The sequence below is a fragment of the Gordionus sp. m RMFG-2023 genome, chromosome 4, assembly GCF_954871325.1.
Source record: "Gordionus sp. m RMFG-2023 chromosome 4, tfGorSpeb1-WG-v2, whole genome shotgun sequence".
Classification (NCBI taxonomy): domain Eukaryota; kingdom Metazoa; phylum Nematomorpha; class Gordioida; order Chordodea; family Parachordodidae; genus Gordionus; species Gordionus sp. m RMFG-2023.
Genome location: NC_088778.1, coordinates 34,110,907 through 34,255,085, shown reverse-complemented (window position 1 = coordinate 34,255,085; position 144,179 = coordinate 34,110,907). Strand labels below are relative to the sequence as shown.

At 29.4% G+C, this 144,179-nt stretch overlaps 7 protein-coding genes and 2 long non-coding RNA genes across 11 annotated transcripts; 5 read left to right on the top strand and 4 right to left on the bottom strand.

Moving 5' to 3' along the window:
• Window positions 1-5,600: 5,600 nt before the first annotated feature.
• On the bottom strand, window positions 5,601-17,422 carry LOC135927781 (uncharacterized). Its single transcript, XM_065463963.1, has 11 exons — window positions 17,286-17,422; window positions 17,157-17,236; window positions 17,074-17,107; window positions 15,140-15,282; window positions 14,915-15,021; window positions 14,019-14,124; window positions 8,845-8,997; window positions 7,744-7,892; window positions 7,181-7,403; window positions 6,590-6,912; window positions 5,601-6,220 (listed from the first exon to the last, which is right to left on the bottom strand). The coding sequence occupies exons 1-11, from the start codon at window positions 17,347-17,349 to the stop codon at window positions 6,049-6,051; spliced, it is 1,554 nt and encodes a 517-aa protein (XP_065320035.1). The 5' UTR covers window positions 17,350-17,422; the 3' UTR covers window positions 5,601-6,048.
• An 11,700-nt stretch (window positions 17,423-29,122) lies between these two features.
• Window positions 29,123-55,631, top strand: LOC135928981 (ecdysone receptor-like). Its single transcript, XM_065465453.1, has 9 exons — window positions 29,123-29,216; window positions 39,726-40,339; window positions 48,007-48,141; window positions 48,268-48,408; window positions 48,591-48,805; window positions 48,964-49,204; window positions 49,502-49,683; window positions 49,808-50,030; window positions 53,797-55,631. Exons 2-9 carry the CDS (start codon window positions 39,877-39,879, stop codon window positions 54,156-54,158), a joined length of 1,962 nt encoding a protein of 653 aa, XP_065321525.1. The 5' UTR covers window positions 29,123-29,216; window positions 39,726-39,876; the 3' UTR covers window positions 54,159-55,631.
• A 10,838-nt stretch (window positions 55,632-66,469) lies between these two features.
• LOC135929037 (histone H1-delta-like) lies at window positions 66,470-67,777 on the bottom strand. Its single transcript, XM_065465530.1, has 2 exons — window positions 66,854-67,777; window positions 66,470-66,756 (listed from the first exon to the last, which is right to left on the bottom strand). Exons 1-2 carry the CDS (start codon window positions 67,584-67,586, stop codon window positions 66,641-66,643), a joined length of 849 nt encoding a protein of 282 aa, XP_065321602.1. The 5' UTR covers window positions 67,587-67,777; the 3' UTR covers window positions 66,470-66,640.
• Window positions 67,778-78,634: 10,857 nt separating this feature from the next.
• Window positions 78,635-78,960, top strand: LOC135927842 (uncharacterized). The gene is made up of 2 exons (XR_010572194.1): window positions 78,635-78,786; window positions 78,827-78,960. It is a non-coding gene; the product is annotated as an uncharacterized LOC135927842 (long non-coding RNA).
• Window positions 78,961-79,431: 471 nt separating this feature from the next.
• Window positions 79,432-81,023, bottom strand: LOC135927839 (tigger transposable element-derived protein 4-like). The gene is made up of 3 exons (XM_065464042.1): window positions 80,685-81,023; window positions 79,706-80,644; window positions 79,432-79,664 (listed from the first exon to the last, which is right to left on the bottom strand). Exons 1-3 carry the CDS (start codon window positions 81,010-81,012, stop codon window positions 79,447-79,449), a joined length of 1,485 nt encoding a protein of 494 aa, XP_065320114.1. The 5' UTR covers window positions 81,013-81,023; the 3' UTR covers window positions 79,432-79,446.
• Window positions 81,024-87,627: 6,604 nt separating this feature from the next.
• LOC135927841 (uncharacterized) lies at window positions 87,628-87,927 on the top strand. The gene is made up of 2 exons (XR_010572193.1): window positions 87,628-87,753; window positions 87,794-87,927. It is a non-coding gene; the product is annotated as an uncharacterized LOC135927841 (long non-coding RNA).
• Window positions 87,928-88,315: 388 nt separating this feature from the next.
• LOC135927840 (jerky protein homolog-like) lies at window positions 88,316-89,965 on the bottom strand. Of its 2 annotated transcripts, none has more exons than XM_065464043.1 (3): window positions 89,652-89,965; window positions 88,673-89,611; window positions 88,316-88,631 (listed from the first exon to the last, which is right to left on the bottom strand). In XM_065464043.1, the coding sequence occupies exons 2-3, from the start codon at window positions 89,397-89,399 to the stop codon at window positions 88,414-88,416; spliced, it is 945 nt and encodes a 314-aa protein (XP_065320115.1). In that variant the 5' UTR covers window positions 89,400-89,611; window positions 89,652-89,965; the 3' UTR covers window positions 88,316-88,413. The 2 variants fall into 2 exon arrangements, with proteins under 2 accessions (XP_065320115.1, XP_065320116.1); XM_065464044.1 differs by having other exon boundaries at window positions 88,673-89,595; window positions 89,652-89,668.
• Window positions 89,966-92,068: 2,103 nt separating this feature from the next.
• On the top strand, window positions 92,069-108,221 carry LOC135929036 (thimet oligopeptidase-like). Its single transcript, XM_065465529.1, has 16 exons — window positions 92,069-92,294; window positions 92,341-92,480; window positions 92,524-92,645; window positions 92,766-92,935; window positions 98,452-98,564; window positions 99,170-99,224; window positions 99,979-100,143; window positions 100,211-100,378; window positions 100,689-100,757; window positions 101,007-101,148; window positions 102,119-102,293; window positions 103,731-103,834; window positions 105,662-105,792; window positions 106,057-106,188; window positions 107,596-107,712; window positions 107,895-108,221. The coding sequence occupies exons 1-16, from the start codon at window positions 92,157-92,159 to the stop codon at window positions 107,982-107,984; spliced, it is 2,031 nt and encodes a 676-aa protein (XP_065321601.1). The 5' UTR covers window positions 92,069-92,156; the 3' UTR covers window positions 107,985-108,221.
• Window positions 108,222-119,700: 11,479 nt separating this feature from the next.
• On the top strand, window positions 119,701-132,684 carry LOC135927973 (sodium-dependent multivitamin transporter-like). 2 transcript variants are annotated; one of them, XM_065464268.1, is made up of 17 exons: window positions 119,701-119,858; window positions 122,339-122,540; window positions 122,858-122,926; window positions 123,346-123,397; window positions 125,691-125,824; window positions 126,501-126,581; window positions 126,751-126,827; window positions 127,336-127,476; window positions 128,779-128,908; window positions 129,421-129,509; window positions 129,748-129,878; window positions 130,463-130,530; window positions 130,581-130,667; window positions 130,942-131,296; window positions 131,529-131,586; window positions 131,831-131,919; window positions 132,410-132,684. In XM_065464268.1, exons 1-17 carry the CDS (start codon window positions 119,722-119,724, stop codon window positions 132,496-132,498), a joined length of 1,989 nt encoding a protein of 662 aa, XP_065320340.1. In that variant the 5' UTR covers window positions 119,701-119,721; the 3' UTR covers window positions 132,499-132,684. The 2 variants fall into 2 exon arrangements, with proteins under 2 accessions (XP_065320340.1, XP_065320341.1); XM_065464269.1 differs by having other exon boundaries at window positions 125,691-125,758; window positions 132,410-132,682.
• Window positions 132,685-144,179: the final 11,495 nt, after the last annotated feature.

Genomic DNA, 144,179 nt, shown 5'->3' with positions numbered 1-144,179 from the left:
GGACAACAATGTAAATTACAAGAGAGAAAAAATTTTCTTTTGAAAAAAATAACTTATCGATACTGTCATCTGGCAGACATTGCCGGTGAAAAAAAAATTTTTTTAGCCGGAATATAACCCGATTATATATCAGTCAATACATTTATCCGTAGCTCCTAAGCCTTCTAAATATTTTTCTTTTACATCCGAATCCTGAGGTGATCGTTATGCCTCACCACAAGAACCCCATTGTCCAAATTGACCTGATTTAATTTTGATCCCATATTCTGTATGATTCTTCCCTTTTCCCATTTCCTTTCCTTATTATAAAACAGCCTTGCCCAGATTTTTGTCCCACATAAAATCTTGTCCCTGCTTTTTCTCCCAATGAGGCAATAACATTCCCTTTTGATTTCAGGAAATCTAAGGGACCCCGTGTTCTTCTACCTGAAAATAACTCCACGGGCGTAACCCCCTCTCGATTGCGAGAATTAAGGTAATATAATTGAGACATGTACTCCTCATCCTTATGATTACCAGCCTTTCTAATTCAACTTTTAACAATTGCTAGCATCCTCTCAGCTTGTCCATTCGAGCTGGGATGATATGGCGGCTCAAGAATATGCTGGGTTTGTGACTCAGCACAAAACTGTTTAAACTCATCACTTACGAAGGCTGGGCCCCCATCAGACACTATCGTGTCTGGCAAACCGAATCGGGCATATAATTCCCGTAATTTCCTAATAACTATTTTGGTGGTATAACCCTGAACCTCTGCATATTCTATCCACTTTGAATACGAATCTACCACTAAAAAGTGTGACTTTTTATTAAGATCAAAAAAATCGATGTGGAGACGCTCCCAGAATTTCTTTGATCGGGGCCACATTTGACCTACCTCTTTACGGGGCATAGGTGCACATGTATTACAAGGAACATATTTCCTTGTAATCCTTTTAATATCATTGTCCATACCAGGCCACCATACATATTCCCGAGCCCAAGATTTCATTTTGTCTCGACCTTGATGTTCTGCATGTAATAAATCCACAATTTTACTAAGTAATTTACACGGCATTATGGCTGTTTCCCCTCATAATACAATCATCAACAATTGACAATTCTTTTTGTACCTTTTTATAAGAGTCATGTTTGTTTTTCCAAGTTTTTTTCACCCCCGTTATACTCAATTTTACTCCACTCATATCGTTGTCGTTCAAAGTATTTACTTTCAGATCCTCCCAATTGGTAGGACCCCCTTTTAATATATATGACAGAGTACGCACTAAGGCCTCCTCTCTATCAATACTTATCTTATCACTTATTACAGGATCTGCACAGCCAGAACCTAATCTAGACAAAATATCAGGCAAATGATTCTCTTTCCCTTTCCGGTGTTTAATTTCCAATTAAAACTTTCCACCAGCAACAACCAACGTTGCAATCTAGGAATTAACTCCCTATTATCCTTCTTAAATTAATGAATTAAGGGTTTATGGTGGTTAAAAATTACAAATTTTTTGCCAATCAAATATTCATGCTAGGCCTCCTGTTCAATAACAGAATACCTCGTTTCCATTTCTCTAAAAACTCTTGAAAAAAAATAAAATCGGTCTTTCCAAACCATCAACTAAATACAATAATGCCCCTCCAACACTTGTTAGAAGCATTCGCTACTAATATTATTTCTAAAATCGTTGCTAAAACAGACTAAAATAGGTTCTTTCCCATTTTCCTTTTACAATGCTTCAAATGCAATTTTTTGTTCCCTTGTCCATTCTAAAAGAACTCCCTTTTGCAATAATCTATATAAAGGAACAGCAATTTCTGCAAAATCATGAAAAAAAATCTATGGTAATAAATAATTAACCATACCCAAAAACGATTGAACTTCTGCCTTATTAGTTGGCTGCTTCATATTCGACATATATTTCAAATTTTTATCCAAAGGTTTCACCTCCATCCTATTAATTTGTTGTCCTTTGCTTGCTCTCAAGCCCTTAACACTAATTTCCATAAAAACTTCTTCAAGACGATGATTATGTTGCTCTGGCGTTGCCTCAATGATCAACACATCATCCATGTAATAAAATACGCCTTCCAAACCCTGGAAAACCGATGCCATTGTACCCTGGGATATAGGCGCTGATACGCGTAACCCAAAAGGTAATCTACAAAAGACAGACAAACCTTTAGGCGTCGATATCGTTAACAGTTTACGAATTTTCTCCTTCGAAGGCAATCGTAAATATGCCGAAGAAAAATCAACTTTAGAAAAATATTTTGCACCCTTTAAATTGGCCAAAATTTCTTCAATTCTAGGTAATGGATACTTGACATCCACAACCTGACGGTTTACGGTGACTCGAAAATCAGCACATAACCTCAACTTTCCATTGGATTTCTTCACGGGAACCAAGTTGCCCATTCACTATATTCTCTAGGAACAATAATGCCGTCTTCGACCCAACAGTCTAATTCATCTTCGATCTCCTTCTCCCATTCAAAAGGAACCCGTCGACACGCTAAAAAAAATAGGCGAATATCTCTCTTTTAATTCTACATCCAACTTGCTAATCATTAAGACAGCCTAAAGTGTCTTCAAAAATTACCCCATATTTTCCCCTTAAAAGAGATGTACCCTTCACGCATTTTATGTAATTCGTTAATTTCAATAGCAACCATTTGCCCTTCATTAATTTTAATATTGTAGTCAACCATTAATTCCGTTGAAATTACATACATATCAGAATTAACGGTTGAATCCCCTTCTTTTACGGTTAAAGCCGTCCCTTCTATCTCACAAATTTTATCTCGAACATCATGGGCCATACTTTTGTTTCTAGAGCCTCATTTTTGGCCGAGTCATTATGTATTGCAAAAATATTCCAATAATTATTGAAGGGACATAGCTTGATAATTCCAATCCCATCCCATATTGGTTTCAACATCTTTCTTCACTATCCATAAATCCAGGAAAAATGTCGTATCATTGAGAATGACTCTTTTCCCCAAAACTACTATTTCAGACCCATCAAATTGTCTGGCACACATAGATTCTTTTCCAAGTATACCCCCAGGCCAATGCTTATAATAATTTTTCCTAGACATCATTGAAACGCTAGCCCCCGTGTCGAACAACATATCGATGTCCCTCGAGTCAACTCTTACTGTAACTCTCGGACAAGGACATTGTTCGATTAATCTCTCAGTCATTAAAATCTCATATGTTCGAATTGAGTGATCAATATTTATTCCATCAGAAACATCAGTTTCATTAGAATTCACATTCGAACATAAATTCAACTCGGAATTTAGAGGTTCTTTCACAATATTCTGATATTTTTTTAGCAATATCACTAGGATATTTTCCCCATTTGAAATTATTAACATCTTTTTTATCGAGATATTTCACAAATACCCTTTTTACAATTATTTTTCAATTTTATCATCATGATAAAAAAAAATTTTCATTAAAACCACGGCTTTCATGAGAATCATATCTCATTTCAGCATTATTATACAATTTATTGACATTTTGATTTCTCGGCCTCCTACCCATTATATGATTACTACACCTGTAATCATATAGTCAGTTTTCGGCACAATTCATGGCCACATGTCCCGGTTTGTTACACTTAAAACACAACCGGGATTTACCATAATTTGATCGTATTTCCTCAAATTTATTCGTGTTAATACCATAAATTTTTCTAACATTCGAATTTTCCAATATCGATTTCCTTAACGGAAAACCTTCACGAAAATTTTGTTCTTTGACAATACATATCTCTCTACCTTGTGGCCTTTATAACCACAGCGGGTACATCTCAAATCTTCAATAACTTTTTTGTTCCCGGAAAAATAATTTCTTTCGTCGAAAATATTCTTTCCATTTGAACCAGTCTGACCACATTTCTGGTACCCCCATTACTATTCAAATTAATCAATTTTTGCATATCTTGATATATAATCTTAATCACATCTTTCATTTTTCCCAATTCCTGGAGGATAACCACAGATCTCTCCACCAACTCCGAACGATCATCGTTATTATATTTCACCGTTTCCACCATTTCTGGTCTGCCGTTCTTGATTTCATTTAAAACGTTTAAACTACTTTCCAAGTCCGAAATTTTCTTTAAACAATCAGCCGACACCAGAGTGTCTTTCTTCAAATTACCATATACCTTTGTAACAACAAAGGTACATTTTCCGAATAAAAATTTTAATGTTATATATTATAATTATATAATTAAAGATTAATCCCTATAGTAATTAAGTGTTGGCCTATATCCATTTCATTAAGGTTTTGATACAAAATTTTATAACCCATATCTTTAAATATTGCAACCTTATTACTTATCAAAACACAAACCCATCGCATATTAAAAATTTACTTTAATCTAAAATTACGTTGCTACAAAAATGGCAGAGTTTTAATTAGGACTGTGCCGATTCACATATTTTTCACCTATCCGTCGATATTTCCCAATATTGGTTCAAAGCCGATCCGATATTTATATTGATTTTTCACCCAAAAAAAACTTTTGTTTTAATCGAACTAAATCTAAAAAATATTCTTACAAAATTCAAATTACTTTACAAATTAAAATTCTAAAAAAAATATTTACACAACAAAAAAGAAAAAAATACTATCGCGTTTTTTTGTAGTCAAAACAATAGATTCTTTATTATAAAATTGTTTCCTATATATAGTCTTTTATAATTATGTCATTTAACTTCTACTTAATATGCAATAATATTGACCTCCGTAAGATAATATTAAATGTAAGAAGGTTATAATACATAATTCAAATAGCGTAACCTTTATAAACGCGTTGTGTCCAAAAAAAAATTTTACTTTTTATTAACGAATTACTCCCGAATCGATGACATGACATGACTTAATTAGGCGAAGTTGAAAAACAAAGTTGAAATGTTAATATTTAAGCTAATCAAGCAAGCATTTTTGGCATCTCAAAATAAGTTGCAACTTGAGTTAACGATAAAAAATGTATTTTTAAAACCAAAAATACCTAAAAATGAGGGTACCCTCCTAGCTATAGCTAGAGATCCGCAAATCACTTCAGGCGGGGTCTCGGTTCGGGCTGGGTCGTAGTGTTGTTAAACGGCTCAGTTCGGGTGGATTTTTAAAAACGGCTAACTCAATATTTTATCCAGAATAATATTTGTACGAGTCTGAAGAGTTTGCTCTCGTAGATGACACAAAGGTCTAGAGACACCTATTAGCGAAATATCGAGGGTCAGGCAATATTTTTCTGGCTGCTAAAATATTGAGTTAGCCGTCTCAAAATATCGGCTCAAAACGAGCCGTTTAACAACACTACTGGGTCGGTCCTATTCTTATAATTTCGGGCCGGGTTTGGAAAATTAGGCCCGATGAAGATCACAAATCCTAGCTGCTTAGAGAAGATGAGCTAGGGCGATGCCTTAAATCTTCCCCGTTAAATCTAAGGTTAATAAAAAAACCCAAATTTTGGATAATTATAAATACTTTATTTATCAATTATTAAAAGCTATATAAAAGACAAATAAATGTACGATATATGTGTATTTGTATAGGTATAATAATAATAATAATATATAGTAAAATTTGCATAATAAATAATATTCGAGTCGAAAGTTTAATTTACCATTTATTTTTTTTTATATAAATAAAAGAATTTATTATTAAACATTTTAATTATGCTCTCTTATAAGAAATCTTGATACACAAAAGTAAAGGGGAAAAAAATACAACTTTTATAGATAATCAAAATATTACGTAGATTTTAAAAATAATTAAAATTATGGAGTAATAATAATAGTAATATAATGTATATTTGCTATTTTTTATTTTGTTATTTTATCGAAACATCAAATATTATTGGAAATAGATTAGATAATTTAAAAAAATGTATTTACAATATTACTAAATAAGGACTACGTTTAAAAGATAGAACAATATAATAATTAAATTTAATACTAAGTCAGGGATAAGAAGAATTAAAATGGTGCATTCATTTTGTATTTGAGAAAGTATCAAAAAAATAATAATATATAATATTATTTATCGCCATCTGGCCTAGTGTTCTTGATATCGGCTTGGAATCTATCGTAATCCTTGTTCTCTTCCGAATTTAGGGTGTGAAGAGGGATGAGATTTTCGGATTCACTTGGGTTGAACATGCCAGTAGGAGTGGTGTACTTGGTAGATAAGCGATCTGGAGTGTAAAACCTTAACAAAAAAATTATTATTAATATTTATATTTTCCGCTAATTTCGTAAATTAGATTTGCCGTCCCCTCCTGGTGTCGTTAAACGGCTCACCGATTTTTTTAAAAACGGCTAACTCAACGTTTTATTAAGAAAACTATAGTGCAAGCCTTAAGATTTTCCTCATCGGTGGCACAAAGGTTTGCACATCTATTAGCGAAATCTCGAGAATTAGACAATATTTTTCTGGCTACAGTTATCCGTTTTTAAAAACCGGCTCAAATAGAACGGTTTAACAACACTTCCCGCCCCCGCCCCCTCCCATCAACTAATTAAACCGGTTTATTCCGATTAATTCATTTTAAAAAATGGAGTTTAAATTGAAATTTACTCGTCCTCTCCTTCATCGTCCCCTTTGCGACGGTAGTCAAATGTCATATTTGTTTTCGAATTGTATCTGTCACCATTGATTGAAGATGGTCTGATATTCAAGCTGTCGTTCTCGATCTCCGAATCGTGGCTGTCGTTTCCCATCTCCGAGTTATCGTGAGAGCCCCGTTGATGTTCGCGGTTACCGCGGTGGTACCGATTATCGTCAAATTTTCGATCGTTTTCCTCTCCGCTTTCCTCCTCGCTGAGAACGTCAAGATTCTGTTCCCTCAAAAAGATGGCCTCATCTTCCATAATTATTTCGCGCTCGTCCAGTACCCTTCCCTAAAGGTGGTGGGAGAAAGAAAAAATAAATAATTAGCCCTTTAGACCAAGCGCACCAAAAGACCGGTTTCTGACCCGGTTATCGTAATCGGTCTTTTGGTTCGGTCCCCGTAATTTTCCTATTTTTTTATTTTATAGTGAAAGAATTGTGTATACATTTTTCTTATATATAAAAATTGTCTTGTTTTGAAGATTCAAAAGTGCCATAGATCTATTATATTATTTTTCCTCACTTTTTTATATATATATTATTATTTTTTTAAATTACTTGAGCCAAATCGGAGAGTTCTTTATCTTCCCTGGTCATATTTTTAGGTTTAGAAATGTAGGATGTGTTATCGTTATTGGCATCGTACACGTTGTAATCCGTATCGGCAGTTTTTCCGGTAGGATTCAAGCAGGAAGGGTTCTTGATCTCCAAAAAATTTTCCATTATGTCCCACTTCCGGTTCTTCAGGAGGTATATGTGCAGCAGGTATTCTTTGAGATTTCTTAAACAACGTGAGAAGAGGTGATTTAAAGAAAACGTATTCCTATAAGTTAGCAGGGCTCAGAAGAGTGCTGTTAAATGGCTCGGTTTTAGCCAACTCTGAGTGAAGATTTTAGCCAAAATAATACTAAGCAAGTCAGGAGATTTTTGTTAATAAATGTCTTAACCTCTCCGCCACCTACGAGCAAAATTGTGCACACTTGCGCAATATTTTTTGGCTAAAATATTGGGCCAGCTGTTTTTAAAAATCGAGCAATTTAGCAACACTAACTTAAACAAAGAAATATTTTTAAAAAGAAGTAAAACGAATCATTCAAAAAAAAATATTTTTTTTAAAAAACCTATCCAATTCGTTAGATAAAAGCCTGTCTTTTATAGTGTTGAATAGGCCATCTAGCGGAGAACTGAAATAGTGGGTCTGAGAGGAATTGGTGAGTAATTTGAGTTTGTTTTTCCTTTTCTCGAAGCATTCCAATTCGTAGCCGCTAATCTGGGTGTTAAGTTTCGCGCCAAATATTTAAAAAAATTTTTTTAATTATTTCTTCAAAAAGTTTGGAGTCAATAAAATATAACACATGTTCAAAAATTCCGGCGAAACCCAAGCAACCGACCCGTAGACTGTGCCGGGTTATTGTAATCGATTTATATTTCGGGTAGTATTCGGTCGGACCGATAAAAAAAATCGGGTCGGATTAGATTGGGAATACGGAATTCATTTTAGCTTCGGGTTGAGTGGGAAAATGATTTTTTTTTTTTACTACAGGCGGGGTTGAGTCAAAATAAATTTGTATCCAGATCTCTAATAGAAGTCTGCAATAGGGTGGTTTAGCCCACTCGCCCACGTATTCTCTAAGTCAGCGTGGGCGGCTTTTCGTAAAATATTTAAAACATTGGACTAGTGGCGGGAGATTAAATTTAAAAAAAAATTTTTAAGTAATGAGAGTGGGTGGAGGTTAATTTTTTAATATTCTGTGGGTGAAATGAGCGGAACAGACTTAATTTATTTTTAGGGGGAGGTTGGACAAAATGGCGGAGGGGGGGGGGGGGTTAAACAAAATTTTTAGGTAAATGGACGTGCTGGTAAATTTTTTAAAAAACGGTGGGTGGGCTTGTTGTTTAAAACCCGTCCATTACCGACATCTGGTCTCTAATATGGTACTCCGACATAACATCGTGAACATAAGAAATATACGATTTTAAGTTTCAAAATGTTTCAAAGTTTTCGTCATCCAATCAAAAATTTTTATGTTACTATAGGAATAACAAATATTAACAATTTACGTTTAAAAAAAAAGGGAAAGGGGGGGGGGACATTTTTCAACTGAAAAAAATTAAGAAAAATTTTATCCATTTCGCAGCTAACCAAAATGACTTATATAGTTTTTTTTTATCCCCATTGATAATTAATAATTTTAAATGGTTAAGAAATGTTTTTCGTTTACCTTTAAAACCTTGAAAAGGCACCTTACGTTGTCTAAAAGACAAGGTGATGTCAATAAAAGACCGCAGATGTCCAACAGAGCGATATAAAAGCCAGAAAATTTTGTTTCTTCCATCGGGGACACGTCTCTATAAGGCGTTGAGTAATTTCTTAACTATATTATTTATTTATTTTTGATGGTTATGGACCGTAAAAAATTGAAATATATCAGTGTCAGTGTTTCCATCCATATATTATAAACTATTAATTCATCTTCGTATTCAAAAACTATTTACTATTCTATTCAATACCTTTTTATTGAGAAGGGGGGGGGGAGGTTAAAATGTGGTTTATTAAAAATATAGCGACTTATGATTTTAGTATTTCTAATTAATCTATTCTTTGTATGGGGTGGAGTGGTTTAGGGTTGGGGGGGGGGGGGAATGGGGGTCAAATAAATTACGTGCACTATAAAAATGTGCACGTGTTCTGATGCAGCAACGAAATAAGGTTCCCCAAAGATCCCATATTCTATGAGGGTCATTCCATGTCAAATGAGCAAAAAATGAGATTTTTAGCCGACCCCCCTTCGATTTTTTTTAAAATTTGGTAATCTAAGAAAGATTAATGTAGTTAAGAAATAGCCAAAATTTTAGGCTCGTAACATTAATATTTTTGGAGATATTAGGGGTCAAAGTGGCAAAAATGAGGTATTTTTACCATTATCTGCCTTCATTCAATTAAACATATCTTAAAAACTACTTAATTGTAAATAACAAATTTATAATCAAAATTACGTACAAAGATAGTACTTTTCAGATAAAAAAAAAATTTTTATTTTTTTTCCAATTTCCGGTCATTTTATTTAATATGCAAGGACTAAAAACGATTTTTTGGAAATAATACGATTTTCAATTTTTTAAAAAAAAATTAGTAGACATTACTAAACTCTTCCCTTATATTTATAAAAAAAAAACTGGTCTGGGACGCGGCCATCTTCATTTTAAAAATCGATAAAAATGTTTAGAAAAGTGTATAAATTAAATAGGCCGCGTAAAGTTAATTGTTTACTTTTTGTATTTTATTTTAAAATTAAACATTGACTAGCTTAGTTATGATCGGTATCGTACCGTGGTGAGGAATTTGAACATGGACTCCACTCCAGACTATCCATTATGTATGCATTTTCCTACTAATAAGATGTGGGCACTTCTTCAACCTTCTGTTGTGCCTCAACAGGCACCTCACTGGCTTGAACAACTCCACTGACGGTAGGGACACTTTCCGGCACACCTCGTCTACCACGGCGTTTCTTTTCTTCATCCAACAATTCAAATGCGCGATCTACGAAAACATCGCTCATTTCACTACATTATTTCTCTATTTGTCTCTCGTCCTTGAAACTAGTACGTGGGACGTCAAGTCTCGCTTTTACGCGGGCTCTCTCCTCAGGAGAAACAACTGCATACTTGGCATCTACTACCCATTTACTCTGGAGCATTTCTTTATTCCAATTATCATAATGCTCCTGCGTCACGGCCATGTACTTACCTTGATCATACGCTACATAACCGCTATGGAAATTATTCTTTTTCAATTGAACTTTCCTATCTTTACGTAGCATTGGCATTTCGCTCTCATGTATGGCATCAATCAAAGTTTTAAGATACCCAGCATGAACGCCGTAATTAGATACTCCAATTTGGCCCCACACGTGTGCATACCCAACACGTGGGTACCACTCGTATAAAGTGCTCCGGAAAAACCAGCCACTGTGCTGCCATCATACAGTACACATCCGAATGCATCTCCATTTGCTAATGAGCCTGCGGAGGTATTCTCGGTTTTTAATGGCCCCGTAACAGTTACCAATTGTTTCGTCTCAGCTGTCATTATTTTGGCGGACGACACGCCTAGAGACGACCAGAAATCCGCTGGCACTTTTACCACGGAAACATCGGCTTATTGATTCAGCGGCGGACATTCTAATAATTTTTGTGTTCCGTCTCGACGATACCGCAATTTGATGAAAATTGCTCAACACATGTGTGGCAGTTATCAGCATATCACCATATCTCCAACTGCAGCCGGATATGATTCCTTTATTATCAAAAATAACAACCTGACATTTAGGAATTTGGCCAACATAAAATGCTGAACCAACCTTCATACTTTCTACTAACCACCAAAAACCAACCAGTTGTGTATTAATCGCAAACCCAAAACCATATAACAATGTAACTTAAGTTACTAAGATGTAAGGCGCTCTAACCACCATCGGCAAACAAGCCTCTATAAGAAGCATAACATCTCTCGCAGAATCAAACATCTCGGCAGTGTCTAAAGGCATGGTAAACTTTAAAGTACTATATTTAAACGAATTTAAACTTTTATATTTACTAATATACTCAAATTATTATTCAAAATTATATATTAATCAGTTTTTAATGGTTTTTCTTGAACTATTTGGTATAATTTAAAGGATTATTCATCTTGTAAGTGAAAATAATAATAAATGGGTCTTTCATTCAATTCTAAAAATTGTCTATCGATATTACTTTATTTATAATTTATTATAAAATTTTTTCCCCATATAACATATATTTAATGATTATTAATAAAATATATTCAACCATAGTTATTGTATATATGAATCAGAATCTTGTGCATTTCATATATGGCCCCTTAAATATTAAAAATAATTGATATAATATAAATTTAAAAATCTAATATATAACTCACTTTTAAAGGATTCTAATTTTTTGGTAGCGCGTTTACTTTCTTGTGACGACAATGTATAACTACGGCCAGTAGCAGTTAACGGTAAAACCAATGTTAAGATATGACATTTTGGAAAGTAAAGAGTGGTCGATGTAAAGGAATTAGAAGCAGGATGGGTGTAAAACTTTATATATATTTCTTCCTGCTTTTGATTTTTTCCTAAAACAAAGGCTAACCACCAATTAGAATCATAAACACACGTATGTATCCAGATATTTCTCCAAAAATTATACTCTCATCAATATACGATAAATATTGTATAGTGCTTTCTATATAATTGGAATACATTTTACTTTTGAATTGATGTAGACCTGTTGGAATCTCGGTGCAAATTTTCTGTGTTCCGGGTATAGGTCTAGTTTGAAAATCTTTCCCTAAGAATAGTTCTTCGGAATCATAATGTTTTTGGGTCATATATTCAAAATATATGCCATAAATATTTTCTTTAGCGAACTCGTACAATTCATATGATGTGATTATTTACTTTGAGTAAGGCCTTTGTAAAGTATCTCCAGAGGCTAATCTTTTAACAGTGCCACCAATCCCATCATGCAGAAAAATGTCATTCCGCCTGTACCCCTAAATCTATCTCATCATAGTAAATATGTAAATTTTTTACGATTTTTATACTGTGCAAGCGGATCCATCGGAAAAATAAAAATTTTTATTTGACATACAAATTTTACTAATTAAAAAAATTTACCAATGTTTTTTTGGAAATAATGTACTGCTTTGTATTGTGTTGCAATGATTCGGATATCATTACATAATTTAGGCAACAAATATTGGCAAAATTATCTTTATAATATATAACAAATGGGTGAGCAGTGGATTGAGCCCTATTCCAATGATAATTTTGTACTTCATCCTGAAGTATAAAGCTATAGTTTTCTTAAAAATCACATAAAATTAAATATTGGTCTTCGTCTAAGTTCGATTTTAGATTGTTTTGATACAACGATTGTTGCGTTGAAATAAAAAAATGGAGTAATAAAGATTCCATTTTTTCAAAAAAGGCATTGATAAATTCACCTACTGGTTGGGTTATTGTTTCAATAGTGGATCTATCTACGGACAGCCATTTTGTATGTTATAAATTTGATGTCCTTAGAAAGAAACAATCTTTCTATTTGATCGACACTTGTCAATATGCCGATTTTAGAAAATTCGATCCAATATTTATATTGATTTGGGTCATTTTATGATGATAATACTTTTATTTTGTACATAATAATTTCATAAGAATAAATAATTGTAATATTTTACAAATATTAAATTATTTTAAAAATTGAGTAGCAAATATTTTGATATTATTTTTTGGCGTTATATATGAAATGCACAAGATTTCATATATTCAAGAACTCGAAACTTGGTTGGGCATATTTTATTAATATTCATTAAATATATGTTATATGGGCAAAAAAATTTATAATAAATGATAAATAAAGTTAACAAAATTGAATTTCTTTTATCGATAGACAATTTCTGTAATTGAATGAAAGCCCCATTTATTGTTATTTTCACTTACAAGATGAATAATCCTTTAAATTACATCAAATAGTTCAAGAAACATTAATATATAATTTTATACAAAGACGCCCCCTTTCGGGAAAATATTTATACACTTTTCTAAACATTTTTATCGATTTTGAGAATGAAGATGGCCGCGTCCCGGGCCAATTTTTTTTTATAAATATAAAGGAAGAGTTTCATAATGTCTACTAAATTTTTTATAAAAATTGAAGGTCGTATTATTTCAAAAAAAATCGTTTTTGGTCCTTGCATATTAAATAAAATGACCGGAAATTGGAAAAAAAAATTTAAAAAAATTTTATCTGAAAAGTTGAATCTTTGTACGTAATTTTGATATTAAATTTGTTATTTACAATTACGTAGTTTTTAAAATATGCCCCATTGAATGAAGGCAGATAATGGTAAAAATACGTCATTTTTGCCCATTAGAACCCTAATATCTCCATAAATATAAATGTTACGAGGCCAATATTTTGGCTATTTCTTAACTACACTAACCTTTCTTTGCTTACCAAATTTTTAAAAATTCGAAGGGGGTCCAAGGAATGACCCAGGATACTGTTGTTAAATGGCTCGATTAGAGCCGATTTCTTAAAAATGGCTAACTCAATATTTTAGCCAGAAAAAGAAATATTGTCTAAAGCCTCGGGATTTCGTTAACAGATGTTCAAAAACCTTTGTGCCACCTATGAACAAAATCTTAAGGTTGGCAATAATATTTTTCCTGGTAAAATATCGAGTTAGCCATCTTTAAAAAAAATAGGCTTCAAAATGAGCCGTTTAACAAACACTATTCTACGATATATAATATATAATAATATATATATAAACTTCAATGCTTTATATAACATGATAGTATTTGGTAATTTTATGTTTTTTTACATCAATTTGACAAAAGAGGTCAGCCAGAAGGAAAGCAAAATTAATAATGCGATCGGATTGAGTTGCGACATTCATATTCGATATTTCCTTGTATTTTGCTTCGACCCTAATAAACGAATGTTTAACATTTTAAAAATATCTTTCTCGCAATATGATTGTGTATAAGGATTATTTAAATTCAACAAAATTGACTCTGACTCTTTAATCAGAGACCTGTGGGTCTGGCCCTAAGCCCGGCGGGTACACGGGCCGGTCCTAAAAAAGTTTAATGTACAGGCCGGTCTGGCCTGAAAATTTAAAACCCATGCTAGCCGATAAATTTTTTTCACGTGTGCCAATGGTACCTCTGCACTTTGCTATTTATTAACGCACATGGTGAGAGGGAGGGAGGGGGGGGGGCTTTATATATCTTTCATGAGGTAAGGAGTATAGTTGGGTAATGGCTAAATGTCGGTTAAAACAGCCCGAGGACAAAATGATCGTCTTTCAGCTAAAAGCTTGGTTTAACCGATTTGTTAGCCGGCTAAATATCAGCTTAAGCGGCTAAAAATATAGTAAATACCCACCAACTATAGTTAGTAGTAAAGAAAAAATTGGAGATCAAATTATTTGAAGATGCTGGCTTGGGCATACATAATGCTCAAAAACATAGGTGGTTAAGGGGGGAGGGATGCATTATTGAACAAAGTTATATTAAGTAAAAATGCCTATAAATATTAATTAAAATTGGCTTATCATATGCAAAAAAAAAATCAAATAGCAAAACAAGCCCCTTCATTTCTCAAGTAAACTAAGCTTTAGGAAAAAAAAATTAGCTCCCTATCTTCAAACTATTTTCTTTCCACTTTCCTCGATAAAATATTTATCATAATTTTTTTAAATGTTAGTAAAATTACAGGTCAAAGATGGCATTGCTGAACATCTCGCTCTGTGTAAGGGATAAGTTGTGGATCAAAAAATTTAGCAATCTAACTCCTGAGTATCTAAAGTTGGAATCTTCACACTTTTAAAGGGTTGTATATTAAATATATATATATATTAAAAATAAAATATTTTAAATATCAGATCATTATTTATAAAATTTTCAAAGACAAAAAATTTAAATAAATATAATTATTTACATGTGCAATTATTATTTTGACAGTATTATTCAGGAGTTCACTTCCTAAATTTTGACAACTAAGAAAGGTACATATCGCTAAGCAACGTTTATCCAACATTCCGGGGTCATAACGTAATTCATCGAGGTATGGAAGAAGTTTTTCTAAAACAATATAAAAGATTTGATCATTTTTTAAAAATATATCATTAGTAGGATCCTTGGCATCCCATCCCTTTGTACTCTGGAATCTTTTGCTTTAAAAATAATATTTATTTTTTTTTACTTTTTAGATCAATTTAATCGCATTAAAATCATTTTATATTTTATTTTAAATTTGTTTTTCCAATTCTAAAGCTATGAGTTACAAGCCTGGTAGATCTGCTACAAGTAGGTTGGGGCCAAGTAATTTTGATATTTCAGGCCTCTAATTTATTTTTTTTGAAAAACTTTACGTACATATTTAAATACCAACAAATGTTTTAATAGCATCTGTTAGTATTGCTAGACTTATAATTACAAATACAACAATTTCAGGTTTGTATCAAAATCATTGGATACCATCAATCAATGTCATAAAAAATTAATATTTTCTATTCAAAAAAAAAGGCAAACTTAACTTTCACAAATTTTTGTGTATTTTGTTTTTCTTTTTATTCTCAAAAAGTTAATTATTTTATTTACGTTTATTAGCCGAATGTAGTGATGATAAATGCCAAGATGTAGTCAAATTTTAAAAATAGTAATCAAGATTTTATCTAAAAGATTATTAACTAAAGCCTCAAAGTTGACAATAGATGTCCAAACTTTTCTGCCAACTCTGGACATAATCTCTGTTAGATAATTGAATTTTTGATAAAATCATGAGTTAGACATTTTTAAAAATAGTAATCAAGATTTTATCTAAAAGATTATTAACTAAAGCATCAAAGTTGATAATAGATGTCCAAACTTTTCTGCCAACTCTGGACATAATCTCTGAGCTTAGATAATTAAATTTTTGATAAAATCATGGTTAGACATTTTTAAAAATGAGCTGAATAAAGCTATTTAACAACACTAGTGTAATATAACTTGTTGAATAGTTTTAAAACCTTTACTTGTTGCAGATATAACAAAAAAAATGTCAAATTTTTAGCTACTTTTTATAATTTTTTTAAATTTTATTTTTTCTTTACAAATAAATTAAATTTTTATTACTTTAATGAAATTATATAAAATAATATAAAAAAAATTACAATATTGTATCATATTTTTTTCAAATTATTAGTCTAGTCCAATGTTTTTGAAAAACAAAAACACTAAATATTGGTCCAGATCCAATTCATTTAATTGGCACAATACTAAATACACATATGTTAATGAACACTTTTGGAAATAGATTTTTGAAGTACTAATTAGTTTCATTATCAATATTTATGTTACTTCTATTTATAAAATTGGTGACATGATTTTGATTATTCTTTTCACTTATATCGAATAAAGATAATTATTTAAATAATTGTAGAATTTATATTTATAATTCAATTTATATTAAAATTATTTGTATTTATTTTAAGTAAAATAAATAATGATAGTTTTTTTTTCAAGCATATAAAAGAACATAAATATTAAATACTACATTATAATTATATAGATTGGGTAGTATTAGCAAAAAAAAATGATATTACTGCATAACTAATGTGTTTGATATAAGTGTAAAGATAAAATGAAATTAAAATTACTATTAAAATAATATACATCAATCTTAAAACTATGAAATAATATAACTAATTAACACTTATATGGTAATTAAACTTTTAATTGATTCTTTCTTTTAACATTTCAGTAATATAAATAAAACTGAAAATTCTTTAGGCAAGTATTAAAAAAATCAAATTGTTATATTGAATTTAAATATTCAAAAATTAAGAAGTCATATATATAATTGACATAGAAATAAATCAACAAATTTACTTTTAAGATCGTCAGCAGATAAAGGCACAGTTTTCTGTAAATTAAAAAAAATCGATAATTTTGAATAAAAATTATTTATTTACTGTGGTTGGGAAAAATTCTTTGGCATTAGGTGAACAATTAAAACTTTTAATTTTTGTTGTAAGGTCAGCTCGATTCATAACTATAAAAAAAAATCAACATTAACATCATAATTTTTTGACATATGTCACCTGAGTTTTGGTAATAAATAACATTCGACCCATTTGGGCTCTGTTTCCCTCCTAATCCTTGCATTATTGTTTGTTTGATTAAAACTTCAGCTAAAAATCTTTTAATAATTAAATAAACGAATGTATGTAAAACTGAAATCTAATATTTATTTAAAGAGAGTGCTAAATCTTGACCGGTCTGAAGATACACTATAAAAAATTTATAAATAATAAAAAATTATTTTATTTTCGGAAGAAATTTATTATTGTTATTTTTATAATAACTGATGTATTACCTCAAGTGATAAGATGTCTGCTAAGTAAAGTAATACTATGGCGTTTTTACAATTGAAAATATAGATGATAAAATATCGATCCTATAAAAATTATAAACTATAAGGAAACATCGTTTTAGTTTAATTTGTAACAAATTTTTTTTTTAATTTGATTATAAAATAAAATATGTTTATAGTATTGTGTATTACTAGAATTTTATGTTTTTTTCGCGCACTTGTTTAAATTTAATAAATTTTTGAGTTTATTTTATAAGGAAAGAGTTTTTATAAATTTAAAAGAAAGGAAGGCAAATTTTCGTCTAGATATCAAGATAAAATATTATGAAAACATAAATTTTACCAATTCATATTTTCCATAGGGGGTTCACCGTTATCTATGCACAGTGTTTAATAATGTTGTGCATTGTATAATTTTTATCATATAGTAATATAATTATTTTTTTATCACCAATTTATTCTAAATAATTATTAAAACTTGTATTTTTTTTAGTAACAATAAACCATATGCCATGGATTTATAAATTATATAGAATAAATAGTGATTGAGAATATAGAAAATTGTATTTATTTTGTTAATTTTTATATATTCACCTTTTTGTTAATTTTTCTGCTAATTTTACTATGCTAAAAAGTTTTCTAGGGGTAATAAATTTGGGTATATAGCGGATATGGGGCTAGATAAATAGTGGAAAGGGGTTAGATAAATTGTAGGAATGAGGGCTAACACCATCATTTAATTGTGGGGTAAAAAGGGTGCCTGTTAATGGTACCTATACTAAGATAAATGTAAAAATTTTAAATTTCGAGCTCATTCAGGGCTTTATGGGTTAAAATACAAAATTTTATCAAATATTATAATTTTGAAATGCAAAAATTTATCAGTTATTAATTTCGCATTTATTATATCTGTGCACCACAATACAACTACCCCCACTTTTTTGTCAATTATATGAGCAGATTTAAATTCTGGACGATCGGCTTTTCTTCTATTCTCATTGGTAGATAATGCTCTTAACTTTTAAAAATTAGATTTTCCAAAACTCAAGCCAGAAAAATTATATGTTACCCAACTATCACAACAAACACTCTGTGAATGATTTTTTCGGTCGTGGATTCATTTTGAATAGAATATTCCTTCCATGCTCGTAAAATTTAAACAATATTATTTTTATATATAATAATTTTATTTAATAAATTTATTATAATATATACATATATAAATAAGGATAATGACTCAATTCGAGGAATCAGCAGTTCAAGGAAATTTTTTAATTGGATGAGGTATATTTAAAATTAAACAAGTATATAGGATTTAATGATGGAGAGATATGAGTTAAGGTTTATTAGAGATTTGAGAGATACAAGTCAGGAATAAGATATATTAAAAATGATTTTTATTTTAATAAAGAACTTGTCAAATCTCGCAGGTCATGTTATTAAATAAATTTCGTTGAGATGGACAATAATCATATTTGATAAATAATTAATTTTATTTTGCAATTGTTATTTCAAATAAATTATCAATTTTAGTATTCATAATAAAATATGAAATAATTTTTTTTCAAATAAAAAAAATCTAGACGTGCCATAGTCAATATAAACGGCCGTAAAAAAATCGTCTATATTTTAAAGCGAAAATATCCACAGCTAATATTTTTTATCTACTGATCGTCTATTTATATTTAATTAAAGGCAAACACCAATTTAAACCGAAGGGGTAACGTTTTTCTTTTAATTTTTTTTATATAATAGTAGATTTAAGTTAATTTTCATATATAAAGAGGTAAAAATGCGGTAATTATATGAAGGGATAAAAATGACCCAAATTTTCTTTTAAAATATTAAATTTCAGCATAAAAAATTAGTTCATAATCAAATAAAAATGTTTGAGGACTAGTAATTAAAATTACTGTGTAAACAAAAAAATATTTTTGGATTTAAAAAAATATCATTTTAGGCAAAAGTAAAAGTATTATAATATTACAGAAATATTTAAAATGTGTACTAAAGTACGAAAAATAAATTGATTTTGTCGTCCCGATCCAATCTAAATTCCTAGAGTAAAAAATAGTCGCCAGTCGTGAACCGACGCGGCCCAACTTTATCTTATGCAATTAACAAATATAACTGAAATTTAAAATTTTTATATAACTCTTTAATTTTTTTTATAATTGTAAATATTAAATTAATATTTTATAATGGTTACGATAATTATATATAATATGAAGTTACATTTTAATAGTCGTTAAGTTATTAAAGTATATATACTAGTAGTAAGCCCGTCAAAAATGACGGGGAATGAGATTTTTATTCATTTTTACGATAGATGCCAGGTTCAAGATCACAATATTAAGAAGCATCCAAGATCTTATAATTTTAAAAAAGTTTATCCAAGCCCAGCTCAACCCTTAATAATTTGTAAAAGATATTCCCAAGTAGTGTTGCGTAATCGGCTAATTTTAGCCGACTATAAAACGGCTTAGCCGAGATTTTAGGTGGAAAAATCTGCTAAGCCTAATTAGGTAAAGCCTAAAAATCGGCTAAACCTAATTAGGTTAAGCCTAAAAATCGGCTAAGCCTAAAAATTGGCTAAAATAAATTAGTCAAAATTTTGCATCGATGCTTAGCATTAATTATTATTTATTTATTTTAGTAAAATAATTTATTTTATTTATATTTAATGTAAATATTTTATTATTATCAACAAATAAACATGATATGATTTAATATTTTTTATTTATATTATTATATTTTGAAATGAAAATAAATTTATTTATTTGATGTTTTTTTAATAAAAAAAATAATATGCTGCTATATTGTAAAAATGTAATATTCTTTATAATATAATTTATTAGTGATTTTCACAATCTTCTTTGTAAATACATCTTTTATTGAGGAATTATATTGTAAATTATCATTTTTTTTAAATTATCTATTTATTATTAAATGAGGTGGATTTTATGAAACTTTTTTGATGTTATTTTATATGATCTTTTAATTAAGGATAATATTTTAAAGTGACAATTGTCATAATCGTTCTTTTATAAGTTTTTTGAATTTTTTTGACGAAAATTTGTTAAAATAAGTATTAATAACATGTGTAAATATAAATTTAGTAAAGATGTACCATAGAAAAGTGACAATTGTCATAATCGTTATTTTTAAAGTTTTTTGAATTTTTTTGACGAAAATATGTTAAAATAAGTATTAATAACATGTGTAAATATAAATTTAGTGAAGATGTACCAATGAAAAGTGACAATTGTCATAATCGTTAATTTTAAAGTTTTTTGAATTTTTTGACGAAAATATGTTAAAATAAGTATTAATAACATGTGTAAATATAAATATAGTGAAGATGTACCAATGAAAAGTGACAATTGTCATAATCGTTATTTTTAAAGTTTTTTGAATTTTTTGACGAAAATATGTTAAAATAAGTATTAATAACATGTGTAAATATAAATTTAGTGAAGATGTACCAATGAAAAGTGACAATTGTCATAATCGTTAATTTTAAAGTTTTTTGAATTTTTTTGACGAAAATTTGTTAAAATAAGTATTAATAATATGTGTAAATATAAATTTAGTGAAGAAGTACCATAAAAGAAAAGTGACAATTGTCATAATCGTTATTTTTAAAGCTTTTTAAATTTTTTTGACGAAAATATGTTAAAATAAGTATTAATAACATGTGTAAATATAAATTTAGTGAAGATGTACCAATGAAAAGTGACAATTGTCATAATCGTTAATTTTAAAGTTTTTGTAATTTTTTTGACGAAAATTTGTTAAAATAAGTATTAATAACATGTGTAAATATAAATTTACTGAAGGTGTACCATAGAAAAGTGACAATTCTCTAAATCGTTATTCTTAAAGTTTTTTGAATTTTTTTGACGAAAATATGTTAAAATAAGTATTAATAACATGTGTAAATATAAATTTAGTGAAGATGTATCAATGAAAAGTGACAATTGTCATAATCGCTATTTTTAAAGTTTTGTCAATAAAAATCAAAAAACTTTAAAAATAATGATTATGACAATTGTCGCTTATCTAGAGTACATCTTCACTAAATTTTTATTTAAACATGTTATCAATAATTATTTTAAAATATTTTCGTTAAAAAAATTCAAAAAACTTTAAGAATAACGATTATGACAATTGTCACTTTTCATTGGTACATCTTCACTAAATATATATTTCACATGTTACTAATGCTTATTTTAAATATCACATTTTTACAATATAGCAGCATTATTTTTTTTATTAAAATAACATCAAATAAATAAATTTATTTTCATTTCAAAATATAATAATATAAATAAAAAATATTAAATCATATCATGTTTATTTGTTGATAATGATAAAATATTTACATTAAATATAAATAAAATAAATTATTTTACTAAAATAAATAAATAATAATTAATACTAAGCATCGATGCAGAATTTTGACTAATTTAATTTTAGCAGATTTATATTTTCTTAGCCGATTTTTAGGCTTAACCTAATTAGGCTTAGCCGATTTTTAGGCTTAGCCTTATTAGGTTTAGGCGTAGTTTTTAGCCGATTACGCAACACTATTCCCAAGTCAGGTGTAAGCTAATATTAATTTTGAGGTTCCAAGCCCAGTCCTACCCATTATAATTTTGAAAATTTTTTCTCGCCCCAAGTTAAATTTTTAATATCACCACATGAACGGGAAATATCTGATTTACCAATTAGTCTAATATGGGAAAAAAACATGTAAATTCCGTGTTAAGGGAAACTGGGAAGGCCTGGGCAACCACTTATAAGAGAATCATGAGAAATAAAATAAAAATAACCGACTCTTATACTTTTTGGTAATATGATCAATTAAAATTATATCTAAAAAATATGTTGTTTATTATATAGGGTTATTGTTGTTTTTCAGATAAATTTAATGTATGTCGCATTTCTGAAATATATATTTTTTTATGTTAAGTAAAATAAAAAAATTCTGTCTATTTAAATTACAAAAATGCCATTAAACATTAATGAAACTTATATGCAAATTATTTATATATTTTTTAAGATATTTTTTTTTATTGACATATAAATTTAGGATAATTTTTTTAAAAATAATGAGGATTATTTATTATGTATTTGATAAAATTAAGAGCAAATCCTTGTTGGCATTTTAATTTTTGATGGAAAAAGCGACAAAATATATCCGGGCGGTCGTCTGGAGAGGAAATAATTAATGTATAATTTTATATCATTTAGTATTGTAGATGAGAGTGATGACGGATTAACAAAGCAGTGTACAAAACACATTACGTCCTCATAAAGATGATATGCCTATGCCTTGGGATACTGGTAGAAGAAACGCAAAACGATATTTCTGTCAATGTCAGCATTGGTATCCCCATCTAAAATAGAATCATGAACGACAATGTTAACTCAACCATAAAACGGTTGTAAGTATTGTTATAAAGGCCACGACGGAACTACTGCATATATTTCCATTAATAAAGTTGATGAAATTGGCCGTACTGTACATTCAAGTTTGAACACGCAAAACGATTTTTCTGTCAATGTCAGCATTGGATCCCCTTCTAAAATAGAATCATGAACGACAATGTTAACTCAACCATAAAACGGTCGTAAGTATTGTTTTAAGCCACGACAGAACTACTGCATATTTTTTCAATAATAAAGTTGATGAAATTGGCCGTACTGTGCATTCAAGTTTAAACATTCCTCTAAATATTCTGAAAGTTTCTCAGGGATAAAGTAATATTAATATTAACTCCTAGTGAAGTGAATGATAGTACAGAATTAAATGTTTATATTTGTTAAAAAATAGGCTGAGGCATAGGGATTCTGGTAATGGTGATAGTATAATTTGGAGAACTGGATGAAAATAAAATAAACATAGATATAAAACATAAGATAAAAAAAAACAAAATAAACCTCCAGATGAGTTCATTTCAAGCCTAGTTCTTTATTATTTTGGTAGAACGGGTAAGGCGTTTGTTGAATTGTCATTACTTTCTTTGCTTATCTTTAATAATTGATATCATGTTTTGTAGCAAAGTGAGGGATTAGGGTTAGCCTAGACAAATAAAGAAATCAAGCAAAAATATTAATAAACTATTGATATAATTAAACAAACATTAAAATAATAGAAAACCAGTAGATGGGTCAATAATAGATGCCTATCATCAAAAAAAAATTTTGGGGGACTTATCAAGCCTATTATGATATTCTAAAAGTTATAAAATAACATGATGAATGTAATTTTATTAAGATTAAGGTTAATTAATTGTAAGGTAATTAAAAAATAAGATTAAAAAAGGGGGGAAAAAGAAGTTATAAATTATTATACTATAAAAATAATAATAATTAAATTAAAGGAATTGATAAGGTTTAGCTATCATCAAGAAAAAACTTGGGGGGACTTATCAAGCCTATTATCATATTCTAAAAGTTAAAAAATAACATGATGAATGTAATGTTATTAAGATTAAGGTTAATTAATTGTAAGGTAATTAAAAAATAAGATTAAAAAAAGAAGGTATAAATTATTATATTATAAAAATTAAATTAAATTAAATTAAAGGAATTGATAAAGTTTTGAGAAATAGTTGTTAATAGATAATAGAGATAGAAAGAAAAGAATGAGATAATAAATTCATTAAGGGAGGGGAAAAAAATAAAGAAAGACTTATTTATAAGGATTGGAGATTGTAAATAGGTTAGGATAATAATATTTAAATATTTGAATATACTTGGTTATCTTCTTAATTATTGGTTATATAAGAAAAATATGTGTATAAAAAATTGTAATGTAAGTACTGACAAAAATTGTGAGTATGTTCAAAATTAATATACAAGTTGAGTCTTGTAGAGATTTCATTAATGTGTAATTGATAATATGAGATGAAAATTGATAAGGTAATCTAAAAAATAAAGAAAGGATTAAGTGAAATAAAAAGTTTCATTCATATTTACAAAGTTGAAGGAATATTGTTTTTATCAATTCAAAGACGATTTTTCAAATCTCTCAATCCATGTTAGGTATGTGTACACCATCAATTCTCGAAATTCCATTCATCTGTTTGTATAAAATAAATAAATAAAATCAACAAATAAAAAAAATAAAAATAAATACGTACCGATGACATGAGGTAGCGATGACATGACGTCACGGTGACGTAGTGAGGACATCGGAAAATTATAATATAGATATATTAAAAATATCGAAAGGCAATGATGTATTGTTTAAGGAGATTGTAATTCTATGATAGCCAAAATACTTAAAGTTCGATGGTTAAAAGCAGAGGAGAAATGGGTAGAATTTTTTGGTAATAATGATAAATCCCCATGCTTGAAAAAAATATGCGAGAATGTCATCTCCTTACCTCATTCTAATGCCTCATCCGAGCACATTTTTAGCCTGATGAGGACTGCCTGGAAAAAGAAGAGAAATCGGATTGCTTTAACAACATCAGAGGCCGAGCTAATGGTTAAACAAATATATAATATGTCATGCCAGGAATTTTATAAATATCTCAATAACGACGATAAACATTTAGTTCTATTATCTAAATCTCAAATAAAATATAATTAAGTTTTAGCAATGGCGCTATAAAATTTATTATCAATTATTAAGTGTAAATATTAAAACATCTTCTGAATAATTTTGTGAATCTTTATTAAGATTCTTCTGATTGCTACTACATATTAACAGCATGTAATAGATTTCCTACATGTGAAATCATTCCTAAATATACCTCTGCCATTTATTATTGAAAAAAATTTTCAAAATGTTAGGACAGCTTTTATAATCTTTATTTAAGAAATATTTTTTTAAAGGTGTATAAAATTTTACAATTCTATCGATTGCGGGTATTAGGAACTATTGCAACCAACATTGTGCTAACTCAATTCTGTAAATACACTCTGTTTTACCAAACTCACTGAGGCATTATCAGATCAGAAAGCTGACATGCAATTTATTGATAATCTCGAATCTGCTATATACAATTATATAGTTAGCTAAGTCCTTGAATTTTTTACTATTTGAGGGGAAAAAATTTAAAAGTTTTATTGAAACGACCTTAATTTTGTTGAAATAGCGGAGGAAAAGGGAGATATTTTAATATTTCTCTTATTAGATGCATCCAGTGGCGTAGCTACGGGGGTGGTTTTTGGGTTTGGACCCCTCCCAGAGCAAAATTTTTTTTTTAGATTATACGTTCAAAAGACTTAAAAGTGATTTTATATGAATTATATTTTTCTGGTTTTGATGTTTGTGGAAGGATATTATATTACTATTGAAATTATTCTGGATAGTATTATTATAAAGTCATTGAGAATAATCTACAAAATTATAATAACATATTATTGATGCATTTAAAAAATATATTTATTATATATAATCGAAGATATAGTTATTATTTGTAAGATAAACCCGGCTGAGCCCCCCGCCCCCCAGCTTTTATATGTATGGACCCCCTCTAAGGAAAATTCCTAGCTACGCCACTGGATGCATCTGTTAGAATTGCATATGTATGCCCATCTTTCAAATCGTCAGGAATTGACCTCCTGGATTTAGGTCCTAAAACATTGATGATAGCCTTTCTCATTTTTGTTCTACAAGTATAGTTTTCATTTTTATTAGAGTCGTTAAATATTATGGGGAAAAAATTATACTAACATTGTGTTGATAAGTATCTCTGTGAATGTTGTACTATAAGATAAGTTATTACAATTGCCGCAACTGTAGTTGCATCTGTATTATTTCTTATTTTTAGAGTACTTAATTATGTATTTAAACGTGATATGTGATAATTAAGTGCCTATTTATGTTATGCACACACATACATACACACGGTAGACTTCTAATTGCGGTCGTTTTGCGGGACATTCGCATAAAATATATTTTTAATTGTAAAATTAAAATCGTTTTTTTATAAAATTTTATCTTGTTACATTATATTATATTTAAAAAAGATGGTTGGTTTTTTTTAAATTAATATATTTTAATTAATCAAGATGTTATTTTATTTTGAAAAATAGTTACCGACTTTGTAATTATTATAAAAATAATAGGCGGATAATTAAGTCAATTCAAAAGCCCGTAAAAAATTTTTTTTAGCAATTTTTATATTTCTACCGCAATTTTCATATTTCTCCCACGTAATACCAAATTTCTCCCGCAATTTGAAAATTTTGACCTGGCAACCCTGCACATGAGCGAGGATAGACTAGGGAGACGGGGACAAACAATTTGTTTCCATGGGGGGGGGGGGGGGGTAGGCTTTTAAGGGGGTATGCTGGGTTAGAATAAAGTGGAGGGTTATCTAATAATTTTTTAGATAAAATAGGACAAAATGTAGCTGTAAAAATTACCTTTTTTTATGGACCTATTATATAGTTGATAGTAGATCATTTATGATTATAAAAAGAATAACTTCAATTGTCGTTATTCTTTAAGCGCATCGCCAATTTATGTTGTTAAAAACTTCAGAGCTACGCTTGATTTTTCTCATGCCTATCAAAATAGGTTAAAAAAAAGATATATGGGCGTTAATAAAAAATGATAAGATTATACAACCAATCCACTTATTAGACCTTTGACTACATTATATTTTTGTAAAAACAATTTAAATAATTTTGGATTTGCACTTCGTTTTTTTATGAAAACCTTTTTTTTACTAAAAATTATAAAATAGCTGTTATTTTAAAAATTATTAACATTAACTAATTTTTATTTAAATTTTTTTAAAATAGTTATATAATATATACAATTTTGGAGGAGAAGAGGTTGGGTGTGTGTAGATGTAAAATTTTTAATAGCTGAAAATGACATTTACGAAAACATGCAAATTTCTAATGGGGGAGATTTGCATTTGTCCCTTCCCTGCTAAACCTATAGTGCTAAGGGCAAATATTTTGTAACTGCATTCTACATTTTTCATTTATTAGTATAATTAACCTTAGACAAATTGCACGAGGTGGTCAGTTATGCTGAAATTTGTTTTGTAAAAAATCCAGTTTGTAGCTCTGTAAATATTTAGATTTAATTCAAATTGTTCTAATAAGAACAGCTTTGTAAAGGACATAATAGAAACCAATAGAAATTCACCCAATCTTTGAAGATCGTTACACAAAATTTTTAAAAAATAAAAGATCTTCAAATTTTACGATCTTCAAAGATCTTGCTCAAATTTTTGAGCTAGATCTGGCTCAAAAATCTTCAGAGAAGATCTTTTGTACAACTCTGCTACGAGACCATCTTTCATTGTAAATCGAATATACGTTTTGATACGTTTTAGCAAATAAAACGTTCAGACGATCAAGATAAAACAGCATAGGACTAGGATATAATAATATTTTAAGTGTATTGCAAATTAAGAAATATAAATTTTGGAACATGCTTTGGAAGAGTTTACGAAAGGAATACATTGAAATATATTGTTTTAAAAATTTCAACTAATTAATTATAGAAAAAAATCCAAAACCAAAATTTGTAGGGAATTTATTTTTAATGGCTTATAAAAAAACAAATTTTAAACTCAAAAAAAGCATCCCAAATAAACTTTTGCTCTCCACATCCACAACTGAATTTTAGCGATGGGTGTAATTTTTCTTTATATTATCATTTCAAAATTAGAATTAGCAGGTTATGGTAATTGCTCTATGAAAATAAATTAATATTTGGAAAGCTAAAAAAAGAAACATTGTAGGGATTTAGCTGCAGAGCCGTTACTAGCCTTTACAATCTCATTTTTTATAGCTTACATTATCCAAAATTACCTTTTTTCAAACTTACATTTGGTATTTTAAAAAATCAAAATTTTGAAGAGGCTTTTCAAATTTTTTTTAGGGGGCCCAAGCCCTGCGCTCCCCCTTCACAGTGACGCTATTGTTCAATTGTATTATTTAGCACAAGATTGAGTTTATGGGCATCATATAACAGTGTATAAAAATGTAATGGGTTTAATATTGTTTTTCAACTCTATAACTTTCCTCATTATTAAATAACATGATTGTTTTTGGTTTGGACAACGTCTATAAATTTTTAAAGACCTCAAAAAAATAGCCATTGAAGATCCAAACTAAGGGTTTGATCTACGGTAGAGGATTTATTAGAATCTTCCCATCTAACTAACCAATTATCCACTCCCACCACCCTTCGATGCTCCACATCCGTTTTAGAAAACATATATTGAGTAATAATTTAATTACACATTTCATAGACATTTGCATCATTAAATACATTTACGTATATTTTATATAATAGTATTATTTTTTGGTCTATGGGTATCTAAGTAGCTCAAGATAAAAGAACTGGTGATACCCCTTTATTTCTTTGCTGGTGCCCACCCCAATGTGTCAGATATTCGTTGGGGCCACTGAACTTTAAAATAGAAAAATTAAAAAAGTAGAATCATCAGTAAGAGCCAGATAATTTGTTTGTATTATTAAATTTATTAATTAATTATCTATGAAATTTCTTCTATTTAAATAGCGACAAAATACTATAAATTTTTAAATAATTTAAAAATTGATTTTACCATAATCTATAAATAGATATTGCGGTTTAAATGTTAAACATATGTAAAAATAATAAAAAAGTTTGAGGTACCAACTTAAAATTAGAATCCATAATGAAAAGGTAAATATTTCATATATGTTTAATTTATTTGTTTAAATTTATTATGATTATTATAATATATTTATATCCTTTATGATAATTAAAAATATTTTAGTCTTGTTTTATAATTTTAGAAATTCTATTATCCTTTCTAATAATTTACTAGCAATATTGAATAAGTATGCATCTTTATTTTATAAATTTAGGTAATTGCCATAATATATTTCAACTAATATAAGTGCAAGAAATTTTATATTAAAATTTTTTTTCTAATTTAAATAAAATTGTCTTACTATGCAAATATTTTTCTATCCATATAGCATACACTATATAATTTAAAACAAGAAAGCCTAATATTATTGTTATAATTAATCAAATATACTATTATATTTGGGTATTAGTTTTGATATTTTGGCTTTTAAGATTAACATGTAATCCAATTTATTCCAAATCTATTCAAATTTTTAAATACATCAAATAACCCTGAATTCATAGTTATAGAACAAATTGACAATGAAATAAAACTAATAAACATTTAAATCTACAAAATGGATAATATAATCATTATAGAAATATTATAATAAAATTATATAATAGCATGTTAAAAATATTAAATACAATTTTATCCCATATTTTTTATATAAATTTAACCCATTAAAATGAATCTACATACTCTCCTTGCCATTAAAATGAATCTACATACTCTCCTTAGCCCTTACTGATATAAAAGACCTAAATTAAAATAAGTTGTACCTCTTTTGATTAAATGATTTTTATTACTCTTATTTTTCACATCTTTTATATTCTTCACAAGATATATTTTAGATTATACTTATAAAATCAGATTATTTTTATCACTTTCATCACTATTATCATTGAATGAAAGTATATTGATATATTTTTTTTTATCATATTCAACCTTTCCATGTATAACCTTTCATATCAATTTTCTTTTGTTTTTTTAAAAATATAATAATATTAATAGTCAAATAAATACTAACAAGAAGGTACTATTTAATAAAATGTAAATACACCATTATAATTTACTTTATAAATATCAGAGTTGTTAAAAAAAAATGTTTTCTAAATCAAATGTATCTAGATACGAATACATAGTAATAGATTTAAATTGAATTTTTATTTATAGATTATATATGTAAAATAAATGACTATAAAATATTATTGCTAGCCTTTAGATATAAAATATTCCCATAGTTTTCATCACCGGGTCATCTTAGTTTAAACACTATTTTTTTTAACTGATGAACTGGAAGGTGTGGTATTATACTTTATGAATATAGTAAAATCACAATTAGTGACCTGATTGGCCCTAATTTTTCAAGCCTCGAAATTATTTTTAAAAGTTTTGCCGGCCAAGCCCGAATTTATTTAAATGTAGAAATTAAACCTTTTTTAAAAATTATTATACCCAAAATAAAAAATATGTCATATGGCATCTAGTTTCTATAAATAAAATTAAATATTTTTATTTTACATAAAAAATTCAACATAAAATGGATAAATTTAGATCGGCCCTGAATTTTTTTTTAACAGCTGGGTCTCTAATCAGAATACCCATTTTAAAATTAAATTCAACATTTAATAGGTGTTGTTAAAATTTATATCCTTATCCTCTTGGTAAATGATTATTTTTCTGTGATTTGTATTATTTAAAAACTATGAAAGTTTATTAACTAATTTTGCTCTATAATTCCTTCTTTTTTTTTCTTCTTTAAATTTGGCATTTGGAAGCCAAGTTCAACAATGAAAAATCTTCAGATGCTCTGTTGATATCACTATAATATTAATCATCTAAAAATTAACAATATCTAAAAGATTATTATCAATAATATATTTAGCATATTTTTTTTTGTCATCCATTGTGTAAAATAAGGCTTATCTTTGAATATGATAGGAATAAACTTGGACAGATATTTAATAAAAAATTAGGATTAAATTTAAAAAAATATATATATATAATTAAAAAGTATATCACAAAATGTGTTTATAAAGAAATAGCTGCTAACATTATTTTATATAAATATAATTAGACAACTATTTTTAGATAGCTAGATCATACACATAACCAAGATTTTGCTGGGGGATGGGGGGCTAGAACAGGTTGGGTTTTTCCTATTAAATTTTTTTGAGATCTTTAAGTCCGCACGCATATTGCAAGGCTTTTGGCTATGACATTTCTCTATGAGTAATTTTGGTTTTTTTCCCTTTTTATATATAGAAAAATGCTCCTCTTACCAAAAAATTTTGAATAATAAGTCATTATTTTAAATTATTTGAATTTTTACCTATTTTTCTTGTGCTAAGGAACGCGTTTCCCTTACTCGTTACCTTGTGAAAAAAAGGGGAACGCTCGTTACTGGCTATTCAGAAAGTAACGCGTTAGTCGTTACTCGAAAAATTAAATATACGATACAAAAATTTTCCTAAAAAAATGATGGACGAGAGATCTTTTGACGATAATCATCTTTAGCCGTGCTAAAATGCACGTTCAACTGGCGCAGAAGATGGTAAGAATAATCCTAATTTAAAAAAAAAAGCTTGAATGAATCATCTTCGACTGACTCCATTTAGAATCTGATCTCATCAAAAAAAAAATTTTTTTCAAAATCTTTATCAGAAAATAGTCTGATATATGTGTTGATTATCTGCTTTCTTTTATCAAGATATTTTCTCTAACCGGAAATAAGTTAAAAGCTTTCTACCTTCGAAGACCTTTAATTTTATCCAGGGCTAATCTATGTTGAAGTAGCCAGTGAATTATTGGTCGATTGCAAATAAATGTGATCAAAATATTTGTGTAAACAATATTTACATAACTTGAAATTATTTAAAGAATTTTTTTTCAAATTACAATAGTTATCTTGGGTATCGTGGGAGTGAGGTATCCCAAAATGTTTCAGAGAGCCATAGAAAGGTTCCATAACATATGAAGTCATATATATCCGAACCTTACAATGTATATATATGAGGACGACTTATCATTTTCCCGAAAATCTTTGCAATTCGGATTCATCACAAGATTCGTCAACCGCTTCTTCTAATTTATATTAATTTTTATATGGATTTTTCATAATAAATTTTTACAAAAAAAAACAATAAAATGTCATTGGCTGAAATTTATAGGGTTCCACCCATGCTAAAATACATTTCCTATTAGATCGGATTTTTTAAAAAAAAATTTTTAATCGCCCTTCCTAAAGGATTTAAAATCAAGTGAATACGAATCCCCCATAGAGAGAACTAATCTTACTATAAAAGAAAATAAAAACTCTACTAACAGAAAACAACAACTGGCGTCTCCTAAATTGAGCATTAAAAGTGGCCAATTACCAAAAAAAAAAAAATTTTTTTATGGAAAACGCAAAAACTATCTTGCGTTTTTTTTTTCTCTTATATTTTCCTCGGTAAATTTAAAAATACCCATTCAAAAAAAAAATGAAACACGATTTAAATGATTTATTTTCTTTTCTTCTCCTCAAATCCTTTTTCCTTCCCCCATAATTCCTATTTTTACATATTTACTACTCTCTCCTCCACCACAAACAACACCACAAGGAAAAAAATAAAAATAAATTTTTTTTTTCTCGAATGGAATGAGAAGGAATTGTTGCATTTTGGAAAAAAAAAAAATTATTTAATAACTTTTAACTTTATTTTATTTATTTTTTTCCCTTCCCTTTTCCATATTATAATGCAACAAAAAAATTATACCAAGTACAACGACCCTTATATCTTTTGCAATAACTAAAAACATTATAATAATAATAATAATAAAAATATACTACATATTTTATTACACCGATGCCATGTTTATGGTGCATTTGCATTCTTTCTTAATTTATAACCAACCACATTTTTGGTTTACATGTTTTGTAACGAGTAACATGATACATTTTTTTTATAAAAAAAATCGTTTGGGAGGAGGGGAGGAGGTAAGTGAGTTTCTTCCTCGCGTATTCACTCACGCGGAGGATGGGCTCTAACCCCGAACCAAGTGGCCATCTTTACAAGTTTTGTCATTTGGGAAGAGAGTAAAATGTATAGGAATTGTGTTTGATAAATTATTTATAATATAAATATGGGAAAAGAAATAAAAAGTGATATTTTTTGCATTTTGGTGTTACAAAAAATTATAAATAAAATTGCAATAAAATAAAAATGTTATTTTTATATATGGTTAAAAAATTTTTTTTTTTGGAATAAATTATTAAAAAATATTATTTTATATGCACGCGGGATGAAGGATAAAAAAAATTTTTGAAAAAAAATGCATTTTTATATCTCGTTGTTCGGTTATCGGATATCTTCCAAAACCGACCGGACTCGGCTCGGATTTATTGCGCAAGTTACCCTGTTCGAGTTGAACGTTTCTATAGACCCATTCAAGGCCAGATTAATATTTTTTTAAAATTTCTCGGTCCCGGTAAAAATATTTACGGATGTTATTTACCAGCCGAATACGAACTAAGCGACTCTAACCGTCAATTTCTATAACAAACCGGTTTTATAAACGAATCGTGTTTTGATATCCATATTGTGTATTAACAATTGGATCCCCATCATATCATAAGTGTTGTTAAATGGCTCGACTTGAGCCGATTTGTTAAAAACGGCTAACTCAATATTTTAACCAGAAAAATATTGTCTAAGCCTCGAGATTTGGTTAATAAACTTTTAAAATGCCGAATTTGAAAAAACCGGTGTCGATAAAGAAATTTAAAACCGGGCCGGCGATCCTTAATTTATGCGAAAAAATTATTCAACCCGGGCTGCGCGATTAGGAAGGAATATATACTTTTGGTTCATATTTTGACAATTTATTTTTAAAAATAATTTATATAAAGTGAAAAATATTTATTTTTTCTTCTTTAAAACAGAAAAAATTGGGGTTATTGAAACGATACCTTGATAAAAAAAAATTTCATTTTTATTTGATAAATAAAATAATTTATATTAAATGGAAATGTGGAAAATATTAAAAGACACGAATTGAGTAAATAAAAAGAGAAGAAAGAAATTGGAAATAAAAAAATAAAGCGAAGCATATTTATGAAAAAAAAGAGAAATTTATCGTCGGTTTTACCGCTTTTAATTTGTCGTTTTAAATCTTTTTGAAATGAAACTCAAATCGCTAAAACGGTTCCCGGTTTCTGTCCGATCGCTAACGACCCGGACCTTGGAATTAAAAAAAAAGATTAGCTGAGATCATTCTCGACGAATTTTTTTTTTTTGAATATAAATTTTTGTTTTGCACTTAAAGTTATCACTTAAAAATGGTTTTTTTTAACGGTTATGCTATAGAGGGAGGGCGAAGCGTAATTTTCACGAAGATTATAGGTCGGTCCGCTGATAAATTTTGCACAAGTTGCCCAACCCGCTAGTTTTTTAAAAAAAAAGATATCCAGCACGGTCCTCGCCCGTTATAACTCCGAATTTTCTGGCCACCATATTTTTTTTTTACCTAATTTTGATTTAAGGCTCTTATTGCTTGGCATGATTTGCTGTATATTCAGCCTTTTAGACAAAACGAAATTTGAAAACTGGAATTAAGTAAAGATCATTGATGGGAGATATGAGGAGCAAAATCTTCGCCAAGTGTTCTCGTATTACCAAGTCGAATTTAATTCTTGAGAGCTGCAGGTTAGCAAATATTTTACCGGAAATCAGACTTGCCCCAGGCCCTGTAGTTTATTGTATACACGAATTGGAGATCCCACGGCCCGTCCCGAGTCTATTTTCTAGAATTAATTTCGCTTCGGGCCTAATAAATCCGGGGTAGGTTGGGCCTAAAATTTTTTTTATTTTGTAAAATCGATATAATCTTTCAAATCTTCTTGCAAAAGAAGAAACAAGGCACTAATATATTTTTTATTTCGGGTACGGCTTTTCGGTACGATTTTTCAAACCGTCAGATATTTGGTCCAACCCGGCCCGGGAACAATTTTTTTTAAAAAGGGGCAGTCGAATTGATGCACAATATCGCGCACAAATTTACCGTTTCAAACAAAACGCAAACAAATTCATTTTAAATCGGACGCCATTTTTTTTTGTTTTTTAAAATTTAGACGTTTTCATAATCGCGTTTCGAAAAGGCCGCGTCGAAACGTTCAATTTGTGCGCCTGCGCACTATAAATATATAATATATATAAAAAAAAATATTTACTATATATTTTTAATTTTTTTAATGTCATTGTTCGTAATTTGTGGTTAAAATTAAAAAAAAATTTTTCTATAAATTTCTGAGGCTAGACACAAAAACGCAATTTTATAGAGGAGAAAAAAAAATATATATTATATATTATATAAATAAATTATTTATTAAATCGAATATAAAAATATTTTATTTCGAGAAAAAAAAAATTGTGTTCGTAAAATATAATTATCCCCTGGAGGAAAAAGAAAGATAAAAAAAAAAAATTCGAATTGGGGAAAGAAGGAGTGGAGATAAAGGGGGGGGGGGGGTAGTAAATGATTTTTTAAAAATTTTTTTTGGTAAATAATAAAATTTTTAATATTATTTGATTATAACGTTTCTTTAAGATAATTATTTTCGCGAGCATAGATGGAACTAGAGGTCTCCATTGGGCGGGCGGTTAAAAAAATATTTGAACCTCGGATAAACATTCCACACGTCATCAATTTTATTTGTACACTTTTTTTTTGTATCATGTGACATTTTAAAATCGTTTGTCACATTTTTGACTTTCTTGACAAATCATGGGGCGTATCTAAAATAGGATCCGGGTCTGAGTGAATCCCAGCCAGTCTTTCATTTTTTTCACCTGTTATTATGAAAGGATAATTGCTTCCCGTACAGACAGGCTATTACCACAAAACGAAAGGAAATGACAATTAGCGTGATTTTTTGATATTGATTATCGATTTTGTTTTGGTTTAAATATTTCTCCCCCCCCCCCCTCCCAAAAAAAAGTTCGTATATAATAATATCCTGTTTACGAAAATTATACCGATAAGATTTTAAGGGAAATAAATATAAATATCTAAAATATATCCGAAATTACTTTTCTAAGACTCTTTGAAAACAAATTTATTTGGACACGTTACTTTTGACAACCATTTTTTTTAAAAAAAGGTCACCAAATCAAACTATCCTTAACGAATTTCTAAGTATAATTCAAATATTAATTTTTTTTTTACTATCGACCAAAATATTTTTCTTGTAAGATGTGGCAAAAATATACGAGTATATGTTTTTTTTTATCCAGAGTCAGTTACTGTCATAAGATTTAAAAGAGAATTCCACCCCCTGTACCTCAAGTCGGTGTTAAATTTTTTATGAGGAATGATGATGAAACGTCTACTAGTGATGTTAGGCTGGCTAACTCAATATATCATCCAGAAAAATATTAGGCAAACCTGAAGATTTTGCTCGTAGAAGGAATAAAGGTTCAGACATATATTATCGAAATCTAGAAGTTTAGGCTTTCCGGCTAAAATATTGAGTTACGAGCCGTTTAACAACACTAACGTCTACGCAGACACCGAAGAAAAATTATCGGCATATAGCGCTTAATCCGGAATAGCAGAGGATTTGCTTCTATAGAAGCGAAGTGGAGTCCATCAGGGATTAGCATTACTCACCGTTATTTTGGTGTCAGGCCTATTGTTTGAAGAAAGAATCAATATGAGTGGTGTTGCTCATTTTTAAAATGTTGACATATCCGTAAGTAATCTTTTGACCGACAGTGTCCAACCAAGATTAAGAGATAAAGATTATAAATTCGACTTACCTAACCTGCTTTCTCTTCTTAAAGAATATTTAAATATAAGTATGATTGATCTCAAAAATAAAATACATTTTTTCGATTGACATCTATCACGAGAGGTTCAATTATATATTAATAAATAAATTATCTATTTTGTCCACTTTTAATCTTTATTTTTTTTTACGGGAAATTTCTTACATTGGTCAGGTGTAAAAATTTAATAAATATTTAATAAACATATCTTCCATAAATGTGAGATAATTTGAAAAAAAAAAAGTCTGCATATTTTAGCATTGTCTTTCCAAACCAAATCGCGGAGTTATGATCAAACTGGATTTAAATTCAGTTTCACGATACGCGAAATTTGTATAACATAGTGTACATCAAATTAACTTAATAGTTCCTATCTCTATTTTCCGGGAGGAGAAACATATATTTTATAAAATACATTTGCCGCCATGATTTCTTTGAACCGAATAAACGGGGTTTTTTTGAGCTGAGCCCATTTTCCAATTCTCCTTGGATGCAGGATCAACTCGGTGAACGCTTAACTGAACGAGATTTTTTGATTGGGTGAATAAGGACTAAGGATTATAGATTAGAGAGATATGGGTTAGGATTTAATTAAAGATTTGAGAGTTATGAGCTACAGATCACGTGATTTTAAACAGACGAATGCAAATTTAGATGAATCAGTTATACCAGCGCCAATTTTTTGAGTGGAACCGTAATCAGTTGCTCGAACCCTAAAGGTTAGGGTTCATATGGTAATTATTTCAACCAATCGGATCTTATAGAATTTACATATGTATTCCTCGTGTCTTCAATAAATTTTAGTGACATCTCGAACGGAGCCCAAGTATTTGTTCTGATTCTCGGATTTGCATTTAATCGGTTCACCACTTCTCGCCATTTTTTAGCACTAACACGTGACGATTCCATTAAATGCCAATGGAATTTGTTGGCCTATCGTCTGACCAATCCCACCACGTTACCGTAGAGGATAGTAGTAGAAATTGTATAAATAAAATAGCCACGAAGTTGATTTTATCACAAAAAAAAGCGGGGAATTAACTAATTTAGATTACGATGAAATTACGGCTGAAAATTAACATGCTGGAATGGAAAACATGTGATCGTTTGCATGTGTACGTTTGGCCGCAATGTGATATTTCGCGTCTTTTTAAAATTTAAAAATTCGATCTTAGCCGGAAACGTATTCCGGCATGTTTGGAATACCTTCCCTATACATTTCAGGCAATTTAGCCATAAATCTTTGAACTTATTATCTATAGTTTTTCCATATATTTTTTTTATGCAAATTATAAATGAATCAAAAGTTAACCACAATTCGTAAGATAAGGTATTATTCTAAACATGCTAAATTTTGAAAAGCGTGCTTCGAAGAATGATTTGAAGTTGAATTGTCCAAAACACGGCCCGGACCGGGTTTTATATTTTTTTAGGCCCGGCCCGGATTTTTTAAAAATATATTACATTTATTTTTGACAGTTAATAATGGCGATTTCAAATATTTGGTTTTAAATTATACCGCCCAGATCGGATTTTTTTAAAAAAAAAAAAATTTCAGGTCCAGCCCGTTAATTTCTAATTAATCAGCCTTTAGATGTAGATGGAACACTTATTTAGAGAGCGAGAACAAAACCTCGAATAAAAATATTTGAATGTTCGCCTACACCTATGAAAATGGTGGTTGCGAAATAGTAAAAAAAAATTACATTATCGATATTTTTGTTTAAAAAAAAGAAAAGAAAAAGATAAGTAAAAATTTTGCACCTGTAATGAAATATAAAAATTTCGAAAAAAAGAAACATTTTTATAAGAAATATTTAAATTAACTTTTTAAAAATATTATATTTTCTTTTTACCTTGAAATAAAATTATGAGTTTGTTATGTTTTTTGCTAAAATAAAAATGAACTCTTGTTTTTCAACATTTTTTTTAAAAATTTTTTCCTCGTGTTAAATTTTGTTTTGTTAAAAAAGAATATATATATATTTATCGTTTGGTTTAGAAAAATTAGAAAAATTTTAATGATTTGCTTTTCACAGAATTTCGAGAGAAAGGTTTGTATTATTCTGAAATTTAGGGATACCCTTATGATTAATTAATGCTTCTGAACTGTGGGATGGAAACTTTGCTCTTTGACATGCCAATTCCCTGTATATATATATCATTTTTTATGCCACATCTTAGCAGTACTCCTTATACCAATTGACGTCATTAGGGTTATATATATTATTTTTTTCAATCGATTAATTTGTAAAGGGCCTTTTAACACGGGGAAAAAACCTTTTTTTTTCCCTCACAATTACCTTTATATATATTATAACACTTTCTTTAACATTAATTTTTGTATTTTTTGGTTATTGATTTTCTCTTTCACCCTCCTCCCCCCTTCTTCATCCCTTTTTTAAAAATAATATTATCCACAGTTTTCTTGGTGTTTATGTAATTACAACCCCCCCCTCCCCTTCCTCTTCACCCATTATTTTGCTATCATTTAGTACAGTAATAAAAAATAATAAAAATATTAGTGTTTTTGAGTTCCTTTAAAAAAAACTACTATTAAAAATTACTTAAGTTTTTAATTATTTTATTTTTTTTTACTTTTCAAACTTATTTATATTTTGATTTGTATATAATACTTACTTTAACTTTATATATTATTATTATAAATTTAATTATCATAATTCATTTTTTCTTAATTAATTGCCTTGATATAATATATCTTCCCCCCTTTATTTACCCATTCTTTAGAACAGGAAGGATACACTGGGAATGAATCGGATCAAATTCCTCGTGGCGATATAAAGAGATTTTTTTCTCTCTCATTTTTATTTATTTATTTGCTGACAAAAAAAACGAACGTTGACAAATTCCAAAAAAATCCATTCTCCTCCCGACAAAGATGATGTTTTCTCCACCCATTTTGGACGCGTTACATAATCATGCCGCCCACCGTCCATCTCAGCATCGTATATATTCTCCGCACCACAGTCCTAGGGAGATGAACCTCAACGGGGGCAAAGAGCATCACGTTGGCAACACCGGCGAAGCTAATAATCAGAACTGTTCATTCTCCATTCCGAATTCGAGGTCTACGACGGCCGATAAGAAAGAAAGCGTTCTTTCCAACCCTGCTATCCCGCATGGCTCACTTTTTCATCACCCATCCCCCGCTTCCGCCATTTTTTATGGGGGCCGCGGTTGGAGTGGGAGTGAATCGTCCGCTTCGCCCCCGGTCCATTCGGCCAGCAATTACTCCGCCCTGGAAAATAGTCCCTCCACCCCGATCTCGAATCATAACTCGTCGACCGTGACGCACAACAATTCTGGACTTGCGGCCACTTCCCAAATCGTGGCACCCAATGGTAAGCCATAAAATTCTAAGTCATATATTGAAATATTATAATAAATTGAATCTTAAAAACCTAATATGGCCCCCTTTACTATGGCGAAATGTGATTCCTACTTATTTTTAACCGACTGCTATTGTTAGTTAGCGATCTGCTGGCCCGGCCCGATCCTACCCCACTGAGCTGGTCTTAGGTGAGCTTTTTGAGAAATAATTTTGGTTCGGGCTAGGCTAGACCTAATAATATTTAGGCCCGATGCACATCACTATTGTAAATATCAACGTTTGATCTATTCCTATTTAGAAGTGTGCAAATAGTAAAATTTTCCTGTCCGTTGGGATTTCGTTTTCGCCCATGCCCAGTTAACTTTGTAACTGACTATATATAATATACATATATATATATGTAGTTGAAGGCTAAAATAAACAGCTGTTTATAATTTTGATGGTTTAAATTAAAAACCGCTATACTTTACAGATAATCAATTCTGTCAATAAAACAAATTGTAGGAAAAAAGTAAATAGTTTAGCGGGTCATAATTTAATCATGCATTTGCACGTCAATCATAAGTTTTAATTTATCCGCATTGCACTAGGATCCGCCAGGGGAAATACGCATTTGCACGTCATTAAGTTTTAATTAGTCCTCATTTTGGAGACGCTAGCCTTTGCGAATTTAAAATTTTTTTGGCGGGAAGTAAATAAAAAATTACATGAATTTTTTTATTTTTTAGAATTTTTCCAAAAATATTTTTTTTTATTAACCAATAAATCAGTTTATAAATTTCATTTAAAGAGATTTTTTTTTTTTTGTTTTAAAAGCTAATAAAATAAAAATTTACGATTACATATAATAAATCAAAAAAAAAAAATTAGGAAATTAAATAATAGAAAATATTTTGAAAAATATCGATTTTATTATTGGTAAAAAAATAAAAATAATTTTTGACGTTTAAAATTTTCAATGTTTTTTCGAATGTAACCAACAACAGCTAAATCTTGGAATTAAAACTGGGTGAGGAATAGTTTTTAATTTTAGAGGTCGCAAAACGATGTTATCAAATATTTTCCATGTGGATTTAAAAATCTCCACCGCTCCCCACATGAACTAGTGCACCGTTCTTAAGAGCATCCGCAGAACAAAGGTCTGCAATTCCAGTCCCGAGCATAAAAATGATTTTAAATTTAACCACTCACTGTCTAGTTTCGTTTGGTGTTCAAACAACGTATTTTGGGTTCGTAAAAAAAATTAAGTTGGGGCTCGGTCGGGTAAGAATTAAACTTCCGCCGACACGAACCCGCGAATTTTGCCATTAGCTGAGCACCGCTGCAAACCGCGGTCTAGCCTTGACCGAGGAGGGTCGGTAGTACGCTATAGAATTTATAATGTTTATTTTTGATATTATTAAAAACCACAAATTCAGCATTTTGTTAAAATAATATAAATTGTACTTTAATTCGAATTTATTTTTGTTTGTTTCTATCAAAACATAAACAACGAACTCCTTTTAAAGTATTTTTGTTTTTTTTTAAAGAGTTCAAATTGGCTATTTGTTTTTTTTAAAACTGTTTTTGTTTTTTTGAATAAAACAAAATATATTGTACTAATTAAAATTTTTAAAGTTAAGTTGAAAATGGATGCCATCTTTTTTTTAAAAAAAAAAATCTTCTTAGAATCTAATGTACACCATTCCGTGATGAACTATCTTAAGAACCTCAGGAATTAACAGATTACTTCTAGAGACTAAATTAAAAAAAATTTAAGCAAAAATGAGTCACGAATTTTGGGACTCTAACGTTTTACTAGGATGGGCTTTCACATTTCTTGATCAAGAGTGACGTTTTTTTTTGTTTCATAAACCAGCTGACTTTTTTCGCTTTAAAAAATAAATGTAGTTTGATGAATTCATTTGAGTTACTTAAAAAAAAAAATTTCTACTCATTCCACTTTACTCCACTATACAAAATAAATTATGACAATGAGCCATTCTTTCTCGATTTACCTTTTCCTCGTCATTTTATGATAATCATAAAAATAATTTATAACTTATGTTCCGTGATGACAAACAAAAAACATTTATTTATTTTCTCATTTTTTTTCCTCCAATCAAATCCGGGGTTAAATAGTTCTAAGTTATTTTAAAAAAATATATATTCATTTCTAAATATTAATGTTTATGTAGTTGCAAAATAATAATGATAATAAATTACACACACACACAACCATTGATATTATAATAAATATTTTTTAAAAAAAAGGTCAAGGCTGAAAGATGCATTTATTTATGAATACAAAATCTTATTCTTCCTCACCTAATTCTCATCCTCATTCTCCCCCCCCCCTTCTCCTTCTCCAACCGCTCCATTTTTTATCATTGACACTTATAAATAAAATATTTTTTCATTTTATATTTTTTTTAATAAAAAAAATGGGGGTCATTAGTTTTGTTTGATTTATTTTTTTTTCTATACAGAAATACTTGATGAAGTTCCCTTTTTAAATATATAAAAAAAAACTTTTAATTGGTTTGATTATATATATGTGCTATAAAAAGTCTACGCGCATGCGCCTTGTTCGTCGATATTTTATGTTGACCTTTTTTTTTAAAAAAATTTTTTTTTAAAATGCATGTTAGATTTGTGCAGGGAAGCACACGTGACCCCAAAATCTGATTTGTTTGCTTATTTTGGGAAGATCTTGTTCCTCGATTTGATTCCTGTGCCATTTATTCCAATTGATTCGATTGTTTATAGATAAATATATTTTTTTAAAATAAACATCCCAATAACCTCGTCGCGGTTTATTTTAATTTTAACGCTCCCATTTTTTTTTTCGGAAATTTTATTTTATGACTTTATTTTTGACAAGAAAACACCTGAGGGTTTCTGCGAGGAATTTTTTTTGTAAACTTTTTTGAGACAATTTTATATATTATTTAACGAATTTATAATCTTAAAATGATATTTTTTTTTTTTAAATTAAGAAAGTTTCAAAACTTTCTCAAATTTTATAAAATGCGATTACGTTTTTAGGCCACGTTTTTACTTTGATTATTTAAAATTGATCTTATTTATTTTTCGTTAAGTTAATTTAATTGTTCGATATTTTTTAGAAATATTTAGCTCCGATTATTTTATTTTTTTTCTGGTAATTAATCAGCTGTGAAACATGTGGTTGGATACTTGCTCTATTCCTTAGCCGTTTAAAAAGGGGGGGGGACTGAGCCTAATTTTTTTTTTCTTCTAAATTTGAGAAATGTTCAACCTTTGAAATTTTCTCCTCCAATGCATGGTCAAATTTTTGGCGGCATCTTCATGTACATTGAGAAAATGCATCCGTTACCCGATTATATTGAAACCTCGATTAATCTAGCAGCTTTCGGATTTTACAGGAACTCGCAGGCCCGGATATTCGATCCGGAAAAAATGATGTTATATTTGCTGTAGGCCTTTGATAAATTTGAAACCCAGTTTTCATTCTAGTTTTAAAGAAAAGTTTTGTTGATTAATAATCCGAACCATGACATATAAATATGTGATATCCTATGAAGATTTTAAAAGATTGTTGAATCTTTCATTCAAGCCATTATTTTAATTGCTCCTAGTTTATATCTAAATATTGTCTTTTTAACACTAATTTCTCGCTTAGGAAGACGGGAATGGGTAAGATTTTTCTGGGACTAAAGAACACTTTAGTACTAGCCCTTTCACCCTGTTTGGACCACTTGGTTATTCACAAAAAACCTAAAACAGGAGGGTGGCTAGAGTTTAGGAACTAATTTAATCAAGGTATTTTCGATTTAGATCTAACTCAAGGAAATTCTCGTTAGCATACCTGATTTATTGAAATTTATTTAGTCTGTTTATTCCAGAGTTGTTAAAGTATATGTAGATACTGCACCTAGATTCAAAAATGCCGTATCTGTATCTAGATCCGTTTAAAAAGTATCTTTTACTCTGGTTCATACTTATGTGGCCTGCTAGACCTGTCAGGTTTCCAATAAGAATAATTAAGATTAACCCTAATCCATATTCTATCAAATCCTTAATTATCTCCAACTTCTAACGTACTTCTTACCTTAATTGCCTGTTTGTAATATAGTTTCTTCGATCGAATTAAGATGATAGTTTAGACTGCTTTAAAAATAATTTATCGGATTATGAAACGGTTTGAAACCCGACATCAGCACTAGCTACGTGGTGTTATTAATATTCTCATTGTATACGTCTCGCGTTTAGAAAGCCGGTTTTCGGGCTCTTGTATGAATCGCATATTTTATCTGGAAACCCAGAGAAAACCCGGGTCTAGCTTAAAAATACTCTAATTTTCGGTTATCACCTTCTTAGAACCGTTTATAAAAGAGGACCCATTTTTTAAAATTTTCATTTCGAGACAAAACAAAATTTTAACGACTTTTAATTATCAAAAAATGCTTATTTTTTAAAAAAAACATTAAAATGAGAATAAAACTAATTAAATTAATTTTATAGTCCGATTCACCATAAACTTTTTTTTCCCGCGAGGATGTATTTCCTCATCTTCCTTTGGAGGGATTAGATCTCCCATCGATCTTGCTTCTCACTGCCTTTATTTCTAGCAATCTACTTTCAAAGCCCACACCTCACATAATGAATTTTCATCCTGCTAATGGAGGTCACGCGTTGAGGATGTCACATCGCCCGAATCCGATTAGACAGAAGGATTGGGGTAGGTCAGTTGTAGCATGCTGAGTTGAAACCCTACTATCTAGCATGCTCTCCCAGACCGTTCTCTCTTCCCTCCCTCACTTAATGGATCCTGGCATGAATTTTTGGAATTCATTCCTTCACAAAAATTTTTAACTCCAACTAACCAACAATGAGCTAATTCACTCTACAATAACCTTTTCTCACTTATGTCCTCGTAGAGAGCAAAGGAAGTCACAGTTTACATTGCAGATCGTGCAAAGGACCAATCCTCAGGCCTACCCAATGCAATTCCCTGATCCAGTTAGCATTGAATTCAAGCAGAACCACCGTTAAACCTGTATTAACCTTTATTATTTACCGAAAAATGTGCTTGAACCTGTTTGAACCTTTTGATATTTTAAAATCTTTCAATGATGATTAGTATAATCTGCTTTGACCGAAGGTATCGGTAATTACTTTTCTATATTGCTATCTGACACCTGCCAACTATCCAAGTTAGCGTACAGAAGAGAATAGGGAAAATATTTCGATTGTATACGGCTCTATATTATAATTTTAGAGATGAGTAAGTAAACCGTTCTTTTCTTTACTTAATTCGAATACACTTGTTTGGGAAGTCAAAAGGTTTATCTGAACCGACCCCAAAAGATTAACCGACCCGCTATTCGTTACGGTTCGGAATTGGATCCCTGCCTATATTCCATTCGCCATTCAATAAAATGAATTTGAATGCATAAAAATAAAAATAAAAGATTTTTTGAATGGCCAAAAAAAAAAAATATTTTTATTGCCAAATTTTTACATCGTTTCGTGTTTTACATATTAAAATAAAATAAATTTTTTACGATAGAAAAAAAAAATTACTTGTGACAATACATAATATAATTCGTTGACATTGTAGATTTCGCTTTATTTTTTTATAACAAATACAAATTTTTGCCACATGTTTTAAGCTGGCCAATAATTTTCGATATTCGCGACAACTACTATTATTTGGCCTTAATTTGTAATTTATATTATTATCATGTTTTGGAATGCGTCCTCTACATGTGACCAGATTGTCAAATTGTTTGCTCGAATTGAACAGGGAAATCTTGTTGTTTTTATTTGTAGCTCTAGCTTTTATAAATTAGGATCGAATGCTGTAAAAAGGGTAAAACGAATAGCCCGTTACTTTTTTTTGTTGTTAAGAGTAACTGTCTAAAAGTTACTTTTACACAGTGACAGTAACATCGATAAAGGTTCAAAAGAACAATATAATAAACATAAAAACTTTACAATTCCTTAAGCTTACCTCAAAAGTCAAAATTTATGATCATTTTATTACTCGTAAAAAAAAACGATAAATTATTATTATTACTTATACGCCATACCTTAAATTCTCGGTAAAATAAAACAAATAAAATATTTGTTGCGTCACGCTTCAATGGTCGATTGCTTGCGAAGACCTTCTTACTTTGACCAATCATAATCTCCCATTTCTAAGTGTCCAATCATCGGGCTTTAAATGTATTACTAACCCACACCGCCATTTAAATTTTTTTTCTCTTTTTAATAATTTAAAATATATATGTATAAAATATCTAATTTTTTATTTTCTCACATGGCTTCATTTTCATAATCATCTTCAACTTTTGTTGTTGTTTTTTATTTGTTTTTTATAAAAAATAAAAGAAAATATTATTTGAATAAAAGAAAAAAAACACATTTTTATTGTTTTGCATTATCTCTAGCGCCCATCTTTTTTCCTATCCCACACCACACCAACAACAACTATCAGAAATATTTTTTAAAAAATAAAAACAGACTCATTTGCATAAAATTTAAATATTTTATTTTTCAATCGTAAACAAAAAATACCATATAATATTTAAGTATTTATAACTTGCGTGTTTTTTTTTAGTTTACAAAAGAACCTACTGGCGCCAAAATTTAATATTTTATTATACCCCTCCCCCCCCCCTTCCTATCCATTATTCACTTTAACGCCATTTAAAATATTGAGCATATTTTGGAGTGTCATAAAAATTTTAAAAATGGCGATTAAAGTCAAACTAATTTAGAGTTTGTTTAATCCTTCAGTACTTCCTGTGACATAAAAAAAAATGACGTCAATACTTGGGTGTGGGATCTAATAAACCCAACGACATAATATTAACTAGACTGACAAGGCGTTTGGAGCGTCATCGAATGCAAATCAGCTGGACCCGCCATTTTGGTATCTCGATGATCGGGCAATTCTTTAATGAAGTTTGCGTCAGAGCCTAGGAATAAATTGACCTCTCGTTTTAAAATTTTTTAATAACGGTATGGGTAAACAAAATGGAGTCCTCAGCTGTTTTTTGATATATAGCATGTCGTTGACAATGCCCTATAATTTTTAAAATATAAATTAAGAGTAGCTCAAAAGGTGGCCGCAAAATGTCCGACCCGTAGCGAATTATTTAAGTTTAAAAAAAATAGGTTAATACCCCCGCTGTGTTCTTATAACACTTGTGGGTATCATTTAAAATGCGCTTTCATTCCGGTACCTAACACCGAGAGCGGTTGCTGTATTAATACATTACGCGATACTTGATTGGTGAAGTATCTTTAGCATTTTTTAAAAAAGGTATGAATCTTCGGGATTCACATATGGGCTACGATAATTGAGCCGTTTAATTGCATTTAGTCGAATCGAATGACATTGATCGATCAACCTCCTTAATGGAAGAGTATGATCCTCGAAGTTGCCAGATTTTTGATCCGTATGATGAACCGACATGGATTTTTTGGTTCACGATGTGGAAACTTAATATTTGAAGTTCACGCGTCTTTGGAAGAAATCTGGGAACCCTGATTGGTCCTTCTATTGAGGATAGTAGGAGTTCAAGACACCCCTAGAACGATATACGAGAGGACCCCACGTATCGCGTTAACGCGAACCTTATTTATTTTATTTTACATATGTTATCTTTAATTTATTATATCCCAATGCGTCGATAAACAATCAAGCCGATAACTCGTACTACGACAATTTGAAACGCAGCAAAAAAAGCGCTCAAAAACCTCAAGAAGAACTTTGCTTGGTTTGCGGGGACAGAGCTTCCGGTTATCACTACAACGCCCTAACCTGCGAAGGGTGCAAAGGTTTTCTTTCTTTCTTTTACGTCACTCATAATCATTAGTTGGGTGTATTACAATATTTTTACCGATTTCATTTTCAAATTTGATTAATCAAATGTAAATTATTTATAAATCTATTAATATTTTAAGGATTCTTTCGGAGGAGTATTACACGCAACAACAGCTACGAATGCAAATATGGCGGCCAATGCGAGATGGACATGTACATGAGGCGGAAATGCCAATATTGTCGCTTCCAGAAGTGTTTGGCCGTTGGGATGAGACCGGAATGTAAAATTATTAGCATTCATTCACGCGCGTTAAGTTTTTGATGTGATCCTGACTAATTTCGTAAATAAGGATTTGAGTGTCTCATGGAGAAAGGTGTACGAAATTTTAGGAATTGTCATAAAAGGAATTAGATTTTTCGCCCCCTGTTAATTTTATAAAAAAAATAAATTCTTCGTATTCAGGTGTCGTTCCCGAAAAGCAATGTAAAGCCAAACGCTTGGCCAAGGAGAAAAACAAGCCCAATAGCACAACCGGAAATAGCAATTCCAACATAAATTCTAATTGCGGAGGCACCACCGCCAACAGCAACCCCGGCCACAATTACGCCAATAATAATTCCAACTGTTCGTCCTCTACTTCTGCCGATTGGTGCGCCTTGCCGGAAGGGCTCTCCCCAGTAAGCCATTTTTAACTTGTTTAATTTGAGCACGGCCCCAGTGAAATAATTTTTTGATCGAAACGAAAATGTTTGATATTCAGTTTATATTTATATATTAGATAATATCATCCATCCCAACTAACAATTTGATTTTTTTTTTAAAATGTTTAAAATAGGATCACCAAGAGCTCATACGTAAACTCGTATTTTACCAAGACCAATTCGAATTACCGCCCGAGGAGGAGGTCAAGAAAATTACTCCCTTCTCAGAATCCAATTCCATTACTAACGCCATTTTTAGATCCAAAATGGCGGCTCCCATGAGCTCCCCAGACGAAATTAACTTTTCCGCAAAAAGCGATGATAACAGTACCATAGAAAATATGATGGACGTCACCGAAAGCGTTATCGATTCCCGTGAGTTCTTTGTTCAAATTTAAAACGCATATTTCATATTTTGTTATTTTAAAACGGAAATCAAATTTTTTTGAAATTTAATCTCACGTTTAATATTCGTTCAGTGCCAAATAGCTGCCATAGACCAAAGCGGTCCGAAAGTCTGCTTTAGTGGCAAGAATCATTTACCCTCCCTCACTAATTTACACAGATTAAGATTTAGCAAAATTTGTTATCCCGTGAATGTGTGTTATCATTTATTTTATACTAAATTTTTTATATATAATATCCCATCTCCTTCCGCCTATTCGTCATAAGATACGGAGATGATGATATCCGCTTCCTTGGGTGGTAAAGATGATAGCATTTTTGCCAAATTCCAACGATTCTCTCACTGCACCGAACTAACCATACTAGTGACTCAGTTGATCGTAGAATTTACCAAGAGACTTCCCGGTTTCCAAACCCTACTTAGGGAAGATCAGATCACTCTTCTGAAGGTGAAGATTAATACTACTTCTTATTTTATTCTTTCTGCGTTCCATATTACAGGATGATTTTTCCGTATTTTGTGAAGATTGACTTTTGAAATGTTATTCCCATTAATTTATTATCTAAAATAAGGCGGCCGTTTTTGAACTCATGGTTCTCCGTACCGCCCGACGCTACGACCTGGAGACAGACTGTGTCGTGTTCGCCAACAACGTTCCTTACACGCGCGACAATTACAAATCGGCAAATATAGGAGAGATATCCGAAGCCCAGTTCGACTTTTGTCGCAGCATGGCCGTCATGAAGGTAGACAACGCGGAATACGCCCTTTTATCCGCCGTCCTCATCTTTTCTGGTATATCTTATTTCTAAAAAAATACGGAAACTTTACTGAGGCTAAGCATGAAGATCAAAACATTTTAAGAAGAAGTTTATAATATTTAAACCATTGGGTCGAGAAAAAAAATAATGCTAGGGGTTGGATGGGGCAGATCCCACTCCCTTTTAAAACGGGTTTGCCATTGTTTTGGCGCAGAAAGTCTTATTACAAGAGCACAATAAACCCGCATTTTATATATTATGTTATCATTCAATTCGAACATCTTATGAGAAAAATGTCAATATCCCTTATCTTTAATCATTCTTTCAAATTCTTGTTCAAATCGAAACATTTATGAAACAAAAATAATATTTTACCATTTAAACTTATAATTTATTCTAAATAAATTTATTTGCTTAATTACATAATTTTGTGCATCAATGTTATTGCATAAAATTGTAATGTTTAAAATATTAATTTTTTACATGAGAAAAAATAACCTTTACAATCTTGAACTGATGATATCTATTAGATTTAAAAGGGGAAAAAATATAAATAATTTTATCAAAATGTTAAATTATTTACCTTTTGTATTTGAGGGAAGTTCCAACTAATTATGCAAATTTGTATATTTTTTTTTAATATCACAAATGCACGTATTTTTTTTTAATGTTTTCATGATGACACGATGATGGATATGTTAGAATAAATATAGGTGTTGTTAACGGCTAATCGAAGAATATTGCCTAATCCTTATAACATGTGTCTGGACCTTTGTTCCTTCTATGAGCAAAGTCTAGAAACCTTTGATCCTTCTATGAGCAAAGTCTAGAGACCTTTGTTCCTTCTATGAGCAAAATCTTCAGGCTAGCGTAATATTTTTCTGGGTGAAATATTGAGATCGCCGTTTTTAGAAATCGGCTCAAAACGAGCCGTTTGACAACACTAGTTAGAAAAAGGGAAATTAAGCTGCTAATGTCATTCTTTAAACCTCCCTTCATGTAAAAAAAAAATTGATTCTACATTAATCTCTAAATCTTACAATGGCAAAATTATCCTCGTTCAATAGGGAGAATTACGAAAATTTGAGTCTTTTCTATTAACAAAAAATCACAACTTTATTTTTTTTATTCAACAATAAGTTTAAAAACATTACTTTATTTATATACTTTTTTTGCCACAAAATTATTTTTTTTTAAAATAGTTTTAATTTTATAAGATATTTCCGCTGACTTTTAAATGAAAAATTATTTATTTTTTTAAATCTATAAATGTTCGTTTTGAATGAGAATTTGTTCGAATTGAATGATAACAAGAAATATATATTTAAAAAAAGAGGTCTGTTTACGTATTTTGTGTGCTCTCGGTCGTAATTAACAGTTTCTGTACTAAAACAAATATTATGTGCTTCGATATTTTTAGACATTATTTGAAATAATTAACAAATACACAAAATTTTGTAAAGGGTGTTTGCAAATAAAACGAAAATTGCCAATAATCATATTTTCAAATAGTAATGTTTTTTTTAATGTAAGAGTTGATATCTGTCAGTGTTGTTAAACGATACTTTTGAAAGTATCATGCCACCCGCTAACGCTATTTGACAAAACAAAAGTAGCGCGCTATAAACTATTTTTTTTAGAAAGTCGCTTTCGCTACTTTTGACGCCAAATAATTGTTACCGCACTCGAGAGCAATGTGTGGTATTTAATTTTTTTCCTGAACTTTTTATATAAGAAATATGTTCATTTGAATTTTAAAACGCTCCAAGACCATTTAACAGCTAAAATGTATCATCGTTGGGTATTTAAAATTAATCAACATTACCAATTAGCTTAATTTGGCTGCTCTTTTCCAATTAAGTTAATAAAATATCAGAACACGGATACTTTATTTTACCTTTCACGAGTCCCGATAATCTGCTATCGTGCAGATGTAAGAGGTTTCTGATAAATCTATTCATTTCCTGAAAATTATCCAAAATGTCCTCGGCCATTCTCTGCACCCGATATTTATTAAATCCTATTATTTTGAGTTCAAAATATGTTACAAATTTGGGCGAAGGTAATTCCGTAATATCAATTTTTTTAGTGAAATTTTGTGATTATCATCTATCTCCAAATCGTCTTCCATGTCCTCTATTGGCGGCATGATTATATTTTAAATAACTTGATAAATTAGATTATAAAGCATAAAAGCGCGCTACCGCCCTCGTTATTTTATTTTTTTTTAAACTGGCGCCATAATTTAACAACTCTCGATTTTTTTTTGCCTCTTGTTTGTTAGATCAATCATCCAATAAAAATGCATAAAATAGGAGGCTATTGGACAAAAAAAAATCCCGCCAAAATATCGACGAGTTCATTGGTAGTCTAACAATTTTAAAATAGAGTGGTGCCGCTGAGAATAGTGTTGCGGCTCGATTTGAGCCGATTCTTAAAAACGGCGAACTCGATATCTCAACTAGAAAAATATTGTCTGAGCTTGGAGATTTCGTTAACAGATATTCAAACCTTTGTGCCATCTACGAGAAAAATCTTCAGGCTTGCGTAAATATTCTTCCGGATAAAATATCGAATCAGCCCTTTTTAAAAACCGGCTCAAAACGAGCCGTTAAGCAACACCACCCGAGAATTAACTCTTCATTCGAGATTTTTTTTGCTTGAAATTTAGAGAACGCTTTTTATTACGCGCCTAAATGTTTTAGCGTATTAGGGGGTTTCTTATTTTTTTTTAAAACCGAGTACGAAAATCACGAGTATGTTCAACATATGCCAGAATTTCTCGAAAAACAGTTAAAATTATCGCCTTCGTCGTTTGGCGATAGGTTTTACCCTATTTTCCAATACTAAAATGGGGTTTATTTTTATAATTTTAATAAGAGTGAGAAGCAGAATTGAGGAAACATACATCAGTTCATAAATTAAGGCGGCATACTTTTCCCGGAAATAAATTAATGGGGATCTTTGTTCCATAAAAAGAGGAAACGAAGGAAAATGGACGCAGTTTAATACACTTCATAAAACTGGCATATAGATATCCCAAAAACAAAAGATTTTTTTTTATTATTCACAAAATATACATAAATTTGTAAAAGGTACCAGTTAGTTTGAACACTTCATGATGTTAGGCCACCTTTTCATTTTCTAAAATAAAGTATTATTTATCCCTGGTTCCTTTGCCCACTCTTTTCAATTTTGTTGCAAACGCGATGTTTATATGTTTTTCTAATCGTCCCTCAAAAAAAAAATCATATTATCTTTGTGTAAATGTGTTTTTCGCCATAAATCATTTTTCTTTCAAATATAGATAGATCTTTATTTGCTTCCTCCATGTTATTGAATAGAAAAACCCCATCAGGTCTCCAGTAATCTCTGGAAATGCTTCTCGTCTTAGCTTATAAGGCTTATACCCTAAACGTGCCGAGATACGCTTTTCTCTATTATTGAAATTCATCCATTCTCTCGGGCAACATTTTTGTCCTTAATAACTAATCACTTTTGTACTTATCTGTATAATATTTTTCTTGGTCTAGGAAATACTTGGGAGATTTGTTAATTTAAAGTTAGTTTAAAACAAAATATATATTAATTTAATTAAGTATTCTTAAGAAAAAATAATAATTCTGTTCCCAAAAGGGAAGAATGGTTAAATTTAAAAGTTTATCGGTATATTCTGCCTTAAGGAATAAGAATTGTGCCTTTTGTATATATTTTTTTTGATAAGTGAAAAACCAATGATATAAAATTTAAATTTTTATAAATATAGTACTATCAAATTACATTTCTTATACTTAAAAAAGATCGACCCAACCTGATTGAACCCGACAAAGTGGAAAAGGTCCAAGAAACTTACTTAGAAGCCCTGCGGAACTATGTCGAGCTCCAGAGAGTCTACCACAATAACCATCTCAATTCCAATAGCGCTCTCGGCACCCTCTCCAACACTAGTTTGAACAATAATTGCTCCAGCAGTACACCCAGCGCGATGCCAACATCGATGGCGCTGAGCCCTAGCAACATAAATATCTTGGCACGTTTACTCATGAAGTTGACCGAGCTTAGAACGATAGCGTGTCAGCATAGCGACATGTTATTTTCGCTCAAGCTTAAAGACCACAAACTTCCGCCCCTGCTTTCGGAGATTTGGGACGTGAAACAATAATTGCAAAAAGAATTTGGGGTGAGGAATTTCTTCACCGAACCTGATTGTTTAAGTTAGTTACCCCCTCTCTTTTGGTAGACAAAATAATGATCATTTTTTAAAAAAACGAAATGTGATAAATTAGAAATTATGTACATTTATTTCATTTGAATTTTTTTTATATTTATTTGGAAAATTTACTAACCCATGATTGAATTATGATTCTCCTTTTGGAAAAAAAAGTGAAGCATTAAAAACAAAAAAAAACTTTATAGTATTATAACAAAAAAACAGAAAAAAATTATTTGTTGAAAATATGTTTACCATGATTTATTTGAAAAATTTACTTTATAAATATTTGTTTTATATATATATATTTAATATATTTATTTTATATATAAATTACTCCATTTTTTTTAATGTTTGGCGGTTTAAAAGATGATTTGCGACTATGCGATATCTCCCCAATCCAAAAAATAAATAAATAAATAATGGTTTTAAATATTGTATATATTATATAAATATATATATAATAATGTAATTTAAATTTTAATAAAACAAAAAATCATATCAATATAATAAGCACCAACGATGATGTATTTATAATTGACAAATTCTTCTTATATATATATTCTTCGCTTTTTTTTATTATACTTTATAATAATAATATATATAAAATGTATCTTATAATTTAATGACATATACATATATATATATATAAACGGTAATCTAATTATCTCTGGGTTCAACCCGAGGAATTAGCGATGAACAAAAAAAACCGTAGCGTAGCGTAACAATGTTAAAAAATTTGTATTATTAACTCATCAGTTAACGGTTTTGTAAATTTACGGAATTTAAAAATGACATATTTTTTTTGGACTTTTAATCTGGTTTAGATTTTTTTGCTTCTACCTTTATTTATGATATTCCCTCCCTTCTCGCCTTTTTTTTTCATCCTATCATTGCTGCATAATTTTGAAAATATTCTTAATTTTTTATATATTAACAAAAATACGAAAAAAAAATTTAATAGTATTATCTTCAGAAAAAATGATTTCGAAGAAATTTTTTTTGTTAATTATTGTTCATTCTTTGGAAAAGTATTATAAAAATTTAATATCATAATATTTGCCAGTTAAATTTGTTTATTTTTTAAATTATTTATTGGGAAATCAACCAATCACAAACCAACCAATCTCATCTAAGCATTTTATTTGAAAGAAAAATAATAATAAATAAATCCAAAAATTATTTTATTTTTTTTTTAAAAGGGGCTTAAAATCGTAATTCATAAAGCCCACTTTTATAATTATTTATAAAAACTAATTTTTATTCATTTTTTTTCTATTACCTAATCATTGTAATCTTTTATATTATTTTTCTTTTTTTCCCCTATTCACATTCTCTCCGCATGAATTTTTTTTTAATTATAAGAGTAAATATACCGATGTAAAAAACACAAAATTAAATAAAACTAGTTCTTTATATTAAAAATGGCGTTGTATTGTATTATTAACCGTTATTTATTGGGGTTGAAGATTTTAACCCGAATAATCTGACTCGATGAGACCTTCGACTCGGCTAAATTGACAACAAAACTTGTCATCGATACAAATTTTGACGAGCTGTCAGTTAATCTTATGGTTTTAGATAGTTATTTTAGTTTGAGATACGAAAATAGTCCCCTTCATTGGTATTTTTTGATCATTTTTTTAGTGCTCATGCTACTTTGTTTTTTTTTTCATACTTGCACTTTGTTCTCATGGAGGTTCAATGATCAAAGGTTTCTAACTCTGGCAAACTTTTCGCATAGTTATTGGGCATCTCATGCAACAAGTGTTCCATCATAATCAGTCATCAGCATACCTTATGATATAGATAGCCCTTGTAGAAGAAGTTTATCACTTAACTTTATAAAGGTATCCAATAAGTGTATACCATAAGATAAAGTTTTTTTCATTTCATAGAAAGTCTTTTATCAGTCATCATATAAGCGGAAGAGATCTTTCAGATGGACAAGATGTACCAGGGATTCCCAAGATAATCTTTAGCCATTTTTAATAAGATTCTAAATTCTTTGAGGATCGTTTCCATCATAAAAAGGGTTTTCATATGGAAGTACTTTAGGGGTTGTTTAATATATAAATCAAATTCATTCAAGAAAGGGGTGTGATTTTGTCTAATTTTATATTTTAAAAAAATGAGGTAATACATTGAGACTGATATCATTTTATTTTAAGATTCCATTATTCCCATAAATATAATATTTAATATTCTCAGTCAAAACCCCGCTATTCCTAGTGTTGTTAAAAACCCAGATTCGTAAGATTATAACCAAAATAACATTATGCAAATCCTAAAGATCTTGCTCACAGCTGGCAGAAATGCTTGGACATCTATTTGCCAAATCTCGATGCTCACATAATATTATTTTAGCGGAAATCTTAATCGGGCCAACACTAGCCCCGGGATTGTTATAATCCATATATCTCATCAAGCTTTTCTTGAGCCTTTAAGGGAAGCCTCTTTAAAAAAAATGGATAGATTTTCGAGTCTATTCAAATTTTCGTAAAGATGTTCTCGTAAATTGTCATAAAATAGAAATATTACACTCAGAGAGTGGGATATTTTTTCAGACCCAAATATTTCCATAACATTCCTTAATATGGCGGCAAAAGATCTGAGATCTATTATAGTTGCTTCCATCATGTCCAATTAAATAGAATGAATTTACTTGGGTTATCCCCATTTCATCATAATCACTCTTATTTCCATGAATTTGAAAAGTTAGGACATTCCATCCTTAATATCATATCAAGAGTGGAATTCAATCTTGTGATAATATTCATTTTGCCTTTTTAAATATTAATGGCGGTTTCAGGTTTTTTTGACAAATTTCTTTCAGAGTGGATATTTTTTGCATTAGATATGTGTATTGAACGAACAATTGCCTGTATCTTTCAATTTAATGCGCATCTTTATTTAATGGAGCAAGTGATGATTACTAAAAATTTGATAAATTTTACACACATAATAAATCTTAATCGTAGTATAACTTAATAAAATTATCAATTCAATTTTTATATGATTCTTAATAAAAATAGTGATAAATTTTATAATAGAATCATTTTAAATATAAATTACAATTTATATCTTTACCTAAGATTCGTTAGATGCACTAAGAAAGACACCTAACCTGGATATAAAATCAAGAGTATTACAAAGAAGAAAAAAATATATATTTTGCCCCAAAAATAGATTTGAAAGTGCAAAATTATTCTTTGTATGATGATGGGAAAATAATCTGTACCCTCAATCCCCTATCGAAATATTTATTTTAAAAAATAGATACTAATCAATAGCCAATTCTGAATTTAATGCATGGATCAATCTTTAAAAAAAGAAATTCAACAATAAAACTTCGTAGATTAAAAATACGCATATCTTTAGCCCCCCCCCCCTTTTTAGTTATTCAGATCGATAGTTATCTTAACTTTAACCACTAGCTTAATTTCAAAACCTGTTTGTCTTCTAGATAACATCTTCAAACCTGAGAAAGAAAAAAAATTAATAAATAATATGGATGAATTTCATCAAGTTATAACTTTATTATCAATATTAATTGAATAATTATAATGGCTTTTAACAAACTAATGATGAGAGACCAAAAAAACCTTTAACTGATTATCAAGAATAACCAAGTTTTATTTTGTTTCCCATGACTAACATTAAAAAATGTTGTAGCTATATAGAAAAAAATATACTTTTGGAACGCTATTAGCGCCTTGCGTTAAAACATTTATAGCAAGATTGTTCTGTTTAACGATATTAGAGTCGAAGGCACCTTCCTCTCCTAATATTTATCATATCGGAAGATGTGAAAAAAGTATACATGTCAGAAAATTCATCGGATCCAATACCCGGTAAAAATCTGTACCTTACTTTTACAAGTTAACTTAGATATAACAAAAATGCCTTTTACTCTCAATTATATAACATTGACCATTAACGACGATCCATATTTAACATAACCCATTTATTCAAAATGGTCTTTATCCATAATAAAACCACAATTTTTACGAGTTAACTTAGATATAACAAAAATGCCTTTTACTCTCAATTATATAACATTGACCATTAACCACGATTCATATTTAACATTACCCATTTATTCAAAATTATCTTTATCCATAATAAAACAACAACAATCTATCCATTAAAAATAATATAATATAATAAATCATAATTATCCAATTCTTCATTTCCCAATGGTCCACAGCTGACACCTTCTACCATTAATCCAATATCTCCCAATCTCCAACTAGGGGTTTTTCCTAACAATGAAACACCCCGTGATCCTCATCTCCTCTTCTTCCCCCAAGGAAAACTTCATTCCCCTGTCAGAAAATAAATGACATTTTATGTATTATATTTAATTTATTTCTTCTTTTTCAACAATTACAACACTTACCCCACTTGGAACAAATTTAGCCCGTTATAAATTACGAGTTTTTAGTCATAAACAAATATATTTTTTCGAATAATTATCTTAAAACTTAAATTATCAATACTCTATCACAAACTATCAAAAAATTGTGAATGTAAAAAAGTTATTTTTTAATTTTTTTAGAAATCTCAATTAATTTTCTAAATAATTTCATAAAACGCTTTCGAATGCATTATTATGAATGCATCATCAGTCTAGGTATTATTATATGTCATTGATTTTTGTATAGTGTTTAGCATGAAATTAAGTTTACTGATAGAAGTTCTACTTCTATCCCTTTTAAGGGATTGGGTCCAAAATATCAAAAAATAAATTTAAAACTTTAATGCAGTAGCGTAGGCATGGGGTGGGGGGCTCCCCACTTCCCCATGAAAAATGGAAAAAAAAACGCTTGATTTTTATGTTTTAAATTTATTATAAATAATAATAGATATTCACATTTTATTATTTATATATTTATTAAATAAATTTTATATTATTTTGCATTTCATAAAAGTTGTCTAGTTTGTCATATTCCATTAAATATATACTTCTCATTTTCAATATGAATTTCACACCTACCCAAAAAAGGAAGTTATTTATTCAAACGTATCATGATTTTGACTCAAAAAATCAAAAAAAAATAACTAAAAAAATTTTGTCCGACCAGATTCGAAGAGTCGGTGAAACTTTTTATTGAACTATGAGTATTGGGCCTCTCGTGCAACAAGTGTTCCATCATAATCAGTCATCAGCATACCTTATGATATAGATAGCCCTTGTAGAAGAAGTTTATCACTTAACTTTATAAAGGTATCCAATAAGTGTATACCATAAGATAAAGTTTTTTCATTTCATAGAAAATCTTTTATCAGTCATCATATAAGCGGAAGAGAATAATCTTTCAGATGGACAAGATGCACCAGGGATTCCAAGATAACCTTTAGCCATTTTTAATAAGATTCTAAATTCTTTGATGATCGTTTCCATCATAAAAAAAGGGTTTTCATATGGAAGTAGTTTAGGGGTTGTTTAATATATAAATCAAATTCATTCAAGAAAGGGGTGTTTTTCATTTTATCTAATTTTATATTTTAAAAAAATGAGGTGGTACATTGGGACTGATATCATTTTATTTTAAGATTCCATTATTCTTATAAATTTAATATTCTCAGTCAAAACCCCGCTATTCCTAGTGTTGTTAAAAACCCCGATATGCAAGTCCTAAAGATCTTGCTCACAGCTGGCAGAAATGCTTGGACATCTATTTGCCAAATCTCGATGCTCACATAATATTATTTTAGCGGAAATCTTAATCGGGCCAACACTAGCCCCGGGATTGTTATAATCCATATATCTCATCAAGCTTTTCTTGAGCCTTTAAGGGAAGCCTCTTTAAAAAAATGGATCGATTTTCGTCGAGAGTAAATTGTCATAAAATGGAATTATTACACTCAGAGAGTGGGATATTTTTTCAGACTCAAATATTTCCATAGCATTCCTTAATATGGCGGCAAAAATTCTGAGATCTTTTATAGTTGCTTCCATTATGTCCAATAAAAACAAAACAAATATTATTCATTTTATTTTATAGAATGAATTTACTTGGGTTATCCCCATTTCATCATAATCATTCTTATTTCCATGAATTTGAAAAGTTAGGACATTCCATCCTTAATATCATATCAAGAGTGGAATTCAATCTTGTGACAATATTCATTTTGGCTTTTTAAATATTAATGGCGGTTTCAGGTTTTTTTGACAAATTTCTTTCAGAATGGAAATTTTTTGCATTAGACATGTGTATTGAACGAACAATTGCCTGTATCTTTCAATTCAATGCGTATCTTTATTTAATGGAGCAAGTGATGATTACTAAAAATTTGATAAATTTTACACACATAATAAAGCCATAATTTGGTTACAGTTGATGGCATAAAAAAAGTTGCCAGAATTGATAATCTCCTTAAAAAAATTAGAGAAATTATTTCAGCCCTCAGATATCGAGTAACTGATTTGGAATGTGAAATTGAAGATGAGCATCGTAAATGTCTCCAGTCAATTTATGAGACAGGTCATATCTTGGATATTGATGATTCTGATCCATACCTTGATGACCATTTTGATAACGAAGCGGATAATAGAAATGTCATTACACCAACCAATCTATATAATACAAAATCGTTAAAATTAAATTGCCCTACCCGCTGGCACAGCATATTAATTATGCTAGAAAGTGTTCGTAGCGTGAACATTATTAATAATGTTTTGAATAAAATAGGAAAACAATGTTTAAAACTTTTTAATAATGAATGGGATATGATTGACGAGCTTTATGCCGTATTAATTCCATTCCGAGAGTCGGTGGAATTTCTTTCCTACCAAAAGGGATCGACTATAAATCTAGGGTTATTATTTCGCAGTGAAATAGAAACCCACATACAGATCAATATATCTGATTCCTCAGATATTATTTGTTTAAAAGAAAATATGCAAAAAAAGCTTGACCATAGGTTTTCCATTACTGAACTTCAAGTTATTTTATATTTTTATTAATAAAGTTATATTTTGAACATTAGATTTTAGCGACTCTCCTTGATCCCAGATTTCAAAATCTGAAAATTGTGTCAGAATATTTAAATTCAAATTCTACTACATCATTGCAATTTTTAACAAGACATTTAAAACTTTTAGAAAATGATAAAAATGCACAAAGTGAAATCCAAGTTGAAGATAATGGGGAGACTTCCAGTTCTCATATCGCCAAAATAGCTCGTAAACATTCCATTCCAGGCAGTGATTATAACAATATAAGTAATTTAGAACAAGAATGCCATATTTTGCTAAGCCAAAATAATATCCCAGAAGAGGATGCATTAAACTTTTGGAAGAAAAAACAACTGGAACTTCCTAAGCTTGCAAATTTAGCTAGGAAGGTTCTTTGTATACCTGCAACTAGTACACCCAGCGAAAGAATTTTTTCCATTGCTGGATTAATACTCAATGCAAAAAGGACTTATTTATGTCCCACCAATCTTGATAAAATTCTATTTATTCATGATAATTATGATTTAGCTAAATCTGAATTCTGATTTATTATATTTCTTACTTAATATTTTGTTTGCATTTCAAATATATACTTGTTATAATAAAAAATAAATAGAATATTACTAATATGTGTTGTTTATGTGACTCTGATCTAAGTGAATATGCAATTCCTTAGTCTATTTTTCTGAGAATGAGAAAATACATGAATTTAAATTGAAGTGAGACAGGAAATAATTTAAGAAATAAACTATGTTAACAATGTGTTAGAAAAGAGCGCCAAATTATAAAAAAAATGTAATATTGATTTATAAATTAAATTTATTTAAAAAAAAATTTTTTTTAATAAATATCGCGCCGCCGCGACCGACAATTTAAGTAGGCGGCGGACGCCGATAAAAAATTTTAACCGCAGCCGTCAATCATCGTCGCACAGGTCTACTTGTAGTATAACTTAATAAAATTATTAAATATAAACTACAATTTATATCTTTACCTAATATTCGTTAGATGCACTAAGAAGACACCTAACCTGGATTATAAAATCAAGAGTATTTCAAAGAAGAAAAAAAAATATATATTTTGCCCCAAAAATAGATTTGAAAGTGCAAAATTATTCTTTGTATGATGATGGGAAAATGGTCTGTGCCCTCAATTCCCTTATCGATTATCGAAATATTTATTTTAAAAAATAGATACTAATCAATAGCCAATTCTGAATTTAATGCATGGATTAATCTAAAAAAAAAGAAATTCAATAATAAAACCTCGTAGATTAAAAATACGCATATCTTTAGCCCCCCCCCTTTAGTTATTCAGATCGATAGTTATCTTAACTTTAACCACTAGCTTAATTTCAAAACCTGTTTGTATTCTAGATAACATCTTCAAACCTGAGAAAGAAAAAAAATTAATAAATAATATGGATGAATTTCATCAATTTATAACTTTATTATCAATATTAATTGAATAATTATAATGGCTTTTAACAAACTAATGATGAGAGACCAAAAAAACCTTTAACTGATTATCAAGAATAACCAAGTTTTATTTTGTTTCCCATGACTAACATTAAAAAATGTTGTAGCTATATAGAAAAAAATATACTTTTGGAACGCTATTAGCGCCAACTTGCGTTAAAACATTTATAGCAAGATTGTTCTGTTTAACGATATTGGAGTCGAAGGCACCTTCCTCTCCTAATATTTATCATATCGGAAGATGTGAAAAAGTCTACATGTCAGAAAATTCATCGGATCCAATACCCGGTAAAAATCTGTACCTTACCCCACTCAGAACAAATTTATCCGCCTATAAATTATGAGTTTTTAGTCATAAACAAATTATTTTTTTCGAATAATTATCTTAAAACTTATATTTTCAATACTCAATCTCACAAACTATCAAAAAATTGTGAATGTAAAAAAGTTATTTTTTAATTTTTTTTAGAAAATCTGAATTAATTTTCTGAATAATTTCGTAAAATTAAATTAAAAAATGGAAACCTTCTTACTCATTTATATGAATGAATGTTTTATTTAGCGTGAATCTAAGTTTTGATCCGATAACAATACCTACCTAGACTGAAGATGCATTCATTGAAAGTGTGCACCCAATGAAAAACAGCTGGGGACGCCATTTTTTTTAAACGAGAAGCCAATTTATTCCTAAGTCCGACGTAAACATTAAAAAATTGCCTTGATCATCGAGATGATAAGGAAGCAAGTTTATCAATTTTAATAGTAGTTTTTAAAAATGAGAATAATTACTATATGGGTCACCAAAATAACGGGTTCAGGCTGATTTGCATTCAACGACACTTTCCAATGCATTATTATGAATGCATCATCAGTCTAGATATTATTATATGTCATTGATTTTTGTATATTGTTTAGCATGAATTTAAGTCTACTGATAGACGGTCTACTTGTACTTCTATCCCTTTTAAGGGATTGTGTCCAAAATATCAAAAAAAAAAAAATTTACAAACCTTAACGAAAATAAATAAATAAGCTATATTAAATATAAAACTGGAAACATGTCCAAAACATAATTTCTATAAAAAAAAATTTTTAATTTAATAGGGACATCTTAAAAAATCTGCGAAAGTTTTGAAACTTTTCCAATTTGTCGAACTGGTTATGGACACAGCCTAAATTACTATATATAATTATATAAGGACTATGATTATATTGTATGCAATACATAGATTTAATCAATGTTTAGTAATCTATCTATGTATGTATATCCAAATAAGTCCATAATAAAAGTCCATGAATTTTTATAGTAATATATTTTTGCCCTATTATAATTTAAAAATTGAATTCGCAACCCCCCATCTCCATTAATTAAGCCTATTCCCCTTCTGATGTATATCTCCTACCACTACAGGTATTAAAAGAAATAGAGTACCCCCTCCCCCGCTTATAGTAAACGTTTGACGTGAAGATCACGTGATTTCTCGTATTCATTGACAGGGATGCCGGGTTATTTTCAAATTGCGGGAGATATTTGGTATTTTGCGGGTGTGAAATATGAAAATTACGGGTATATATAAATTGCAGTGCCGGCTTTCGGTCGGGATTGTGAATTAGTTTAGTTACCCCCCCATATTATTTATAATAATTTCTTTATATAAATATTAACAAAGTCGGTAACCTTTTATAATTTCAGAATATGTAATATTTTTCAAATTAACTTCTTTTTCGTGGAGTTACTTTATTTATAATGTATATAAAAGAAAATCATTTAAATCTCCTCAAACAAGACATCAATGTCTATCGGTATTTTTAATATATTTATAAAATTACTAAAACCATCAATTCATGATATCTGTTCCAAGAAATCAAGTTATTGAAATCAACTTTTGATTGCAAATATTCTAAAATTGTCTTAATAAAAAAATTTGCTTCATTTAAAAATACACTAATTAGAGTAATATTTGAACATTTTAATATGATATTTTCAGCAATTTGCATTATTTAAAAATACATTAATTAGAGTAATATTTGAACATTATTTTCAGTAATAGCCCCATAAAATTAATGTCAATTTGTAACTGTAAAAATGAACACAGCTGCAGCATAATTTTGTGAATTTTTATTTAAAAAATTCTTCTGATTGCAACTGCATATTAACAACATGTAGTAGATATCCTACAAGTGAAATCATTCCTAAATATGCCTCTGCCATTTCATTCTCGAAAATTTTTTCAAAATATTAGGACAGATTTACCACCTGATAGGGACATGTCGCAACAACCCACACCATTCCAAGTCAGACCCCTTCACCAACTCTTTTAATTCATTAACTCTTTTAGTTGATTAAATTTGATAAAAATTTCATTACAATTATTTCGACATCCAATAATACATTCATTGCCTTGCAAGAATTATGTAGTACATGGTATATACCGCCATTTAGCATTAAGTCAACATTGGGCTGCCTCAATTCTGTAAATACACTCTGGATTTTGAATTCACTGAGGCATTATCAGCGCAGAAAGTTGACATGGAACTCATTGATAATCTCAAACTGCTATATTCAAATCGTCAAGAATTGACCACCTGGATTCTGGTCCTAAAATATTGGTGATATCCTTGCTTATTCGCACTGATTATAATAATGTGATTGAGCTTATAATAAAATAATTATCATTGAAATAAGCACAATATTACCATATTATGTATTTAAACGTGATACGTCATAATTAAGCACCTACCACTATAATGTTATAGTGCGCACAAAATGAACATTGCAACGCAGCGTTTCAAAACGCATATATTAAAACGTAAACGCAGCCTTGTTTAAATTGATGCGTTGAGTTTAATTTTAATATGAAACCTTGTTTATTATTTATATATTAAAAAATTGTGCGAGAGAAATTTAAAAATTGCGGTAGATTTCCAATTGCGGGAGTGAGATGTCTGCGTGTAAACTAGCGGGAGTCTCCTGCTGATGGAGGGAGACCTGGCAACCCTGTTCATGTATGCAGATAAAGGATTATAAAGGGATAAGGGCTAAGCAGGATTATCGGAATAAAATTTTATCGTTTAAATAACATAGATGAAGAAAAAAAAATAATAATTTCCTCTAATTTTTAACAAATTGCTTTATATATTATTTAATGTATAAAAGGAACATTCAATTTATGGTGATAATAAAAAAATTAAAGCCGACTCGAAATTGACAATTAATTGCCTCATAACGAGATAATTCCAGTGTTGTGATGATTTAATGAAACATATTGACGATTAAATTAAAACCCATCATACATATTGCAAAAATTATTAAAATAACAAATGGAATAATAAAAGAATTTTCAATAATGATTTGTCTACATTTCAATTATTTTTGCAAAGAAATTAATAATTTATATAGATGATGGGTTTTAAAGTATTAATTAGTCAATGTTTCATTAAATCATCACAACACTGTAGAGCTATGCTATTCGATATATCGGTTCGGTACCGACATTTACATTTTCGATATAAATCAGATCGGCTCGATATCATTAATTAATCCTGAAGTCGTTGCGCCAACTTCACGGACTTCCGAATCCCGTAAGTACACCCCCCCCCCCAGATAATTTAATTTGAAAAACTTATAAAGGGGTGATGGCACATACATTATTTCGGACCAAGTTTAAGACGCATCGAAATTTCGCTAACAATTTTTTTTGCGATGTGGTATCCTAACAGGAAATACCAGATACGTTCTACTTAAATTTTTAAATCAAGACGCCATATTTTTAAAAATACAAGATATTCCACTATGTTGTATTTTTTTTTTTACAGAAGAATTACTACTTCCATATTTTATTTATCGAATATTTACAAAAAATATAAATAAAATATAATCATACGTAAATAAATATATATAAAAAAAATCTACCATTATTTATTATGTACAAATATTTGACAATAAATAGTTATTTTTCTAAAGTAATGATTTATATTTATAGATTCATGATTCATTTGCTGCCTTTGATCATCTTCTTGGGGGATTTTGTGCCATGAGTCTTTTTGCCCGTTTTCTTGGTCTCGACCGGTTTGATCGTGGTAGCGGTAACTTTCTTTGTGGCGGCAGCTATGCAAATTTTTAAAAAACATTTTAATTTTATAAATTCATAATCACGTGAATAGTTTGAATAAGGAACAAATTGACATATTTTTAAAATACTTACGAGATTTGCTTTTCTTCAAAATTGATTTCTTCTTCTCCGCTCCTGTCATCTTCGGTTTAATGGTCGTGGCTGTCGCCGTTTTGACCGCGGTCTTGGCTACGGGCTTTTTGGGAGTTCCAGACATTTTCGGCTTCTTTATCCTCTTGGTGTTGGAGGATTTGGCGGGTGTCGTGGAAAGAGTTTTGGGTTTTTTGTCGGAGGATTTGACGGGCTTGACATTTTCGCCCAATTTGAAGGAACCAGAGGCACCGGTGCCTTTAGACTGTTTGATTTTGCCGTCGTTGGTGATCTTCCTGAGCGCCATTTTGATGTGTTTGTTGATATACTTGGCATCGTCTCCCACCTGGTAATTAGCTTTGATGTACTTGACTATGGCTTGTCTAGAAGATCCGGTCCTATCCTTGAGGGTAGAAATAGCGGCGCAAATCATCTCGCCCCAAGTCGGGTGATTCAAATTGTCGGACTTTGTCTTTTTGACTACCTTTTTGGCGGGAGTTGTTTTGTGACCCGAAGAAACTATCGTATTGGGATTCGAAGATTGGCTGGAGGCAGCGACTGGTGACGGTTTGAGCGATCTACCACCGGTCATGAGAGTCTTCGATTTAGGCCCTGCTTTTTTGGTTGCAGCCTTAGCTCCACCTTTCTTTTTGGGAATCATGCTATTAGGGACTCCGGCGTCAACTACCGACATCTGCGTTTCGGGTTCCATCGGTTCCATGGTATCGATTGTCATATTTGTAACTTTGATAGGTTTACAGGGAGATTCCTTTATCTTGTCTAGTTCCTTAGTAGTAATGTGGTGAGAGGGTGAGTAGGAATTGCTTCTAGAATTGGTGCTGATATTCCAAATCCTTGATAAGAAATCAATTTCAGAAGATGGGTAATTGAATTACTAAGTAAAAGATTAATTTATTAAAAAATCAAATTGTAAATATTAATCAAAAATAAAACCGTTGTGTATATATAGTTATCTGCGAACCTTTCCGAAACCCTCTCTTTCAAAAAATTTCGCGTAAAAAATATGCGAGGGAAAAAGATTAAATATTTATTTTTTGCGACTAAATTGTGTTTGATTGAACCTGTATAATCCCAGTTTTAGGACCCTTAGCTTCAAAATATATTCCGTAAAAATTATATGGCTGGAAAGAGGGAAAAATTCTCTATCCAACGATATAAAATTCGTTTTAATAATGATCGGTTTAAAACTCGTAAACGTGGTTTGTTTGCGAGAAAACAGGGGGAAATAGTAGCTCTTAACCGGTTTAACCCAAAATTTTCGGGTTTTTAAAGGGTGAACAACCGTTATAACCTAATCCAGTGTTACGATTGAAGTTTTGCGATGATATTGATATAAAAAAAATTTCGAAAAATTGATTCTTTAAGCTAGCTAAGGTCATTTTAGTCCAACACGATAAACACAATTTTTTGAAAATAATCATTTTTTTAATGTCCTGTTATTTTGTGTTTGCTAAACTCTCAGAATGGTTTAGCATTACTCGAAATTGTGGCAATCATTAATTTTTTCTTTAATTTTAGGACAATTATGATGTCACAAACTTTTATTAATTAATTAATAATTCATTTTTATAAATATATATTTTTTTTGGCAAATTGAAAATATTTAAGATTTTGTTATTAAATATTTTTCGAAATGTAAAAATTTTTATACAAATATAAACTAAAAAAACTAATAATCTTGGGGGGGGGGGGGTTGGAGTGGAACTGGTACTTGTAAGAATTTTTTTTTAGGAAAGAGAAACCGGAAGTACGGCAGTCTTTTAGTAAGATTTTAGCTAACCCATCTCCGACTTTTCGTAAATTTAGCTCCGGTCCTGACTTTTCATAAATATCGCGGGTAAGGTTTGACTTTTCGTTAAATTTTGGGCCAGGATAATTGTTCAAAAAAATTTGGGTTGGGTGGAAGTGTCAAGGATTGGATTCAATATCCGGTTGCAATCGGAAGGCTCCTACTAAAAAAATAATTCTATCATTTGTTCATTATCTTTAGACTCTAAAACTTCTTTTTTTTTCCAAAATTTCTAATATCTCTGCAAGGCTCGGACCCCTTCATAATTTCTCCACAAATGGTACAGAAAATTTTTTATAAAAAATATCTCATGATTTTCACAACCGCTAAACGAACTTATGGACAGTTTTATTCTGAAGATTTTTTTGGTGGATGTTTATTTTTTTTATTCAGATGAATTAAAAGATGTTCACCATAACGGATTTAGCGATCAATCAAAATAGTGAAAAATGGTTGGCAATGTGCGTGGTTCATTCCAATTGGATAGGATATTTTACGATGAATCATGAAATATTCCTTTAAATCAGGATTACGGAAATGATAACCAAAAAAAATATTTAATTCGATGATTTGGAGCGAAACGATAATTTCAAATCATGAGTATATTTCTTGACGTTCGTTACGTAAAAAGTAATGTCGTTACATTTTGCGTTACTCTATAAAAAAAAATAGCAACCCCGTTACTTAAATATAGCACTGATTTAATAAAAAAAATTAGATAGTCTTTTTAATTTTTTTAATATAATAAAATCAAATCTATATATAATACTTATTCTAATTATAAAAGAAATCTTTAAGGGGGGGGGGGGGGTTATCAAAAAATATTAATTTTAATTCATGGTAACCCTAACCCTAACCCTAACCCTATTTTAGGCAACTATTAAAAAAAAATTTGCTTCAAGGGGCTAATAACATTATTCTGGGGGCTATAATCCCTGCGCCCCCCCCCAGTACGCGACTTGTTGTGAAGATTTAATTTAAAACATTACCATATTTTATTTTATTTTTTATTTATTTGATAAAATAAAATTATTTTAATTTTACAAAAAAATAAATTGTTAAAAATAACATAATCTTAATATATTCTTATCAATTTTTTTTTTTACGAAAGTTAAATAATTTAATTTACAAAACGAAATTTAAAAAAATATGGAAATGTTTAAATGAATTCTGCGCAACACTAGAATACCGTAAAGAAAAACTTAAAGTATTGTTTAAACCATCTAACCTTGCCCAGCTCTAGAACAGTTTAGCCAAGTTCTTATTCTAAAAAAAAATAGTCTCTACCATTAAGTTGAGGATAAATTTTTTAGGGGGGATAATCTTGACCACGCCATATTGGATTTGGTCAAAGTTAGGGTGATTCGTTATCGCCAGAAAATTAAATTATTTAAAAAAGACATCCATCAAAATTTAATTTTTGTTTTCATCTTTCATTTTCCTAGATTTACTAGATTTTCTAGTTTAAATTTTTTTTTTCAGAATAAAGTTTCGATCAGTTTTTAAAAATACGATATAGGAGAATTTATCCATGGATATTTCATGTAAAAATTTATTGATCAGGCAAAGACAAATTTGTAGAAATTATGAAATCTATATTTTTTTCTTAACCGTATATTTCGTACATTTTTATTTTAGGTGTTGTTAAAAAAAAATAGTTTAATTTTTTACAAATAAAATTACCTTTTTTTAGTTACTTTTGAAAAAAAAACAATAATTGTAACTGTAATTAGTTTCGTATTTTGGAATGTAACGGAAAAAGTAGCTGATCAGGTTACTTTATGATATGTTGCAAGTATATAATTTGTATCTCATTCATTATTTTTATCGGGGATGTGAACCCCCTTTTCTAAAACCGAACTCTGTTCGGGTTCAAGTTTCGGAGGCCAGAAAAATAATGACTTATTAAAATTAGTTAAAATAAACAGAAACATCTTTTTTAAAAAAAAAGATTTATTTTAATTAGTATTGCCATAAAAATTAATTTATCATCGTAATTATAATTTATTTCGTGATTTTGTACTTCTCTTTGTCTCACTATCAATTTAATAATCCACAACACAACTCCTAAAAGCAGTGTTTTGTTAAACGGCTCATTGAGCAGATTTTTACAAATGGCCAACTCGATATTTTATTCATAAAAAATATTGCCTAAGCTTCGAGATTTCGCTGATATAAGTCTGAACCTTTGTTCCTTCTACAAACAAAATCTTCAGCAGGGCTTGCGTAACATTATTCTAGATAAAATATTGAGTTAGCCGTTTTTAAAAATGGGCTCAAAAGAAACCATTTAACAACACTACCTAAAATGCCGACTCTTAAAATATAACAAAAATGATTCCACGAAAAAAAAAAAAATTATCAAAAAATATTTTTTATTTTTTTAAATTATAAAACGATTGTTTTTAAAATAGGAAATCTTTTATAAAATGAAAATCGTAAATTACATTTTTTTTTTAAAAAAAAATATTATATTTATTTTTAACATATAAATTTAAAATAAATAAAATGAAATTTTAAAATAAATATAAAAAATAAGCTTGGACCCTGAACCCTAAATTTAAAAAAAAGGTTCGGGTTTAGGTTCGGCTAAATATCGAGGGTTTGGGAGGATTCGGGTTTCGAGTTCGGGTTTCGAGTTCGGGTTTCGGGTTCGGATTTCGGGTTCGGGTTCTAATGATTTCAATTTAAAATGACTAAGAATAATTATTCCAACTCGTCCTCATTTTTAGTGAAAATTAATTAAAATTAATAATTTTATTTTCAGAATAAATTAATTTAGTAGTTTAGGTTATATTGTATGAATATATATATATATAAAGGAGTGTTCCAAGCATTAAGATCTAATAATCAATAAAAAAATCCGACATATTCTTGTAAAATGGTTTTGGAATGAATTAATCGGGATTATGTGAAATTACCATAACTTCTTCTATATAATTATTATTGACGGATCGTTTAAAATCATTAATAGTTTGTCTATTGCTAGTTACTACCTTCTATATTCTAAATAATTTATTATGCCATCACTCGCTAACTTCTGTATTCTGACTAATTTATTATGTTGCTACCTAATAAATATTTAATAATTTATTATAACTAATAATTCATAGTTAATATTTTTTTGAGTTACATATATAATATCATTATCTAAACACAAACTTATAAATATTATTATCTAAACATAAACCAATATATTTAAATAAATCTTCATCCTTATATAATTTCCTATGACGCTTTTTTATCCATTATATTTAATAAGTTTACAGTATATTTTCTCTAAATAAGAATTAAATATAAGATTTGCTGACATGCCAAATTGATCGTAAAAGCAAGATTAATTGTAAAAAAAAATTATACATATTAAAGGGGGTATTAATATTTATAAACAATATTTATGATTATTATAAACGTTTTTTTATTTATAGTTTAACTTTTTTACGTGATATGTTGGATATTAATATTCTTTTAAACATGTATTTTTTTATTTAAAATCAGATGGCATTAAATATTTCAATCTTTATTTCAAAGATTTGAAATCATTCCTTGGAAAATATTTATTTTATTGATATTATTTTATTCTACACTCTTAAATATGCTTTATAATGACATTTTAGAAAATGTCTGTGGGTTTCTATGTGAAAATATAATATTATTTTTTTTACTGTTAAATTTGTCATTATTGATATTAAGAGAATGGAGAAGGGGGGGGGGGGTATCGTTAAACCTTTTGACATAATTGGCAAAGTTGTCAAAGAGAAATCTCCCATGCCAATTTCAACTATCTTAACAAATATTCTAATTGAAATGGGATCGAATAATTATTGAGGTATATCTAAAAACATATATATATTAAAAATATTGGATAGGAGAAAAATTAATATGAAAACCAAATGATAATAATATACAATATTAAATCCAAATTTAAATTTAAATGAACATCTTAGATATAATTAATTCTAATCGAATAAGTATTTAATTATTAGATCTTTATTATATTTATATTCGAATAATTTTATTCGCGAATATATTTAAAGGTGATTAAAAATATTATTATATAGTTATATTTTTAAACTTTAACACTTTCATATAATTTATTATATTTAAAATTTCCGCTTTATGTATGTATTGTGAAAAATTAATTAAATAGCTACTTTGCCTTGTAATTTGCTATAAAATGATTTACTAGCTTATTAATCTATATTACATCAAATTGTAAGTATAACGCATATAATGCTTTAATTATGATTATTGCACGTATTCTATTTAAATTATAATATTCCTCTTCTTGTTTCAAATCTAATAAAGATTTTTCTGATAAATGGGTAGCTATTGAGCAATCGTTATATATATATTAACCCCAACTCTTATCGCTCATTGCAATTTATATATAATATATATATGTTAAAACAAAAGAAGTAAATATGTATTTTATTAAAAGACTAAAATATATGACTAATAAAAATATAGTGATAAACAATGGATATGCATTGAGCCGTGAATTGATAGGAAATTTGAACGGCAAATTTCTAAGAAAGTTCTGACGGAAAGTTTAAACGAATGAAAATAATCCCGCCAATCGCGTTGAAAATAAAAGAAATTGATAGTATTTCAACATAATAGCGTCACTAGGGGGGGAGGGGGGAGCGCAGGGGCTCTAGCCTCCTGAAAAATTTGAATAGCCCTCTGAAGCAATAAAAAAATCTTAATGGCTCCCTAATAAATATCCCCCTGAACTAAAAATAAATTTTGATAACCCCCTGAACCATTTCTTTTATAATGCTATTAGTATTGATTTTATTATAAAAATTAATAAGACTGTCTAAGTTTTTATTGAATGAGTGTTATTTTAATTATTATATTATATTAATATACATATAAATTATAATTTCACTATGTCAGTTTGCACAATCAAATTCTATGTTAAAAAAGAAATATATCTGTAGTAAAGGAGTAATTTGTTGTAATATTTTGTTTACATATTATGTGTTATATTTGTCAGTTACTAATAATTATATATATGGATATTTTATTATATGTTTTTATAATGTATGATGAGAATAATAATTATGTACCATAAACTTCCTAATATTTTTTTATATACATTTATCCATATATATATTTCCTATTGTGAAAATAGAGGAATAAAATGTCGGAAACTAAAATGCATAAATATCAATATAGCATTAACAATTGAAGTTGAATTGATTTTTATCATTCAAATTATATAACACTAATTAAATATATAATCATTTATTAATTGAAAATTAACATTAATATTGTAATTAAAACAAATAGAGTCAAATCTATTTAATTGCGAAAATTTGGGTTTAAAATATTTAAAAATTTCGAAATTATATGATTAAAATCAATAATTTATTTATTAAAAATCAGTTGTGTTTTTTATAAGACTATTAATAATCTATATATTTTTAAAGCATATAAACCATCAAACCTGTAATAAATACAATTTTTAGTTAAAATAACAACTATAATATTTAAATTTGAATAAAAAAAGAATAAAAAACATAAATTTTAAATATCTAGTATGCATATGAATTTGATCTTCCTCACGTTAATATCGATAATTTTTAAATACAAGGATCATTCGAGATTCAAATAATAATTTTTATAAATATCTTTATAAAAAGTAAGTAAACATATAGTTGATAATCATCTATTATATAGAATTGGTTAAAAAATATTAAGTAAAATCCATTTTAACAGACATATTTTAAAGTTATAGAATATATTACAGTTAATTTTAATAACCCTTATCAATGCTTTTGATAATAAATATAAGTAACAATTTGCATTCAATTCTTTAACGCCATATAGTTATTCTTAATAAAAAAATATATTATTAATAATTAAACAACTTATTATTCATCTCACAATGGATGTAATCCTATTAGAATCTTTATTTTTTTACATATTTTTGGGAAAGCTATTTATTTGTTATTTGAAAAACAGTTTTGAGTTAAATTTTGAATACTTTAATATTTTGAGATTATTACAAACTACTATTATTTTAAGACATAATATACCAACTAGAGGTGTTGAGACAATAATATGTAAAATCTTAATTGCTTTCATCATATCACTCCGGTTCTTATTTCCTATTTACTAAATGATTCATTTCTAATATGGCATCCTTATCGTGTAAATAACTCAAGGTTCCAATAAAGATTTTCAGAGTTTTTTTTTATCAATTTATATAACATAATAAATTCTGTTATGAGTCTACATCGTGAGTTTAGATGAGAAATAATGATCAACTGTCTAGTCGTTTATATATCATTAAAAATGGAAAATAATTTTTATAAATTTAATATTATAATAGAATTAGATTTTTTGGTTTTACACGATTTTTGGATTTCACACTTTTATTTTTTATATATCTATAATTCAATAATTTTTTAAACAATTTAAATGTATATATTTTTTTTACAACAAACAAAGGAAGAATGAATAAAAATTTTTCAATATGATTTTTTCTATCAATTATTAATTATATTTTTTTTTCTTTTTAGCTTTCACCTTTTCTGGTGGTAAGCTCCTTCACTTATCTATTATATTATTAATCTTGATCTATTGTTATCTTTGTATTTCTGATCGATTTCATTTGTATCGATCGCCGGTGTATCATTTTCGAGGCCAAAGTATCTTGATCTCCCACCGGTGTATCAAATCAGTATCGACCAGATATCCTACCTGAGTATTCCCAACACAGAGTCATCAAATCGACAGATATCCCAATCCTGATCTCCCATATATTTGTATTTCTGATCTATTTCATTTGTATCGATCACCGGTGTATCTCAAGGCCAAAGTATCTTGACCCCCCCCCACCGTTGCATATCAATATCGACAAGATATCCCACCTGAGTATTCCTCACACTTAATTATAAGATACAGATAGCCCAATCCTGATCTCTCCTACTGGTATCAATACCGATAAATCTCCTACCGAAGTATCGTTATCAAGTCTCCATTGTAACTTGGTAGACAGACATTGAGCTTGAACCGAGGTCACCATTATCTCATCATCCTAGCGCTGGCCAATAAATTGTTATCATCTGACCCACGAGTTCCGCTGGCCGTTTTTTTGGTTTATTGGAACAAGTATCCTAGAACCCGGCTGTCCAAGCCTGTCGGTGACTGGGGTGGCATTTCTCAGCTCAGAAATTTATCATATCATATGTCTAAAGCTATACATCATTGAAAAAAAACCCGAAAATTTTTAGCTCCTTCCCAGGATTGAACCTGAGACCTTCGGTTTACAAGCCTTCATCACACACCACCGCACCCAATGACAAATGTCATTGACCGCACCACCCCGACGATATTCATTATATAATAATAAAAAAAAATATTTATTAATATAATATAACAAATATATCACAATAATTTTCTCGATCACCTATCTAGCTTCCACATCTAAAAGGAGGCTCTAACCACCATATAGTTTTATGATTTGAGTAGTCGTTTATATTCACTTCTTCAAGAATTATTGATTTGATTATCCTTATTAGTCCACTCTATAAAACATTGTCTAACAAAACGTTATATTAGTTTTACGCTAATAATTATTTTGCCTTGTGTGGTTTTTAAAAAAAAACATTATCAATTGAGGCAGTGTATGAATTAATTGACCTTTTTTATCACTTGTAATTATTGAGATGTAAAATTTTTTTATATCCGTAATCGAAAATATTTAATATTGTAATAAATGGAAATTTTTGTTTTAAAAAATATTGAAATGTCTTATATTGTTTTGCTTTCATTATTTGCATGCAAAATAAATGACAATATATTAAATTCAGAATAATTGTTCAGAGTTTGCAAATTTAAATTAAAAAAGTATAATATATTAATATAAAACCCGGTCGAAGGCCGGGTAAAAGCGGACCGAGGCCCACCAAATAGGGGGCATGGAGGGCTACAACCCCCATATAAATTTGTTAAGTTTGAGATTGTAAAGGTTAGTGACGTCCTTGTATTAACTTTATGGATATAAAATAAAAGGAAAAATATTTTATTATTTGTTATTCTGTGGTAATGTATAGTCTTGGGAGATTTCATGTTAAATTTTTTTATAATATAAATATTCGATATGAGTATCAAATAAAATGTAATTAAAATACTTTTTTACTATAATATTAATTATTACTTTAGATGAATAGGTTTAGGTTATTTATTTCTTCGGAGGGGGGGGGGGTGGTCAGAATTTTTAGAAATTATTTATAACATAAAAATAAATGTGGGTAACAAATAATAGCTAATTGAAATATGTTATGACTGAAATTATACTCTTAATCTTAATGGATAGGACTTAATCTGAAAGTGGGGGGGGGGGGGATATGATTCATGTAAATATTAGTTAACTTTTGCTTATAATAATAACTATCACTACGAAGGCGTAACCAGATTGTCCCTCAGCACCCCCTGTCCCTCAAAAATATATGCATATATCTTAAACACTAAGAAGGTAAAAGTTAATAATTTTTTTAACTAAAACTAATGACTATACTTCATATTTTTTGAAATAAAACAATTACATAAAAAAAGCAACTTATTTTTGGATATCATCCCTTGCTTATAGTAAATAAGAAATTAAACATATAATTGAATGATTTACACATCTTATAAATATTAATATATAAAGAAATTATACTTATAATTGAATGATTTACACATCTTATAAATATTAATATATATAATAATATTTATATAATAAAAAAATAATGTATATTTATAATGGTTAGGTTTAGCTACTTAACATTTATGAAGATATGATTATTATCCTCTTGTATATATCTTTCCATGTATTTGCATTTTGACTGATGCTATTTATTATATACCATTTTTTTCATATAATTTTAATTTTTCGCAATTCTGTTCTTACTTAAAATGAAAGCAAGGAAGGAAATTATATTAATGAAATTATTTAATGCCACGATAAAATAATATTTATTTCAAAGACGCCCTTAAAATTATAAGGAAGCTATTATATAAAATAATTATTTGTTTAAGTAAGTGATAATTAATTAAAAATTAGATGCTATAATAATAAATGAAGTACTTAATCAATTTTTAAAAATTGGTGTTAATTTTAAATAAGGGATACTTAGGGCCCAAAGTACTTCACTAACGACATCCATATCTCTATATATTATTAATACTACAATAGTCAAACAAAAATCGGGATCCCATTTTTTAAAATTTTTTTAAGCTATCCTAAGCACCGTCCACGTGAGTGGATAGAAAGAGGTGGGGGGGGGTGGGGTTTGAGCAGTTTATTTCTAATTTTTTAAAGGGGATTAGGAGGCGTCTAGGGGGATAAATTAGGACAGGAGGGGTTAGGCTAAATTAAATGGTGGATAGTTAAATTTTTGGATGAAATAGGGCAAAATATAAAAAAATTATTTAATACTTTTATTATACTTATTTACTACACACAAATAGATAGGTAAGCATTGACCAAATCAATATATAAACCCAATCTAATAGTTAAAATAGCACTCATTTAATAAAAATTTAGAGAGCCTTATTAATTTTTATATAATAAAATTAAATCTATATAAAATACTTAATAGAATTATAAAAGAAATTGTTCATGGGGGCTACCAAAAAATTTATTTTGAGCTAGCAAAAACTATTTCGCGTTGCGAGGTCAATATCATGATAATTGGTACAGTCAAAACCGTTTAATTGCGAAAGCTTGGGACCGAAATATTTAAAAATTTCGCAATTATCCGATTTTTCGCAATTATACGATTAAAATTCAACAATTTATTTATTAAAAATCAGTTTGTGTTTTTTATAAAGATATTTATCATCTATATATATTTTAATCATATAAGCCATCAAACTTTGCAATAAATACAATTTTTAATTAATGTAACCAACTATATATTTTAATTTGAATAAGTTATGTATCGAATAAAAAAACTAAATTTTAAAAATTTATCTTATTTGTTGAAACATATGATCATAGCTTTTTTTTTCTTCCCACCAATAATCCTATATTTTTATCGTCAATTCATCAAGTTATTATTTTATAAAAAGTATTCAATTAATTTAGATCAATCAAATAATATTAAAATATCTGAAGCATTTGAAAGTAATGTGATATATTTTGAATTTATTTATATTTTCTCTAGATCTAGACATGATTATAGACAGAAAAGAACAAAGAAAACAAGACTTAATTATAAAAAGATTGTAATTATTTATGTATTAGCATTATAGTTGTTGATAAATTATTTTTTATTGAATAAAATTATAATTAAATTTGTTTACTTGATTTTATCTCATTTTTTATTTAAGATATGTAAGAATTAAAGCAAAAAAAAGCTTTTGTGAAAGATAATAACATTTTTTCCTTTACAATACCCTAATATTTATTTCCATTAATTTTAACTACTTTTGTCATTTTACCTTCATTAAATTTACTGAAATATAATTTTACACAAATATATTATCACTTTTTAAATTCTAATTTATTATTAAAGCCAAATTTTAAAATATTTTGCCTAAAAAACTGGAAACAATAAGATTAATATAAAAGAATTTAAGTTTATTAAGTGTTTTGTTTTCATTCACATGATATTTGATTTAAAATCCTATGCCTATTCAAATCTTATAAATTCTAATATTATAAATGTAAATGTATTAACAGACCATGCTGGAATGAAAGTTTATTAATGCTTTATAACATAAGATTTTATTTGAACTAATTTTATTATACATGTATCACAATTATTATAAAGTAATATAAGATTTAATAAAAATATTTTGTGATAAGAGCTTGGCTAGACTCTGGAGTAAATAATTCTTTTTCCACTATATTCTCTAGCTTTCTTAGTGAATCTTGATCCCTTAGATGTTCATGAGCATATTCAAGAAAAGTATAATAACCATTAAGAGCCTGATTTTTTGTAATTAAATGATCAGATATGTCTAGGTTCCCTTCGTCATTTTCGGAGCTTTCATAACCTTCTATAAAAAATAAGATTAATTAAAATTTTAAGTAATTAAACCTTCCAACTCTAATCTTATCTGATTACAAATATCCTGATCATCTAAAATTCCATGGCAGCTAGCATCATCATCGTGTAACACATATTCTTCAAATATGGGATCAAATTCATCTTCTTCGTTGTCAGTTAATGCTATATCATCCTCCGATTCCCAATCAAATGCCATAGACTTATCAAAAAATTTAGCTTCAATAAAACACTTTATGATTGTGGTACTTGTCACCTCACCCCATGCAAATTTTATAAGATAGAGGCTATCATAAAGTGTAAATCTTTTATAAAAAGAAATGGTGTCATTTCCTTCCATCAATGTTATCATTTTTCTCATGATACCCTTTCTATAATGACATTTAAAGGATCTAATTGCACCCATGTCCAAAGGTTGAATTAATGATGTTGTATTTGCTGGTAAAAAAATTAATTTTATATTGTTAAATGTTAATTTTGTTTTGTGACAAGATGCATTGTCACAAAACAATAAAATTTTCTTCTTTAATGAGGAATCCCATTCTTTAAGAATATCTTCAAAAGTTGAGGTTGTCATCCAGCTGCTTTTATTGGAGTAGTATTTAACTGGTAATTTTTTATTTTTAAAGCACCTAGGGTTTTTAAATTTCCCTACAACATATAACTTTTTATCAGATCCATCCCCATTTATGATAAATAGAACTGTGACCTTTTCCTTGTCTGGTTTGAAGCCCAGTGGTTGAGTTCCACTAAATTCCATTGTGCCCTTTGGTAATGCTCGGTAGTATAGTCCTGTCTCATCACAATTGTAAATATTACTCCTTTGATAATCTTTAATCAGAGATGGGAGTGTATTTCTGCTCCATTCATTTGCATTAATAATATCTGCACTCCCCTTTTCATTGCAAACATTATGAAAATTTATATTCTGTCTTTTCCTAAATCTCTGCAACCAGCTGCTAGTAGGAATGCCTATAATTTATATATATATATTATAAAAACTTATAATTACCTTCATTGAATGTTTGGCTAAAAAACATAGCTTTTTCTAACATCACTGGCCCATTTAGACTGCAATTTTTACTTCGCATTTGGGTAAACCAAACCAATAAAGCTGCTTCTGTCTTTGGGTAACAACTCATTCTAACTCTTTTAGTTGTAGGAGGTTTATTCCTTAGAAATTGTGAGCATAGATTTTCTTTATTCGCTATTAAACGGTAGATTGTCGAGACGTGGCAATTGTAATTTGATGCTAATTGTGTTTTTGATGTAGTGTTTAATTTATCAATTATTTCTTTTTTATGCTTCAGGGTTAATGTTTGGAATGATTTTTTTACCATTTTTATATTAATTTCTGGCGTGGAAATGAATGAATGAATGAATGAATGGAAAAAGGTTAAATAAAAAAATGATGAATAATTTTTTTCGATAAATTTTTTTTATTTTTTCATTTATCCGATTAAATTAACGTTATTGTAATATAAATGGGACCTGAAAAATTTTGCAATTATCCGATATTTCGCAATTAACCGATTCGCAATTATAAATGTAATTTAACATTATACCATAGTAATTATTATCAAAATCGCGGGGTTTTTTCGCATTTAAAAGTTTTTGCACTTAAGCGATATGCAATTAAACGGTTTTGACTGTATTAGTTAATATTTTATTTCGAATAATATTTTTTTTAAAATTGATACAAGATTGATGATAGAGTTTTTAATTTTTATTTAACCTTATAAAATTTATATAATGATTAATGAACTTACATTTGGTTTTACTGGATTAAAATTTTCTTGCTACCCCCTCCTTTGCTTTTCTCATAGGTCTTAAGAAGAGATATAGACTTTGTTAATATGTTAATCATTGAGGTCATTAGTTAAATCTTAATCCCCACTAGCGTGAAAGATAATTTAAAAAATACTTGATTCATATTTACGATCACTTTGTTTCAAGTCTGAGCCTGGTTGGAGAGACGGGTAAGATAAAAAAAATTTATAACATATATTTTCATATGGTTATCAAATGAAAGCTAAGGATGTGTTTACGTTATTACTCATCTCTATGTTTGTAGAGTAAATCTGTGAGGTGAGATGAGGGGGGGGGGGGGGTAAAAATAATATCTAGACATGAAACTCTAATATCAATATCATCACTTCAAATCATGAAGAAGAGCTAATTTTTAAAACCTTTTTTAAAACGTATATAATGGCATGTTAGGGGAGGGGGAGGGTGTTTGACAAGCGTTTATAATTTAAGGAACTTTTGTGGGCAAATTAATATTGGATGTTGTTTTCCTTTATATGAATGCACTCGTAATATATTTTTTGTTTCGCAGTAATGCGCTCATGATAATGATCTCGTGAAAATGCACGCGCGGTACGAAATTTGCTACAAAGGGTTCGCCTTTTAACTAGGCTTAAAACAATTTTCGAAATTTTTCTATATTTCTTTCCCTCATGGAGTAAATTATAATAGCAGTGATAATTTATTATTACACCCAAAAGTCTAAGAACTTCTTTTTAGTAGTGTTAGATATATGGGATTTACATATAAATCTATTTGATATAATATTAAGGTATTGTATAGCATGAATTACAATTTTATTCGTTCATATTTAATTTTGCATTGATCAATTTATTTTTGTTGTAGCTGTTGAAAAAAAGAAGAAATAAATGTAATATAATACATCAAATGTCAGTTATTTTCTGACAGGTGAATTAAGTTTTCCTTGGGGGAAGAAGAGGAGGTGATGAACACATGATGGGTTGATGGGAAAGGATTCTTTTGTTATCCATTTTGGGACATGAAGAATTAGATAATTAGATATTTATGATTTGTAATTTTTTTGATAATGTACAGATATTGTTGTTGGTGTTTTTTAATAAAGAAATTTGAGTCGTATTCTTATTCTTATTATTATGAAAATATGGCTTGTAATAATTTTGTATATTGATCTATTAACTAATCGATTTAGTAATATATATATAAACATATTAAATTTTATTTTTTTGTTAGTTGTTAGTTGTTAAATTTTAAAATAAAAATATAAAATAAATAAATTATTATAAAAAAATCTTAATCCTTGTATCAACTTCCCTGCCTACCTTAACATGGTGGCAGCGGTGGATCATGGATATAAATTAATAGCTTTCAACCTTTTTATTTTTTTATAAAAGATAAAGAAATTTTTAGATACGATGGTAACAAAAAGATTTGGTAATGACTATGACAATCTTATGGTCAGTGGAGTTGATACACCAAATGGGAACTAATATGGTCAAACTAGATGAAAAATGATTCTGAAAGATTATCTTCATTAAATTCTAAATCACGTATGAGATGATAAAGGAATGTGTCATAAAAATTAATTAGTTAAATTGATTACCCAAAGGGATCGAAATCAAACAAATTCACTCATTTCTTAATTATAATTTCCCAGACCTAACTTCATCTAATTATCCAAATAAAAATTTTCAATTTAAAACTTATAACAATAATTATAGTAACAAAAATTACTATAAAAATAGCAATGAAAATAAAAAACCTTATAATTAAATACATGATAATCATAAAGAGACATACGAGAATATAAAATTTTGTCACCATAATAATAAATTTCAAACAAAAATGAATTATATAATTTATTGTCAAATATTCAAAATAAATCTTGCAAAAAAAATATTGAGATAAATAATAGAGTTAATTTACATAAAATACTTGGTTTATTTATGGCTAATCATTCTTATCGAAACTGGAAAGATGTTATTTAGCTAAATATGAAAAATTTTTTGTGAAATTAAAGTACAAAATATTATGGACATATATCGCATTAAACTAATTAATAATTTAAAAATAAAAAGTAAAAATTTTATAGATAAAATGTCTTATAAATTGAAATGTAAATGATATGATAGATTATAAAGAAATACTTGTAATTAAAAATAATATGTGTTAAAAAAAAATAATTCAATTAATTTTAAGGTGATAAAAATTGTGAAGAATAAAAATTTTATAGAGAATAGAAGACAATATCTATACTAAATATATAAATTTCAGAAATTTTTTTAAAGAGGCGATAAAGTGTTTTTTAAAAATTTAAGGCCAAATTATGTTTTACACATAGGCGTAGCCAGGATTTTCCTAATGGGGGGGGGGGAATTAAAAAATTACTGGGGGCTTCGCCCCAGACCCCATTTGGGCGGGCCTTTTTGCCCGGCTTTCGGCCGGGTTACCTTAGTTTATATATAGTCATTTTACAAGATAGGAGGTTAATTTTAATAAAAAAAATAAGCCTGGAACAAATATGAAATATATTTTTATTAGTTTATATAAAATATAATAAATTACTTGTATATACATTGATATAAAAGCATGGTAAAAATTTATTCCAAACAAGTATAATAAATTTATTTATAAAAAGTAAGTAGACATTTAGTTGATATTCCTCTATTATATAGAATTAGTTATAAAATACTAGGTAAAATTCCACTTTTACAGACATATTTGACAGTTGGGGAATATATTACAGTTAATATTTTAACAAATTTTACTAATCAATGCTCTTGATAATAAATAAATCAACAATTTGCATTCAATTATTTAACGCCATCTATTTATATTAAATAAAAAATGATATTAAAATTAATCTTCATATTATTCATCCCACAATGTCTTTAAAATATATTTTCTGATGTCCTTATCAATATTTTATAGTTTTCTGTAAAATATATAATTCGCTATATTGGTAAAAATTACTTGATTGTCATATGATAATATTAGATATTGTACTTAAATCTATAACATATAATATTCCGCTGTTTGTATTGTGCTTTAATTTTTTTATTTAATTTATGATTTAATTTCATCAATAGTTTTATAATTATATTTTACTTTTATCAAGATAAAAAAAATTACTCACTTTATAAAAAAAATTATGATATATATTATAGTATATAGTAATTTTATGGATATATTATTAATATTTATAATACATTTCACTCTTGTTTTAAGACTTATCTATGACTTAATTCCATTTCTTTAAAAGCATTTTTGGTTCACTTTTTTTTTATATATAAATGTTTTTTTCCAAAAATGTATAAATTATGATTAGTTTTATAAAAAAATGTCAACTTTTACATTCTTTCTTTCAAATTATTGTTTAAGATATATGCATACATTTTTGGGGGTCAAGGAGTGCGGGGAGGAATAAGGGGGATATTTTTCGAAAGCTTTGATATTCACAAAAAGTGATAAATTTCTAAAGGGGAGGGGGTTTCCCCTTGTCTCCTCCCCTGGCTACCACTATGGTTTTAAATAAAGCGTTAATTTGAAGAAGAATTATAATATTGAGACACTTTTTAAATTAAAAAACAAGGGTGTTAAATTCAAACTGTGAATAATATTTATTCGCAAATTTTAACCTCACGGATAGAAATTATTATTAATATAAACATAAATAAAAATCGACGTATAAAAATTGAATTTATTATTAATATAAAACATATAAAAATAAATAAAAAATTTATGTAAAAGGCATATAAATAATATTTAAAAAAAAACAAATGTAAAACGCGAAGTTCATATTTGATTCTATATATTTATTCTATATATTTATTCTATATAAAATATTTATTTTGATATTTGATATTCAATTTCAAAATATACAATAATTCAATATTCCAATATACAATAAATACCCTTATTTTATAAATTATTCCGATATAAATTATTTATTCCATTATCATTTCAATTATTCAAAAATTATTTTATTCGAGACAAATTGATGCTGATAATAATTAACAAATAACATTAATAACAAACAATGATTATGAATTACTAGATCAACAAGCTTATAAGAAACGATAATCTAGCTGATAAGAGGATAATGATCAAGATGATGATTTTCAAGCCAAGGTGACATGGACGATAATCAAGCTAATAATAGGACGATTAGGATAACTAACAATTAAAACAAGACAACGAAAAAGATATGACTTATGCAACAACAACAATGAACAAAAAAAAACAAAAAAAAAGTTAAACCTTGGACAAAACTTAACGATAACCGCTAACTTCAAATAGAGTGAGGAACATTTAAAAAAATCAAGCGAAGGAAACAGAAAGGAGAATGTTAGATATATGGAATTTTCATATAAAATTATGTGAAATATCAAGATTTTGTATAGCATGAATTACAATTTTATTCGTTCATACATTTAACTCTTCCATATATTTCAGATTCATTATTTAAAGTATTATATCTACTAATCGATTTAATAATATATTTATAAAAATGATGAATTTTTTTTTTTTGTTAGTTGTCAAATTTTAAATAAAATTATTATAGAAAAATCATAATCCTTGTCAACTTCCATGCCTACCTTAACAAGTAACAAAAACTTTTAACTAGGCTTAAAACAAATTTTTAAAAATTTTTCATATTTTTATTCTCCTGGAGTAAAATATAGTGACAATACCAATTTAGTAATATACCCAATAGAACATCTTTTTAGCATCAAAAACTTTTAACACAGCTTGAAATAAATTTAAAAAAATTTATAATTTTTGTTCTTCGTGAAGTAGAATATAATGACAGTGCCGATTTATTACTATAACTAAAGGTTTTAGAACATCTTTTTAATATCAAAAACTTTTAACTAGGCTTTAAACAAATTGATAAAATATTCATATAAATTTTTTCTCGTGGAGAAAAATATAATAGGAGTGAAAATTTTTTACTACATCCAGAGGTTTTAGAATATCTTTCTAGTATTTTTAAATAGGCTTAAACAAATTAAAATTTTTTATAATGCCGACTCAGAGAGTCGGATGAGTCGGATTGGGTCATGGTAAATTTTTAGATCCTAACTCTAGGTTGGGTTTATTTCTACGACCTCGACTCGGATTTTAGGCCCAAAAAAAACCAAATATTTAACAATACTAGATGGAACCTCCAAGTTGGCTTCGTGAAAAAAAAAACATGAACCTAGTCAGGAACTATAAAGATTAACAAGCAAATCTTTTGCTAAGCCACAGATTAGTCTTGTTAAAACCCCGATTCGGGTTGATTTATAAAGAAGGCCATTAAAATTTTAGCCAAAATAATATCATATAAGCTTGGAGATTTTGCTCATAGATGGCAACAAGGTTTGGATATTTATTTGTCGAAACTCGAGGATTACGTAATATTATTTTGGCTAACATCTTAATCGAGCCGTTTTTAAAAATATACCCAAATCGGGCTTTTTAACAACACTATAACAGAGACATTCCCAAAATCACATTGTTTTTAAACATATATTAAGTATAACCAAATTTGGCAGTATCTATCCAAATAAATAAACTAAATACCAATTATATATTGCGGAGCTATATCTATTATGATGCACCTTTAGATTGTAGAATATTATAAAGCGTGTAATAATATATAACTAAAGAAGGAATATTTACTAATATTATTCGTATAAATGTAATATTTGATTCATCAAATCTCTTGAGAGCTCTAATTTTGTAAAATCTTATATGTCAAAAATTAAAGGATTTGCTGTTAGAAAAAAATTTAAATCTCAAAAAATACTCTTATTGTTAAGAAATATACTTTGAAACGGTTGGGGTCTCCTATCATAGCTTGATAAATATATTATTGTTATACAGTCAAAACCGTTTAATTGCGAAAGCTTGGGACCGAAATATTTAAAAATTTCGCAATTATCCGATTTTTCGCAATTATACGATTAAAATTCAACAATTTATTTATTAAAAATCAGTTTGTGTTTTTTATAAAGATATTTATCATCTATATATATTTTAATCATATAAGCCATCAAACTTTGCAATAAATACAATTTTTAATTAATGTAACCAACTATATATTTTAATTTGAATAAGTTATGTAACGAATAAAAAAACTAAATTTTAAAAATTTATCTTATTTGTTGAAACATATGATCATAGCTTTTTTTTCTTCCCACCAATAATCCTATATTTTTATCGTCAATTCATCAAGTTATTATTTTATAAAAAGTATTCAATTAATTTAGATCAATCAAATAATATTAAAATATCTGAAGCACTTGAAAGTAATGTGATATATTTTGAATATATTTATATTTTCTCTAGATCTAGACATGATTATAGACAGAAAAGAACAAAGAAAACAAGACTTAATTATAAAAAGATTGTAATTATTTATGTATTAGCATTATAGTTGTTGATAAATTATTTTTTATTGAATAAAATTATAATTAAATTTGTTTACTTGATTTTATCTCATTTTTTATTTAAGATATGTAAGAATTAAAGCAAAAAAAAGCTTTTGTGAAAGATAATAACATTTTTTCCTTTACAATACCCTAATATTTATTTCCATTAATTTTAACTACTTTTGTCATTTTACCTTCATTAAATTTACTGAAATATAATTTTACACAAATATATTATCACTTTTTAAATTCTAATTTATTATTAAAGCCAAATTTTAAAATATTTTGCCTAAAAAACTGGAAACAATAAGATTAATATAAAAGAATTTAAGTTTATTAAGTGTTTTGTTTTCATTCACATGATATTTGATTTAAAATCCTATGCCTATTCAAATCTTATAAATTCTAATATTATAAATGTAAATGTATTAACAGACCATGCTGGAATGAAAGTTTATTAATGCTTTATAACATAAGATTTTATTTGAACTAATTTTATTATACATGTATCACAATTATTATAAAGTAATATAAGATTTAATAAAAATATTTTGTGATAAGAGTTTGGCTAGACTCTGGAGTAAATAATTCTTTTTCCACTATATTCTCTAGCTTTCTTAGTGAATCTTGATCCCTTAGATGTTCATGAGCATATTCAAGAAAAGTATAATAACCATTAAGAGCCTGATTTTTTGTAATTAAATGATCAGATATCTCTAGGTTCCCTTCGTCATTCTCGGAGCTTTCATAACCTTCTATAAAAAATAAGATTAATTAAAATTTTAAGTAATTAAACCTTCCAACTCTAATCTTATCTGATTACAAATATCCTGATCATCTAAAATTCCATGGCAGCTAGCATCATCATCGTGTAACACATATTCTTCAAATATGGGATCAAATTCATCTTCTTCGTTGTCAGTTAATGCTATATCATCCTCCGATTCCCAATCAAATGCCATAGACTTATCAAAAAATTTAGCTTCAATAAAACACTTTATGATTGTGGTACTTGTCACCTCACCCCATGCAAATTTTATAAGATAGAGGCTATCATAAAGTGTAAATCTTTTATAAAAAGAAATGGTGTCATTTCCTTCCATCAATGTTATCATTTTTCTCATGATACCCTTTCTATAATGACATTTAAAGGATCTAATTGCACCCATGTCCAAAGGTTGAATTAATGATGTTGTATTTGCTGGTAAAAAAATTAATTTTATATTGTTAAATGTTAATTTTGTTTTGTGACAAGATGCATTGTCACAAAACAATAAAATTTTCTTCTTTAATGAGGAATCCCATTCTTTAAGAATATCTTCAAAAGTTGAGGTTGTCATCCAGCTGCTTTTATTGGAGTAGTATTTAACTGGTAATTTTTTATTTTTAAAGCACCTAGGGTTTTTAAATTTCCCTACAACATATAACTTTTTATCAGATCCATCCCCATTTATGATAAATAGAACTGTGACCTTTTCCTTGTCTGGTTTGAAGCCCAGTGGTTGAGTTCCACTAAATTCCATTGTGCCCTTTGGTAATGCTCGGTAGTATAGTCCTGTCTCATCACAATTGTAAATATTACTCCTTTGATAATCTTTAATCAGAGATGGGAGTGTATTTCTGCTCCATTCATTTGCATTAATAATATCTGCACTCCCCTTTTCATTGCAAACATTATGAAAATTTATATTCTGTCTTTTCCTAAATCTCTGCAACCAGCTGCTAGTAGGAATGCCTATAATTTATATATATATATTATAAAAACTTATAATTACCTTCATTGAATGTTTGGCTAAAAACATAGCTTTTTCTAACATCACTGGCCCATTTAGACTGCAATTTTTACTTCGCATTTGTGTAAACCAAACCAATAAAGCTGCTTCTGTCTTTGGGTAACAACTCATTCTAACTCTTTTAGTTGTAGGAGGTTTATTCCTTAGAAATTGTGAGCATAGATTTTCTTTATTCGCTATTAAACGGTAGATTGTCGAGACGTGGCAATTGTAATTTGATGCTAATTGTGTTTTTGATGTAGTGTTTAATTTATCAATTATTTCTTTTTTATGCTTCAGGGTTAATGTTTGGAATGATTTTTTTACCATTTTTATATTAATTTCTGGCGTGGAAATGAATGAATGAATGAATGAATGGAAAAAGGTTAAATAAAAAAATGATGAATAATTTTTTTCGATAAATTTTTTTTATTTTTTCACTTATCCGATTAAATTAACGTTATTGTTATATAAATGGGACCTGAAAAATTTTGCAATTATCCGATATTTCGCAATTAACCGATTCGCAATTATAAATGTAATTTAACATTATACCATAGTAATTATTATCAAAATCGCGGGGTTTTTTCGCATTTAAAAGTTTTTGCACTTAAGCGATATGCAATTAAACGGTTTTGACTGTAATCATTGGAATGCCATTTACTCAATATATTATTTACTGAAATTTTTGCCCTATTATTCTATAACTGATTTTTAAAACTTTACTCGTATTTTGATGTTATTATAGAATAACTAAAGCAAAGTTAGTTCTTAACCAAGAATTCCTAATTTTATTACTCTAATATAGGGGCGTTGCTAGCCTTTACAATCTCAGGGGGCTCAACTAAAAAAAATTATGGGAGCTTCGCCTCCTATACCCCCCTAATTACGGGCCTTCGGCTAGCTTTTGGCCGGCCTTCGGTTCGGCCGGTTTTATATAATATATAATATATTTTTAAGATTTGCAAACTTGAAACAATTATTCTGAATTTCATATTTATTAGAAATGAGACATTTTATAACTATAAAATAAGAAACCTGAGTGATATGATAAAAGCATGTGAGATTTTATATATTATTGTCGCACCACCTCTAGTTAGTATATTATATCTCAAAATAATAGTAGTTTGTAATAATATCAAAAATATACTCATATTAAAAATTTAACTCAAAACTGTTTTTCAAAGAAGAAAAAAATGACTTTCCTAAAAACACGTAGAAAAAAAGAGGAGAAAATATATCTAATTTATTACATCCATTGTGGGATGAATAATAAAATGTTTAATTTTTAATAATATTATAAATAAAATGGCGTTAAAGAATTGAATGCTAATGGTTACTTATATTTATTATCAAAAGTATTTATTAGTAAAATTTATAAAAATATTAATTGTAATATATAATATAACTGTTAAATATGTCTGTAAAAGTGGCATTTTACCTTTGCATTATACCTAATATTTTATAATCAATTATATATATAATAGAGGATTCTAAACTATATGTCTACTTACTTTTTATAAAGAAATCTCTTATACTTATTTGGACCTTGAAAATATTTTTAAGATGAGTTGATAATTAAATTTAAAAATGAATATTATAGGTGATTAGGGATTTTGAACTCGGCTAATTACAATATTAAATTTGTTAATTTTCAATTAATAAATGATTATATTAATTTAATTAGGATTATATTTTAATTTAAATAATTGAAGTCAATTAAGCTTCAACTGTTGCTAAATTAATATTTAGTGAGTAATATTGATTTGATATTCTATTTTTAACATAAAATTTGATTTCAAGCTGACATAGTGAAAATATAATATTTATGTATTAATTTAATCTAATAATTAAAAAAGTATTCACTCAATAAAAATTTAGATAGTCTCATTAATTTTAAAATAAAATTTAACATATATGTTACTTAATAGATTTATAAAAGAAAACATTGAGGGCGCAATCAAAAAAATTTATTTTTAGTTCAAGGGGATATTTAGGAGCCATTTAAAAAAAAAATTTTGCTTCAGGGGGCTATTCAAATTTTTTAGGGGGCTCGAGCCCCTGCGCGCCTCTTCCTAGTGACGCCACTGCTCTATTAGATTAATTTAAATTAGATAAAAGCTATAGATGATTTATTTATTATGAGTTAAGATGAAGACCTGTAAAATCCTCATAATCTTTAACTCAGCCTGACAATATTAATATAGAATATTAGTTTATTAGATAGCTTTTAGTTTGTAATAATTTATATTGGTTTAAGGATCATATTAAATTATTTAATGATAAATGCAAGAACCACAAAATTTATATATGTTTAAAGTCCGTATTAATTATTTAATGAAAAAATGTAAATACAATTGAACAAATAATTGTAAAACCATTATGTTAAAAAATTTCGTGAAATTAAGTTTGGTCTGTATTGCTAAGCGAAACTATAAAAACTCAATTTTTAAAATCGCAAATAATCAAAAACCTAACTTTATAAAACAATTTATATACTCTTGGAATATGGCAAATATCAAATGGAATCTCACTTCAGAGGATTTGGTAAAGGAATCAGAGGCTATGATGGCTGAAACTAAAATATTATATGATAAAGTTGGTCATATGGATAAAGATAAAGTTAGCATAGACAATTTATTACAAGTATACTTGATTCAATAAAAATTAGAAATATATTTCGTCATTATAGCCTTTATCAGATAATGAATGTGAATATGACAGTGCCCAGAATATAATTTGTTTTTTTCAACATGTTTCTCCAGATAAAGATTTGAGAAAAACTTCATGTGATGTTGAACATAAATTTTCTGATTTTGATGTAGAAATGAGGTTTTCTTATAAATTTTAAATTCATTAATAAATCTAAATCAAGTATGAGGCAAGATATATTTGACAATATTGTTGCACTGGACAAGAAATTAGCAAATAAAGATAATATGGAGCATGAAATGAAAAGATACTTAGACCGCTTAATTAAAATTGGAAAAAGAAATGGTTATCATCTAATATAAATATTTAAACATATTACTAACTTAATATTTTTTAGATATATAATAAAAAATATATTAAAATAATCCAAATATTTTAATATAATCAAGTTATTTAAATAAATAGGTTTACACTTATCAAAGGATAAACAAGATGAGCTTAAAATTATAAAGAAAAGAATGAATGAACTATGTATTGATTTTTCTCAGAATTTAAATGAAGATGTGACAATATTGGAATACACAAAAGAAGAGTTAGATGGCTTGCCAGATGATTTTTTAGAATGTCTTGAACAAGTTTAAATGAAAATATTTTATAAAGATGATATATAAGAAAATAGAAATAAAGATGCATTTTAATTCCAATATATTCTTAACCTAACTCATGTTCAAAAATAAATATTAAATTTTACTTTATTGATTTAAATCAATTTTTTTTGAACACAATAAATAAAATATTAAAATTAATCACCTACATTGCACTTGACATTTTACTCTTTTAAATAGTTTCAGTAGTGAAAATAATCAATTTCCTATGCCTAAAAATCATTTTAGTAATTTATTTAAAAAAAATATTCAAATTATTAGATAAAAATTTTAACAATAACAAATTTAGCATATAAAATTTCGTCAATAAAATATTTGAAATGAAAAACTAATTTTTTTTATCTTTTTCTAGTCTAAGTTTGTTTAATTCTTGACTAAGCTAGGTCATAAGAGGTAAAAATTTTATGCTGTAAATTAAGATTATATAATAAATATTGTTTAAAAAAATATTACTTGGAATTATCTGATATATTAAATAAATACTAGGGCTGTTCTCATCCGATAACAATCCAATATTTATATTGATTTTTATTTACCACCTATCTATGAACCATGTCTTAAAAATATAGATAGTTAGGTAATTCCAATTCCAAATCGATAACCTTTCAGGCCCAACTTTTTTAAATTTTGATAAAATTTTGCATACCGAGAGGAATCATAGAAATCATCGAATCTAACGTTTTACCCTACTAGTACTACTCATAGTTCCTGAGATATCAATGGTCAAAAAATGCCTCAAATGACCTTTTTTTAAAAATAAAAAAATTATATGCCATTTTGTAACTTCTATTATAAGGCCACATTCATGGTGGGATTCGATCCGGCACGATTTAACAGCGGATTGATTTTTAAAAATCTGTTTATGAGATCAATTTTTTAAAATAATAATATTGATTTTATCTTTAATTTACATATAATAACATAATAAATATTGGTTTTTAAATAAAGAAAAATTGATTCTCATATAAACTGATTTAAAAATCGATCAGCTGTTAAATTGTGTCGGATCAGATCTCACTATGAATGCGGCCTAAAGGCCTATTGTTGCGGTTTTTATTTACATTATAAAACATGAAAACTCTATTAACAAACATTGTAATCTATTCATAAAAAAGAAAATTTAATTAGGACAGCTATGGGTTTTTTTTTAGTTATTGCGATTTAAAAAAATAAAAAAAATTTTTTTTTCAAAAATAGATGGCGCTTCTTTCTAAATTAAAAATAAACGCGTTTTGTTGAGATTATTATTATTTTTTTAAACATTAATAAGTTTTTCTAGCATTAATATAATCGTGGAATGAGATTATTTAGCTGCTGTTATTATCATTTTTTTTTCTTCTTTTTATTATTATTTTTTGTAAAATATAAAAGATAAATTAAAATTCTTGAAAGATATTTCCTATTTTCTAGTGTTGTTAAAGCAACTATTTAAAAGTAACTAGTTACATTTTCGCTAAAAAATAACTGTGTAACTCTAACTAGTTATATTTCAAAAGTAACTTTAACACTACTATTTTCGTATCATTAAATGTAGTCTTTTTTTTGACGTCATGATAATTTCGTTTTTCTTTGCTATGAATTTAATATGTACGCCCATTAGCCGGTGATGGGCTAACTATTGTTTTAAATATTATTTTTTTTGGTATGGAAAGGAGATCTCGTGCCTCTGGATTAGCGTTGTTGAATGGCACTGCCAATTCAAGATTTTTAGCCGGAAAAATGTTGTCAAAGCCTCTTAGATTTCTCTGATAAGATGTCCAAGCTTTTGTGCTGCCCATCTATGAGCAAAATCAAAATATCGAGTTAGCTGGTTTTTAAAATACCGGCTCAAATCGAGCCGTTTAACAACGCTACGCTGGGATAAGCAAAAAGAATTCGCTGGTCCTAAAAGAAGATTAATTTTCATTTCATCTCTAATTACATTCACTTCTTGTACGAGTCCTAACCGCCAATCGTTTTCATTACACGCAGGTTACGTATCCCCTAATCTCATCGATTAACAGATCCCCAAATCAAAAGATCCTCACTTGGGATTTCTCCACAATTAAATGTCTGCGAATTAGAAAATAGTTTAGTGCTGAGCCTAGTTTAAACCAATCGGAAACACTGCGCGATTTTTTTTTGTGTTACAGGTATTGAGATAGATTCGCCAAATCTCTCACTTAGCCTTATCTCCTCTTCATCAGACTCTGACATGACAAAATTAGTGTTCTACAAACAAAAAAGAAGATATACCAACTACAAATATAAGCATGAACAGATAAAATTACTGTTCTAAAATACTAGGAATATACATCAGTATAGTAATCGACCCGCTAACAACACCAGTTACAATAGGGGGGGGGGTTGATTTAAGGTTAGGATTATTTCTACATTTAGGATTTCCACCAACTCTAGATTCAAAAAATTATATAATATAGAAGGGTTCATAGCAAATATTTACTAAATGTTTATGATTTATTTATGATTTAATAAACAAGCACCTCTAATCCATTGTTCAATGTAATCTGATATTGTTTGATGATTTGTTTCTTCCGAATACATTGACTTTATTGGCTCAAATTATTTGTCAATATTTTTTTTTTTTTTGGGGGGGGGGAGTTTTCTTCACAAATGAGTTTAGAGTTATCTGTTAGTGCGTTCTGCCTACATTCACTAAAGATCTTTAATGTGCAAAATGATTTTTTAAAAATTTTTTAAACGCATCTACTAGGTAAAACATTTACGAAATGAGAATTTTACTAAATATTATTTATCTTCTTAAGCATATTATATGCATTACCGACAATGGGCCCTAATAATATAATGTACTATTTACTTTCATTATACATAATATAAGTCCTCGAGTTTATAAAACTTTCCCAATAAAATCTAAATTTTTTTTTTATAAAAAAAATTAGGATTAAAATATAAAAATCCGATTTTTTTGATTTTTTTAAAAAAAATATCAAAGTTTAGTAAATACTGTTTGGATTGTTTAAATGAGGGAGTCTAATTAAATGTTCACCACTAGTATCTATATTTTTATTTTTATTAATCCTAAAAAAAATATAATATGCTTATCTTTTTTTAAATATTAATTTCAAGGTAACTTCAAAAAGAATTAAAAATTACTTATTTTTATTAAAAAAAAATAAAGAATTAAAAAAAATTACCATTTTACTCAAATTTTTTATATCACTTTTTATTTTTTTTCCTTGGCAAAACAAAAGAGGATATTTTATTTTAATTTGTTCATTCTTGATTATATATTTTTTTTTTCTCGTGGATTCGCAAAGAAGACAAGAAAAGGAAAAGAAATGCCAATTTTATTCTATTTTTTTGAGTGATATATTCTCAGATCCAAATAGGAGTTACATTTTTTTTTGTACTCTTATTTTCGATACTTACCCCTTCGGCATTATCCAAAATGGTGACTTATCATTAAATTCCCCCCCCCCCCCCGCCGCATTGAAAATGAAAAATTTTATAAGACTTAAAGCTTGAAATTTTTTTAGGGCCAAAAACAGGACAATACACTCCCCCCCCCCCCCTCGTTTACATATCTTAGCAAGCATGAGCATATTTCTTTTTTTTTCAAAATCATATTCAATCTCGGATTCATCTTTGATCTTCCGAATCCAGCAAGGATCATGTTTTTCCTAAAGCCAACTTGGTGGTTCCGTCCTTGGGGGGGTGATATCAAAATCATTGTTCAATCTTGGATTTATCTTTGATCAGTCCACCAAGTCTTTCCCAAGACCTATCTATTTGTTGAAAATTTGCTGAAAATGCTAGACGTTATTTATTTTGGATGATGTTTGGAGAATCAGATGGGGGTTTTGTAGCTGTTCATTCTTTAATATGATTTGATTGGATCGGTAATGTCCACGCATTGGTAGGAAGCCTTTAGCGATATGGTTTATTCTTTTATAATGTGACCATTTCATGTTACGTATAAGACACGGACTCCGAGTTGATGGCTTACAGAGGCGTTGATTTGAAATCTAGATCCTTCTTTTGTTAGACTTAGAAATTTTTTTAAAAAAGCTTAGATTATATATTTAATTTTGGGCAAGGTCTCAGATCTCTCAAGGTTTCAGGGAGCATCTTAAGCGTTGTTTTAGGACATTTTTTATATTTTTGCTTGAACCTAGATGAATTTGGTTACGGTAGTAGTATTGATCGTAGAGTTTAAAGAGGTGTAAAGATTGATTATGGCAATGGAACGAAATTTTTTGGAATAAGAATTTTATCTGCCAAAATCAGGTCGCGTATAGTTTTTTTTTTCTGGGTTCGAAGGATGCCCAGTGAAAGACAATCGCGCTTTGCGATTTAAAAAAATGGTTCACGATGCCATCTGTTCATGATTTCGAAAAAGAACGATGTGCCATTGTATCTCCCCGTTAGGGACCTCAGTTCGGATTTCAAATTTAATCGGTTGTTGACCGAACCCACCTTCCAAAGGATCGTTTAGTTTTAATTTCAGAGACCTGTAGGCCGCGCCCAGCCCGGGTACACGGTTCGGGCCGTTTAATTTTTTTAAAAAAATACCCGGGGCCGAGCCCGAAAATATAAAACTCGGACCGGGTCTCGTTCGAATGGCGGGTATCGCCATAATAATTATTTTTGATGGACACGAATAGTGTCGTGACAACTCGATATTATAGCTCGCTTGCTAGTCTAACGATAAAATTAAACTGTTTACCTCGTGTTGTTAAACGGCCAACTCAATATTTCACCCAGAAAAAAATGTTACGCGAGCCCTGAAGATTTTGCTCATAGAAGGAGCAAAGGTCTCTAGAACATATGTTATCCAAAAGCTCGAGGCTTAGGCAATATTTTTCTGGCTACGATACTGAGTTGGCGCCGTTTTAAAAAATCGACTCAAAACACGCCATTTATAAACCACTGTGTTTTGTTTGTTTTATATGTTTTTTTTTGTTTTTAAATACTTACAATAAAAGTGTTTCTTTGTGAACGGAAACTTTAGCTTTTTTAGGAAGGTTGTTTGCTGCAATGTGAGTTAGAATAGGTAGTATTTTTTTTTCTTTCTGTTTAACACTTTTAGCACGTGGATTTACATCCATTCTTTTGGATCGAGAATAAATTATCTCAGTGTCGAATTGTATCGGGAAGAGGAGGGGGAGGGGTATTTCCACTATAATGATACATTTAAAGATGGAGGCAGCTGATTTGGGTATTTTTTTTAACGTGGCATTTAAGGAGTTCTATTATTATCACGTGATCACACGTATTTTCGGTTTAAGAAAAATATTTATTTTTGATGGCTTTGGTTTGTTTCATTAAAAAATTATTTTATCTATAAAGGGGATTTATTTAATCGCATCGTGCGTAGTAGGCATAGTTGAGTAAAACGTTATTCCTTCGTGCCAAATTCTCAACTTAAAGATTAAGGCATGTTATGTAAAGATTTTATTATGATCTTAAGAAAAAAAAAATTATCTTTGTTTTTAACTTGAAAAAAAAAACAACAACATTCTAAGACTGATAGCGGGAAGTACAAGGTGACTCTGAAGTATCCTCATTACAATCCTATCATGAAGAAAGCTAAAAACCCTGAAACCAGGAAAACGATGGAGATTGCTTTCAATTCCAGGTTAACTTTTCCTTTAATTTCTAAATTCCGTTTTTTTAAAATTTATTTTATCAACTCTAGTAAGGGGTTGAAATGTTTTACTTTGACATTTTCAAAATTTGTGAGTTTGTTGTTGTTAGAGAAACTATAAAATTCTGATTTTTTTTGATCGATTTTCCTATTTTACTTTTTACTATATCAGCATAATGAAACTTCTATTGATATAACTAAGCCTTAGTTTAAACACCGAACTGCTAGTAGGAATAATGTTAGGATAGGTCACTTTTAGGGCTGTGCCGATCGACATATTTTTCACCGATCCTATATTTTCGATATTGATTTCAAAACCTATCCGATACCGCCCGACCCGATATTTTCGGAAAACGCTAATTATCGGTGCCTATCCAATCCAATATTTAATATCGGCACAGCCTAGTCACTTTCATACTACGAATGATTTTTGATATAATTATCAGATACGAAAGATAATTTTTTTTATAACGATTAAGATAAATAAATTCATTCGCTTCCATAAGTTCTTTGGAAAATTTTGATAAACTTTAAAATAAATGATCATTTTTATAAAGATGCACATTATTAAAAAAAAATTATATATATTATATTAGATGCCTAAAGACCAACTTGCCCATTTTGGAGGAATTGATCACTCTTAGACAGAGGGTTAGTTAGAAACTAAATATATATATATTATTTATCGCCAGCGTTTTATTCCAGAACTATTTCGATGCTTAAAGAACTTCTAGAAAAAAAATGCTACTAGTGTTAACTAGTAGCTACTATTTTGTTTTTATAATCTTGCATCTAGACTCGATTTGAGCCGACTGCTAACTGAATATTTTAATCCAAGAAGATACTACGCAAAGCTTGAAGATTTTGGTCTTAGGGGATATCTATTAGCAAAATCTTGAGGATTAGGGCAATATTCTTCTGGCGTAAAATGTTGAGTTAGCCATCTTTAGAAATCTGCTTCAAATCCGAGCTGTTTAGCAACACTACTGCATTCATGATTCGATTTCTGGCTTAAAGCCCTATCGGCAAAAATTTTGACAGAACTTTTAAATGATTGATTAACTACCTGTCAAGTCAACTTCTAAAATAATCTTAATATTAATAGGTTGGTTTAATTTTACACAACCCCAAAATTAAAATTTTTTATATCAAGTTATATATATGAAAACACGATTTATTTTTGAAATTTATATAATATGTGTATGCAGAAATTTACATAAACTAGTAAGATATATATGTATGCAGAAAGGACACATAAACTTGCAAGATACAACCTATTATTCAAAAATGGAGTGAATAAAGAAAGTTATAATGAAAAAAGGAAATGAAGGAATGAGAGAAAAAACCCTATAAATTTTACTAATTTACAAAATACGATTTTTAAAAAACAATACTATCTTCCAAGGAAGCCTCGATCCTAGGGTTCCCTAATCACGTGTCTTACGTGACCGAGTTGAGGATGGCCAAAAATTACGAAACTGTCCGGGATTTTTTGGCCAGACTGGTGGAACAGTTGAGGCCGGCTTACGATACAGAATTCAAAACCCTGAAAGATTTCAAGGCTAAAGAGGTATAAGTTGAGAAAAACGTAAACTTTATAGAGACCCTAAATTTTCATTTTTAAAAAAAATTAACAGTTAAAAGCTATGGGTAAACCCGTCCCGGACCCGTTAACTATAGATAACTGGGACCTGCGGTATTACGCCAACATGGTCGAGGAAGAAAATTACGCCGTTGACCACCAAAAGGTCAAGCAGTACTTTCCGCTCAACAAAGTGACGGCCGGGCTTTTCAATATTTACCAAGTTACTAGTTTTTTTATTATCGTGATTGATCCACATTTCTTTAAGGTATAACTCACCCCGTGGGCGGGGATGTAGGCGTGAGGAGTATATAATTTTGGTTGGGTGGGGGGGGGACGAGCTTGCCTGCAAATTATTTGACCTTAAAGATTGTTGGTTCCATCTATATCCTATATAACTAACTTAATTTATCTAAATTTTAAAGTTTTGAAAATTTGAATTTCTTAAAATATTTGCATTTGATATATTCATGTTTTATATTATCTTATTCTAATATTTTACTAACATATTTTTCCTTTTTTTTTTGTCGCAGATATTGCTAGGACTGAAATTCAATAAAGTTGGTGAGGCAACATCTGTATGGCAGCAAGATGTCGAAACAGTGAGTAAACCATTTTATTTATTCATCTATTAGGTTTCAAGTTTATTTTTCAATTACCCTAAAATTTATAAAAAAATATATATAGATTTGATTTGTTAATTCCCCCAATACAATTAACACTTCCCCGAAAGTTAACGTTCTTTAAATAAATGATTGACGGTTAATTTTCGAGAGAATTAGATTATGCATCTATACAAATTCGACATAATTTTTTTTTTAGCAATTGTATATAATATCTCCATTTTATAGTATTCGGTGAAGGACGCTAAGACGGACGAGCTTATTGGATACTTTTACCTCGACCTCTACCCCAGGGACGGGAAATATGCTCATGCTGCCTGTTTCGGTCTTAAGCCTTCATGTCTCTTACCCGCCCAAGCTGGGAAAGATGGTATATAAGCATTTTATTAAATTTAGAAAAAGGGAAATACCAGGTTTACTGTTATTTTCTAATATTCTACCCAGATCATTTCTTAGATATTGCTATATTATGTTGGCCGTGCTGCGTAATATGATGCTTGATGACTTTTTCTTAACAAAATCGATAAAATTTTCATAAATATCTCAATCGTACACAGAAAGTTCTCATATGCATAAACGATAAAAATATCCTTTTTAAATTCATTATTATGAAATTTCTCAGTATTAATTAAGATATTTCTCAGTATTAATTAAGATATTTGTTGTATCCTGTTGATATATAATTGACATTTATGGACGTTTTTCAATTGATTTCGAATAAGAGATATATAACATTTTTTTTTGTCTTTAGATCATGTGACATTATTATGATAGTGATATATTTGTGAAATAAAGATTAGAATTATCGATATAGAATAATTTTATTTTTTAGAAAAATTATTAAAACTCATTTTTACCCAACGAAATTATCAGACTCATGTGTTTGCTATATAGTTCAGGTTTAAATAAACCATAGTTGACAGTTAATTAACATGAATAGTTTTCGTAATCGGTCTGTGCAGTTAAATAATGCGGGCTTAAAATATGCCAAACTCTTTAATATACATCATGAAAAGGCTAAACTACTCTGTTTTATAAAGAAAAACAGATGAATTGGATTTATAAATCAAAAATGAAGCTTTAAGACTAAGGGTGATTACTATTGTTTTCAGTCAAAAAAATATTTCAATCATTTTTTAAAAAAAATTTGTCAAATTATTTGTATTTAAATACTTTTTTTTTTCGAAAATATTATGTAGCTTAGTATTTATATTTTATTATATATATTTTTTAAAACGTGTCTGTTAAGAGTTTGAAAAAAAAATCTTCAAAAAATTTTTGATAAAAATTTTAACTTGCAATTCTAAAATATATCTTTTAACCAATTACATACGTAACAGGAAAACGGCAATTAGCCGTAGCGGCAATGGTAGCCAATTTTACCCGCGGTTGTAACACGTCCGGAGATGGCCCAACTTCTCCCCTGCTAACTCACGATGAGGTCACCACTTACTTTCACGAATTCGGTCACGTGATGCACGACCTATGCGCTCAGAGCCGATTGGCTCATTTCAGGTAAATAAAGCTAAACTCCCATTCCTTATGTCATAATTTAAAAAAAATAAATAACGTCAAAATATCAATCAAAATGATGTTGAATAACTCATTAAGGAACGATATCAATTTTCGCACCAATTGTCGAAAGAAAGGAAATAAAAATATAATACTGTTGACTAAGAGCCCTTCCTTGGACCCACTTGTTTCTTGGATCAGAGAAAGAAAGAAAGAAAGAAAGAAAGAAAGAAAGAAAGAAAGAAAGAAAGAAAGAAAGAATGATCTGAGGTGAATAATTAAAAAAAAATTTTTTCTCCTATTAATCTAAGCCCGGTATTTATTCATTTTTTTCTAAGATTCATGTTTGATTCAATTTTTTTTGATTAGAATGCTGGAAAAATACTTGGTCACTGTTGGAAATTTTATTTTATGTGTTATTCTTAAAAACAAAAAAAAAATGGATGATAAATTATGGCAAAGAAAATCGTTTAAAATTTTTGTAAGAGACTTTGGTTCCTCTCTCTGGAAATAAATTTGAAGATCAAAGTCCAATTCGAGCTGGAGGAATGTGCTTATATCCGGTTGGACTACAGTACTATAAAATATTCTTAAATAAAATTAGGATCGATATAATTTTTAGTCAAATATACATTCTCGAGAAGCCAATCCAAGATTTTTCCCTATTTCACTCCAAGAACCCCGATTGAAGAGTAGGATTTTTTCATCTTAAATAATAGATTTTATCGTAGAAACACGACGAACCTTAATAGATTACTTATTCTGGAGGTCATTAATGGGCTGGCAATTTATTCAAACGCCTTGCCCATCCATCATTAATTTCAATCTTCTAGCCCGCCATTTATAAAAAATTTTTCTAAACTCGCTGACCTACCCCACCAAAGTTTTTTTTAAAATTCACTTCTTTCCCGCTCATTTCTCTAAAAATTTTGGTCAACCCCAGGTTGGGCTTTTTAACTTGAATTTATAAAATATATTATTTATAAGCCCCAAAAAATAAAACGTCACTTCCTTTTCGCGCACTGCCGGTCCGTAGTTAAAAACCCGCTCCTTTGGACCACCCTTAGTTAAAAACCTGCCCGTTGTGGACCACGTATCCAGTCTATCATTGGTTTAGATTGAAAACAATGAAATTGAATTAGGAATTTGAAAAAAATAAAATTATTTGACTTTGACCCATTTCAAATATGGCAATAACTTATGAATAATTTTAAAACAAAGACAAATTCTTCTCATCTATGCATCCTATGTTTTATGCTATTGGTAATGAAAAAAAAATTAATTGTTTTCCTACCAGTGAACTTCACTCTTCGCCAATTGTAGATTTTGTTGGGGACTCGAATCTACCCATAAGAGAGGGCTCTGATGACTACAATAATCATAAAAAAATTTTTTTTTTGGTATTTTATAAAACAAATTATATTTATTTAAATGAAATAGTGGCACGAGTGTAGAGAGGGACTTCGTGGAAACCCCTTCCCAAATGCTGGAGAATTGGTGCTGGGAAGCCGAATCACTCAAATTGATGTCAGGGCATCACAAAGGTAAAATCAATTTCTCATCTAAAATGTGTACACACACATATATATATATATATATATATATATATATATCAAAGACCTTGTAATGATAAGATTTCGCAGCCCAGCCCGGATATAATATATATTTTTAAAATCTAAACAAACCTGCCCAGGGAGTTTTTTTTATTAAAAATTTTTTTTCATATGGCCTGATTTGGGTTAAGGAAATTGAATCTAGCGAACGTTAAAAGATCCTATGGCTGTTAGGGCACGGATTAAAGTGTTTAAATTACCGGAAATGGGTAAATATTTGCGGGAAACCTTTCCAACCAAATTGAAGCTCAAAATATTTTTTTTTACCTGGATTTTTAAATTAGCAGTTGTTACCCGGACCGAGATTGGACCTGGAGGTATCTGAGTTATAGGTGGAAATAATGAGGATAATAATTTTTCTCGATATTATCCCACTGAAAATAGCGTAATTTTCGGACAACCATTTTTTAAAATGGACGAAACTTGGCAGACACTTCTCCTGATATTCAAGGTGGGCAAAACCCATTCCAGCAGCTTGAGCCCGAAATAGCATTGTTCCTAATTAAAGTAACTGCTTTTCCACACAGTTTGGTTATTAAACACACCGCCGCTTTTACTTCTACTATTATCACCAACTTGTAAAAATGCCTAATTCTCGAATTATATCACGTGATGCTTAATCAAACTCACTACTATAATAAGATGATCCCCTTATATTTGGATTGTTTTCTTTCTTCTTCATCAGGTGGAGAGAATATTGAATCATGGCATGATTGAAATCTAAATTAAGCGTTTCCCTTTTAACATGGGCTAGAGTACATTTATCCCTTTGCACCGGCACCTAAAATATAAAGAATAGTTTTAAAATTAAATTTTTTTTTCTAAAATATATATTTTAATTTAATATATTACTGGTGATTTCCTTTCGTACTAATATCCAAACTTCTTTAATAGTTGCTTTCAGAAATTTATCGCATATTAGTATTATTTGCTCCTCGCCTTTCATTGACAACGCCCATTCTTGTTTGGATAGTTGTTCATCATACAATATATATTTTAATTTAATATATTACTGGTGATTTCCTTTCGTAAATATCCAAACTTCTTTAATAGTTGCTTTCAGAAATTTATCGCATATTAGTATTATTTGCTCCTCGCCTTTCATTGACAACGCCCATTCTTGTTTGGATAGTTGTTCATCATACAATATATATTTTACAATTAGTAATTTTCTCAAACCATGCTTTATAGAAATAATATTTATTTATATATTTGAGATCCGAATCAAATTAGTAATGTGAAAATTTTATCTAATAGTTCAATATGTAAATCTTATCCAGAAGCCATTTAAAGAATGCTTATAAAATAAATCTCCTTATCTCCCTCGTGGATACTTTCGATGCCTTGATGATGCAAATATAATTTAAAATTAATTGTAACCTAATTGAAAATTAATAAAAACTGCTTTTTGAAATACATATTAGTCAATTAAATCAATATATTTATTTCAACGAATAACATTTTCGAGTATTTGACCATATTTGACCAGGTCAAATTCTCCTTCGGTTAATTGGCCGACTCATCAACCCTGATTGTAACACCTACCACCAATTTTATTCAAATGATGTAACGTTTTCATCGCCTACCCCCCCCCCCCCCCCCCCCCCCCACAATTCTAATGACGATCTTGCCCCCCCCCTATCCATCCTTCGAACTAGAACTCCCTGCCAGAAAAACCTGATTTTGACGAAGGAAGATACAAATAAACGAAATTAGTTATTATTTTTTAAGCTAAATATAAAATTTTATCCTTAAAAGATGGATCCCCCATCCCAGAAGATTTGTTGCAAAAATTGATCAAATCACGCAAAGCCAATATAGCCATCATGACGATGAGACAATTGTACTTGGCTACGTTCGATCATCTAATCCATACTAAAGCCGGAAAAGTTTCCATATTTACGATTCATTTGTTTTAAAAATCTATGAGAAAAAAAAGTAGTTTTATCAGGGTAAAAATCCATAAGATTGAGATTGGTTTGTATAAAAACTGACTTTACATCTTAAATACCGGAAGTCGAGGAAGAAATTGATTATAAAAGATAAAGGCAGTCATAAGGGAATAAAGTAGATTTATATTCTAATCTAATCTACACCAAGGAAACGAATTGTAATAATCATTTATCAACGGATTTTATATATCTTTTCCCCAGGTCGATATTCTGAGCATTCTTGACACGGTGTCAAAGGACATCATGAAAATTCCCGTCACTCAAGGAACCAACATGGCAGCTTCATTCGGTCACTTAGCCGGTGGGTACGATGGACAATATTATAGTTATATGGTTTAGTAAGAATTTATTTATTTTTTTTTTAAAATTCAATTTTTTTATTAAAATTCATATTCAAATATGATAAAATATAATTATTTAAAAAATAACAATAAAATATAGAGAATATAATAAAATATGTCATATATCAATTTAAGTTAAAAAAAATATACAAATGTATATTTTTATAAAAAGAAGAAGAAAAAAACATTAAAAAAAAAGAAATATCAAATGGCGAGGTTGGGCCATGATGTTTTAAATATTTGATAATTATTAGATCTAATTATAGATACGGCGATTTTCTGCTTGAGTTTTTTTTATTGATTTGGATATTGTTTTGAATAGATCTAAAGCCTCTTGTCCAAAAGAGCAGGTTGATGTAGCTGCTATTGGAACAAAGTTGTTATCACACATTAGGTGCGAGTATTTTATATTTTTCAGAGATTCGGCTCTGTCAAGGGGATCATGGGAATTATTAGATGGGGCCATGGGATCAATGCAGGTAAAATCCCACATTGAAGGCTTTCCCATGAAAAAAGGTACGACGGTTTTGCCGTCAGGGCGTTTTTTTATCTGAAAAGGATATAGGTTCTAAAATACAGGGAAAATTGGCTTTATTTAAAAAAGAAGGTATTATTGCATTTATTTTATCATGTCGGCTGATTTTTGATATAAATTTACAGTGGAGAGAGGTCTCCCTTAGCACACATCCGACTAAATTATTTTTTTTTTCAATTAAAAACGTCTAATAAAATCTCTAAAACAATTTATATATCATCGGTTGTCACATATTATTTTTTTGCGAATTCTTCATATCAAAGATAAAAAAAATATTGAAATTTTCGAAATAATCCTTTAGTTGCATGTTGTCACCAATGACGTGTTATGATACCTAAACTGACAATTTACATCAATAAAAACAGCTGGGGACGCCATTTTGGTTACCTCTATCATTATTAAACATGTTTAAACGAGAGGCATTCCTTAGTCGGACGCAAAGTTTATTAAAGAACTTCCCGATCAACGAGATAATAAGGAGAAGCAAGTTATCAATTTAGTAACTTTTTAACACGAGAATTATTACTACACGTGTTACCAAAATGACGCATCCAGCTTCGCATTCAACGACGCTATCAAAGACAGCATTATGAATGCGTAGTCTAGGTATTACTTATATGTCATTGGTTGTTACTTACTATAAACAATATTTTTTTGAAAAAAAAATGCTTTTCCTGATTTAAAAACAAAATTGGACATGCACTATAAATCATCCGACGATAGATCGTTCTAAAATATGTTCTTCTTCGTTTTAAGATGATTTAGGAAGGGGGGGGGGTAGTATAATATATTCGATAATTATCTAATACATCATAAAGGAGGATATTAATAAAACGCAGTGTTTTTATTTATCTTAATATGTAGTGGAGCGAAAGATTCTGCATGGATATGTTCGAAAGCCGATTTTTGAAGGAAGGAATCATGAACCCAAAGACGGGAATGGATTATAGGATGGACATTTTGCACAAAGGAGGCAGTGAGGTTAAACGATAATTTTTTTCTTTGCATATATTTTAGGTTACTTTTCTTTTTTTTTGAACCAAGTTCTCGTTTTTTTTTTGACTTTGTTTATTCGAAATGTAGGTATTATATAAAAAAACAACTTTTTTTTTAGTAAAAATTCAACAAAATTCTACTTTTTATTTATTTTTTTTGCACTGTAGGATGCCGTGGATATGCTGAAGAAGTTTCTGGGACGTGAACCTAGCGACGACGCATTTTTGCATTTCTTGGGAATCAAAACTAAACACTAAGAGCAATCAATCCATATTTTCCCATTCAAGATTCAGATTCTCTCACCCCCTCCCCCTTCCATCACCTACACCCTCTCTTTATTTTTTTTAAAATTTTGAAAAATAATTTTTTTATATATATTTGTAAGATGCATAAAATCGTATTATTTCTATTATTTACTATTTTGTTTTGTTTTAATTTAATTTTTTTGTTTGGAAATTTTTTTTGGTGAACGTTTCATTTTAATTTCCGTAATTATAAATATACTTGAAAATAAAAGCAAAATTCGCGTTTTTTTTAAAAAAAAAATATAGTTTAAAATGATTGAGATTAGAGGTGGGCGCAATCCTTATTTTCACAGTGGCGATAAAAAAAATTCGCGCCACTTTCACGCTTACTACTAACAAAATTTTTTGACCATACCCGCCAGCTCACAAAACACAATATTTTGATCACGCCAGAAAATTAGGGTTAATGATGCTTACTACCAAGTGAATGAATGGAAATATTCTAAATAATCAACCTAACTTGCTAAATACCGACCATAATTTATTAAAATGTTATTAAGATGCTTATTATTTAATATATTATAACGGAATCACGTGGTCGAGTCCGGCCTTCTATATATCATCCCCTTAAGGATGGAACCACCAAGTTAGATTAAGAAAAAAAACATGACCATTCCCGGGATTCGAACCCGCGACCATGGGATCAGTAAGCCAAGCTCTTGCCTACTACTAGGCCATAGAGGCTTTCCAAAAATCACGATTTTTCAAATATATATTATAAATATATTTGGTAGTGCCTATCCAAATGAAAAATAAGCAAAATTCAAATTTGATAGGTAGTACCTTAAGGTAGTAAGCATCATTAACCGAAAATTATTTTTTTTCGAAACTTTTATGGCTATTACTTTTATTTTTTCAATGGCGATTTCCAGGTTTACCCAGGTTGGCCAGTTTTCCCACTGATCTAATCATTAGGAATTTTATAGCAAGGTTTTTACAATCGGATGCCCTTCCTGACATCAATCCCCTTTAGGTCCACGTCGAGGAGACGGTGATCCTATTTTAGACCCAGACCACAGGGAACCTTTTAGACCTCCATTAGCCGCCAAAAGACTTTTTTGGCAGGAATAACACACAAAACAATTACAAATTTATAAATCAATTTTATCTAGAAAAAGAAGAAATAATTGTCCATATTTTTTTAAAATTGTTCCCCTTAGCGATTGGCTAATAATGGTCGTCTTTCACTGGAAGCCGTATGAAGCTGACAAAATATTTACTAGCTAATTTTCTCAAGGAAAATCCTGCTTCCAATATGTGCGATGAATTTAGTTCATTCGCACAAACTTTCATCAGTAGATGTTGATGCCACCACATCTGAATCATCTGGAATATAATATACGGTTTTTTATGAGCGATGGTTGAATTTGAAAAGTTATAAATGATAGTTGGCATTGACTTATGCATGTCATCTAATTTATATATAATTTCTCATTTTTTTAAGGTTTTCTGATTACATCTCTTCCGTAGTGTTGTTATACAGCCAATATTTTAGCTTAGAAAAATATTGTCTCAACCTCGAGATTTCGTTAACAGATGTTCAAACTGTTATGCCACCTGTGAGCAAGATCAGATTCTTCCGTTTCTTCGTCCATTAAAAACTTGGGACTTTTGTGATTCGGATTTAGAATTAAACTTGCCTTATGTAGTGGCTGTCATAATAAGTCTTTCCTTTTAAAAGAAATGTTGTCCTGTTTTTTAGGGGATTTGATTATTATTTTAAAGCTTTTCAGAAGGATGAGAATACTAATTTTTGTTTCCATAAGATAAACTTCATTTATTGATGGGACGAGAATCTGCCCTCAGATTATCCAAGCGTTATTTGAATATTGATATAAAATTTTTTTAGGTAAAGATAGATGAAAATAAAAGATATTTAAAATTAAATTTATTTATCGCTAAATTTCTATTCCTGAACGGGAAGTTGTAAGGATTTATTATTTATCATTCAATCGAAATTTTATAAGACGGAAATAAGAAATGTTTATAAAAGACGTATATATTTTTAATGTTTTTAATAATTATTCCCTTTTTAAAAAGAACTAAAATTAAATTAGAAAATGAAATTAATATTAATAATTTAAAGTTACATTTTTCGGTTAATTAATATTTTACTTTCTTAAATGTTCTTTCTAATTCACTTTTCTATTAACTTTTCACTTTTACAAATTTAAGTAAAATAAAAATTAAAGTGATTTTGTATTTGTATAAGTTCATACTAATTATTAAAATGATAATTAAAATTATAATTAACATACTATATGTTGTATATAAAAAAAAATGTAATTAAAAGAATAGAAATTAAAATAAAATAATATATTTAGGCTTGATCGGCGGGGCATAATGACCCATGTATAAATGATTGACATGTAATAATACCTAGACTGACGACGCATTCATAATAATGCACTCGAAAGCGTAGTTGAATGCGAATCAGCTGGACCCTCCATTTTGGTAACCCACAACGTAATTATTCTCGTGTTTAAAACTACTATTAAATCGATAACTTGCTTCCTTGTTATCTCGATGAGCAGGCAATACTTTAATAAAGTTTGCGTCAGGTATAGGAATAAATTGGCCTCTCGTTTAAAAATTTTCTAAAATGGCGTCCCCAGCTGTTTTACATTGATGTACACTTTTAATAAATGCATCGCCAGTTTAGGTATTATGTGTCATTGGTATGAGATATATAGTTTTTAAATTGACAACATGTCTCATATAATAATTTATATTGATAAAAAAAAAATTCCGCGAACACCTAATTTATAACCACGCGGTGAGTCATCATATCGCGCATAAATTTCATGATAACGCGTCCACCTCTAATTGATATTAAGCAATATTTCGTATAAGGGTTACGATAAATCCTTCATATATCCTCCAGGAATGTAAGGGCTTGGAGATAATAAATATTTTTTTTTGGGGGGGGGGGGGTGGCTTAAAACAGTTTTTTCTAGAGTTGTTAAACAGCTCGTTTTGAGCCGCTTTTTTAAGACGCCTAACTTAGTATTTTAGCCAGAAAAATGTTGCCTAAGCCCTCTAGATTTCGATAAAATATGTCTAGAACTTTCTTCCTTCTTCTAAGAGCAAAATCTTCGGGCTTGCGTAATAGTTTTTCTGGATGAAATATTGAGCTAACCGTTATTAAAAATCGACTACGAACCGTTTAACAACACTACTGTTTTCCCTTGTGGAGATTAACATGTGAACATTTTTTTTGTAATTACTTATAAAATCCTTAAAGAATTTTTAAAAATTCCTTTTATTAGGTTAACGGAAAGTGAATTTTTATTTTAAATTCGAAACGATGTGAGATACATTTATTTAACATAATATTTTACTATAAATTAATTTTTAATATTTGTCGCTAAAACATTATTTTTTCTGTGACAGCTTAGAAATTCTACCCATTCTCTTCCTTTTCCTTCATCAGCATTCAGCCAGCGATGGGGCCATAGTCTCATTTGCTAAATCCTTGAAAAATATGGCGCTATTGAGAGATTTTTCTAAACATAAGCTGTCCTCATCTTCTTCAACATCCCCTTCTTCTTCCTCTTCGTAGACTTCCGGTTTTTTATTTTGAGATTCTTGAGATGAATTTCCTTTACCAATTATCGGACCATCCAAGGACACATTAGCGACACTCATTTTCGGATCATTCTCATAATCGGAATCATAGAATTCACTGAAAAAACGCATTTTTTTTCTAGCTTCCCAATCTTGGAACGATTTCAAAACGCAATCACAAACGAAGGGGTTGTCTGTTCGTCCGAATTAATATAAAAATATAATTAATATTTTACTAATTTTTTGGCGGAAATGACTGGCGCTAAATATTATTTTTTTTTCCACTAATTTCAAAAAAAAACTGTAGAAGCATCAATCGTAACCTTAATTGAAATACTAATAGGAGAAGAGAGAAGATTATAAAGATAAATAATTAAACAATTAAGCCCTTTCCTCTACGTTATTTACGAGAGTTCAGAACCTACAGAAAGGGATCTGGCCTGATATTTATCGAACAATGGTTCCTCAAGATTCTAAAGGGGTTCTGGCTCTTTTCTTAGATCTGATCCGGTTTCGAGAGTTCTTACTACTACCAAATACAATTTTTATCTTTGTACAGAATCTACCCGAGGTCCGATCAATTTTTCGGTCCTGGCCAAAGTGGGTGGAACTGACTTTTTTTATAAATGGAATTAGAAGATATATCTCGAACTCAAAATATTAATTTTAATCAGGCCAGTAGAAAGGGGTTTTTAAATGTTAACGCTTTTATGGCCACGGACTGGGCGTGTAATTTATTGATGTCGAGATCCTATCCGCGCTCCCCTGGGGACTGAATGATAAGTTTTGATTCCGGTTTGCAAATAAGCATAAACCGGAAATTATTGGAAATTTTAAAAAAGGGTTTCCGGTTTCTATAAATATTAAGAGGAGATTCTAATTCCTTCTTCAATAATACTTTCCTAATACACGAACAACAAAAAAAAATATATATATAAAATTGCGAGACCTCCAAAAATTACCATAAGGTAAGAGTTGTTAGCTAAAGCCGTCGAAAAAAATTGAGGCCTGTCATTCAAAGTGGCCAAATTATTAAAACTGATATCGATCGCGGTCAAACTTGGTAGCGCTGAAAGGGTTTCTTCTATAGAGAAGTTTTTGATACGGTTCTTGGAAACGTCCAATATTTTAATGCGATGGGTCTTCTTATGACCGAAAATTTTGGCGACATCTAAATCGATCAAATCATTGTGGGTCATATCCAAATACTTCAACCGAGAGTTATTGAATAATGCGTTATTCGGGATCGAAGGGATTTGATTATTCTTTAGAACTAGCGTTTGTATGCTAGGGAAATGTGATATCATAGCAGGGAACGCGGATATGCCGTTATTACCCAAATTTAGCACCTTCAAATTATCTTTCACGTACATCAAACCCGCCAGAGAGTCAACCGAACTGTTTAGCAAGTTATTGTACAGATTTAAAACGGTTAAGTAAGAAGTATCGTTCGCGAACGTATCGCTTGAGTTATCGGGGGTAAAAGGTTCTGTAGATAGTTTTATTAAATTGTTGGACGAGACATCTAGGGCCCTGATATTTGTTGAAGCCCCTCTTATCTCTTCCATCGAAATGACAGACAATCGGTTATTCCGTAGGTTGATCGATTTCAAGCTGTTTGGTGCTCCCTTTAGGGTCCCCTTTTCGATTTTGGATATGTTACCTCGCGATAAGTCGATTTCCACCAGGGTACTAGGTAATGCTTCCATATCTTGTTTTAGTACAGTCGTATAATTGTTGGAAGAGAACTTGAGGGCTTTCAGATTTGGTAGACCGTGGCGGGAAAATAATTCACGCGGGAAGCTGATCAGCGAGGTCTGTACGAGTCTTAGTAATCTCAGTTCAGGAAATCTTAACAAGGGCTCTTCGATTTTTATACTCAAATTTTTGCTGGAATCAGAAGCATTATCAAATATCTTGTTCAAATTATACCGGGTATTGACTGATAGCGAAAGCAATTTAGGCATATGACCGAAGGTATTTTTGCTTATAATCTCTAGAGGTCCCGCATAGTACATTTCCAGGAGCGAGTTAAAGTTGAGAGCCAACAAGGAATTGTAAGTGTCAACAGCTGTCATATCGTTGAAATAAAAGGAAGAATCTATGAATAACGATTTTAAATTGCGTGTCATATCTATTTTAGTCGCTTCTGAAATATTGGCCAAGAAGGGATTCAAACTCATGTGCAGTTTGACTATGTTGAACCGCGTGAACATCCTCTCGGTCACGTTTGGAATGTAACCCAGGGTCGTTAAATTGTTCATAATCAGGTACAGTTCTATCGAAGGGGTGCCAAATAATCTGTCGTAATCTGTTTGGGATGTTCTGTTGGAATTAATGGATCTGTCAAATATTTTTAGCGTCCTGGCTAATTCGAACTCAGAGTCAAGGTCTCCGCATAATAATTGGAAGGTTACGACGGGTCTTTCTATGGTAGACCCTTCTTGATATAGGATTTCTAATATGTCAGATTTATCACGGGTTAAAGTTGATTCGGTCTCGTTGTCTGGCGGTGATGGCGGAGAGGTCAAGTTGTACGCCTGAGGTTTGGCTTCCGATTCCCTCTCTTTGCGAGACACTACTAGCAAAGCTTTGCACGAGCAACTATGGGATAGAGGAATGGTCGGGCATTTCAATGCTATTTCCGGATCCGTGAGTAGATGGTTACGTAAAGAATCTTGACAATCAACTGGGGATCGGCACACAATCCAGATAAGAATGCATAAGTTGACGAGGCGTTTTGAGAGGAACGCCACTTTTAAACGTGACGATTCTATGTTGAGTATTGTATTGGTAGGCATGATTTATAAAAAAAAAATATGTTTTTATTTCTTTTCAATATTAGTAATTATATTTATTCAATTTTATTTTCCAATAAAATTGTTAAGATGATATAGTTCAATATAATCCATACGAAATCCAAATTTTTTTTTTTATTAATTTATTAATTTAGTGTATAATAATCATAATATAATATACAATTTATGGCAAAGTTTATTTAATTTAAAAAAAAAAACAAAAGACTATTTGATGATAATTATCTCATATTATATAGGCCATAGAGGTACCATTTCCTAATTTTTTGAAAAATAATATGTATATATTTTTATAATTATTTTTTTTGCTTCTTCTTAAATTAAACTTTCATCTTTTCCAAAAAGGAGATGATTGGAACAAAATTAAAATAAAAATAAAAAATCATATATTTTTGACAAAATACGCCCAATTGCTGCAAAAATATGTTTTTTCTCAGAGTTTTCAAAGAATAAGAAAAACGAATACCTTTAAGCTCTCTGATTTTTTTTAAAAAAATTTATTATTATAATATATAAAAATAATGCGAAAATTATTTAAAAAGACGAATCCAAAAAAAATTTTTTTTATTAAAAAATGAGATAATAAAATTACATTTTACACCTTGCATAATAAATTAAAGAATTATAAGTCATGATAACGAGTTTGACAGCTTAAAATAAGTTTATCTAATTTTTTTGTGATTTTTATACAAAAGTAGAAAAGAAGGATTTTAGATGAAAAATTAATATTCTTCGTAGTTAAATTTTTGTTATTAAGCGAAAAAAATTGTATAATAAGTATAAATCTAAATTTAAATGAGAGATAAAAAAACACAAACCTTTAAGCTATACGGAACAAATTTTTTACGAAAAAAAAATATGTCTAAATTTATATAAGATGAGAAATATTGTATAGTATAACAACAAATTTTTTATTTGTTCCCATTTAGGAAAATTTTTTTAACGAATTAGTTATGTTCCGAGGAAGAATGAATCATGATATCGATTCTTATATACAAAAAAAGAGAGATTTAGAAAGTATCTTTATATAAAAATACGCCTTAGATACATATTACCAATATAACCGGTATCTTTTAAATTTCTTAATCATCCTTTTTTTTTGTGTGGAGAGAAACGTAATCGTGTTTCAGGGATCGGTAGTCTAAATACTTCTGTAAGAAGGGCGGAAAAAATGGAGATTTTATTATTATTTTTTTTATTACAACAATTAGAAGATCATGCTAAATTTTAACTTCTAGAGAAAATTAAATTAGAGAACAGACATACGAGTTCGAGATTGTAGAGAGTTTTTGGTAAAAAAAAATATTCTAAGCACCATATTTTCCACAAAATCACAGACGTAACCAGGATTTTCCTAAGAGAAGGCGGAGAAATTTTGGGTTGCTTCCACTCCCAGTAATTTTTATTGGATCATTTTAGGCTTTCTACTTTAACATCAAGTTGATTTAGGTTAGGGTTTAGAATACTTTTTTTTTAGAAAATTTATTAAAATTGAAAAAAATAATATATATATATCAGAGATCTACCCGAACCCGGGCCGGGCCGAAAATAATTTTTAAAAAAAACCGGTCCGGGCCGAAAATAATTTTAAAAAAAATCCGGGTCCGGGCCGAATAAAATTTTTAAAAAAAATCCGGGCCGGGCTGTACAAATGGTTCCTCTGCTGGTCTCTGATATATATATATATAAGTGCTATAATTAAAAGGATTTAAAAGAAACTAAAATTTAAACAGGAATGTTTAATCTATTTATAGATTTTATAATTTTGTTCCCAATAGGGAACCATTGTCGTTAAGATATTTTTTTTTATAAAAATTTTTTGGATGTGACTAAGAGGAATTGAAGAAAAATGTCGAGATCTTTATAGATTTTTTAAAATTGATTTTGGTTTGAAAATTTTTTAAAAATAATTTTCTAATAATTATTTTTTTTAAAAAAAAATTATTAACTATTATAATTTGTTTATTTTTTAAAACATAATTGTTCAAAGAAGTAAAAAAAAAACGTGTAAATATAAAATGTTTGTTAAAGAATGACTGTTGAAAAGTAACGGTTATTGTTTATTAAGCTACTTTCATAAAAAGAAGTAACTATATAAGTATCGTTGTAAAAACGGCTAACTCCATAATTTAGCCAGAAAAATATAGCCTACGCCTTGAGATTTCACTACTAGATGTCCAAACCTTTGTGACCATCTACGAGCGAAATATTCAGGGTTTGCGCTGAATGATATATATAGTTAGCCATTTTTAAAAATAGGGTCAAATGCTGGTAAGTTACTTTTTATAAACATATCAGTGTCTACATGAGCCGGGGGGGGGGGGGTAGGAACAGTTTGCATCCTAATATCTATAAATGGGTATGGGGTAGAGGGTAGGGGGTAGGCATTTGGGGGGGGGGGTAGGCTATAATAATCTAGAAAATTTTACATTACATCTTTAAATTATCTATGGATAACATTTTGGTATTTTTAGGGGGGGGGGGTAGATGTAGATTTTTTAGGGGGGTTTGCATCCAGTGAATATACTGTCACGTAGACGCTGGATGATATATATAAAAACATTTTCGGAATATTTTTTTTATTAATTATTATACCAAGATAATTCTTAATTATTTAACAAATTTTGTTCAAAGGGAATTTAAAGAAAAAAAAATACAATTTGAAAATTAAGAAATATAATTTGCAAACCAAATAAAATTTTTTATCATAATATTTAATTCTCTTGAAATATCCGAATATCTTTACATCACAGAAAACATATATTAATTTATTGATTGACTGCCTAACTGACAATTCTTCACGTCAATCACAACAATTTGTACCGCCAAAAATATAAGCAATTATATAAGATTTATATTTCACCAACAACAATATTTTTTTATTTTACTTTGAAAATTTCAAAATTGGTGTCTAAGAAAAAAAGGGGGTGTTTAGTGTTTCATCCAATATAATTAAATAAAATATATAATATTTTAAAAATTAAACTAAAATAAACCGGCAGGGGTGGAGACTGAGAGAAAACGCCCCATGGGGCGAAAGTTCAAGGGGAGGGGCATTTTTGATTTTTTTTTAAAACCTTTAAATTTTTATATTGTTTATTGAGTTTACAATTGGATATAAATTCCCTTCATTTTTATTGATTTTTTTTTAAACTTTATAATGATAATGAATGATGAGTTAAACAAAGATCAAGAATTTCCTCATAATTCATAATTCGCGTTCAACTGACAATCATTAAAAAGACTTCTATCTAACCTAGATTATTTGGCCATTGTTAATAACTCATTTGTGTAAAAGTTAATGTAAGAAAATATTTATCAATTTTGCGCGGATGCATGTGTTTGCTTGCACTTTGTTTTGCAATTTGGCTAGTGATTCTTTCACTTACTATTTCATAAAACCTTTAAATTATTTTTATCATCAATCTCTGTTCTGGATATGTCGTTAATACTATGAATAATCAAGTCATATGAAATTTGTTATTTTCGTAGTTCATCCGCTATCTACTTTCAGTAACAAAGCAAAGCCTATTCAGTTGTATCTTTGTTAATTCTAACAAATGGTTTATGATAGAAATATTGGGCATCCGAAACTGATTATTATATCTGATCAATAATATCTTCGAATACCTCAATTCGGTAGATTTGAAGTGCATTATTTGGGCATAGATCGGAAATTCCTCAGGGATTTTTTTTCTAGGGGTAGCTACAGAAGAGTGTTTCCATTCCATAAAATGTATATTCGGGTATCATTCAATAAACAAAGTTATTATTAATAATATTTGCCATTAGATAGCTTTCATATGCATTAAAAGGATATTTTTTAAACTCACAGAAGATTTACCATCTTCAACTATTTTCCACACTTGTTAGGATTACTAAATTTTATGTTTGTAAATCTTTTCATAGGGTCCAATTATTTCAAAAAGATTTGAGCCGTTTTTAATGTTTTATTTGCTTCTGATTTCAAAGTTGTTTTTAATTCAAAAGAATTTTTGCTATGCATATATAATTGAGATACTTATATTATTCGGTATTAGCACATTCTTGTAATTAATCCAAAAATGCCTACTCACGTGCCTATTATCTTATTTTACCATTTTTTTATGAAGTCTTTTAAATTTTCTGAAGCTTTAACCTGGCATTCATATCTTTTCGTCCACATCTACCCTTTATATAATTCATTTTAAATAAGTGACTTGTGCGATAAGTGAGATTCTTCTCAGGATTGAGAATGTATCAAATGCATAAATTGATATATAACACCATATAAAAATACCACCCGATAAAGAATGCTTAATTTGAGCTTGCAAACCAACAAATTTACTTGGCATCTTTGCTGCTCCGTCAAACAATTCTCCAACTATAATAATTTGCAATCAATAATAGTCCGACCTAGTGTAAAATACCAAAAATAATAGTTTTACTTGGATGCATTTTAAAAATTTGTCGTTGCAGCTAAAAAAATAAATTGTCGTCCTACATTGTTTCATATCACTTGCACTGTACAGAGATATACAAATTTTTAAAAATCAAGCTTATTCACCACACCAAGTATACAAGTAATAAACACAATTACATGAAAGAAAATTTTATACCAGCTATAAATACATCATTTTTAACCTAGCCAAACTTCTTAAATATATTTTTTCATCATTTTGTAATCGATTTATATGTTAATATAATCTAATTATCAAATCATCATGAATTAAATATGCACTTATATGAATTTGTATAATAATGTATACAACCTCTCTAATTTAATGGTTCTGGGGCTAAAATTAAAGAGGGAAAAAATCAAATTAAAATAAATATTAATAAAAAATATGGTGTGATAATTAGCAGGAAATTTTATAATCCTTCATATTGTGCTCAAGAGAAAATATACTTTGGTAATTGTTTTCAAGCGCAAATATATATTTTTTAACTTTAATGCATGAATTTTAAATTTAACCTAAAAGTTAAGGGGGCCAATTTTAAGATGGATCCGGAGATGATGATAATCATAATTTATTTTTTTTATAGTATTAGCAATAATTGATTTTTAAAATATTCATTTATGTATCAAATAACTACTAGTATTATAATAAGGCTATTTGAAGATTATATCAGCCATTGATATATTAATTAGACACAATGATGTCAAATTATTAAAATATAGATAATAAGCTAAATTTTGTTTATTGATTTGATCAAGAATTTGGTCATCGGGTTTAAAAATAATTTTATAAAACATATTTCTTGCCTGATAAATAAAACATTTCCATTCGTTCACTAAGATAATATTCAAAAAAAATTAAAAAAAAATGACTTTTAGTAGTCTATCAAATATAGATTATCTAGTTATATTATTTTTTCTAATTATAACGTGCAGTATTGGAATATATTATGCCTGGAAGGATAGACATTCTTTAAAATTAGATAATGCTTTTGTTGGAAATAGGTTAGTATATTTACCAATTTATAACAACAGGTTTTATATCGTATAATAAATGTTTTATTAGATTGGACAAATTTATTTGCAGCATATAAATTACAAATTATACTAAGCTATTTTTCATAAATAGTGGTTTATAAATAATTATAGTTTTATTTTTTTAACTAAAAAATTAATATAATATCATGGTAAAATTAAATTAAATGAGTGAATTATGAATTAAAGGAAATCCAAATTGAGTAAAATATTTAGATTAATAAAAAGTAATTTTAGTAGGCAGGCATAGAAATAGGGGAAGAGTATATTTAAAAACGAGAAGCTTTATTTATATTTTTATAATAAGGGTTTAAGTTATGAGTTTAGTGATATAGTAAACTTTTCAAAATTTGTATTTTCAAATTTTTTAAGGGGTTATTTTAAATTTTGATGGGGCTCGAGCTCACAATAACACTTCATTAGTGACACCTCTGCAGGATAAATTTGTGAACCAAGTTTGGGTTTGATACCTCTACAAAATAATAAAGATAGTTATAATTTACTTAAATAGCATAAACACTAATTTTGTATACCTGATGTTATTATGATCATCATAAAATGAATTTTTCTTAATAAAATACGGCAATTTAAATAAAATTATATTTATATTTTAAAAATAATATTTTACAAATAAATATATTAATAAAATAAAAATTATTTCACAAGTTCTTATTATCTGAACCTTACTGTTCCGAGTTCAGGAAAAATTACATTTTTGGCCATGTTTTATATAATTTTGCCATGAATTTAAAAATAAAAGAAAATAATTTATACTTAAAAAATTACTATCAAATTTTTATACAATTCATCATCTTAATAACTAAAATTCACCAAATTCATTTAAACTTATAAATATAAACAAATTAAATTTAAAATTGCCTCATTAATAATTTGTCACTATAAATTATACACGATAAGTAATATATAACACTTTTGCCCTCTAGTGTTGAAGGTTCAAGTGATATAAATTGTACACGATACGTAATATAACACTTTTGCCCTCTAGCGTTGAAGGTTCAAGAGAGCTCCTCTAGGTTTTCCTCATTTCCATCTAACTGGAATTAGTTAATTTGGGTAAAAGTAAAAATATGAGGAGCCCTCCACACGTTCGTGGGCAAGCCGCCACGTACTTGCACGATTTATTTACATTGTCAAAAAATTTGAAGAAAAATTTAAAAAAATAAAAATATGTTCAAAACATTTTTCTATCATTTCATAAAATCAAATAGTTTAAAAACTTTTTTTTAGTTAAATTTGTACATTGACATAATTAATGATCATTATCAATATTAATGAATTTTACTTTTACCCTTTTGCCTTTTCTTAGAATGAAATTTTTTATTTTTTGATAAATATATGAATAAAAATACCCTTTTAGCCTAAGGAAAAAGAAATAATTATTTTTAAATTTAATATTTTTTTTGAAAAATATTTATTTTTGGCGTGCAGTAATAATTGTAATGTAATTTACTATCTTATGAGAATTTCTTTTTTTTTATAAAATTTATTTTTTTTAGTTATATTACATTTACCTAGTGTTGGTAAACTTCTCGTTTTGAGGCCATTTTTTATAAACGGCTAATCCATTTTTTAGCCAGAATGTAGGGTTAGGGTTAAGGGTTAGGGTTAGGACCTTTGTTCCTTCTATGAACAAAATCTTTAGACTTGTATTTTTTGGAAGTAATACAGAGTTAGCCGTTTCTAAATATCGGCTCAAAACAAGCCGTTTAAAAAACACTACATTTATCCTAAAAAATATCTTACAAACCCATCAATAAAATCAAAGATGATAAATTTAAATATTTTTTTGATAACCGCGCAACTCCAGGAATGTTCAGCTGAGGGGAATTTTTTGATTGGATGAAATATAAAATTAAATAAGTAATCTGAGCTAAAGAAGTAGGATTTAAAAAAATTAGTGGGATATGGGTTAGGGTTAAGTGTTAGAGTTTAGATCGATTTTTTAAAAAAATTTATGTAATAAACTGTCAAAATCTGATAAGTCACGTGTTTATAAATACGCGGATAAAAATTTAAATAAATCAGCTGTTTTAACGACAATTCCATCGAGAATCCCGTTATTATCTTCTAAAATAAAATCAGATAGTTTCATTCCAAACTGACGCCAAAGGAATAATACGTATAAAGTATTCGCAAAATTTTGCCGCTTCTTGGACCGGTTTTCGAGTTTTACCCGATTTTTACGCTTCTTAAACCGGTTTCCGAGTTTGACTCGTTTTTTACGCTTCTTAGACCGGTTTTCGAGTTTGACCCGATTTTTACTTCATAGAATATACCCCTAAAATTTTATCCATTTTTTTGTTAAGGCAATACTTGCTGCATCTTAATTACCATATGGTAGTATTTTATGCAAATTTATCGAAAGCACCAATGCGACTAAATGAATAAATTAAAAATCCCTTTTTTTTAAAAAAAAACTAATAATTTAGGAAATTCAAAATGTTTCCCATAGCGTGTTCCCTGCTGGTCACCCAGATATCCGCCATTTTGATCTTGGGCATGCCGGCCGAATTTTACACCAGGGGCGCTCAGTACTGGGTTTACATTGTGGCACAATGGCTCGGGGTCATTGTGGCCACGCACACATTCGTTCCAGTGTTTTGCAAAGTTGGGGAGGCCTCCTCCTTCAACGTACTTTAAAAAAATATTTTTTTTTTTGGAAAAATATATTCGAATAATAAATTAAGTTTCTCGAGGTTTATAAAATTGGTTAAGCTAAATCGAAATAATTTGACTGACGTAAGTCAATCATAGTAAAGGGCTAAAGGATAATGGTTATAATAATGTAGATTTTGAATGCCCGCTATTTCTCGAGTCGGGTGATTTATTTTCCTAATTAATTATTTATGCCATCTAAAGAGAACATAAATATTCAATTTTGCAATATTTGCCTAAGAGGTATTGCCGCAAATTTTAAAGAAATAAATGTGTTTAAAAATAAAATCAAGTACATTCAACAACGGTTCCACTCACCCACCCTGAGAAGCTATTGCGCTCTGACATTCGTTTTAACTCAAGTGCCATCTATTATTAATTTTTTAATTTTTTTTTTTTATAAAACAAAATAAATATGAATATCACCAAAAAAAAGTGTTGTTATTTATTAGCCAGAGTTTGGAACACCCGAAACTGGAAGCTAATCTGAAAACCGGAAATGCGGAAACCGGAAGTCGAATCAGAAGCGAATCTGAGAGCCGAATTTAACAGGAACCGAGCCTGAAGCATATTCAGGAGCCGGAAATAGAGACTACTTTTTAAAAATTCAACACAAGCCGGCAACATTTTTAAAAATTTACCGATACCGGATATTGGGCCACCTCTTCGAAAATATGCCCCGAACCGGAAATACTTTTTTTTCTTTTTTAGCTCAGGTTTCCCAGAACTCCTTACGAATATATTTTTTTAATGTAAATTTAAAATTCAAAATTAAAAAAAGCTTTTGTACGCGTCGGTAGTGCTGTTCGCTCCTTGCCTGGCCATCTCTCTAAGTAAACTAATTATAAATATCTAACCGGAAAGCGTATAGCGGGGGTTAATTGACCTAAGCGTATAGAGCGGGGTTAATTGGGAGTCAAACGAACGGGTTTACTTATTTAAAGAGAATGAAAATTCAATCTTAATAACCCTAACCCCTTCCGTTTGTTCGAATTTTATTATTCGGGCAAAGTCGGGCCGGATTTTTACGATCTGGCTATTTAACTCGACCCGGCTATGAGAGAAAAATTTTTACAGTTCCAGTTATGTCTTAAATATATTATTCCTTTAAGAAAAAAAAAGTGATTCGGTTTTTAGGACCAAAAAATGACAGAATTTTTGAAATAAAACAGGAAATAGGAAAATAATTTATGGATCACGTGACGATATGGAAAGGAAAGAAAGGGGGATTTATCATCGTATCATGTAGTTTTTTTAAAAAAAAAATAAGGAAAAAAGGGGAATGAGATTAATTATGAAAAGGTGACATTAAATATAACCACGTGATATATTTCGTTTCGAAATGGATCATTAACCACGTGATATATTTCAAAATGGAGCACACATATATAAATATAGGTTAGAAAACCAAGGATGTTTTAGTATTTTATAAATATTAACATTCAAATTTTTGTTCATTGTTTTCGAGCCCTTATATAGAGAGATGCACTGGTATCGCCTTATAAAACCCCGCACGGTATCCGCGACCCTGCCACGCATATAGTACGCGTAGAGCGTCGAATTTTTGAAAGATTAGAAAGAGAGAACGTTTACTAGAATATTTCCCACTCATTTTTTATAGACTTTACACCGTATTGTAAGCCATATCGAAAAAAAATGTCTATATAATCTTTCTATTTATTCACGAGGAAAAAGTTTTTATTACATTTTTTTTTGTTAATTGTTGAAAAAAATAAAATAAAATTGGCCAAGATAACTAAAAAAAATAATTTTTTTAAATTCACGAACTTGGCACGAAAAAACTTTGCCGAAATCCGGGTTGTGCCAATGGAACCAACATAAGAATTGAATGATTCAATTCCAAATTTTAAACAAACTGAGCGTTTTTACGTACCGCGCGTTACATCGTACCTCAAAATATTTTTATCGACAAACCAATGTTTCTGTGAAATGCAACTGCCACATGTCGCTCTATATGAGCAATTTTTTTTTGCCATCTCCTAAAATCTCTAATGGCTTTTTTTTTTCTCGGCTTCCCCATATAAGGGATCGAAAAAAAATAATATTTGAAAGATGACTTGTCAAAGATTGTCACAAATTATAAGACGAGATTCTTTATTTTTGTGTATCGAAAATCCATGTCGAAAATATACTAACCAAACCAAGTATTTGACAAATATATTTTTTTTTGCCTAGAGGGGGTAGGGGGGGGAAGTGGAATTAATAAAAAATTATCATGATTATAGATAATATATATTAAGATAAGAATGATTAATTTCTCGCGCCAAATTAATGACAAAAAAAATCTGCAACCAAACGTGACATTTAAAAAAAAAAGATGACGAAACCTTTAAAGAACTAATTTTTTTCTAAGTCCCCTGGAAAAGCTCAGCTATTATTTAATTGATTCCAAAAAGAAAAGAAAAATTCAGTGTAGGAATCTTATTTTTTTTCTAGATGATGCAAAATTTTTTTTCATCTTTCCAACTATATTATTCGAAATAGAAAGTGTTTAATTGGGAAACACGTGTCAAGAAAAAGGTCAGTAAATTGAAAAAAAAAATCGATAAAAACAAAGTGACGAAAGAGGTACTACATTGGAAAAACAAATGATCACGTGGGTCTAATTAGTTGATTTGTCCCACCTCGGATGTCTCATCGTTTCTGATCTGTTGCCCCCCCCACCCCCCAGTGAAATTTTGGGAATAAAGAGACGAATCTTTCGCTCGAAAGGTCCGCACGTGGATTTAAGAACATTTGTCCAACTATTCCCGCTTCAGTGCCCCGCAATTGAGAGAAGTTTGGTCTAGATTAGAACTAAATCGATAATTATTTAGAGATCGTGGGAAGCCAAGTCCTTCATGAGGCTTAGTGATCATTTTTGGGTGATCGGGTAATGATTTCGGTTAAAATTGAACGTATTCCCCTCTCCCCGAACCCCCTCGAATTCCTGTGCATCTCTGTTATATAACATTATGCACTATATTTGCTTTTACTTAATACTACAGTGATCTAGACATTCCATTTTAGTAGGAAATTATTAGAATACATTTATTTACGCCATCTTGTAACTGTAACTCGTGTACTCGTAAATATGTATATATATTTATTTTTTTTATCCGCCAGTGGTTCCGATACCGATAAATACGCTGCTCTTGATAATAGGCGGAATTTGCACCTTTTACACGGCCATAGTAAGCGGCAACGGAAATTATATTTATACTAATAGTTCTTGGAATCAGAGACCTGCCCCGGCTGGGGTTTTAATTTTTTTTTAAAAATATACCCGCGGGCCATGCAAATGATATCTCCTGGGGTCCCTGATATATATATTATACAGTAAAGACCTCATTTATAGTAAGCGCGATATCGCTCGAGGGATGCGTATTATTTATCGCTAAACAATAACGCAGCTCTATTATTTGGCATTATATGAGCGACGTCGCGATACGCGCGCTTACTATAAATGAGGCCTAAATCTAGCATAACCAGGCTAAGATTTCGCTATCGGTGAATACAAGTCAGCTGGTGACGCCATTTTGAACGTGAGAGTTTTCACGAATTTTTTTTCAATTATTAAGTTTTGTTTTAAATATAAATTATTTATATACGGGAAAGTAAAATGGCGTCACCAGCTGATTCACATCGATACGCTGAGCGAAATCGTCGGTCTGTAATTATATATAAATACCCAGGGACCCCTACAAAGGTCAAAATTTTAGGCCCGGTCCGGATTTTAAAATTGTTTTTGAAGAATTTGTATCGACCCGGATTTTCTAAGCCCGATCCCGGTTTTAAATTCTAATTATTTTTTCGGCCGGGTTTTCGGGTCGGATTTCGGGTTGGGCCCGCAAGTCTCCGATACAAATATTAATTCGTAAATAGCGGATGCCATTTTGAAATTGGATCGATATCCTTATATATATATTTTCGCAGGGCGGTTTTAAGACGGTTATAGCAACGGATCTCTTCCAATTCCTCGTAATCTTCGCGGCTATCATCGGACTCATGATCAAAGTTTTTAAATTTTTATGGTCGCACAAATCGTGACATTTTGCCACTTTAAAAAAAAAAGAATAATTTTTTTAAATTAATATTTGAATTATTCTATTTTGCGACCTTGTTTATATTTGTTTTTAATCTCTCATTATTTATATTATTATTTATTTATTTTTTTTCCGTGAAGGGGATAGTTGAAGTCGGTAGTATCAAAAAAGTGTACGGCATAGCCGGAGAACTCGGACGGTTAGGAGAGACATTCGAGTAAAAACCCGAAGAATATATATTTATTAAATGTTTCATGGGTGGGATTCGGCGCAGTTTAGCGGGAGTTTTTTTGAAGACCTGATTTCCGGAATCGAACTCCGGGCATTTGTGTATTCTCCCCCCATATTTGAACTAGGATTTTCGCGGCAAAATTTGCGCTATTCTTAGGATAGGTTTATGTGCCATGCACGCTTAACACATTCACGTGCACCTTAAATTTTAGGTTTTACAGATACTTTTATGCCCTTAATTCCCCAACTTCTACAAAATCTAAATTTTTCTAAGTATAAAGAAAGTAGGAAAAAAAGCTTATACAAAAGGTTTTAAAGGATTGATCGAGTAATCTTTTCAAAGGAATTGTTTCTAATTAGCCAGACTTTCAGATTTTAGGGCTTTTGTCATAAACGGGTCACTTGATTACCTATCAATCAAAATAAAAGTATGTTTATACCAATGACCTAATATGATTAATTTGAATTTCAAAAAAAAAATAATTATCTAACAGCTTCAATCCTGATCCCACCAGGTATCAAAGCGTTTGGACCATTTTTCTCGGCATATTCTTCCTAACACTACGTTCTTACGGTATATACCAGCCATCCGTCCAAAGATACGTTTCCATGCCCAACTTTAAGCGGGCAAAAAAGTTATTTTTAATTTATTTTTTATATTTAACGTGGTTTTCAAGTAGTGCTATAAACGTTACTATCAAAAAAAAAGAAACGCATTACCGTTACTTTAAGGTATCGGAAATTAGTAACGACGTTACTTTTTTGACTTCACAGCACTTACTCTCAAGTGGTATTGTTAAACGGCTCGTTTTGAACCGGTTTTTAAAAACGGCTAACTCATTATTTCATCTAGAAAAAATATTGCGCAAACCCGAAGATTTTTCTCATAGAAGGAATAAAGGTTCTGACATATATTAACGTAATCTCGAGGCTTCGACAAAATTTTTCTGACTAAAATATTGAGTTAGCCACAACACTACTCTCAAGTGTATACTTATTAACTTAACCCCTTTAAGTATTTCCCGAATTTTCTCCCATATATTTTACTTAAGGACAAACTTTTGAACAAATAGATACTAGTTTAAGTGTATTAATTTACCTAATTTAGCATCCATCACTTCTATTTTTTTAAAATATATATATCTTATTCCCTAAATTTTCCCCTTATACCGATGAACATGTTTTACTCTTGAAATCAATTCGTTACTTAATTACTATCATGTCATTAGTATCCCTTTTATACCCCATCAAAGTGTCAATGTATTGGCGTCCAATATCTTAGGAGTTCCTAGAAGACGAGGCATCTGGGGCAGAGTTTTTAACGCATCTAAATATATAAATGATGAATATGTATCATCTTTGTAAAAGATACAGATACATTTGGTATATAACTTTATTTTGCACTTGTTTTTAAAATTTATTTTATAACAATGGATGACGAAAATTTGGTTGTAATAATGTTATTAATACATTAAAATTTTTTTTACATAAACTAATATTTTAATACTATTGACGAAGAAACAATCAGCAAAGCATCAAAAAAAAGTTTTCAAACTTAATTGAACTTATTTAAATTATATATTTTATATATTATATGAAATATCGAATTGAATAAAAAAATTGTTTGGTTCAATAATAATTAACAATTCCAAGTTTTAATAGAAGATTTTCAATTTTTGGCATTGTGTCACACCTTGCATGGTTTATAAATAAAAAATATATCTTAAATGTATCTCGTAAAATGGTATTTGTTCGAGATACATTTTTAGCCCAATGTATCTGTATCTCGATACATTTAAAAATATAACTGCTCTGGGTACAGTAATCTTAATCATAATTCACTCCTATGATTGGAACCTAGTTCATATTCACTCTCCTTTTTATATACTATATATATTTTATATATTTTTTTTTTGGTTGGTGGATGGGGGTTTTAGGAGTATTTTGATAGTTCTACCCATGCAACTCATCCTTATATTCGTTTTGAGCACCCTGGGGTTCGTCATGTTGGCCGCTTACAAATTTTGCGATCCTCTCACCCTCAAAATAATAACTAAAAAGGATTTGGTTTTTTTTTAGAAATATATATTACACATTTACAATATTCAGAGACCTGTAAAGGTACAACTTGCACGGCACGGCCCGGCCCGGATATCTTAAGGCGACATTAAATCGGGGAGGGCAGAGATTGAGCTATCTTTTAAAAACACTTCGGTAATTAAGGCAGTTAGCCACAGAAGTAACTCTTTTATCAACATCTCAATGACATGTAATAATATGTAGACTTAACGATACATTCATAATAATGCATTCGAAAGCGTCGTTGAATGCAAATCAGCTGGAGCCGCCATTTTGGTGACCCGTAGTAATAATTATTCTCATGTTGAAAACTACCATTAAAATTAAAGTTTGCGTCAGAACATAGGAATAAAATTGGCCTCTCGTTTAAAAATTTTTTTAAAAAATGATACGGGTAACCAAAATGGCCTCCCCAGCTGTTTTCATTTGATGTACACCTTATATGTCATTGCAACAACCATAATATTAAAAGGCCCCCATTTTATCTTTTTTTTTATTAGCTTCTATCCGTATTCGCGATGCAATCATTCCAGAAGATCAAAGGATTAAATGGATTATTCCTGGCTTGTTTGTTCAGTGGATCTTTAAGGTACGGAAAAAAATCTTACTATTTTCAGTGAGAGAGAGATAGAAAATAAATGATTGATTTGTATACAGGGTTAATTTTTTTTGGGTTTCATCGATTGTTGTGCCGCTACTAGGAACAATTAGGCGAGAAATATTTTTAAAGTGCTTAAATTTTGTTAGAGGGGAAAGGGGCAACACGAAATAAAAAAAATGGTTGCTATCATTATGTATCATAGAATCCATTTTTTAAAACAACTAAGCACTCTGTCTTCCAGTTTCAATTCTCTGGCTGCCGTCACTTGGGAAGATTTCACGATTCCACTCTTCCCTAAATTCGCCAACAGGATCATGAAGAGGAGAGGGTTTCCTTCTTTAATTCCCGCATTTTTAGGTATTCAAATATTAATACTCAACCCCTATTCCATGGTACATCTTACCCCTTTGGTTTTTTTTTCGGGGAGGGAAGAAAGTCGAGTAACAATTGTCATCTAGGTTTTACCCGGGGGGTGGGGTAGACGTCCGCAACTGGCGGTCTAAAAAAATATTAAACAATGCCCGGGTTGGGCGGACCAAAAATATTTTTTTAAACCCCTCAGGTGTGCCGGTTGGATTTGAAATGTTTTAGGAATGGGATTAGACTTTTATTTATTGTGGATAGCGCCATTTTTAATTCAATTTGGCAAAATTTTAAAGTTTGGCCCACGAAATTTGGCGGGAGAACTTATTCGGAAAATAAATTTTTTAAAAACTTATTTTCAATATTCGGTTAAAACTTAGAATTAATACTCTTCAAAGTAAAACGACTACAAGGTAATATGTGCCATATTGTTTAAATCAACCCGGATACCAACAGTATGTCGATCCTGCCGATATCCGGTTCTAAGGACCAATAGGCACGCTATTGCACGTGTTATTTGTTAAAAAATATGTTTGAACACCAAAAACTTGATTTTTTTTTCGAATATATTTTTATAGCCATGTCATTCGGGTTGATAGTGATTGGAATATCGTTCTTGGCTCAAAATGTCGAAGGAATTCTTAACGTAAGTTAATCATTTATGTGATTTCTTTATCCTTTATACATGAAAAACAGGCTGCTCTCTTTGCTTTGAGCGTATTCGGGGGTCAAGCACTAGCCGTATTTTTCCTGGGTATGTTCGTTAGATCCGCTAATTACAAAGTAAATAATATAATTTTTTTTGGTATTACTTAAAGTACCTAATTTCGATAAACGCGCCAAAATAGGTTTTTAAAGGATTTGTTTGGGAAATTTGAAAATAATTAGATTTAGAAATTCCTTCACCTTTTTTTTCTGCCATTTTAAATCCCCTGTTATAATTTTATTATGATTAAGCCATTTATCATAGGGATTTTTTTTGTTTCCTTTTTTCATTCCTCGTGAAAGATGCCATTTATATATATTTATTTTTTTTTAAAAAAAAATATTCGTTTAGGGGGTTATAACTGGTAAATTTGTAGCCGACCTATTCTGCGTTCTCATAACTTGCGGGTTTATGAAGTACGGTAAGTTGATAGTCCCCCCTTATTTACCCGTAAATACGACTACCTTTCCCACATCGCTCGACAATTTAAACTATAGTTTGGGCAATCTAAGTCACGCGAATGATTCGAATCATCTGTTCAATTTAACCGGCACTTCCTATTGCCACGCGTTTTTTATAAAAGACGGCGATCGAATGCGTTACGATTACGATCGCATCAAAGCGGATTTCAATAAGACTGGCGGTGTAGGTGGCGGACTTTATAACGATTCAATATTTTTAACCGTTAACGCTCTTAATCGTTCAGGTGTTCATTTTTATTTACACTTCAGTTCAAATGTTTTTAAATATTTTATTACAATGCTTCCAGATACACATTAAAGGAACTAGTTACATTGTAAGTTATTTCAACATTTATTATTTGCTAATTTCTAAATTTTGATTCAAAGAATTTAACTGAAATGAAATTAGCACTTAATAAATTTTTATTTGAACTTTATTAAAACAATAAACTACTACTGTTAACAACAATAATTTAGATACCAACGAGATGTTCATGACTCCTATTGGAAACGGGTTGGGAAATTTCATCTTATTGTAAGTTAAATACCACGTAATTATTATACTTACACAACAGATACAAATACAGATACCATAATTTTCTGATTTTCTTGCATCTTTTTATTAAACTATAAATATATATAAAATTAATAATTTAGGTTTAAGAAGGTAATTAAATGTATACACCTTGAGGATAATAATAAAGAAAAATGGTTACAACTTTTGAATTAATTTTAAAATTTTTAACCTCCTTTTTACTAAAAAAAACTGTATAAATAAGTAAACTGTACTCGATATCTTATCTGCTGTTGACACCTCTTGGCTTCCTGATCTGTACTTTGATCGGTATACTTGTCAGTAAAGTAACGGGTAAATGTATTTTTTTTGATTAATAAAGTAACTACATTCAGATACATTTCATTAAAAAAGTAAAAAGTATCGGGATAAAGTTACATATTAAAAATGTACCTTTTAACAACTCTGGTATTTATATATTCAATGAATCGGTCATGGATAGTTTCTTAAATCGATCACAGATTTTTTTTATTAAGGGAAATATAAAGTATCTGTAATGTAGGGTACGCTTTTTATAATGATCCACTCTTAACGCCACCCTTTATAATCTTTTAAAATCGAAACCTTTCCGGCGAGAATATTATTTTGAGTCGAATTATTATAACCGTACTATTCGGGTCCGATCAAACTCGAATTACATCGGATTCGGACCGATTAATAAGAATTAGAATCGAATTCGGATCTTTAAAAATTGATCGGGTCGGTGGACACTATTTTTTAACGGACCGCTCTTCTAGTATATTAATATGTATTATTGTATAATTTGTACTCGCGCATAATTTAGGCGGAGTCGAAAAAGATAAAAACTTGAAGTACGACTATTACAAGTTACTGCATCCTTGGTTACTTCGACAAGAATATACTCACGAATGAATGAACGAATCTAATCACACCCACAAAAATATTGGAACATATGATTTATATATTTTTTTTAGAAATAGATTATTTCTATTTTAGATAATTAAATTGCTCAATTTCTTAAATCCTTACAATGTCTCACTCTTTCTCCCTCTAGGAAATGTTAATTTTAAAAAAAAATTATTTATAAAATATTATATGTATTTGTAAAATAATCATAAATCAACAACCATACTCTTATTTTAATAACTTATAATAATATATTTATTTTATATGTTAGTCAATTATATATATTTTTGTAAACTTTTAAGCAAAATGTATTAGAATTTATTTTTTAAAAAAATTATTATTATTATATGCCCCTTTATTCATACTTGGTGTTGTTAAACGGCTAACTCAATATGATATCCGGAAGATGATTTTCTCATAGATGCCACATAGGATTGAACATCTATTGGCGGAATCTCGATATAATGCCGAGTTATCCGTTTTAAAAAACCGGCTCGAATTGAGCCGTTTAACAACATTCAAACCTGCAACCGAGTAATTTTTACTTGGGAAAAGTACAGCACACCGTTATAATTATTATTTTTAATATTAACCTCTATATTAGGCGAGGCTAGATTTACTTGTTGTATACGTACCGACCCTCGAAACTGATACTTGTTGACCTGTTTTAAAATATATTTATTTTAATCTTTGGGGAATATGGATTACGAAGAGAGAAAAAAAAAATTATTGTCAAAATGTTATTTTTAGATAATAAATATTAGGTAATCGCGTAAATACGGCCTCGGAAATTTTTTAGCGTGTGCCATATTTGGCGGGGTTTATCTTTGGGTTATCAAATATCATTCGGCAACAATGTGATTTATTTGAATTGTTGACGTGGCCCTGCTAGAGTTTACTTTATAACCTTGCCAGAGATTCTAAGAAAATGTTGAGATCGCGTCAAATTCTGATCTCGTGGAATTGTTGGCGCGACTAGACAAGCGTCGAATTGACGATAAGCGTAGGGTGAAAAATCCTATAAGGTTGGGAAATAGGGATTTCAGAGTTTCTATCTGCAGTATTTGCCGCCAAACTTTATAGAATTTTCCATCTTGAGCTTATCAATCTTTTCATCTTGAATAACTTTGTATATTTTAAAATATCCAAAGAGTGAGGGAAGAAATTTATTCGAAAAGGCAAGATTCCATCCCTAAATATTTCACGCCCCTTCCTCCTATCCACGCTTAGTTTGCAGGCCCTGCTCTTTTTAACTAATCTAATTATATAAAGTGTTGTATATCTACGACGGGTATATATTTTTTAAAAAAACGATCACCTAACAGCTGTTTTGAAATGATCTCGACTTTTAATATTGAGCAGATTAATTACCATATTGTATAATAAATTCATTCCCTTTCCTTTCCTTCAAACAAAATCGTAAAATAAAAACGCAAAAATATCTGAGTCGGTTCGTCAGTTCACCGTGGCGTCAATTCGGCGCGTTTCTAATACAGCTGCAATTTATTATAAATTTAGTCAAAATATCGATCATAAAATGGAAATTTAATCTTCATTGGGATTGGGCCAATTTTTTGTAATAATTTGTTTTTTTGAGTTGGGGATCTGCTTTCGCTGGGTAAAGCTAGTCTATTCAATCAACTTTAAGATGTCATACTTATAGATTTTTATTCTTTTGCAAGGAAGAAAAGATCCTACTAATTTGGTATTGCCAAAATATATAGTATACATTAATTTTAATGTATTTGAAAAACTTATAAAAATATATTTTAAAGTATGCAATTCTTCCACTGAATTTCTTGGAGGATTATCATCTTCGGATGGTTCTTCTAGATGCAAAAATTGCTGTAACTTGATGCCGGAGGCTTCTTGTAGTGCCAGTTTTTCAGTTTCATACCAGTGTTTGAAGTTTAAAAAATGCTAAAAAAAATTTAACTTTAAATTTTCTAGATAAAATATTAATATAACAAAGAAATAAATATTCAAATTAAAAACCTTTTGCTAATATTTATAGAATAGAGTATAATCTATTTGAAATGGAAAACTTTGAATTCACAATTCATCAAGCCCTTTTATATTTTCCCAATTATTATTGGGTCAGGGATTTCTTCCTATACCTCCCCCACCCCCGCTGGCTAAGCTCCTGATCTGTGTTACCTGAGTTCTCATAATCATGCAAATTTTGTCAAATACAAATCTCTTGAGTAATTATACATTTATTATTGTCTTTAATAAATGAGAACGGATTGTTATTAATATTAGCTGGATGATTGGGAAGCAGTTCATTAATAATTTGGCTCTTATCAAAACATCGCTCAAAAAATATTTTGAAACATTTTTTGCTATTCAAATTATTTATTTTTTTTTTTTTAAATACAAGTTTGTCCAAGGTTTCTCCTAAATATAGTTTTTTTTAATGAAATTTGTTATTTTGAAGTTCATCTTGATGTGTGACTTCCTTTGTCTTTTGGGACTTTAAGGATATGAAAAGTAAAATGGAATAGCTTTTTCCCATAATAACAGATGCTTGCAATCTTCAAATAATTGATTCGATTAGGTTTACCACGAAGGATTGTACTTCTAATCTGATTCACCGGGGTATTCTGGATAATGCTGGGGGTGGAGGAAGTCTCAAGGCAAGAATTCAAGCCCATGAATGATCTAGATCATTTAAAAATAATTAAATTTTGAATTATTTGCTATCGCAGAATTATGTTTGAATATTAATACTATCAGGAAAGTTGGTTAAATTTATATAAAAGTTATTAGATGATGATTTCATTTTCTCCTCCTTATAACATATATTATAACCGCTTTCCCTCATTTAAAGCTAAATCTTAATTAATTCATGATCAGTGTTTTTTGCTGACAGGAATTATGGAATTTACTTTAATGTCTTTACCCTATTAGACATTCATTTAAAAAGTCCAAATCTTGGTCTTCAAGGAGCCCACATAGACATTTTCGAGGGATGATGTACATATATTACTTGTATAAAATTATACTGTTATTTCAATTATTCCAAGTTAATCTTTTTAGAGTGCCTTAGTTATTTCCTATTTTGCTCTCTATTCAAGCACGCAAGTTATTTGAATATCTTTTTTTAAATGATAGTTGTAAAAAATCTTGACTTTTTTCTAATGAGAATCTCAAGATCATCATTCATACAGGATTCTAACGATAAAAATAATAACATATATAGCGGGGGGGGGGGATATTTTTTTGCAAGGCAGAGCGCTAAAGTGTCCCTCGCGTTATTCCACCAAAATGTTTCATCTATTTAACTAATTTTATCGGGGCTTCCCTTATCGAAACGATCCATGCTTTTAAAATAAAACCCGTCTGTTCCTTTATATTTTACCATTAGGGTTCTTACTAAATTTCTATCTCCATTAAGTTCTTCCCATTTTTTTCCTTAGTGTGAACACGTACCTCTTCTATACGTTTCCTTCCATTCCTTTCACGCAACCACATCAACTCTTTCGTAAATACACCTACGTAGCACTGGTGTCTTCAAACATTGACTCCCAAAAAGTAAGGCATACAATAAATTCCTCATTGTATCCTACCAGTTAAACATGGAGCGACGAAGAATCATAACCTTAATAAATCACTTCTATACTGACCGGCGTTATGTAATTTGTCATATATGTTCTTAATAGTAAGTATATTGCCATTTCTGAGAGACTTGACTAGATTAATTAAATGATGAAAAATCCCCGGAAAAGGATTGTTAAATAATATTAAATATAATCTAAGTATATCCAAAATCTTACAGAAGAGATTAAGTTTTATGACCAGGACAGAGCAGTCCATATCTCAGTCAATAACTTGTTTTGAAATGAATCAAGTGCTCGGATTCCAATTCTGTAGAGTTTTTTTCAGAAGATCCAAACCTTAATAAAAACAACTTTTTGGATAGTCAAAGGTCTCCAGTTAATGATCTTATAGTATATAATTAAGAAATCTTATTACCAGAACTTTGATGCTGAGTATATTTTAGATTAAACCAAATACTAAGCTAGAGATATTTGGCACTAATTTCGCGTATGGTTATTCAAAATCTTTTGACTCAACCATATTCCCCTAGTTAATATTGTTTACCTTTAATATAATATTATCACTTCTCCTTTTTTTAGTGTTAATAATCCTCCGCACGTTCCATTTTTTGCTTTTCATGTTCTTTCTAATTTATTTCTAAACCTGGGGAAAACTGGGAGGCAGAAATATTAATCGCTTCATTAAAGTCTCAAAGGGTAATCCTGGAACGAAGGATACGCCAGCCTGAAGATTTTGCTCATGGAAGGAAAAAAAATGTCTCTAGACATATATTATCGTAATCTCGAAGCTTAAGGCAATCATTTTTCTGGCTAAAATATTGAATGAGTCCTTTAACAACACTAGAAGGAACCCTCTTAGTATATGCATAAACATGATCCTATTCTAATTGAATTTTTTTTATATTAGAGTCATCAGGAGGTAAGCGACAATTGTATTTATATTCTGGAGGAGGAGGGGGGGGGGGCATTACATTAAATATATATATATACACTTTAATAGGAATAATTATATTATTGGCCCAAATGGGATGACTTATTGTCGTTTTGAATATAGATTCTTGGCATTGTGAGAATAAAGTTACTGTCTACAAAAAAAAGGACCGAATCTAATCTATGGAGAGTGACGATGTAATGGCTGCTTTGCTTTCTCATCTTCCCCTTCTGAGTCCGCTACTTCTCTATAGCAGACGGAGAAAACGATTGCTCGTTAATACGGAACTAGAGAATGAGCCAACACGCTAAAGAATCATTACTACATTCCTAATATTTAACAAGTCATGAGAGCTTTTTATAAAACTTATAAAAGAAAAAATTGAAATTACTTTTTTAATTTTTGTATATAGCATGCTAAGTAAAAATAAATATATAATTTAACTTAGTTTTAAGAATTCTGTTGAACAATGTGGTTAATCTCTCCCCCCCCCCCCCGTTAATTGCCATAAAAACGACAAAAAAAAATTATTATAATTATGAAGGTGACATAAGTTGGACTTAGAATTATCAATTAATTATTGTTGAGAAAGACATTTTTTTTACTATTAAATTTCAAAAAAATTTTTTACCGCCAAAATCAAAACTAGATTAGCAGAATCCTAGCAAAATTGACATATTATTAAAAATTTAAAAAATTCCTTTTTTTTGTTGCGTAAATAAAAATAAAAAACAAATATATATTAAGGGGGGGGGGGGATTAAAAAAATTAAAATATCCTGTGAATTCTTAAACTCCCTCCAGGGAGAAATGAGTCGGATAATATGCACACCTAATTCTAAATAACCTTTTTTTCACTTCTATAAAATGTCAAATTTTTGATAAATTTTTGTATGAATTAGTAAAAAAAAAAATTGAAAAAATCTATTTTTAAACTTAATTTGATAAAAAAATTTTAACAAAATCATCGTTTTAAAATAGATTATTTTGTAATTTTTTGGTTTAAAAAGAAGAAAATAATGCCTTCAAGAAGCTCTTAGTTAAAAAACTAAAATTCCACTGTATAAATTTAATTTTAATTTGATATTTTTTGTATATTATAAAAAAAAAAGATGAAATAATTTCGATAAAGAAAAAAAAATAGATATTTAAATAAGTTTTATATTTTATAATATTTTCCGTGGAGTTAAATAACTGCAAAGCATTTTCAAACCTATTTTGCCCGAGTGTCTTCTAATGCGCTTTTTCCCGCTCGTGTTTCTTTATCTTACCCCACCCCGGCTGCTCCACTTTAATTTCCTGGTTTTTTATCCTATCACGGCTCCTGACTTTGCTGTAGTAAAAAGTTTCTAAAGTCGATTGCTACCCCCCATTAAGAGTAATTCAAAGTTTAAGAACTCTGTTAAACTTGATTATATATATTCCTTAATTAATCGCGATATAAGTTTCTAAGCAAATGGATCCTATATGTGCCTACAATCCTTGCAGTATATGCTCAAACGTAGCTTAAGTTCCCCTCCCCCTCCCTCAACTGACAAGTAAATATACCAAAGATGTGTTATTCGATATCAGATCAACAATCAATATTATTTGTGTGTTACCCAGGAAACCAATTAAACTTACTGTTGCTATATGGTTACGCGTGGCGATGATTACCTTTTCCCAAAATTAACGTATTTATAAAGTAGATATCCGCAAAAGTAGGCCCGGCCAAACGGGTTTCGGACCGGGTTCGGGCCTAATATTTATTAAAGATAATGCGGACCGGGTCGGCTCGGTCCTTGGATATATTTTTTGAAAAATATATTTAAATTTATCAATTTTAAATTGAAATTTTTTTTTATGTAAAATAAAAATATTTGATTTTTATTCATAGAAACTAGACGCCGTATAACATACATGTCTTTTAATTTGAGTGATTAAAAAATCAACTTTCTATATTTTAAATAGGTTCGGGTCGAGCCGGGTCGAGCCGGGCCGGGCCGGCTTTAAAAAAAATTCGGGCTGGACCGTGTTTGAAAAATTGGGCCCGATGACTTTAATTTTTCTACCTTTAATCGTTACTTTAATTTTAATGTTTAGTTAAAAACAAATATAAAATACAAATCATACGTGTAATCTCATAAGAAAAGAAAGAAAGAAAGAAAGAAAGAGAAAGAAAGAAAGAAAATTGTTATTTTCAATTGTTACGTAAATCTTTATTTATTTTTTTTTAAATTTCATATAATATTTTGACTTTACATGTCAATTTAAATGCTTTGTTTTTTTTTTAAATTTCGAGGCTCCAATTTAACATATTACCCATTCGTGTATATTATCAAAATATTATGGACTCAAACTCCAACGTTAGTGCATGTTTCTCCACTCGCGACTTTCTTCTTTTCAGGGGGCTTTTATTACTATTTTTAGTATTCTATTTGGATGGTCTACAATGAAAGAGCAGTGCGTAGTGAGTGAAAAATAGGATTATTAAACTGTTTTGGCCAGAAAAATATTGCCTGCCCCAAGCATCGAGATTTCGATGATATATGTCTAAACCCTTTGTTCCTTCTAGGAAGCAAAATCATCAGGCCCTTGCGTTTTTTTTCTAGGATGAAACACTAAACAAAGTATTTGATTAAAAAAAATAAATAAATAAGAAAATTGAATCAGTGCTTATTCAATATTCTTTGAGAGGAAAGAAAGATCTTTGGAACGATTCCAGTCAATAAAATCTTGTTTTGGTTCCCACCACTTCAGTTCAATAAACCTCGTTGAAAAAGGTGTTTAGTATACATCAAAAAGCCGTGTAAGAAGGATACGGATACAAATCGAAAAACAGTTACTATTAAAGTATCGTAATAATGATAATAATATAAATATCTGCCCAATAAATTTGAGGATTTGTTGTAATGAAATATATCGATTGATGAAATGAAAGGAGAGACAGCCTACAAACTAACCCTTTTTTTTAAAAGTAACGGTTTCGTGTAACTTAAAATTGTTAAAGGAACTGTGTTACTCTCCTCAAGAAGTATAATTGCAATGAGGTTGATATTTTTTTACAGAGCAAAGTTGGTTGAAAACCCTTATATCTTGAGCAGGGCGGTAGCTAAGGGAGGACTCGTGTTGGGTTTTTGGCCCCCCAAGCCTGACTCCCAGAAAAAAATCTTTGGTCCACAAACTCTCAAAAATTTTTACACCCCCCCCCCCCCCCCTTAGAAAAATATTATTAATTTAATTTTTATACAAATTTAATAAAACAAGAACATATTAAAAATATCGGTTATAAAATATCCATTCACTCATTTCATGAAAAAACAGCTGAAAACATAAAAATTTTTTTACTCCTCGTCAAAAATAACAAACCTCATCTTGAACATGGTAAGTCAGTGACTAATAGTGCACACCAATTTTTTGGAACTTGGAGGAAGAGGAAGTTGAAGGTTAAATAGGTTTGTTAGAGTTTTTAAGTTAAATTTTGATTAATTTTTTTGATTAGAAGCTATTTGTTTAGCGTACAGGAACTACTCTTCCGTTGAGACTGGTTTCAACAAAAATTACGGATGCTGCAAAAGATGAAAAACATAATTTATTCTCCTGGACTATTTACAGCAATATTTTCATACACCATCTTAAAAAATTCAAAAATGCCCCAATAAGACATCGGCCCAGATTCAAAAAAAAGAAGCAATATCTTGTTATGGTAGATATGGCGCTTGCTTATATCTCAGATATATATATAAAAAAAGTGAGATGCCATTTTTTTTTGTCTTTAAGACTTATGAGACTAAACCTGAGCATAATTATTCTCCATATTTTTTTTTCTGCAGAAATCCCAAGAAAATTCGATAGGAACTATTAATTTACAAGTGTCCTTCTGCTGAAAGCATTACTGATCGCATTAAAGCAACTTAATTAGTTAAATAGGATGGTGCAAACGCCATGTCTGGCCGAAATGGAGGAGTACAAACCTTACTTTCAAAAAAAATTTTAATAAAAAGTGCCTTTTATACAATTGCTTCAACCACAAGTTGCATCTTGTAAATATTGTTTCTAATTTCTAATTATTTTTTAATTTATTCCAATGTATTGTATAATATTTTTGGCGTTTTTAACGTATCCTGGGCCATACTCTTAAGAGACTTCTAGAACCAAAGGTGCACAGTCATTTAGAAACATCAATTTTGAGGGCCATTGTTGATGTATGAATTTACTTTTCTTTATAGAACTCTTAATTCAGAGGGTTTCCACTCATGATTCCGTCGAAGCCTTTGGTCTTGTATCTCAATGAGTTGTAATGAAAATATTAATAACAATCGATCTTCTAAATAAGTATCTAACAGTCAGTAGGTATTAATAATCCAGTGGGTGCTAAAAATTCAATCGATTGCAAGAATTCTTTGGATTTGATTAGAATCAAGGCTGAGAAACTTAGAATCAAAATCTAATCTCTTCCCCCAAAAATTCATCAAGGAATGTAAAACGCCTACAAATTCTTCATGATTTTTTTTTAGTATACCTTGTCCCCCACTTGGTCCTAAGATTATTTTATATCAGATAATTTTTTTTTAGTATACCTTGTCCCCCACTTGGTCTTAAAATTATTTTATATCAGATAAAAACCCTTTCTTTCTTTCTTTCTTTCTTTCTTTCTTTCTTTCTTTCTTTCTTTCTTTCTTTCTTTCTTTTTTCTTTGAAAAAATAGCAAACAAAAAAACAGTGGATTATTTAGCTGTAAAAGAAGTTAAAAGATAATTTTTGAAAAAATATCCTTAAATATTATATATATGTATTATAAAAACACAAACATTTTAAAGAATTGTATAAATTCTACCACTAAGCCAGCCAGCCATCATCACTGGGGTTAGCACCGAGGTTTCCTGTGAGGATCCATTCTCTACACTAAGTATAGAGTTCTATCGAGCACTAGAGAATGGATGAAAGATCAACGGAATCAAAATTTCAGTATTTTTAATTGACTTATGGAAAAAAAAAAATTAATGAATAACAACAAAATTTTTTCCCTTTTTAATTTCAATTTATATGATTAAAATTTTAAAAATACAAAAATAGTCATGTTATAATATTATCTAACGTTAGTCAAACAACAAAACGGCAAGGCCATGTTTTTAGCAAAGTTGGGACTCTAACTTAGAGATTTTTAATTCAATTTCTTAGGCTAAAATCTTGACCGAGCCACAATAGAGAAGATCAAGGTTAGGTAATTTAACAGCACTAATTATTCCCCACCTCACCCCTAGCTAAGAATTCCTGGCTTCAGCTATGATCTTTCCAGAATGAAATACATATATTTTTTTTTGTTCGTTTAAAGGAATTTTGTTTGAAAAAAAAAACGAATCATCGCACGGCCATTTTTTATTTTTAACAAAAAAACGCTTCCGGGCACACGTTATGCCGCGGAATGAACCGCGTAGTTGTTACGCGTGGGTAGGCAAAAAATTATTATTTTTTTTATATATATATATAATATCATTTCAATCGCTTTGTGAAGGAAGATTGAGATTAGATTTGAAAAAGAAAATTAAAATTTAAAATATTTAAAAAATAAATATTTTTAAAAATAAATTAAATTATTTTAAATTTTTTCCAAAAAAAATATATTTAAAATTAGAAAATTAAAAAAAAGAAGATATTTTTAGCCGAGATTTGGCGGGTGAAAATAATTTTGCCGATTCATTTAATCCGAGAATTTCATAAATATAAAAAAAAAGGTGACATTTATCAAAATTTAATTTTAAATTTTCAAAAAAATTAATTTTTAAAAATAAATATTTTTTTGTTAAAAAAAAAAACGAAAAAAAACATAAAACATGGGATTCAATTACTCGTATTTGATGGTAAGAGTTTATAAACCCATAAGGCTCGGTTTTAACCGACGGCTCAGTTTAAACCGATTTTTTAAAAAAACGGATGATCAAATCTTCGGGCTTTGCAATGATATTTTTTTTTCCGGATAAAATTATCGAGTTTTACCCGTTTTTTTCAAAAATCGGTTAAAACAGCCGTTTTATTCGTATTTTATTTGTATAATTCTGTGGGCGATTTAACTAAAAATATATTAAAAATTTATAATTAACATGTACTCATAATAATCTATTTTTTTAAAAAAAAAAATTATTATAAATTAAAAGAAGTTTAGAAAATTAAAAGTATTTTAAAATTTATTGTTAACTGTCATATTTTAATTTTATGAATTTTAAAACCTAGAAAAATTAGACCCACAAAAATGATTTTTAGCGTAAAAAATTTTAGTATACGAAATTGATTTTGCGCAGGCGTAATTAATCAAGAGGCCTGCATGCCCGGCCCTAAAACCCGGTCCGGCTCAATTATAGCCGGGCCGGGTTTGAAAATTTTGTGACCAAATATTTGAAATCGCCATTATCAGCTATATAAAAAAACCGAAAATAAATGTAAAATATTTTTTAAAAAAAAAGCCGTGCTCGAAGCCTCCTTAAAATATAAAACTCGGCTAGCCAAACCGGCCCGTAAAAAATATTCGAAAAATCTGGGCCGGATCCGGTGGTGCAAACGATACCTCTTCAGGTCTTCCCTGCAGGAAGATTCAACATAAGGACCTAACAGATTACTCTCAAGAAAAAAAAATAATTTATTGTATAATATTAGGACAATTGTCTCTTTCTAAAAAAAAAAAATGCCTTTTCTTATTTGAGGAACTGAGGCGTAGCAGAGATTGGTAACGAGGAACTCCAATCTTTACACTCATAGTTTTAGACCAGTTCTAGTTAGCCTAAAAAATTAATTCATAAAAAACCCATAGCAGGAATTATAATCGGATTTGAAATCTTCGATTCCTTAAGAAACGTAAATCTTTTCTTTTTTAAAAAAAAAAAAGGTATGCCTCGTGGTAGCATGCTTGATCAATCGTTCTTGGCTGATTCCATATTCGGAGCAAGGCGCGATTTCCTTGTCATCCTCAGACGAAAACGACTTCCCAGGTTCGGTCGATACATTGGGGGCCGCGATCAGAAAAAGATCCGTGAGCGGAGATGATGAGAATCAAGAGACCGGAAGATCCAAAAGAGATGATAGGCACCACCACCACCACCATCACCACCATAACCGTCATCATCATCATCATCGCCATCATGGGGGAAGCAGTCTCAGTTTGTTCTGAATTTAATAGAAAAACTTCTTTTAACAAAAAAAATAATAATAATAAAAAACAAACAT

Bases quoted from the DNA above. Each gene is read 5' to 3' on its own strand.
- LOC135927781 (XM_065463963.1), bottom strand. From the start codon at position 17,349: ATGCAAGGATTAGGAGGGAAACAGAGCCCAAATGGGTCGAATGTTATT. The intron at 15,022-15,139 runs GTAAATAATTAT...ACCCTTTAAAAG, and splicing joins TCAAAATAATAATTGCACAT to TGTGAAGATTCCAACTTTAG. The intron at 7,404-7,743 runs GTTTTTTAAAAA...ACGTTGTTTAAG, and splicing joins TTATCTAACGAATTGGATAG to AAATCTCAAAGAATACCTGC.
- LOC135928981 (XM_065465453.1), top strand. From the start codon at position 39,877: ATGATGTTTTCTCCACCCATTTTGGACGCGTTACATAATCATGCCGCC. The intron at 48,142-48,267 runs GTTTTCTTTCTT...TAATATTTTAAG, and splicing joins AACCTGCGAAGGGTGCAAAG to GATTCTTTCGGAGGAGTATT. The intron at 48,409-48,590 runs GTAAAATTATTA...CTTCGTATTCAG, and splicing joins CGTTGGGATGAGACCGGAAT to GTGTCGTTCCCGAAAAGCAA.
- LOC135927839 (XM_065464042.1), bottom strand. From the start codon at position 81,012: ATGGTAAAAAAATCATTCCAAACATTAACCCTGAAGCATAAAAAAGAA. The intron at 80,645-80,684 runs GTAATTATAAGT...TATAAATTATAG, and splicing joins TAGCCAAACATTCAATGAAG to GCATTCCTACTAGCAGCTGG. The intron at 79,665-79,705 runs GTTTAATTACTT...TATTTTTTATAG, and splicing joins GATAAGATTAGAGTTGGAAG to AAGGTTATGAAAGCTCCGAA.
- LOC135929036 (XM_065465529.1), top strand. From the start codon at position 92,157: ATGGCAAATATCAAATGGAATCTCACTTCAGAGGATTTGGTAAAGGAA. The intron at 92,936-98,451 runs GTTTAAATGAAA...CAACATTCTAAG, and splicing joins TTTTAGAATGTCTTGAACAA to ACTGATAGCGGGAAGTACAA. The intron at 98,565-99,169 runs GTTAACTTTTCC...ATATTATATTAG, and splicing joins GAGATTGCTTTCAATTCCAG to ATGCCTAAAGACCAACTTGC.
- LOC135929037 (XM_065465530.1), bottom strand. From the start codon at position 67,586: ATGACAATCGATACCATGGAACCGATGGAACCCGAAACGCAGATGTCG. The intron at 66,757-66,853 runs GTAAGTATTTTA...AAATTTGCATAG, and splicing joins TTTGAAGAAAAGCAAATCTC to CTGCCGCCACAAAGAAAGTT.
- LOC135927840 (XM_065464043.1), bottom strand. From the start codon at position 89,399: ATGGAATTTAGTGGAACTCAACCACTGGGCTTCAAACCAGACAAGGAA. The intron at 88,632-88,672 runs GTTTAATTACTT...TATTTTTTATAG, and splicing joins GATAAGATTAGAGTTGGAAG to AAGGTTATGAAAGCTCCGAG.
- LOC135927973 (XM_065464268.1), top strand. From the start codon at position 119,722: ATGACTTTTAGTAGTCTATCAAATATAGATTATCTAGTTATATTATTT. The intron at 128,909-129,420 runs GTTTTTTTTTAG...TTTTTTTATTAG, and splicing joins TAATAACTAAAAAGGATTTG to CTTCTATCCGTATTCGCGAT. The intron at 131,920-132,409 runs GTAAATGTATTT...CGCATAATTTAG, and splicing joins ACTTGTCAGTAAAGTAACGG to GCGGAGTCGAAAAAGATAAA.